Genomic DNA, 139,651 nt, shown 5'->3' with positions numbered 1-139,651 from the left:
TTTATTAATAGATTGGTTCTAGTTGTCTCGCACGCGCTAAACAACCAACCCTTCCTTAATTTATCGATAGCCAAGGTACGACCGTTAGCTATTTCTCTAACCCAAAAACAACCCTAGGTACGACCGTAAGATTCAATTTCTAGATTGCATTAGTAATTAGAAAGGCCCAATCCTGACTAACAAACACGCTACGAGGGTTCATTCAAGCCAGATCAAATATTCCCCTGACACAGATCCAATTGTGCCAGTTGCTACTGAGATAAAGATAACGAACAATTACGGATTCAATTACCCCTATATAGCAAAATAGCCTATATAAACAATTAATTATTGCGCACTAATCAATCATATATAAGGCTATAACAAGTAGAAACCGGAAATATATAAATATTAATAAATGGAGGGAATAGTTAAAATAAATTCGATTTCACAGTAATTGCTGAACCAAATCGTCAGTAGTTCCCTTGACTAGAATTAGGGGTTTAGTTCCCCATTACTGAACAGGCCGCGTGTACAGGGTTGGAAGAAGCCATCGATTCCTTAATCACAGCAAACGGAAGACTTGACCTTCGTTCACTTCGGTCAACCGAAGAGAGAAAAGGGCGACAATGGATTACGATTGCTTCAATTTCCTTCGGTCAAAGCCAGAATGAAAAGCAATGACCAAAGTCCACGATTGCGGCTCACTTTTACTTTCTCTCTTCTCTCACGCAAGAAACATACGAGAGATTGGAAGATTGCAATTGTTTTTCACTTCTCAATTTGGTCAAAGAACCATCAATAGTTCATAGAATCCCCAAAGTCAACAAAAGTGGCTGTCCCTTTCTCCCTACACAGCTGCGGCTGTTTTGTCTCAATCCAGAGCCAAAGAAAAAACCAAAACAAAGAGAAAAAAGAACCGTCTAACCTAAGCTGCGCGAGCGAGATAAATAATATCCCCGAATAGCCAAAAATTGTTACTTTCTTCCAAAAATTGCAGCCAGACTCCCTAGAAATATATTAAAATAAAATCTATTACAATTAGGTTTCTTCAGCTTCTCAAACGGGCCCCACGTCCGATGACTCTTCTAAAAGTTGAATTTAAGCACTTTTCAGCAACCATTCCTGCAATTAGCATCAAAACAAAATATCAGTAGAATCCACCCAAATAGTGAAAATATTTAATCAATTAGTTGTGCAATAATGCCCAAAATACCCACTAAAATACAACCTATCAATCTCCCCCACACCTGAACTATGCTTGCCCTCAAGCATAATTAACTCAGAAGTAAAATCAAGATGCTAAGCAAATCACAGCAGTTCACACCAAGAGCGGCATTCCAGGTTCCTCAATAACCTTATCGAAATCAGAATATACCAAATCAACACTACTCGCAGTTCAAAATGCACTCATTCACTCCAAAGTGTATATGAAATGTATATAAGACGGCTCTCAAAACAACACAGTAGAATGACACTACCATACGCTTGCTCATATATCATATCTCCACCACTTACTCATGAATTTAAATGCAGCAATCAAGGGACTTGCAAGGTTGTAATGGGGCTAGGGTGAAAAGGTAGGATCGAAAGGGGTCAAAAGGGTGCATAAGTGTAAAGAAAGTGCCCAGAAGTTCATTACATAGATTCTTGCACCTTTGAAATTTAAAGGCATCTCAACCATCACACAAGTGAAGTGAATTAGCACTTGCCACAACCTTCGCCTTTTCTCCTTTTTCATTCATCTACTTCTCCTCTTTTTCTTTTTCTTTTTCTCTTTTTTTTTTCTTCCCCCTTTTTTTTTGCTTTTTCTTTTCAATACTCCCCACCAGCACCCTAAAAGTCAACTTTACTTGCTGGTTTCCTGCACTCTTTTTTCTTTTCACATCCCTTTTTTTCTGTTTTCTTTTTTTTTTTTTTTTGGCAGATAGGTACGATGCCCCTCTAGAAATACTCCAAAATTCTGTATAATGAAATCAAAGCACTTCTTCACACAAGGTCCGAAAAGAAAGTCTAAAAAGAGGTTTCATGGCTAAGAGCTGGGGTCTCAAGCAAAGAACAGGGGTTAAGGCTCAACATGGCTCCCTAATGGTAGTAAATAATCCAAGGGCTGGTTTCGAGAAAGTCCAGAAATGGCCCATTCCTAGGTGCCCTATCATTTCAATGCATTAAACTCATTTAAATGTGGTCTTGACATGCATAACCGAGCAAGTTCTAGAATGACAAATCATGTGCACTAATCACTCAAAAACGAAAAATATTAGGCTCAAAATCGCATGAGGGGTCAAATGCATGTCAAGTTAAGCATATTCATCAATCAATTCGTCATCGAGGAAATTAGAACACCCCATGGCATGAACTTACTATGTACGCTTATATCCCAATTCGCATTCATCATCGTTCAAGGAAAAGACTACTACTAAGGCAAGGAAAAACTCAAGCAGACAACCAAACACCTCTAAAGCATAGTTAACCCTCCCCCACACCTAAACCTGACATTGCCCTCAATGTAAGCAAAGTAAGACCAAATCAGAGGAATTGGGGCGACGATACTTCCCTGGAAAAAATGGAGGAGGGCAGAAATGAATCACGGTTGTGGAGGAAACGGCGGGCGGAAGCCCACGTGATGGAGATACTGAGCTAAATTCTGGGCCACCCCGCCCATTTGACGCTCCATCCGATCCATACGAGTGTCCATGTGCTGCATCTGGAACCGGAGGGCCGCCAGCTGGCTATCGACGGAGGAAGATGGTGGAGGTGCCGAAGAGGATGGTCCGGGGGCACTCGTGGAAGGCCCACCCGCCTCATTGGCAGTAGATTTGGAAGCGCTGCGCTTCGGAGGAACGGAGATTGGTCCCGGGGGAGCAAACTGGAAAACGTCATTCACCTGTCGCACAAGACCCATTTTCTCCAAACAAACCAAATCAAGGGGCTCCATAATACAAGCACAATGCAAGTTATGATTATTTAAGTCCAAAACCCCAAGATTGACAGCCAACTGAGTGATAAAGGAGCCTAAGATTAATGGTTTATTTTTCTTACTTAGCACAGTTCGGAGGTGGAGGGCAAACCAGCTACCCAAATTGATCCTAGTCCGAGTGACCATGCACCAAACGAAAAAGAACTCGGGCTTAGTCAGAGTGCCCGAGCTATCCTTCCTACCTGAGAAACTATAGGCCATGAATCTATGTAAATAACGATAGGCGGCGCTCTTAAGATAAGAAGCCTTAGACTGACTAGGGTCATAGCATTGCCCGTCAACTGACAAACCACTCCAATAATCAAGGTAATGAGAGAAAAATGGCTCTATATATTCGCACGCACTGTGCATATACTCCTCACTCTGGGAGTAAGGAATATCAATAAACCCAAGAGCCAAATTAAACTCAGTGATAGAGAGGTTGAACTCTCTACCCATTAATCGAAACCTCACTACCTCAGGAGTGGTAACAGAGAATTCATCAGGAATATTAAATTCAAAGGTAGCATAGAATTCCCATTTGAGTTCAGTAAAAGCGGGTTGATTGATAGAAGCATAGCGGGTCCAGCCTACGTTAGTCAAGTGCTGTGCGACCTCAGCCCTAAGGTTTAGCATATCAAGTGTAGGGCCATGAATGTATTTACAAGGAATTATCTTCCTTGTACAAGCCGAGGCGTACCGCTCCTTGTCGGCAGCCCGGGTGAAGGTCAAATGACCGCCAAAATGGGCCGGAGAGGAGATATGAACCTCCCTATTCCGTCCAAGGCGGGTACGAGGCCCTCCAGGCCCAGTCGATGGGGCAGGTCCCTCTAAGGGGACCGTAGGCTGAGGAGATGAAGTGGAAGGCTTGTTCTTGCCTTTAGTTTTGGGTTTGGTCATTTGAGAGCAAAGGGCTGGGCAAAGGCTAGGTACAGGTGTTCAAAAATATGTCCAGAAACAGCCAACAAAGCAAGTGATTCCCAGTCACAGCTCCCAACCACAGACGAGTGCAAAAACAGACAATAAACTTACCCAAAAACTAATTGGTCCTCTGAACAACAAAATACTCCCCAAACACTACCAAATCAACCCGAAAACCAATTAATTCAACAAACGCAGCAAATTCCCCATCAAAAACAAGCAAGCAGGCAACCAGGGCAAAAATCACCGCAAATTCTAGCATAAAATTTGACAAATAATGAACAATCCATCACAGCACCCCAAAAGCAAGAAAGTAAAAATTAACAATCTGGCCTCAGCTAAGAAAGTAAAAATCTGTCCTCTGCTAAACACAAATTAAGAATCTGGCCTCAGCTAAGTCACAGGAAATTAAATAAGAAGTCACCAGAGTTTTTGACTAGCAGTGGGCTACGGCTGGCGCAGAGGGCGCGGAGGTGGAAGGATTCGGCCTGCTCAGCTGCGCAGAGAGTGTAGGGGCTTGGCCTGGTCCGTGTGAGGAGAACTACCTCTGGGTCGCTTGCGGCTGGGCTGTGTGGGGGCCGTGCGCAGGGAGGGCTGGTGGTGGACTGGAGCACCTGGGCTGCAGGTTGCGCATGAGTGGATGCGGCCAGAGGCGGCTACGCGAGGCTGCGGCAAGCTTGGCGGCAAGCTGCGCGCGCAGAAACCTCTCGCGGACTGCAGGCTGTGACTGAGCTACTGGCGGCTGCTGCTGGCAGCTGGTGCTCTGGCCGCCTGCTGCGCCCGGCGACTGCTGGTGGCCAGACGCGGCTGGGCCGCGGGCGCGATGGGCTGCGTGGGCGGCTGACTGCGCACCTTGCACAGCTACTTGATTCTTGTGCGCTGTTGGAGGTCGAGCGGTGGCGGCGATCAGCGAGGAGTTTGGCGTGCGGCGTGCTGTGGGCAGCTATGGCGCGGCGGAATAGAAGGCTGACGTGGCTGTCGCGGGATCTCCGGGCTGCGCTGGACTACGCTGGGGCGCGACGGCGCACGAGGTGGGTGGCGGCGGACCGTAGTGAGCTCCTGCGGCGGCCGACTATGGCGCGGCGGCGGCTAAAGCAAAAGAGGGGAAAGAAGAAAAGAAAGAAAAGAAGGAAGAAGAAGAAAGAAAAAGAAAAGAAAGAAGAAGAAAGAAGAAAGAAAGAAAAAGGAAGAAAAGAAGAAGTAGGGCTACGGAAGTTTTTTTTTTTTTTTTTTTTTTTGAACGTGACCACCTGGCGTGGGCACGTCTAACTGCCATGTAGTCCGCAGAACCTGATCGAAAATTTCCTTCGTCAGGCGTGACGACCTGGCGTGGGCACGTCTAACTACTATGGAGTTCGCAGAACCTGATCGAAAATTTCTTCCCCTAGAACGTGACCACCTGGCGTGGGCACGTCTAACTGCCATGTAGTCCGCAGAACCTGATCGAAAATTTCCTTCGTCAGGCGTGACGACCTGGCGTGGGCACGTCTAACTACTATGGAGTTCGCAGAACCTGAGCGAGCATCCCCTTTTCTTCAGGCGTGACCACCTGGCGTGGGCACGCCTAAACACTAATTCCCTGCCACCAAACATCCAACCATTAATTGACCTTAACACTTAACTAAAACTTCAAAAAAATGCATGAAAACTAAAACAAATAGTCTTGGGTTGCCTCCCAAACAGCGCCTTTCTTTAATGTCTTTGGCTAGACATAGCCAAGACCCTCAAGCAAAATCAAGTGGATCTTGGAGGTGTACAACTCCTCCCTCTTCAAAAGCGAATCCCTCATAATAAGGCTTTAGGCGATGGCCATTCACCACGAACTTTTTCTCCGTTTTTAAGCTTTGGATCTCCACTGCACCAAAATGGAACACATTAGAAACGACAAATGGACCGATCCAACGAGAACGCAACTTACCGGGAAAAAGTTTAAGCCTTGAGTGGTACAAGAGGACCTTTTGCCCCACTACAAAAGTTTTCCTAGAAACCTGCTGATCATGAAAGATTTTACTCTTCTCCTTATAGATCGTGGCATTTTCATACGCCTCATTTCGTATTTCTTCTAACTCTTGTAACTGCAATTTCCTTTGGGCCCCTGCTTCATCTAATCCCATATTACACTGCTTCACTGCCCAAAACGCCTTGTGTTCGAACTCCACGGGGAGATGGCAAGCCTTACCGAAAACAAGTCTATAAGGAGACATCCCAATTGGCGTCTTATACGCGGTTCTATAAGCCCATAGTGCGTCTTCTAGCTTTAAACTCCAATCCTTCCTGTCCGGACGCACCATCTTCTCCAAGATCGACTTGATTTCCCTGTTTGACACTTCGGCCTGACCGTTTGCCTGCGGGTGATATGGTGTGGATACCTTGTGCAGTACACCGTATTTTCGAAACAAGGCAGTGATAGTCTTGTTGCAGAAATGTGTCCCTCTATCACTAACCACAGCTCTTGGCATTCCAAAACGGGCAAAAATATTAGATTTTAAGAAATCTGCAACCACTCTAGAATCATTAGTACGGGTGGCTTTTGCTTCCACCCATTTAGACACATAATCCACAGCAAGTAAAATGTATAGGAAACCAAAAGATGAGGGAAAAGGACCCATAAAATCTATTCCCCAAACATCAAAAATTTCAACAAACAACATGGGGGTTTGAAGCATTTGATCCCTACGAAAAATATTCCCCATCCTTTGGCACCTATCACAGGATTTACAGAATAAATAAGCATCTTTGAACAGGGTAGGCCAATAAAAGCCACTCTCTAACACTTTGCGAGCTGTTCGCTTGGGCCCAAAATGCCCTCCACATGCAAATGAATGGCAAAAATTCAAAATGGAGTGGAATTCACCTGCACTTACACACCTCCTGAGCACTTGATCCGAACATTGCCTCCACAGGTACGGGTCGTCCCAAATGTAATATTTGGCATCACTCTTCAACTTGTCTCTCTTAGCCTTTGGCCACCCTCCAGGCAATTGATTAGTCACTAAGAAATTTACTAAATCGGCATACCAGGGTACAGACGCGTTCACGGCAAGTAGTTGTTCCTCTGGAAATGCCTCCCTCAATGGTGGCTCCTCCTTATGAGCAAGTAGGCGGCTCAAGTGATCAGCAACTAAATTTTCTGCCCCACTTTTATCCTTAATCTCCAAGTTGAACTCCTGAACGAGCAAGATCCATCTGATGAGCCTTGGTTTAGCATCCTTCTTCGTCATCAAGTATCTCAAGGCTGCATGATCAGAGAAAACTGTTATTTTTGCACCTAACAAATAAGGTCTAAATTTTTCTAATGCAAAAACCACAGCTAGCAATTCTTTCTCTGTTGTAGAGTAGTTGAGCTGAGCTCCATTTAACGCCTTCGACGCATAATAGATTGCATGTGCAGCTCTACCAATCCGTTGCCCCAGCACCGCTCCCACTGCATAGTCACTCGCGTCACACATTATCTCAAATGGGAGACTCCAGTCTGGAGGTTGGATAACAGGCGGTGATGTCAATGACTCCCGCAGCCTGTCAAATGCCACCTTGCACTCTTCGGTGAAGTCATATGCTACATCTTTTTGCAACAGTTTGAACAGGGGCGCTCCAATTTTGGAGAAATCTTTGATGAATCTCCTGTAGAACCCTGCATGACCCAAAAAGGAGCGCACCTCCCGCACACTTGCGGGGTAAGGTAAAGCAGAAATAATATCGACTTTTGCCTTATCTACCTCTATACCCCTGGCCGACACTACATGCCCTAAAACAATGCCCTGATCCACCATGAAATGACACTTTTCCCAATTTAAAACTAAATTCGCCTCAATGCACCTCTTCAAAATTAAAGCTAGATTATCCATGCATTCATCAAAACTATCTCCATACACACTAAAATCATCCATAAACACCTCAATAATCTTTTCTACATATTCCGAGAATATACTTACCATACACCTCTGGAAAGTTGCTGGGGCGTTGCAAAGGCCGAAAGGCATCCTCCGGTAGGCGAATGTACCAAAGGGGCAGGTGAAGGTAGTTTTCTCCTGATCCTCTGGTGCTATTGCAATCTGAAAATAACCAGAGAAACCATCAAGAAAACAATAATAGACCCGGCCAGCTAACCTTTCTATCATTTGATCAATAAAAGGCAGAGGGAAGTGGTCCTTCTTCGTCACCGCATTCAGACGCCGGTAATCAATGCATTGGCGCCATCCTGTGGGTTTCCTCACCGGGACCATCTCACCCCCTTGGTTCTCTTCAACTGTAACTCCCGCCTTTTTCGGGACTACTTGCACCGGGCTCACCCAGGGGCTATCTGAGATGGCGAAAATGATCCCCACTTCTAGGAGTTTAAGTATCTCCTTCTTGACCACTTCCATCATTAGTGGGTTCAATCTCCGTTGCCCTTGTCTGACTGGTTTTGCATCATCCTTAAGCCGGATCCGATGCATGCATAAGGAGGGGCTAATACCTTTGATGTCTGCTACACTCCACCCAATCGCCTCCTTATGATCCCGAAGGAGACGAATTAGTCTGTCTTCTTGCCCTGGTGACAGGTGTGCAGATATGATGACCGGCAGTGTCTCATTGTCCCCGAGAAAAGCATACTTCAAATGCTTTGGGAGAGGTTTGAGCTCCAACTCAGGTGCCTGCACAATAGAAGGCAACAATTTTGCTTGAGTTTCTGGTACAAAAACAGAAGTAAACTCATACCTTGGGGAAATTGGTGGGAGCGAATGCAGTGCTCCAACAGCGTGGTATAGCTCATCATTTATTTCTACATCAAGAGTTGCTCCCAACTCAAGATGTTTGGTCAATGCCACTGCCAGTGCATCAACCCCATCCAATTCAAATATTTCCTGTACAAGGGGCTCAACAACACTTAAAGCATAAACAGAGTTAGTCTCATTTGGGTACTTCATCGCCTCAAAAATATTAAAATTTACAATTTCCCCATCAAACTCCATCGACAAGGTACCCTCATTTACATCTATTTTCGTCCTAGCAGTGCTTAAAAATGGTCTACCCAATAAAATAGGAGATGGATTTAGTGCCCTTTCATCCCCCATGTCTAGGACATAGAAATCTGCAGGAAAAACTAACTCATTGACCTGTACCAAAACATCTTCAACTAACCCCTCTGGGTAAGCATTGGTACGGTCTGCAAGTTGGATTATAATGCCTGTGCCTTTTAACGGGCCAAGATTTAGAGAAGTATAAATTGTCTTAGGCATAACATTAATTGACGCCCCTAAATCCAACATTGCTTTCCTAATTGGAGTACCTCCTATCTTGCAGGGAATGGTGAACATACCTGGGTCTCCACATTTTGGTGGGAGCTTTCTCTGGAGTATAGCTGACACGTTTTCTCCCACCGCCACTCGTTCATCTCCCCTTAACTTCCTCTTGTGGGTGCACAAGTCCTTCAAAAATTTAGCATACTTTGGTATCTGCTTGATTGCATCCAACAGGGGAATGTTGATCTCCACTTTTCGAAACACATCCAAGAGCTCTTTTTCCTTCTCTATCTTTTTTGTCTTTTCCAACCTGCACGGAAAAGGGGGTAAGTTAGAGCTAATAGCGAGTGGAGAGGCGGAGGTTACCTTAGGATCCTCACGAATGCGTCCTTCCTTCTCAATTTCCCTTTCTATCTCCTCCTCGCTTTTGCTTTTCGAATTTTTCACTTTAGCCCCTTCCAACTCCTTACCACTCCTCAGTGTCATGGCGCTTACATTCTTGGGATTTTCCTGGGGCTGCGATGGCAGTTTCCCATAAACGTGGGATTCCAAGCGGTTGATGGCAGTTGCCAGTTGACTTATTCGAACATCTTGGTCCTTCTTGTCAGCTTTGGTGCCCTGCTGGAGCTGCTCGGTTTTCACGGCCAATGATCTGATCTCCTCTTGAAGCTGTGTAGTAGTCGTGACCAGGTTAGTAGTAGTCGTGGCCAGGTTCTTGACTAGATCCTCCAAGGAGCTCCCTGAATTGGAGGATGAGGGTTGAGATTTTGGTTGCCAAGGCTGGTGGAATCCTGGTGGACGATTTGGGAATGAACCTTGTTGCCTGTTTCCATAACTGAGATTGGGATGGTCTCTCCAACCGGGGTTGTATGTGTTGGAATACGGGTCATACTGCCTGCGGGGCGCGGGCACGCCTCCGGCCATATTTACCTGTTCCGTCCCATCCTCTTGCAGAATGGGGCACGAATCCGTGCAGTGGTCCATGCTAGTACAGATTCCACACACCTTTGCTCGGGGTGTGTCTCTCATGGCCAATTGCCTGACAGCAGACGTCAACTCTGACAGTTGCTGCTGGATGGATGACGTCTCTGCTTCATTGACTCTACGGGTAGGAGTGTTCTCACGGAAGCCGAACTGCTGAGAGTTTTCTGCCATGGCTTCAATAAGGTCCCATGCTTCCCTCGGTGTCTTGTTCGCCAGGGCTCCTCCACTCGCAGCGTCAATAATACCCCTGTCAGTTGACTGGAGCCCTTCATAGAAGTACTGGATCAACAGTTGTTCGCTAATCTGATGCTGTGGGCATCCTTTGCACAACTTGTTGAACCTTTCCCAATAATCGTACAATGATTCCCCGGAGTACTGCTTGATACTGCATATTTCCTTTCTCAGACTCGCAACCCGGGATGCGGGGAAAAATTTTTCCAGAAATTTCTTTTTCAACTGTGCCCACGTGGTGATACTACCTGCAGGTAGGTAGTATAGCCAATCCTTCGCTGCATCCTTGAGAGAGAAAGGGAAAGCCCTGAGTCGTATTTGCTCTTCGGTGACCGCAGGGGGTTTCATGCTAGAGCAAACCACTTCGAATTCCTTGATATGTTTGTGGGGTTCCTCACCAGAAAGGCCATGGAACGAAGGTAGGAGTTGAATCAACCCCGATTTCAACTCGAATGAGGTATTCTCAGCCAGAGTTGGGAACGTGATGCACAAGGGCTGATGAGTCAGTTCTGGGGTAGCCAACTCCCGTAATGTCTGGGTGTTGGCCATGCTCAATTCGTCTTCTATTGACTCGTTTTCAGAAAATGAGAACCCTTCTTTTTGTCTCCTGGTCTCTTGCCTTCGCCTACGTGCTGCCTTCTCAACCTCAGGATCGTATACCAAGTTACCTGTGCGAGAAGAACGGGGCATAAACTAGCAAAAGTACCAAGAAAAAGAAAAATATAATAAAACAAAATAAAAACTAAATTAAAAAAAGAAACAAATAATTCAGACGCCAGTCCCCGGCAGCGGCGCCAAAAATTGACAGGTGCCGAACCTGTGCAATAATAATAAATTAATCCTAACTACCACCTGAAACAGCTAGTAATCAATTCGAGTACTGGAGCAGGGACTCTAGGTGTGCAATGGGTTACTTGATTCACCCTGTTCCCGAAGAGTTTGCTTAATCCGATATACCTGAATAAATTATTTAACTGAACTCCCTAACTAGTAGACAGTGGTAAGCAGGGTCGTCTCCTCAGGGACTGGAGAGATATTTGTTCCTTTTCAAATCAAGATTAATGGGGGGGGTTTTGGTATCAAGAGCCAACTGAACAAATTAAATGCAGAAAATAATTAATTAAAAGAAATAACTAAGAGAAACTCTAGCCAAGGGTATACTTCAGAAATGGTTCATGCACTGATCATTGATGCAAAAATAATTCCAACCTTTATTAATAGATTGGTTCTAGTTGTCTCGCACGCGCTAAACAACCAACCCTTCCTTAATTTATCGATAGCCAAGGTACGACCGTTAGCTACTTCTCTAACCCAAAAACAACCCTAGGTACGACCGTAGGATTCAATTTCTAGATTGCATTAGTAATTAGAAAGGCCCAATCCTGACTAACAAACACGCTACGAGGGTTCATTCAAGCCAGATCAAATATTCCCCTGACACAGATCCAATTGTGCCAGTTGCTACTGAGATAAAGATAACGAACAATTACGGATTCAATTACCCCTATATAGCAAAATAGCCTATATAAACAATTAATTATTGCGCACTAATCAATCATATATAAGGCTATAACAAGTAGAAACCGGAAATATATAAATATTAATAAATGGAGGGAATAGTTAAAATAAATTCGATCTCACAGTAATTGCTGAACCAAATCGTCAGTAGTTCCCTTGACTAGAATTAGGGGTTTAGTTCCCCATTACTGAACAGGCCGCGTGTACAGGGTTGGAAGAAGCCATCGATTCCTTAATCACAGCAAACGGAAGACTTGACCTTCGTTCACTTCGGTCAACCGAAGAGAGAAAAGGGCGACAATGGATTACGATTGCTTCAATTTCCTTCGGTCAAAGCCAGAATGAAAAGCAATGACCAAAGTCCACGATTGCGGCTCACTTTTACTTTCTCTCTTCTCTCACGCAAGAAACATACGAGAGATTGGAAGATTGCAATTGTTTTTCACTTCTCAATTTGGTCAAAGAACCATCAATAGTTCATAGAATCCCCAAAGTCAACAAAAGTGGCTGTCCCTTTCTCCCTACACAGCTGCGGCTGTTTTGTCTCAATCCAGAGCCAAAGAAAAAACCAAAACAAAGAGAAAAAAGAACCGTCTAACCTAAGCTGCGCGAGCGAGATAAATAATATCCCCGAATAGCCAAAAATTGTTACTTTCTTCCAAAAATTGCAGCCAGACTCCCTAGAAATATATTAAAATAAAATCTATTACAATTAGGTTTCTTCAGCTTCTCAAACGGGCCCCACGTCCGATGACTCTTCTAAAAGTTGAATTTAAGCACTTTTCAGCAACCATTCCTGCAATTAGCATCAAAACAAAATATCAGTAGAATCCACCCAAATAGTGAAAATATTTAATCAATTAGTTGTGCAATAATGCCCAAAATACCCACTAAAATACAACCTATCAATCATACCCTTGTGACTTAGGGAGTTTCTCAATAAAATCCATAGAGATATGAAGCCATGCTCGTTTAGGTACTGGAATTGGTTGTAACAGCCCAGGGTAAGGAACATGTTTAGATTTGTTCCTTTGACAGACATCACAGTTTTGCACATAGGTTATCACTTCCTGCTTCATACCAAGCCAATAGAATAGGGACTTGAGTTTCTACCAACAGTTCTTCTGACCAGAGTGCCCCCTATAGCTGAGTCATGTAATGTCTGAATTATCTGGTTCCTGATGTTGTTGGCATTCCCTATATAGATCCTCCCTTGGTACTTCAGGATCCCATCCAACAAGGTTTAGTCAGCATGTGAATTGGAGTCTAGAACCAGTTGGCTCATGATATCTTGACAATGTGAATCACCTTCATAGCTATTCTGCAACTCCTCAATCCATCCAGGCTTGACAGATGAAATAGTTAGACAGGTTCCCATCTCTTCCAAGGGTATAGATTCATGCCTCTTGGATAACGCATCTGCCACTTGATTGTCAGTTCCCTTCTTATATTGTATCTCATAATCCAATCCCAATAGCTTAGTCATCCATTTGTATTGAATGGCAGTGTTCAGCTTCGGATCCAATAGGTATTTTAGTGACTGATGATCAGTCCTTATAATGAAATGACTTCCCACTAGGTAATGTCTCCATTTAGTGACAACCATAACTAAAGCTAAGAGCTCCTTCTCATAAACTGAGAGTCCCAGATTCTTGACTGATAAGGCCTTACTCAAAAAAGCAATGGGATGTCCCTCTTGCATTAATACTGCCTCAATTCCTCCCTCACTAGCATCTGTCTCCACTACAAAAGGTTTCTGAAAATCTGGTAACTGAAGTACTGGAGCTGAGTACATTAACTTCTTCAATTGATCAAAGGATTCTTGTGCCTGACTGTTCCACTTAAACTGTCTTTTCTTAACAGTTCTGTGAGTGGTTTACACACAAGGCCATAGTGTTTTATAAATCTCCTATAATACCTTGTGAGACCTAGGAAACCCCTCAATTCCTTGACTGATTGAGGAACAGACCATTGGAGGATGCTACTGATTTTTGAGTAATCCATGCTGACACCCTTATCAGTAATGGTATGCCCCAAGTAATCCACCTTCTTCTAAGCAAATGCACACTTAGACTTCTTCACATAGAGTTGGTGTTTCCTTAATACCTCTAGTACAGTCCTTAAATGTTGTATATGAGCATCTAGTGTAGGACTATATACTAGAATATCGTCAAAAAAAACCAATACAAATCTCCTCAAGTAGGGTTGGAATACCTGGTTTATCAGTGACTGAAATGTTGCTGGTGCATTGGTGAGTCCAAAAGGCATGACCAGGAACTCAAAATGTCCACAGTGAGTTTGAAAAGCTGTCTTGAAAGTATCCTGAAGCTTAACTCTGATCTGATGGTTTCCTGCTGTGAGATCCAGCTTAGTTTTATAGACAGAACCAGCTAGCTCATCCAATAACTCATCTACATTAGGAATTGGGAACCTGTCCTTAATAGTCATTTCATTTAACTTCTTGTAATCCACACAGAACCGCCAAGTTCCCTCCTTCTTCTTAACCAACAGCACACGGGAAGCAAAAGGGTTGTTACTGTACTTGACTACCCCTGTTTGAAGCATTTCTGTCACCTGCCTTTCTAGTTCCTCCTTATAACAGTGAGGGTACCTGTAAGGCTTCAATTTGAAGGGTTGTGCCTCTGGTTTGAGAGGAATTTCATGATATACACTTCTGCTAGGAGGTAAAGATTTTGGTTTCTGAAATACATCATCATATTCCTGCAGTAGTTTTCCTACTTCTTGTGGTATAGTTTCTGCCCCCTCTTCTGTATTACTTTTACATTTCAATGCCATGCACATTTGCCTCTTATACTCAATAAATGTCCTCAAATCCTTCCCTTTGATCAGATCCATATCACAGTCCTCTGCCTGTCCATGCAAGTGAACTTCATTTCCCTAATTATGCAGTGATATCCTGAGTTGTTGAAAGTCAAATGTGATAGGACTGAAGTGTGTCATCCAGTCTACTCCCAATATTATATCCCATCCCCCTAGCTCCATCACCTTTAAATTGAATCTGAAACTATGTTGATTAATCTTCCAGTGCACATTAGGACAGATAGCATTGCTGGATACACTAGTTCCATTTTCCATGATGACAGAGAATGGCTGGTCCACCCATCTGTAGTCAATATCCATTCCAATGACCATTTCACTGTTGATATAACTATCTGAGCTCCCAGTGTCTACTAGTATAAAAACTTTTTCACCATCTAGGATGCTTGTCAATGTAATTGTCTTCCTTTTCAGTGATTCAGACAAGGCATGCAGGGACAGTTCCATGGTTTGACCAGCATTTCCTGTCTGCTCATCCTGCTCTCCTAATGCATCTTCAAACACAGCATCTTCTTCATCATCTAGTATCATGCAGGTTACATGTCCCAACCTACATTGGTGACCTATGGTGTATTTCTCCCCACACTTGAAGCACAGTCATTTACTTCTTTTGTATTGCAGCTCTTGTGCTGAGATCTTCCTGAATTCTTTAGTGTCCTCCTGCAGTTTGGTGCTGAACCTAAGATTTTTTTGGGTATTATTGATAGGAACCTTATAGGTGTTGCTGCCTACAGCGGATGTATTCACCCTTGTCATTCCAAATCGATTTTCCACCACCTATTTGGAGCTCTCCTTGGAATTTTTACTCTGTATTTTGAGTGAGTGCTCTTGCCACTGAGACAACTCAAAAGCTTCAGTTAAAGTAGCAGGTTTCAGCAATCTAATCATAGGTTTGATTTCCTCTTTCAAGCCACTGATGAAGCTAGAAGTAAATTAGTTTTCATCCAGTTTTCGATTCTTAGTCAACATCAATGGTTTCAATTCCTCAAATCTTTCCTGATATTCTTCCACACTGCCCTCTTGATGCAGTTTATTAAATTCTTCCACAACATCCTTGCAAATACTGTCAATGAACCTTTTGCATAGCAGATCTCCAAATTCTGTCCAACCTGATCCAGGTTTCTCAATTTTTACCCCTTGGAACCACTTAGCAGCTTTGCCTTCTAAGTACATCTCTATAACTTCAACCTTCTGGTTTTCCAGAATTTGATAGTTCATAAAGTATTTATCATATTTGCGCAACCACTCCCTAGGATTTTCTCCAGTAAACAGCTGCAAATCTATCTTAGGTGGATTTGGAAGCTAATACTTATCCCAATCTCTTCTGAAATGCTGCTGTTGTTCTCCTTCATGTTGTAGTCTCTGATGAGCTGGAGATGTAGGTAGGATTGGCGACTAATCCACCACAACTATTCCTTCTTTGTCCGCGATCTTGTCCTGTGCAGAAGTCATTTTGGATAGAAGTGCGTTGAACTTCTGATCCAAGGATTTGTTGAAATTCTGCTCCATTCCTGTTAACAGATTCTCCATTCGCTTATTATTCTCTTCCAGTTCTTTCTTTAGGTTGTTCTTCAGTTGTTGTTGTTCGGATTGATGTGATAGCAAGGATTCCATCAGCTCTTGAAGCTTGCCTTCTTGCCTTTTCACTTGTTCTTCTAGAGTTTTGAATCTAGTGCCTTCTACCATGGATTCGTTCGCACTCCAAGGATCTAAAGCTCTGATTACCAATTGTTAAGAACTGAAGTGATCAATCATGCAATGGCAGTGATTAATCATTCAATTGGAAAGGATTAAGAAGTAAGGAGAAGTAAGAAAGAGAGAGAGAGAGAGAGGGAAATTGGAGAGAGGAAGAAACAGATTTCTGTTATTACTCTGATGAATTGCAAAGCAGTGGGCCTCGCATTTATTACAATTCGTGTGACTCAGCCACTAACCGACTAAACTGACTTTTAAATCCTAATTAATCAAAACGACATCGTTTGGCCTTTCCCAATTTACAAATCCCTGATTCTATTACCCGCCATCCTAACAGAATCTTATGAAGCATTTAGATTGAATTCTCTAGGCTGCTGTGATGTCAATATGCTGTATTTCCTTTCCCACTGAGAGAAAAATCTGCTCAGACAAAGTTGCATAATTTACCAGCTTATTATATTGTTGAATTCGGCTTTCCAAAAAAAAAAAGAAAAAAGAAAAAAACTCCATTTATATATCAGTTCATCTGCTTGGAGGTGATTATCAAAATAATTTCGAGAATTATTTATAGTGAAAAAAATCATATTAGAGAGTTCTGCGCTCAGGGAATTAAAAACAACCCAAGGACACTTCTTTAAATCACATATTATTATGTAGCTCATGAAAATTTTGTAAGGAATCACAAAGATAAAACCAGCGAAAAATTAAATTTTTAATTCCTCAGACCTTTAGTCTTGATAAATCACACACAACTAAAAGAATGTTCAAGTGTATTACCTTAATCAAAGAAGAAACACATGAATAATTGAAGCATTTGTTATAGAGGGAGGCGAGAGATCCACGTAACCACTCAAACTCTTGACTTCTAACGGTGATCCACATGAACCCTTTATTCAAAACCTCCAAGATCAAATTAGCTTTCACTTAGTGCTAGCTAATTTAGACAATCACACACAAAAGATGGAGGACAAAAATGATTTTTCCTTTTTCTTTCTAACCAAAATTATGACCTATTTGCTCTCAAATTTTTCCACCAAAGATTTCACTTAAAATTGTTTGTCAATTATGTTGCCAGCAAAAGTTTAAAAGGGTATAGATAGACAAAGAGGTTGAACCAATCCTAATGGAAACTAGAAACTAGTTTCCTAAAGAATTAGTTTCCTAGATAATGCTACAGTGCCGATTGTTACCATAATTTGGGAATATTTTACATTAAAATACTGGTACAATCAGTTAATAGCGGTCCCCACATCTAAGATTGGTATCTTTAGCGACAATTGCACTACTGTTCACTCAGGTTTCCAATATTCAAAATAACATTAGGTGGTAATATAGTAATTTTGGTAATAAAATTGATAAGTTATAAGTGTGATATGAAATTTACTCTTTAAATATCAAATGTTGCTACTTCCCCAATGAAACTTACTACTTTGTAAGTAGTAAGTTTAATTCAAATAATGGTAAGTTTTACAATTTAAATAGTAAATTGGTGAATTGTTCAAACTTACTATTTTATTTCACAAACTTACCATTTTACTTAAGAAAGTTACAACAATTATAATTAGTAAGTTTAATTGAAATAATGGTAAGTTTTTGTTAAAAAATGATAAGTTTTACATATAAAATGGTAAATTGGTGAATTGTCCAAACTTACTACTTTATTTTACAAACTTACCATTTTACTTAAGAAAGATACAACAATTATAATTAGTAAGTTTAATTGAAGTAATGGTAAGTTTTACAAATAAAATGGTAAATTGGTGAATTGTCCAAACTTACTATTTTATTTCACAAACATACCATTTTACTTAAGAAAGTTACAACAATTATAATTAGTAAGTTTAATTGAAATAATGGTAAGTTTTTGTTAAAAAATAGAAAGTTTTACAAATAAAATGGTAAATTGGTGAGTTGTCCAAACTTACTACTTTATTTCACAAACTTACCATTTTACTTAAGAAAGTTACAACAATTATAATTAGTAAGTTTAATTGAAATAATGGTAAGTTTTTGTTAAAAAATGTAAGTTTTATAAATAAATTGGTAAATTTGATGAATGATTAAAGTTACTAGTTTAGTGAACAAACTTACCATTTTAGTTAAAAAAAACTTACACAAAATTTATAATCATTATTTTAATGGAATCAGAAATGACGCTAAAGGACCAAAATTGTTGCTAAAGATGGGTAACTTAGACAACCACCAATAACGAACATTATTTTAGTATTTTGTGAGGTGACTTGTCATCACTGTAGCACAATTCTAGTTTCCTTACCCCAATACAACTCCTTGTATTAGACTATTCAAACTATTTAAGAATTATCAAAAAGTCTAAAGCCCAAGATTCTAGTTTTTTTTTTTCCTTTTTTTCTTTAACAAGATTCTAGTTTGGTTGTCCATAGAATTAATTTCTGAATCCTAAGTGACAACAGTTAAGTATGAACAGTTGAAGGAATAAAGGAGATCAAATTGAATTAACTATTTCAGTATTGTATTCATTTTTCAGATGTGTGCATGTATGTACAAATTTGTACAAAGTTTAATATGAACAAAATTGAGGTGCATGGTATTTGAGAAGACATGCTGATTGTGCCTAAACTATAAGGGCGTAAACAAGGCTAATCAAGTCAAATATTCTAGTGTTCAAACTTGTTTGATTATTTTAATGAGTTTGAAATTTTATTCAAACTTGACTTGATTAATTGTTGAACCGAATTTGAAAGAGTTTTTTTTATCGAATTTGAAAGTTATCAAACACAAAATGCTATTCAAATTTGATTGAATAGTTAGCAAACCACTCTCAAACAAGGTCTTACCAAATCGAACTTGATTCAAGTATCAAATAGTTTGGTTCATCTTTCAATCCTACTAAAGTAACTAAACTATTAAGGAAAAATCGCCAATTTAGTCCTCAAACTATTTTACTAAAGTCAATTTGGTCCCTCAATATTTTATCGCACGAATTAAGTCATTTAACTAAAATTCTTGTGCTAATTGAGGACTTATATGATGTCACCACCCAAAACACATGTATCTGTACAGAAACCAACGGCGAGGCAGGGGCATTTTTGGAAACACCAAAATATAATTTTCTACCGGAGCAAGACATCGATCATTTTGGGACCGGTTTCAGTAGTACTTCCAGGTTCTTTGCACATTCGCCTGGGTCAAGGCCAACGTCCAACCCTTCCTCCCCGCCACCAGAATCACCTGCATCACCGTCGGTAACGAGGTCCTCACCTTCAACGACACCTCCCTCTCCCCCAACCTCCTCCCCACTATGCAGAGCGTCTACTCCGTCCTCTGCTCCCTCAACCTCCAGGACAAGGTCTCCGTCACCACCGCCCACTCCCTTGCCATCCTCCAGACTTTCTACACCCCCTCCGCCGGCAGGTTCCGCCCGGACCTCGCCCCCTGTTTGACCGCCATCCTCAACTTCCACCTCAAGACTGGCTCCCCTTTCCTCATCAATGCCTACCCCTACTTCGCCTACAAGACCAACCCCAAGCAGGTCCCTCTGGAGTTCGTATTACATCAGTCCCCAAGCAAGATAGTTTGAGGACTTAATACGGGCAGCACAGCAGAGCAAGGAATGGATGAAGAAGAGGACTCATGTAATATGTCCAAGGATTCAAAAAAGCTTGAAAAGGCAAAAAATGAGGCTTGGATGCAAAATGGGGTTTTTTTTTAATCAAATTGTAAGGGAAAAGTTGTACATTCAAAATCGGTCGCACATTCAAGAATTCTTCCCTTTAAACCAGAAATTTAATATGATTCTGAAGGATGCTGAATCTACAAATGGAACAAACATCTGGGGTCATGGACACAAGTATTTGAGGTGTTCATCAGGTCACCAAATCTGAATTCCATTAATGAGCTACAGCAACTCTTCCAGCAACTTGATCAAGATCTCTTTGGCCATTTGATGTGATTCTCGTTCCACCCTTGGGATCATGGTCAATAAATTTCATGGCCTGCAATTGTTGAAGAATGTGACAAGCTACAGAACCACTGCTCTTCCCAAAATGGGGTGGACGACTGCCATTCCTCTTGCTACCACCATAAATCCTGCGAAAGGCACCAACACCAAGACCCCCCCGCAGGTAGATTTTCCTTGCCATAGAAGCAGCTCTAATGTAGTACCAATCAGGATCATAAGGTGCAAGCTCTTTAAGTGTACCAGTCTTCACAATATCAGTCCAAGGTGGAAGCTCAATCTTGCCGGATCGCTTGAGGTGAGCGGCGTAAGCCTTGACGAACTCATGAGGAGAAACATCTTTCACGGTCCTCGCCGACTCCATTTTCCTTCTCGGCGGCGACAGCGGCGGCTGCTTAGGCGAGTCTCTCCGAGCGCTACAACTGGGGTTGCGTCTTGGATGCAAAATGGGTTATATCTTGGAAAACCCCTAATTTCACAGGTTTCCCCAATTTGAATGCAAAATGGGATCTGTCTTGGTTGCCGTAGAAATTAGGATGTGTACTTCCAAAAAAGGCCCTGCCTCGCCGTTGGTTTCTATACAGATACATGTTTTTTGGGTGGCGACATCGTATAAGTTCTCAATTGGCACAAGAATTTTAGTTAAGGGACTTAATTCGTGCGATAAAATATTGAGGGACCAAATTGGCTTTAGTAAAATAGTTTGAGAACTAAATTGGCGATTTTCCCAACTATTAATTGAGAATGTTGAAGAGGAACCTCTGATTTTCAGCAAAATCCTGAACACAATTCCAAGCATCTCTGCTAATTCTTAATTCTCTAGTCTATAGCCTCAAGTTTTTAAGTATTATTTTGTTTGATTTATAGTTGGTCAAGAGATGCAACTCAATTTCTATTTGCTTGATTGCTGCAATATCAGAGTCACTCCCATGTGATGCTCTCTTCTGTTGTATTAACTTTAAGACCAAGAACCAACCGCTTGACTGTGACCTTGCCTTAGATCCAGAAAGGAAAGGCAGAACGGACTCCAAAACGGATAGACTAACAACTTGAACTTCTTTGATCAGGCTAACCATGGCAGAATCTTTGTTTATCACTGCCAAGTTGCAGTTCTTCTCAGCTTTTTCCAATTCTTTGTAGCACTAGCTGATGATTTTGTTCAAGTGCTTATCTGAAATCATATATGAGCTGACTTCACTGGCCAAGTCTCCACTTCTTTTACCCCGTAGAGATGACTCAAGTTCCTGCAGACTTTCCTTCATCAGTAAATATATACCTCTGACTACTCCACAAATGTCCAATAGCCTGAGAGATACATCCAAGATCTCTTCTTCCTATTTTCGAATCCTTTCATTGGACAGAGCTTGTTGACTTTGTTGAGAAGGCAAGTACACAATTAATGACATAGATTTTATTGCAAATAGAATGTAATTAGGAAAGATTTTGTAAATTGATAGCTTAGCATAATTTAGCACAATTATAGGAATTAGTAGAATTAGATATGGTAATTCTATAAAAAGTGGATTGTCCCCATTCAATGTATATGAAAGAAATATCCCTTTTTTCTATCATCTTTTCATGGTATCAGAGGACATTTGATCCCCTGCTATATTTCTCCTCTTCTTCGATCAAATTTTAATAACAATGGCTGAAAAAGCTTCTCAGCAATCACAAGTGCCAACAAATCAGATGCCGTCAATCCAACCCATCATTTTTTCTTCATCATTCCGATTATTCTAGAATGACTCTTGTTTCAAAGCCCTTTAATGGAGAGAATTATCCTACTTGGAAATGGGCTATGATAATTTCTTTAAACGCCAAATCTAAGTTGGAATTTGTGGATGAAACTCTCGAAATTCCATCAGAACAGCAAAGTCCCAATCGAAGATTATGCATCATGAAAAAAAATGTAATGACATGGTTCTTTCTTGGATTATTAATTCTTTGACACCTGATCTTGTCGATAGTGTCATCTTTTCTAATATGGCACGAAAAGTCTGGGAAGACATAAAGAGTCATTTTTCTGAAAGTAGCCACCATGAATCTTCGAAATAAATCTAGATATTGCATGTCTTACCCAAGATCAAATGTCATTTGCTGCTTATTGCACAAAAAATTTCAAGATAAATTGGCTTCATATAATGATGCAGTTTGCACTTGCAGAGTAGGTAATAAGCAACGCCTATTGATGCAATTTTTCTTGGGCCTTAATAAGTCCTACACTGCAATTCGTGGCCAATTCCTGTTGATGGAAACTTTGTCGGATGTCGGATAAGCATACTCCTGTTACAAAGGAAGAAAAACAGCATAACTTAGGTATTGCAAGGGAGATAGTCCTGAATTATGCCATGCATATTCAACAGCCCGATTCTACAATTTTTTGCCACTCAAAGCAAACAAGGTTTCTCTTCTCACTCTAATTTCTCTAATTGTAAACATTTACATTGTGATTATTGTGACAAGGATTACCACACTATAAAAACATGCTGGAAATTAAATGGATCTTCTCCTAGACATCCAAAAACATCTATCCAACCTAAAGCGAGGCATTGACATTCTTGAAAAATCAAAGGAAATTTTTCATTTACGATTCACAATGTTAAAGATGGTTTCTTGATGTTCAAAGTACAACGAATGGGTTGTCCAAATTGCAATCACAGCAAATTCTATCCATTGTGCATAATAAATCAGTAACCTCCATTGGAGAGCACTTTTCTACTTCTTATCCGAAGGTGAACATCACTAAAGTATCTCCAGGTTTATCTAGAAAACACTTGTTGTTGATAGTGGTGCCTTAGATCATCTTACTTGGTCACCAACTTCAAAAAAATTTATTTTGCCACCAATTCTTATACCAAATGGAGACAAGTTTCCGATTGTTTCAACTAGGACTTTACCCTTAGATTCATCCTTTTCTTTAAAAAATGTGCATAGTGTCCCTATTTGTAAAGTGGATCTGATCTTTGTGAGTCGACTTATGTGAGATTTCAATTGTTTCATAACCTTTTCTCCATATTGGTGTATCTAGCAGGACATGATGACAAAGAGGATGATTGGCTTAGTTAAACAACATCAAGGCCTTTATTACTTCATTGCAATGGCTTCTCACAAACCAATGGCTACAACAGCACTTAGTACTCATAGTCATTCTTCACAGGTTCCTTTCACTGATTTGTGGTATGTTGGTTGGGTCATCTATCCTTTTCCAGATTGGATTTTATGTCCAAAAGCTTGTTGAATTTTTCTTTTGAAAAGAATAATAGATGTGATGTTTGTGCTCTTGCACGACAAATTCGTCTTTCTTTCCCTAGCAGCTCTATTTCTACAATTTATCTTTTTGAATTAATTCACTGTGACATTTGGGGACCATATAAAGTTAATTCTCTTTCTTATGCTCAATAAATGATCTATATACTTGCAGAAAACAGGGTAATTAGATTTTTAAAATTTGGTGTAGAGTAAAAACCTCGTCATATAGATTTCTCCCACATTACATAACTTCCTCTCTCTTGCAACTCCAACTCCAATGTCCTTTATTTCATTCCTTCTGATGTCTTGCCTCAAAACTCATCAATCATGTAAAGGTTGGGGAATCCCAGGGCGTGACCATGTTATGTTTTATTCTCTTTTTGCGTCTAAAGAAACATTTCCCTTGTATGTTGTCTGCTGACATCAATGTCAGGTGTAACAAATGAAGAAGGATTATCAATCTATTTTTATAGAGTTAAATAGCTAAGACAAAAAATTTCAGAATTGCCTTCGAGAATTTATCTTTGTTCCTGTATGCATATCTTGTGCCAGGTTATGCAATAACCTGTGTTACCATTCCACGGACCAATTAGCCTAAACAAAGAACTGTGGAATCTGGAAAGGCGAAGATCTGCAGAAAAGTATTTTATGAAGCATTTAGATTGAATTATCTCAGCTTCTGTGATGTCAATTTTCTGTATTTCCCTTTCCACTGACAAACTAGTCTTCCTCAGGCAAAATCGCCAGTCTAAGAAAAGAAGGAACCACATCAATAAAGCTGTCAGTACTACTTATGCTGTCAAAATCTGCTTTAGTCGAAAAATTTCCTGTTGTATCATGCATGTGAGTGACTTGGTTCATCAGCCTTGGGGGTGATTATGAAAATAATATGAAAAACTCTTTATAGTGAAAAAGGTTATACAAGAGAGTTTTGAACTCAGGAAATTGAAAGAAAGAGTTAAGTAGTAAATCCAATGTGAGCTTGATGGGTCAATAGTACCAATTTCTTTCTGTCATGATGCTTTCACTGTAAACGTAGAAGAAAATGTTTCTTATTCTCTCTAGGAAAAACATTAAGGTGCACAGTTCTTAATTTGGAGTCTAATTTTTCTAAATTTAGGTAGACTATCATTCCCATTCTCATAGCGACAATCCTTTGCCAAGTAGCAGATGGTCTGCTGGACATTTGAAACTTTGTTTGAAGGTTTTAACTCTATTCCAATCCCAGACACCCTCACACAAAAGAATCACAGAATATAAAGCTTGTTTACTGCAAGATTCTATTTTGATCAACCGTGGAATTTATTTCAGGAAAGCTAAGGGCAAAAATCAATGGACAAGCAAAGGAACAAACAAGTTCAAATTAGAAAACCTGTTTCAGTACTGTATTCATTTCTGAGATGAGTTTATATATGTACAATTTTGTACAAAGGTAATGTAAACAAAATTGAGGTGCATGGTATTTGAGAATCCATGCTGATTGTGACCTAGATTAGTGGTTGAGAATGTTGAGAAGGGAAACTCTGGTTTTCAGTAAAAGCCTGAACACAATTTCAAGCACCTCTGCTAATTCTTCAATGCTGGAGTCTACTGCCACAAGTTTTTTAAGTACATCCTTGTTTGACTTATTGTTGTTCAGGAGATGCAACTCAATTTCTATTTGCTCGATCGCAGCAATTTCAGAGTCTCCTCTGTGTGATGGTCTCTTGTGTTGCATCAACTTTGACATCAAGGACCAATCTCTTGGTTGTGACCCCGCCTTAGATCCAGAAAGGAAAGACAGAACAGACCCCAACACTGGGAGACTAACAATTTGGACTTCTTTGATCAGGCTAACCATGGTAGAATCTTTGTTTACCACTGCCAAGTTGCAGTTCTTCTCTGCTTTCTTCAACTCTGTAACATTTGCTGATGATTTTATTCAAGTGCTTATTGGAAATCATATATGAGCTGACTTCACTGGCCCAGTCTCCACTCCTTTTCCACCGTAGAGATGACTCAAGTTCCTGCAGACTTTCCTTTATCAGTAAATATATGTCTCTAACTGCTCCACAGATGTCCAACAACCTGAGATATCCATCCAAGACCTCTTCTTCCCATTTTCCAATTCTTTCATTGGACAGAGCTCTTTGACTTAAAGGGAGCTGAAGCACATCATCCAGGCACTCGTACAAGTTCTTGAGGCCATCCAACTTTTGGCATGGCAATGAGTTTGAAGGTGAGGATGCAGCTACTGATGACTTCAATCTTCCCAGATCTTCCTGAGCAGTCACGATAAGAGGGTTAGATGAAGGCAGCAAACTGATGGAACGAGAATGACTGGAGAATTTTCTATTTGGAGCAGAGGTTGCCATTTTTTTTCCTTATCCAGAATGTAGCAAATAGATGTTGAAGGTTTAGTATTAGAAGCCTATTGAGATGTTGAAAGCAGAATACCTTATCCACTTATATATATTGCTGGTAAAGAAAACGAAAGGAATCTCATCCTCTCTATGTCTAGTTGTAATGGCCGATTAAGTTCTGTTTGTCCTCATTTTCTGTCTCATTGATGTCGGATCTCTGAAGATGCATCGAGTATTGAGATCCCAATTTGCAGTAGAATATTTGTGTGACAACCATTTGGATCATCAGCTCCGATACAAAGCTGATCGTGTTGGCTGTTTAATTTTGTACAGAATTGCATCACACGCTGCCTAATCAATGAAGACATCAGAAATGTTCGTGCTATGTTAATTGATAGGGGACGATAGGAATCGTTGCCTATGTTGAATTAGCCGTGCATGCGTGTTCTAGATGCTGATCAAGTCATGTTGCTTAGCCATTGTTCATGTGATCATGTTACTCCCCGTGTTTATTATTGCTATAATACTAAATCCAGCATGTGCAGTCCTGGTCTCTCTGTGCAGCTGCAGCAAGCAATTAAGAGTAATGTAGCTGGTTCCTCCCCCAGGAAACAACCATGTCCATCCTGTATTTATTCTAGAGATTGAGAAGTGCTAACCCCATCATCTATTTTATGCAACACAATAACTTAAAAATTTTCCGGTAGCACGAAAGGATGGTTGACCTTAAGAACTCATGGATGCATCTAGGGGTTGAAAACCTATTATGTAACTAGAACTACTTCCTGTTAAGATTCCTTTTGCTTTTCAGATCATATAGGCAGTAGCCTCAAGAAATATAATAAAGAGCTGGACCAATTGTTGTCTCAATTGTAGGAGACAGAGCTGTGTGTTGATCATTTTAATTTTGGGTAGCAGATATGTTGGGCTGGATAGTACTCTTTCTGTTGCTTTCCAATGGTAATCTTGTATTTGAATATATAGCTGATTCCAAAGAGATGAACATCCGCCCCGTCAAAGTAGTGTATACATTCTTCATACCTCGTTCAATGGCAAAACTGGCTAAGTTTCTACTTTCTATCAACTGGCAAAGCAACTCGCCATAAACAATTGAACAGTTTGCAATATAGATCCCATCTCAGAAGATTGAAGTCTGATGAGTGATGATGCCCCCACACCCTTAGAAGCAGAGTATGTATTGCGTTTATCCAACTACAAATTGCCTTTTGTAAGCAACATTTGACAAGTGAGGTTGAAGTTGAACTTGTGTGTGTTAATTCAAATAAGTACAAATAACTTGTACTAGGCAGCGAAAATTTAAATGACTTACCTCCAGCCATTGTTGTTGAACAGAGATTGATCTTTGCAACTCCTTGTCTTCTTACTTTGTTCTTGTCTATGTAGACAAAGAGACTATGTAGATGTGTAGAAGAAGAGAAAAGTAGAAGGAGAATTTAGAGTAGGGATCTTCTAGCCTATGCCTAACCAAAAAAGTGTATAATTGATGGAATACCACAGGCTATTTATGAGCTAAGTTAGGGACCCTTACTGGCAAATACAAAAATCTCTAGGATTTCCTTCCATCAAGGACCTCTTGCCAAAATCCATAACTGAAATTAATATTTTATGACTAATTGATTGATTTGATTGATTAACTGATTGAATAAGATATTAATTAATAATAGATATCAATCAATCACTAACAAATGGATTATACTAATTAATTATTGACAAGATGTCAATCAATTAATTAGGATACCAATCACCAATCATTGCCTAATGGGAGATACCAATTAATTGTCAATCAATTAATTAGAATATCAATCAATCATGTGGGTCATAATTTGCCTCTAAAGGAGGTAAGTCTTACATTCTTCCACTTGACCCACATGCCATAGTCAGATAACTTTGAGTGACTAGATGCTTAAGTGGCCATAAGTTTTTATTGTCACTCAATAGACTCGACAGTTATGAGCAGTTGCTTAATTAGAAAATGATAATATTCGAATCATGGCGGTTATGTTCTTATTGCGAACACTTCCTTCCATGTATTACAATATATTATACTTCCTAATTAAGTGCTTTAAAAGAACTTTATGAATAACTTCATATAAGTTACTCAAGGTCCAACTTTATGAATCAAAAGATCACTTCTTTATACATGTATCAATTTTAATGCGCGCAAACATTAATAACAAATGTCTAGACACAAATGGTCAAGAAAATAGAAATAATCTAGCACGAGCTACTGAGTCCCATATGAGTTGCATGATCCTGAAAGACTTTTGCCGGCAGTCCTTTAGTCATAGGATCAGCAATCATTAATTCAGTATTAATGTACTCAATGATTACTTCTTGTTTTTTAACATGATCTCTGACCATTACGAACTTGATGTCGATATGCTTACTTCGACTTCCACTCTTGTTGTTCTTAGCAAAGAACACAGCAGCAGAGTTGTCACAAAAGATCTTCAGTGGCCTACTTATTGAATCTACCACTTTTATGCCAGATATGAAGTTCTTCAACCATAAAGCCTGTGATGTAGTCTCATAGCAAGCAATGAATTCTGCTTCCATTGTGGATGATGCAACAATTGTTTGTTTTATACTTCTCCAAGACACTGCTTCTCCAGCAAGAAGGGAAATGTACCCCGAAGTAGATTTGCTTGAGTCCACACATCCAGCAAAATCCGAATCAGAATATCCAACTACCTCTAAATAATCAGACTGTTTGTGTGTAAATCTGTAGTCCTTGGTCCCTTGCAGATATCTCAAAACTCTTTTGGCAGCTTTCCAGTGATCCTTTCCAGGATTACTTTGATACCTACCTAGCATTCCAACTATGAAAGCAATATCAGGTCTGGTACAAACCTGAGCATACATAAGGCTTCCAACAAGTGAAGCATACGGAATGCTATCCATCTCTTTTCGTTCCAACTCATTCTTAGGACATTAATCCAAACTGAATTTTTCTCCTTTGACAATGGGAGCTGCAATGGAAGAGTAGTGCTTCATTCCAAATCCTTCCAAAACCTTTTCAATGTAGGCCTTTTGAGACAGACCAAGAACTTTTCTTGTTCTATCTCTATGAATCTCTATGCCAATGACATAAGAGGCTTCACCCATATCCTTCATTTCAAAGTTTTGTGTAAGAAACATTTTAGTTTCATGCAACAAACCCATATCATTACTTGCAAGAAGAATATCATCTACATATAGGACTAAAAAGATATATTTACTCCCATTTATCTTAAGGTATATGCATTGGTCAACAATATTCTCTACAAAACCAAATGAAGAGATAACGTTGTGAAACTTAATATACCATTTACGGGAAGCCTGTTTTAGTCCATATATAGATTTCTTTAACTTACAAACAAGTTGGTTGTTATCATTATTGACAAAACCCTTAGGTTGACACATGTATACCTCTTATTCAAGATTCCCATTAAGAAATGCCGTTTTCACATCCATTTGATGTAGCTCCAAATCAAAGTGGGTTACTATTGCCATGATAACACGCAATGAATCCTTCTTTGAAATAGGAGAGAAGGTTTCATGGTAGTCAATGCCTTCCTTCTGAGTAAAACCTTTGGCTACAAGTCTAGCTTTATATCGTTCGATATTACCCATTGAATCTCTTTTGGTTTTGAAAACCCATTTGCAACCCACAATAGAGACCTTTTTGGGTAATTCAACGAGATCCCAGACTTTATTTTTAGCCATTGATTCCATTTCTTCTTTCATGGCATTATACCAAGATGTGGAGTTTTCTCCATTCATGGCTTGTGAAAATGAATTAGGGTCATCCTTAAGTCCAACATCACAGTCAGACTCTTGGAGATATACTTCATAATCACTAGAAATTGCTGGCCTTCTAATTCTTGTAGATCTTCTAACTCCCACTGTTTCATGGGAAGTTTGATTAGTGGGATCAACTATTGTTGATTGTTCTTGTTGTGGTAGCTCAAGTGGAGGTTGCTCAATTGGTTGCTCTTCAATATTTTGAATAACAACTAGATCATGTAAAGTTGGCACAAGTGCATCCTTTACTTCTTCAAATTCCACTTTTTGAGAACCACTCCCACTGATTTCATGCTCCTCAAGAAATTTAGCATTTCTAGCTTCAACAATATTTGGAGTGTGTGAAGGACAGTAAAATCTAAACCCTTTGGAGTTAATAGCATAGCCTATGAAGAAGCCACTAATTGTACGTTCATCCAATTTCTTAGTGTGTGAAGGACAGTAAAATCTAAACCCTTTGGAGTTAATAGCATAGCCTATGAAGAAGCCACTAATTGTACGTTCATCCAATTTCTTAATGTGTGGGTTATATACCCTCACTTCAATTGGACAACCCCATACGCGTAAATGTTTTAAACTAGGTTTCCATCCATTCCAAATCTCAAAAGGCGTCTTGGGCACAGCCTTGGATGGTACCCTATTCAAAATATACACAGCTGTTTTTAAAGTTTCACTCCATAAGGATAAAGGTAAACTGGTACGGCTAATCATGCTTCTAACTATGTCCATGAGAGTTCTATTTCTCCTTTTGGCTACACCATTTTGTTGTGGTGTGCCAGGCATTGTATATTGAGCAACAATACCTTCTTCTTGGAGAAACTTAGCAAATGGACCATATGCCTGTCCTTTATCTGTGTGCCTTCCATAATATTCGCCACCCCTATCTGATCTCACAATTTTGATTTTCTTTTCCTTTTGTTTCTCTACCTCTAATTTGAAAATTTTAAAAGCATCAAGTGCTTCTGATTTATTAAACAAGAGATAGAGATACATAAATCTTGAATAATCATCTATAAATGAGATAAAATATCTCTGACCATTCAAGTAAGGGGTAGGAAAAGATCCACAGATATCTGTGTGTATAATCTCAAGTAATTGAGAACTTCTTTTGGCACCTTTTGAGGTCTTGTTAGTCTGCTTACCTTTTATGCAGCCTACACAAGTACCAAAGTCAGTGAAATCTAAAGTCTGTAAGACTCCATCATTCACCAACCTTTTGATTCTATCAATGGAGATATGTCCCAATCTCCTATGCCAAAGTTTTAGAGAGTTCTCATTGATAATACTGCGTTTAGTACCAATACCATGCACAGTTAAAAGGCTATATTCATATGTGGGGTCTAACTCAAGTTTAAATAACATTCCATCCAAATTGGCAGAACCAATAATTTTATTATTTTTTAAAAGATTCATAGTTAAAATATGAGAATTGGAATCATATCCAATAATAGATAGTCTAGAAAGAGAAATCAAATTTCTAGAAAAGGATGGAACATAAAAAGTATTTTCAAGATCTAATTGAAAACCGGTCTTTAAAATGAGTCTACAGGTCCCCACGCCTTCAACAGATGAATGCGTCCGATTTCCAGAATAGATGCTTTGTTCACTTCCCAATGGCTTCCTTAGGTTCAGAAAGCCCTGCATGGTTTTGGAAATGTGAATTGTAGAACCACAATCAATCCACCAAGCATTATCAGAAATTTCAGTAAAGTTAGATTCATAACACACAAAGGTGAGATTACCTTTCTTTTCGAGCCATTTCTTGTACTTGAGGCAATCTTTCTTCCAGTGTCCTTTCTTTTTGCAAAAACGGCATTTGTCTTCATTGCCATCTTTTTTCATAAGAACACTCTTGCCTTTTCCTTTCTTTGTGTTTCCTTTACCATGAGTCACTAGATGAACACTTTCTGGTGTCTCATATTTCAATCTCTCCTCCTCTTGAACACACATGGTCAATAGTTCATTAATTGACCATTCTTCTTTATGTGTGTTATAAGAGATCTTAAACGGAGTATATTCCGACGGAAGAGAGTTGAGAATGAAATGTACAAGAAATGATTCAGAAATCTCAACTTTAAGGGACTTTAATTAAGCCGCAATATCCCTCATTTCCATAATGTGCTCACGCACACTCCTACTTTTGTCAAGTGTCATGCTTGCAAGTTTCTTCATAAGGGTGCTAGCCAAAGCCTTGTCAGAGCTTACAAATTGTTCATCAATTGCTTTCATGTAAGCTTTGACCCGGTCACAATCAGGAATTGAACCCCTAATGCTTTGACTGATATGCGACTTAATGAGCATCAAACTTAGGCGATTAGATCGCTCCCACCGCTCATAAGCAGCCTTTTCATTTGGCAAACTAGAATCCGTGAAAATGGGTGGTTCATTCTCACGAACGGCCAAATCAAGATCCATGCACCCCAAAGTTAGAAGAATCTTGTCCTTCCATTCAGTGTAGTTTTCACCGGATAGCATTGGAATACGAGATGAATCATTAAAAAGAGTAGTGGTAGAAAAAACTGCAATATCCAAGAATAAACATACATTATTGCTATGAAATTTAAGACATAAAGATTGAATTAACCAATGTTAATTCAAATAATAAATTCAAAACCTTCCTGTGGGTAGAGGTTGCCAAACACGCATTGAATTTACTTTCTTTATAATAAGACTGGTAAATTAAAACTATTAACAAAAATAGAAATTTCCATACCTGTGGGTCTAGGAAAATCTCTTAGCACAATGTTAAATTTACCATCTTATTTCAACTAATCTTATTAAAACTATCACTTTCCTGTGGGCCAAGTGATAATTTTAATAAATTAATTGTTTACTTAATTAGATGTTATTCAAGTAATCACAAGACATTTATGTGATTAAAATTCTAAACATCAAGCATATAAGATGTTGTGGCTACTCTTAAATACAAGATGCAAAATCTTTATGATAACATCTATAAAGGTGACAAAATGAAAGGTTGATAAATGTCACAAATTATAGTTTAAATAATTAGGTGAAACAAGCAACTTGCTATGCCAATTATTAACCAATAATTTCAAGAGGCATGGAGTTATTTAAATAGAACTCATAAAGAGCCTCAAAAGCAAAGTTCAACCTTCATTTAGCATACATGATGCAAAGTCAAAAGGCATAAGTATACTAATCATAATTCATGCAAGATAAAATTAGTTATGTTGTTATATACAAGCATAACCAAATGAAAATTAATTGTCACATACTTGCATGATAAATAAATCATCACAAGGATGATACATAGACATGGAATTAGCCATTAATTCTCAATAATTGAGATAATGGATACATAGATCCCATGACAAATTGAATTTGATTCATTCAATATTAAATGAATCTATATAACTTTTCTCAGATTGCCAACAAACCATGAAGTTATATATTAAACAACATGGCTAGAGGGTGGTTCTGATACCACATGTTAATTCAAATAAGTACAAATAACTTGTACTACGCAGCGGAAATTTAAATGACTTACCTCCAACTATTGTTGTTGAACAGAGATTGATCTTTGCAACTCCTTGTCTTCTTACTTTGTTCTTGTCTGTGTAGACAAAGAGACTATGTAGATGTGTAGAAGAAGAGAAAAGTAGAAGGAGAATTTAGAGTAGGGATCTTCTAGCCTATGCCTAACCAAAAAAGTGTATAATTGATGGAATACCACAGGCTATTTATAGGCTAGGCTAGGGACCCTTACTGGCAAGCTAGGCTAGGGACCCTTACTGGCAAATACAAAAATCTCTAGGGTTTCCTTCCATCAAGGAACTCTTGCCAAAATCCATAATTGAAATTAATATTTTCTGACTAATTGATTGATTTGATTGATTAACTAATTGAATAAAATATCAATTAATAATAGATATCAATCAATCACTAACAAATGGAATATACTAATTAATTATTGACAAGATGTCAATCAATTAATTAGGATACCAATCACCAATCATTGCCTAATGGGAGATACCAATTAATTGTCAATCAATTAATTAGAATATCAATCAATCATGTGGGTCATAATTTGCCTCTAAAGGAGGTAAGTCTTACCGTGTGTTGACAACAGTATAACGGAAGGAAGAACGGCCATTAGGCAATATCAAGTACCCCAGCTCAACCACCCTGTATGACTAGGACTGCAGAAAAACCAATCAACTCATGAGCTCTTCCCAGCTCAACTTAACTATTGGTGAGAAAGCTCAAGCTGCTTAAACAGGCTAATGAATTGAGTCTTTGATGATCGGCTCATGAAATTAAGCCACATTTGCTCCTTTCCTAAACATCGAGCTTCACTATCCTGTTGAGCTAATTCAAGCCAAACTTGAGTTGCTCAAAAATGTGACAAGTCAAGCCAAACTTGACCTCTTCGAGTTTGGCAAATTCGAGTAGACCTGATCTCAGTTTGGGATTGGATTCCAGACAATTGCAGACCTAAGCATGTCACTTGGGTGATATTTATAAAGGACGCAATGTTTTATTGGAGTCAAAGTTGACAAAAACCAAGAAAGTGAGTATTAGAACAACGTATCCAAATTAAAAAGTGAAATATTGTGTGACCCCTTCCTCTTATATGTAGTGTATTACACCTCCAGCAGAAACTGCTGATTCAAACTAATGGAAATATACAAGCATCAATCCTTTGAAGAAAGTTTGCTTCACTTTTAGTATCTCTTGCTCAAATGATTAGATAGCTCATCCATGAAACTAATAGAAGATATATATAAGCATCTATAATTGGATAGTATCTAGGTTTTGCATTTTGTTTCATATGGTTATCCATGTGAAAAGCAGAATTACTGCTTTAAGTCATAGAATGATGAAAATCGACTAGACTTTTTACCAAGGAACTAAAACCATGATAGTGATTTCAAACTGCCACCTTTACTTCAAAGGTTATGTGAGACGTACTGACTATGGTTTGGTTGCTGAAAACGGCAAGTTCATTAAGAGTAAAACAGACCATGTAGTGATTTTCTTTTGCAAGCGTTTGGCTGGCATATAACATGCAGAAAAAGTTTAGGCCTTCTAAAACAACCACAGAGATAACGAATCATCGTTTTTGAGTCAGACCTTCTAATTAAGTCAAGGGATTTCAAATTGTTTGTTTACATTGACAAACTCAGCTATCTCAAGGATCAATGAGCCAAATCGGGGACCTTAGTTTACAACATTACATCAGTTATGGGACACATACTTAACATTGCATTTTTTGAAAATTAATGAGTATTCTGGTATGCTTCAGGAACATCTGTAGTTAAACGCACATTTGAAGATGAAACGTTACCTCTTTAATGAGTTGCTTCATTGATTGCTTTTGCTTCAGCTTCATATGACTCTGAACTTACTTTTCTCAACTCATTTCTGAAGAAAAGCATGTTGTGAAGCACTTAGACAACAAAATCTGCCATTTCCACTGACAGAAAAATAATAGCGTCTGTAATCAGATTGATATTACTTTATTTGGTTTACTTAGCAATGCATCAACGGTTAGACCGTTGAGGTTTGCAGAAAATAATAAACTCATGTTTTGTTACTTTTGTACAAGGTTTCCAACTTCTCATATAAAGAATCCCTGGAATCCATCATGACTGACAAAGGGTCAAGTAGATAAGTTGTTTAGGATCAAATGCAGTTGCAACGCTGGTAAGACTACCTTTGGCTCAAGAGAAATACCTATACTTGGATACTTTGAAATGAAAATTTTTATTCAGTTCCTAGTCATTTGTAATTTTTCTTTTAAAATACATGCACATGTCTAATCTAGCAATTCAATATCAGTGTTCACCCACAAAAGAAAAAACAGATAGAGAGAGAGAGAGAGAGAGAGAGGATGTAATGAATCTTTTTATTTAAAAAGAAAAAAAGAAAAAGTCTATCAACACTTGAATCTGTCTTCATTTTTCTGATTCGTGTCCATCTTCATAAGTTACAGCTTGAAACAGAAACAGAAATGCACCTCAAAGGGGAAAGCAGGTAAATCCAAGAATAAATGAGACAATCAGCAGACATCTGGCATCCATAAGGCAGCTTGAGAAAACTGCTCTTTTTTGTGATGGATGAGCATTTTCTTTTCACAACATGGAAGACGATGAATAAATTGCCTTGATTCTGACCACTGAAAAAAAAAAAGAATGAATGATAAGGAGGAGGAAAGAATGTATGGAAAGGAAAATGTAAAGAGCAATTGAAGGAAGAGTCAGGATTTGGCAGTAATATAGTAGCATTTTTAAGGAAGCAGTAGTGTTTTTTATTTCCTTGTTCCTTCCCCAGAAAAAACAAGAGTAATAGAATTATAAACAAACCGAATAAGTAGATTAAAACATTGGAAATATTAACGACTTACAGGTTGGGGGGAGGGGTTTGTTTCCCGAACGCGAAACGGGTCAAACTTTGTTGAACGGATAGATACCAATATCGGGAATATGTGCAATTTTGAGCCACTCTGCGCCACTTCTTTTGGTGCATCTCTCTGCTAAAAGAGGACAGTAGTGGATAACTAGTCGATTTAAATTGGTGAGGTGTCGTATTGCTTCTGCAGAGGGTAATTGTCTGAGGTTAGAGCAGTGAGCAATCCACAATCCTCGGAGATTCCGAAGGCTACCTATCCACTCTGGAAGAACTTCCAACCCCTCAAACTCCCGTATCTTTAAGGTTCTCAAGGTAGAGAGATGCTGAATTTGGTCTGGGAGAGACGAGATTTTTGGCCATCCACGCAATTCAAGACGCTCCAGAGAGACGAGATGTTGTTTTGCAGAATCAGCATCATTCTTGGCACCGCTGGCAACGTTGGTGATGGAGTCTGGCCACGGGAAATGATCAAGGTCATCAGAGAAACCACCGAGGTCCAACTTGTGGAGGTTGGCTAGATGGTGTAGACCCTTTGCCCAACAACCAGGGCCATGAGAACGGATCCACAACCACTCAAGCGATGTGAACTTCTCAAGATTATTACTCAATGAAGGATTCAAGTTATCACATCCTAAGATGGTTAGAGTACGTAGGGATTGGGGGTTTTTCATGTCCAGAGAAGCATCTAAAGCAGGGCAGTCTGCTACGGCTAAGGATTCAAGAGATGTAAGGCTATTCAAATTCCTTATACAAGACAAACTTCCGCAATCCCATAAGTGTAAGGATTTAAGAGATGTCAAGTTCTCCATATCCGGTAAAACTGCCAACTTGGGGAGCCTTTGGATTCTCAAGTCCCGGAGATTAGGGAATACCTTAATTGATGAAGAAGAATCCGAGGGAACCATTGCATCTGACCACTCCTCTAGACTTCCCATGCCCTCCAACTCAAAACGCCATAGTTTCGGAAACAGAGTGATTGGTTTCACCGCTCTGCTACTGCTACTGCTACTACAACTGCTGCTCCTTGCATTAATATCGAGATGTTCAAGACCATAGAATTCAGCCCCAATGCACTTCACATTGTGTAAGGAGAACATCGCTAAGGACTCGAGACAAGGCAAGTCCCCTAGTGGTGGTACTTGTTCACACTTACCCAATTTCTCCAACCTGAGGCGTACCAGATTCCGAAGTATCAAATGATCCTTTGCCACCATCCACGACGGAAACCTTGAACCTTTGAAACCGTTAATGGCTAAACTTTTCAAGTTTGGGTGAGGTTGAAGACCTTCCATGACAGTATTGATATTGTTGTCGTCACAATCTTCGCTCCTGTCATTCCATGAAAGTCTTAAACCTTGAATGCTTGATTTTTCGGACAACTTTGCTTTTGCTGCTGATTCAAAGCTGCTCACATTCTCAAGTCCAAATATTTCTAACTTGTCTCGGAGGTTGCGCAAGTGTTCCAACTCCTCAAGTTGACATCCCTTGTCTTGGCTTACCACGAAATGGGGCAATGTCCGAAGATTAGCCAGCTGCCCAATTCCCGGGAACAAACATCGGGTCTGCAAATGAAACTCGGAAAACTCGAGATGCCTCAAGTTAATTAAATTGCTAAACTTCTTAGGTATCTCTGTCAAGTAAACTACTTTCAAGGTCATCAAATTGTAGAGCTTTGTGATGGAATCTGGCAGAGTGATGATACGAGTTTTACTGATATCAAGATATCTTAAATGTTTCATATTACCAACTGCATTCGGGAGATGAGTAGCATCCCAGCAATCTACTATTAACACACAAAGATATCTAGATGTTTCCAAGATGTCTTCGAACAAAATACCATGACCCACAAGATAAAGCGTTTGCAAATTTGGAGGTATCCCTTTGATATTCTTTAACACCATCCCTCGACTCAGAATGATGGTCAAATGCAATACTTCATCATCATGACTGACTACCATGCCATCCTCTGTATTTAAGAGACAATTATTTGACACTTGCAATGAAAGATCATGCACAAGGTCGTGCATCCGGCAGCGTTTGATTCCGTTAATGGAATTCTCAGAAGTATCTTGCAACAAAGAACTCCGAAGCAATATGTTGAAATAGTCACTGCCTACATCCTCCATTTGCAAATGACCTCCCTTGGCATCATTAATCAATCCCTGGGCCATCCAAATCCGTATCAAGCTTTGTTTTTCCATGTCAGTGTCCTTTGGGAAAATGGAACAATTTGCAAAGCATTGTTTCACTGACAATGAAGGTAAGTTTTCTCAACTCAGCATCAGGACAGAAATGACTCCACCTTCATTATTGGCCGACTCATTCCATATTTCACTCTTCTCAAGCTTCAACCATTCCGAGGCATCCTTTTTGGAATACAACAAACCCCCAATCACTTTGATCGCTAATGGCACACCGCCACACTTTTTCAGTATCCTTCTGCCAATGTCCACCAGATCTTGAGTCTTTCTTGCACCACCATCTGCAAAAGCTAGTTTTTCAAACAACATCCAGCTATGATCATCTGAGAGGATGTCTAGATGATGCAAACCAGATGTTTGCATTGCTGAGGCTACCTCATCACTACGTGTGGTAACCAATATTTTGCTTCCTGAAGCACCCCCTATTGCCAACAAACGTCTCCTCATGCCATCCCATTTCTGTCGATTCTCGTTCCAAATATCATCAAGCACAAGCAAGTAACGTTTTCCTTTCAGATTATCTTGAAGCTCCTTCACCAATGTTTCCCTGTTTGTTGTGTCAGCACTTTTTCCCTTAAGGGATTGTAGCATCTCATTCAACAGCCTTTCCACTTTGAAATCATCAGACACACAAACCCATATTGTTTCATCAAAATGTTTCACTACACTGTCATTTTTTTAGCACCAGCTGTGCAAGGGTTGTTTTACCCTGGCCACCCATCCCAACTATTGAGATGACAGGTAAATCCTTCTTATAGTCTGAGCTAATTAACATGCTTACAACTTGAGATACCTCAACTTCCCTTCCCACCATTTCTGACTCTTCCACAAAAGGATCAGTCCACCGATCCTCTTTGTGATCAGCAGATGTCATGGGTAGTTGAACTGGATGAAGCCCTATTTGATTTGCACGTCTGTACGCTTCCTCTAGAGATGCGCTAGCATTCTTGATCTTGTTAGCCATCTCTAGACGAAAGGAAATAGGATTTGAGGAAGAAAAGAAGTTGCGTACCTTGTCGCGCTTCCGATTCTCAACCTTCTGCCGCAGAACTTCATATCCGAAGTCATCTAACACGATCTCCGCATCACGTGCTATGGACTGGAGCCTTTTCAGCCAAAGCTGCACGGCTTTGCTTGTTGATTGCTTGCCTTCAGCATCAAGAATCAAAGCTTCCATCATCTGTACTTCCTCAGCAAGCTTCTCAAGGTCTTTCTTGACACCCCATACCCGGCTGACCTCGTCGGCAGCTAGTGAAAGTATCTTATTCAAGATTACACTAACAAAACTGAGTACAGCTTCAGGCATCTTCTGTGAAACTCTTAACAGATGAAGGTAAAATGCTTTGGTTGAATAGTTGGACTATTTTTTGCAGCAAGAGATGCTCAACATTCAACAGCTAGAGTTACAAAGCAATGAATCCATTACCTATCTTTTATTTTTTTTTTCCAAAACGAAATTTCCTAGACTCCACTGAAAGAATTATTATAATCTAGCAGTATATTTTTTTGTTTTTTCCCTTCGCTTTTGGTAGGGACTTCACATGTTAAAGCAAAAATAGTGCTTATGATAACAATAATTAGCATAGTATAAAAGTCTCGGATGCAATGTGGTAACTTAAAGAAGGAATGGGTGAGACTTCCAGACTAAAGGCATGAAAAATTAAAGAAAAGGGATGAAAAGTTTCGCCCACCATTGAAATTTCAACCTCATAATGGTCAATAACTATTATTAAGTGTGTCCAAACCTGGGCTCCAGTTATCAGAGAAGATAATGCACTATATGCAAATGCCTAACCATACGTCCAAATTGTCGTCTCCACCAATACATCATCCATGAATATTGTATTGTAATAATGTAGAGGGCCTGGAAATCGAATTTTTCCCATCTACTGAATTGATGAAAATAATTCAGCTTGATGAGAGAATCAAGAAAAGAACAAGAATGTAAATTCCCGTGGACGCATCACAACAGCGTTGGTTGTATAATTTGACAATGCCAATATCTAAAGACCCTTTGACTAAAAATGGCAATTAACGAATGTTAAACAACACAGTCAACTGAATGTTGCAAATACAATATACACAATACACGATGAATAATTCAAATAATCAGATTACAAGAGTTTATATAACGACTGTGAACTTGTTGGCAGACACTATGAGCCGGAGATGTTATGATTTTTCTTGCATTACATGCAAATATTATCACATACAAGAAGCTAGTGTTGAACAGAGAACCAAGAGTTTGTCTCGATCCAATTGAAAGCTGTAGGGCTCAAGAACGCATCAGGAATGCCAAAGGAGCTGACCAACGAAAGTGCATGTGGTCTCAGTTCCCGGCAAAGCTTTGCAACTTCTTTTCTCACTGCTGCAGCATTGTCTGCTGACAGGTAGCCATATCGGAGAAATGCAGTCTTCGTCCAGGGTAACCAGGGCATACATGGATCTCAAAAAACCTGATATGCTCTGACAGGAAGATCCACAATCGATTAGCCATGCACTGTAAGAAGATATTTAGCCAACGGATGTTGTTCATCTTATTTGTCAACATTCAATTATCAACTAGATGCAGAAAATCGTATGGAAATTTCCATCCGCAACACAACATGAGCTCAAGATAAGTTCCACAAATATGGAATTAGGTCTATTCATGGACTACAAGTATCAAAACATTCTATTTCTTAAAACGTACACATAAATCGCAAGAGTCTAATGCTCCAAATAACATTCTACATTAGCAATCCTACCAGCATTGAGACCGGAGTTTGCAATTTTGTGATATAAAATCATAGAATTGTAATGATAGGATTGAAAATTTAACACTTGCGGTGCTAAATAAACTGAAAACCAGAAACTATCCTTAATTTTTAAGTTTATGGAAGAAGATATTACTGAATTTCCCACTAGAAGGTAGATGTTTTTTTGTAAGAGAGAGAGTTTCAACTTTGTCTTTTAAGCATCAATTAGCATGCTCTAAAAATACTTCTAAGTGCTTACAGAAGATTAACGGATCAAGAGAATTAACCCAGATGTCAAGAAAAAAGTGCATCCAGTGAGTTACAGCTAAAGTCCCACATAAAAAAATTACAACAATCAACTTCCGTTTTTTGGGAAAGATTTATTGATCTATGGACAAACAACATATTTGCTAACTATAGACAGGTTGACGCTTACAGTATGTTACAATGAGGCCAGGAGGCCAGGATATGGCATGCTGCCACAGTCAATTTGGCCTCAAGCAGAATTATGAGTTTTGCATTTTTTTTTTTGGGAAACAGGTTGATGTTCATACCGTGAAAGACAACACTATTTATATCATCCGTAGGATCAACATCCGTAAGGTCAATCCATGTCGCGTAAACCATAATCAGAGAAAACAAGCAAAGTTGAATAATGTTTTAATATTTAAAGACAGCCGTAGTTATTTTTTGCAAGGGAAGGATATAAAATTCACCCACATTTTGGACGTCTTTGAGTATAGGCCTAATCAAGGAATTTCGTTTCCGTCCACTACTGGCGTCCTTTGAAATCCATTATCATTTCTAACCTATCGCAAACTCTTTCTCCAAAGCAATTCATTCCTGGGTAAATTCTTAGTTTGTGATGGAAAAAAAAAAGAATTCTACAACAAGGGCGTTTCCTGGAGGAGTTTCTGTAAATGGGGGTCTTCGCATTTTCAGAATGCGAGCTCAGTGAGCTGGAAATGCGAGCTCCAATTGAGCTCGCATTTTCAGAATGCGAGCTCACTGAGCTCCCACTACCCAGCTCCCACTGTCCATAGACGACTAGAGTTCAACCGCTAGGAATCCAGAAGCATTAAAAGTATATTCAATTCCTACTTGCTGTTGTTAGTGAAGATGTCCCCCGGACTGCAGGCCAAATGGAATGCCAGGAAATGGAACCTAACTCAACACTAACAGGGATACAAAATGGAGTCGGGAAGATATTATAAGTCGCGCAGGAGAGTGCATGAGTGACAAGTGTTCGTTTTATTAAGGAGAGATGAATATCAAACACTACTGCATGCATGCCACTTGTGTCCCCTTTGCCCTTTTTGACAAATGAATACATCAGCTCCAATCGCATATTTGCAGCTCTGCAGAGTCATATAGTGTACCCCGGCCTGAACAGAAGTTCCATTCTTTTCTGTGATCGAGAGACTCTGTAGTTTTTTTGTTGCTTTTTCTCCTACCTCTCTTTCGTGTGTACTTAATAACATCAATTATAATAATGCGTCTCCAGATTCCCGACTCCATACACTGGTAGTGTGTACATAGAACCGGGGGTTGGAACGCCCGCTGATCTATCATTATACTAAAATGAGCTACATACACCACCCCATTCCATGCTATGAACAGCTTGGGGAAAAGTGAGATTTATTAGTTGAATTGTTAGGAGCCTGGCCTGATTTATTAGTACATGAATTAGCCAGCTAGGGAGCTATGTGTATACGGTTCGACAGGAAGAACAATTGAAGTGATGCACGGACAAGAGAGTAATCTCAGAGACAGTCTAGGCTGCTATATCTTACTTAAAAAACAGTAGTTGAAGACTAAAACTGTGGGACATATAGATACTATTACTGTATATGCGGATGCAAATGAACATTGACGGCACCCCATGGGAATGGGATACGACCAAACTTGCTTCATTGTCCTTTCAATTTCAGAATCAAAGATGCTTCCTTAATCCTTCTTCTTGTTTGTCGGTGTGCAATATAAAAGAAAAACCCAAAACCATATCTAGTTATATAGTATATAAAATGCAACAAAAATGTAGATAAAAAAAAAGAAAAAAAATTTGCATCTCTGTAATGCGAGCTCTGTTGAGCTCGCATTTCAGGAATGCGAGCTCTCAACAGAGCTCGCATTCGTGAAATGCGAACTCTCCTGAGCTCGCATTTCACGAATGCGAAGACCCCCGACAGAATTCCTCGCCACAATCACCCCTTTTGTTGAATTTTTTTAAAATTCATCACAAACTTAGAAATTTCTCATTCATTCCTTCACAATCACGACTGAGTCACCCACTCACTCCTCTCTCAATTGTGAAGAAGAGAAGTCGAGCGCCAACGGTCTCTACACTCGTATTTCTTTATCATGCACTCGATGAAATTTACTACTACTCTTTAGTCGTCTCAGCTTAGAGAATGGTAATTCCTCATTATTCTCATGGTGTCTTTTTTCTTCCCCGAATTTGGTGATTGGGGTGTCTCTAATCAACCAATTTCTGTCGACAATTGATGTTTGTTTGTTCACGACAGCATCGTATTTGAAGTGCTTCTTCTTGATTGTAATTTTTGAGCTACAAGTGAGATTTTTGGTGATTAGGCTTTCCTTGTCCTTTTTTTTTTTTTTCAAAATTTGTGCTTTCTCTTCGAGATTTTATGATTTGTTGTTTTGAATCATTTATGTGTGCTTGATTTACCTTTTACTTGTGTAATTTGTTTTCTCATTCTTTATCCTTTTCTTTTTCCTTTTTTTGACTGAAATTAGCTTTTAAGCCTTGAGTTTTAGCTAAACTTCTTCAGTGATTGTGCTACTGGGCAGCATCAATCGAAATTGATATGGTGTAATGTGATTCCCTTGTAATTAAACTTGGGAGGGCCGGGAAATTATTTTCCTGTGACAGGGGACGTGAACTCCTAACATTATAGTTGATTTATTCTGCTTAAAATATCAAATTTCAATTATTGAATATATGTCAAAAGCAGCTCCGTTTCAATTAGCTGTTTTTTGGAGTGTTTTTAAAAAATTTTACTGTAACAATGCACATGAAAATTTTTACTATAAAAGTTTTTTGAAATATTTGATATATTATGTGGATGAGATGTTTTATCAGTTATTGTGTATTATTATAACATTGTATTTAAAAACTTGTTTTTGAAAAAATGACCAATACAAACGGATCTTTGGAGATGAACTACTTGGGATGAATGAGTATGTTTTCTAAAAAATGAAGAACAAATTATTGATACTAGTAATCTTGAAGTCTATCTATTTCTTGCAAACTGATCCCAACTTATGCTCAAACTTTAGAATTTGAATCTCAGTTCTTGATAGGTTGATGTTGAATCTAGGTTAAACTATAATTCTTTCTTGCTAGGAATTTGAATGTGAGTAAGAACTTGATTTTTATGAGCTTCTAGCAATGTCACGTGTTTTTCAAAACATCATCTCTTGCTTCCCTCGCATGTAAGACAAGGGACTTGCTAAAACAGGAAAAGTTTGAGCTTTTTTTTACTATTTTTTTACAGTATTCTTATAGTATTTTTTACAATACATCAAATCACGATAATATTTTTTTTACGAAAACTTCTAAAAATAACAATCAAAGCGGGGATTCTTACCAGATGATTAAAACAGGTACAAAGCAGTCTTTTGCAGACTATATTTAATGAATTTTTCGCCATTTTCTTGTTGACTAAGACTACAGTACGTGACTACCGACTATAAGATAGACACGTGTCAAAGAAAGGCTACGGACTTGTTCCTTTCTTTTCCTCGCTCGATTCTCCTTTCAATACGTTGTTCCCTAACCATGCTTAGGGTGCGCGGGCAGCCCTCAGCACTTTTTGATGGAAATTTTTTTTTCTTTTGGTGGTGATACAGGAATTTTGCTGTTTCTTATTGGCTAAAATGAAGTGTGCAATAGTTATTTTTTCAATACAATTGTTTGGCTGTACATAATTTCAAAAACAGACACAAAATAAGAAAAAGAATTTGACTTGTTCTTTTCCTGATTCCTTTCCAACTTATGGCAGAATGTAGTTGGGCAGCATGTTTTGTATTTTGCAATGAAGATGATGGCTTCTGAAAACTCATTGAATTTTTCCAGGACGGGAGTGGTGAATTACAACATACAACATAGAAATTGTAGTTGAGATTTGAGATGGAGATTTGCAACCAGCAAAGTACTAAAATTGCAACGGAACTCTACCAATCACCCATACAAGAGGATCTTCGCATTCTTCTTTTATTAGTTTGAGTTGGTTAAAGCAATTATAAAATGCTGTGGTGACTTATCGTGACTTCACTTGTAAATATTTAATAATAAAATACTGAAAAACCTAATTGTAAGCAAATCCCACAGTCTAGACTAGTACTTTTAGCGACCATTTTGTTACCAATTATTTAGGTTTTCAAGTCCCGTGAACTTGAAAAGTAAGGTAAGCAAGTAAAGTAGTAAATATGACCATAAAATTGGTAAATTTAGCCATAAAAATAGTAAGCTTTGATTTCCAATGAAAATTACCTTCTATTGCAACAAGTTACCATTTTTGCAATGAAAGTTACCAATTATTTCATTAATTTTACCCAAAAAATGTCCAATATTCTTTTAAAAGAATATTATTGAAAATGATTTTTTAGAGAAAATCATTCAAAACGTCCCTTACATTTTGTAAAATGACTTTTTGTGTCCCTCACTTTTGAAATTATCTTTTTATGTCCCTTACAAATTCACATTGATCAAATTTGGTCCCTACCTTGGTTTTTGACTAATTTTTTACCAGAATTTATCACATGCCTTAAATGTGATCATTTTTTAGGAGCAAAATTATCAAATTAAAATTTATGTAATCCAATCTATAGTCTCTTACATTTCACAAAATGAATTATTTCATCTCTCATATCTCATAAAATAAATTTTTTAATCCCTTACATTTCACAAAATAAATTTTTTCATCCCTCATTGACCATGTGAACAAATAGTTTTTTTTTTAATTTATATATATATATATTTATTTATTTATTTGATTTCACCTGAACAGTACGAATAGCATGTAATATATCTCTATTTGATTTCACCTAAACAGACTAATTTTAATTGTATACATGCTATTCAATAGATATATACATAGATTTAAATCTAACAATTTTGTTTTAAATCCATATATATATATTTGATTTTACCATATGAATCTATTCAATATTTGTAGTCTTTCTCTTCTGGTAATAATTCATTTATTGAGTTGTGTAATAAGATCATCTAATTAATCGGTCCTAATTTGAATTTTATAGTCATGCTAACAAATTGGAATTTAAATCTGAAATTTTTACTCGCCACCTTTAAGATGAATAATTGAATTTCTTACCTTGTGATTGTTTTAAAATTTGAAAGTGTCAATCACTTACTTTTTTTGTCACACTTTTCTTTGTTTATTTTTCTGTCCAAATTTAATTCGATATAAATACTTGATAATATTTAGAATTAAATGTCTTCTTTATTTTCAATTTTCGAGTAAAAGAGAATGAACATGAGTGAAAAACTAACAAATTTTTTAAATCCATGTATATATCTATTTAATGTCATCTGAACAGTACGTTCAGGCAAAATCAAATAGAGATATATTACATGCTATTCGTATTATTCAAGTGCAATCAAATAGATATATACATGAGTCTAAAAAAAACTATTCGTACACATGATCAATGAGGGATGAAAAAATTTATTTTGTAAAATATGAAGGATAAAAAAATTTATTTTGTGAAATGTGAGGGACTATGGATCGGATTATATAAATTTTGATTGGATAATTTTGCCCTTCAAAAATAATCACGTGCAAGGCACGTGGTGGATTCCAACAAAAAACTAGTCGAAAACCTAGATAGGGACCAAATTTGACCAATGGGAATTTATAAGAGATGTAAAAGTATACTTTTAAAAGTGAGGGATAAAAAAAGCCATTTTATAAAATATAAGGGACGTTTTGAACGATTTTTCCTTTTTTTTATATAGTCCCAAGTACTACAATAGAGATTAATCCTTTGTACAACTAGAAATGCTATTCATGATGATAATCTTATTTTGTGGCTTTGAACAAAATCTTCCACACTCTTAAAAATTTCATGGACATAATATTAAGTAAACTGATTATCATCTATACTATATATAAAGGGAGAGAAGGAAGTTTAGTATAAACATTTGGTTGTTACTTTGTGTACTTTCATTTTTGTCCTTATAGAAACTTTAACTACCTAGATAAATATTGCCAAGATAACTACCTATGAGCATCAAGTTAATTATTTAAGCATATTTTTTCAACATAAACACTTCTAAGCAATAACTACAAACACAACAATCATTTTGTGAAAATAATTTAAAAATTAGAATTTGCTTTAACAATAAAAAATTTTATATAAAATTCATTCACAATAAATAGTATGTATTTTTTATTTCACATACATTAAGTGTGCATTTATCACTATTAGTAAGTATTTCTAGATAAATGATAAGTTTTGGGATTAAAATACATAAATTTTATTTTATTTCCAAACAAAATGATAAATTTTACGGATGATCCAAAGTTGTTATTTTACTATACAAAGTTATCAAAAGTTAGAATCAGTAAATTTAACTCAAATAATAGTAAGTTTTTGTCCCAAAATGGTATGTTTTACTAATAAAATAGTAAATTTGGTGATTGGAACAACCTTACTACTTTATTGGACAAACTTACCATTTTACTCAAGAAACTTACCATAGTTGGGATTAGTAAGTTTAATTCAAATTATAGTAAGTTTTTGTTAAAAAATGGCAACTTTTAATAATAAAATGATAAATTTGGTGAATTGTTCAAACATACTACTTTATTCCACAAACTTACCATTTTACTTGAGAAACTTTTCATAGGTTGAATTTGTAAGTTTAATTCAAATTATAGTAAGTTTTTGTCAAAAAATGGCAACTTTTATTAATAAAATGGTAAATTTGGCTAATTGTTCAAACTTACTACTTTATTGCACAAACTTACCATTTTACTCGAGGAACTTATCATAGTTTGAATCTGTAAGTTTAATTCAAATTATAGTAAGTTTTTGTCAAAAAATGGCAACTTTTATTAATAAAATGGTAAATTTGGCTAATTGTTCAAACTTAGTACTTTATTACAAAAATTTACCATTTTATTCTAAAAACTTACAATGTAAATTTAAGTCAAATAATTGTAAGTTTTATTAATAAAATAGTGAATTTGGTGAATTGTTCAAACTTACTACTTTATTTCACAAACTTACCATTTTACTTAAGAAAGTTACAATAATTATAATTAGTAAGTTTAATTCAAATATGGTAAGTTTTTGTTAAAAAATGGTAAATTTTACAAATAAAATGGTAAAATTGATGAATGATTAAAGTTACTAGTTTAGTGCACAAACTTACCATTTTAGCTATAAAACTTACACAGGATTTATAATCATTATTTTAATAGAATAAAAAAATGCTAATGGATCAAAATTGTCGCTAAAGATGAGTAAGTTAGACGACTACCTGTAACTAGCATTATTTTAGTATTTCGTGAGGTGATTTGTCGGCACTGCAGCACAGTCCCAGCAAAATATGCCCCGGACATAGTTGGAAAGTTTGACAAGTTTTCCCATTTTCAAGTTCTGTTTTAGCAAAAAATTTCCCCTTAAATGTCAGCTCCTCCACCTGGTACGAAAATAATGTCAACAATTCAGAATTAAGAACGACTTAAATAGATGCATCTTTATGATGCATTTTTCTGTATGTTATGAAAATTTTGACAAATATCAGCCGAGATATATGGATACAGGATTTAGGTTATAAATTTGTTTGGCAACGTCAGTTTGAGCTTGATGGATCAATAGCACCAATTTCTGTCAGTCAGGATAGTTTGACCTTAAACAATAGGGAGAGAGAGAGAGAGAGAATGGGAGAGACTGTTTCTTAATCTCGGTCAGAAAAGCATTGAGATGTAGGCTTTTTATCTCATTCAAATTTTCTAATTTTAGAGTTTATTTGATGCCTATTCTCATGGCCATGGTGCTTTCAAGCAGACTGACTATTTTGACATTTGGAACTATATTTGAAGATTTTAAACTGTTTCACTAATGATTTTAGTAATATTGAAAAGAATACTCATGCAACAATTTAAGTAATATTGAAAAGCTATGTGTGAGATTCTTTTTTTATTGGCCCTGGAATTAATTTCTGGAAAGCTAAGTGCAAAGATCAATGGACAGGCAAAGGAACAAATACGCTCAAATTAGATAAACAGTTTCAGTACTGTAATCATTTCTGAGATGTGTGTATATATGTACACTTTGTACAAAGGTTAACGTAAACAAAATTGAGGTGCATGGTTTTTGAAAAGCCATTCTGATTGTGACCTAAACTAGTGGTTGACAATGTTGAGAAGGGAAACTCTGGTTTTAAGCAAAAGCCTGAACACAATTTCAAGCACCTCTGCTAATTCTTCAATGCTCGAGTCCACTCCCTCAAGTTTTTCAAGTACATCCTTGTTTGACTTATTTTTGTTCAAGAGATGCAACTGGATTTCTATTTGCTCAATTGCAGCAATGCTGGAATCTCCTCCCTGTGATGCTCTCTTTTGCTGTAATAACTTTGAGACCAAGAACCAACCTCTTGGATGTGACCCTGCCTTTGATCCAGAAAGGAAAGATAGAACAGACTCCAACACCGGAAGACTAACAACTTGAACTTCTTTGATCAGGTTAAGCACGGCAGAATCTTTGTTTACCACTGCCAAGTTGCAGTTCTTCTCTGCTTTCTTCAATTCCTTGTAGCATTTGCTTATCATTTTATTCAAGTTCTTTTTGCAGATCATAAATGAGCAGACTTCATTGTCCAAATTTCCACTTCTTTTCCTCCGTAGAGATGATTCAAGTTCCTGCACACTTTCCTTTGTCTGTAAATAGATGTCTCTTAGTGCCCCACAAATGTCCAACAGCCTAAGAGATCCATCCAAGACCTCTTCTTCCCATGTTCCAAGTCTTTCATTTGAGAGAGCTTGTTGACTCAAAGGGAGCTGAAGCACATCGTCCAGACACTCGTACAAGTTCTTGAGGCCATCCAATTTTTGGCATGCCAATGAATGTGAAGTTGAGGATGCCCCTTCTGATGACTTCAATTTTTGCAGATGTTCCTCAGTAGTAACAATAAGTGGATGAGATGAAGAAGGCAAACTGATTGAACGAGAATGGCTAGAGAATTTTGGATTTGGAATAGAGGTTGCCATTTTTTCCCCTGAACTAGAATGCAACTATTTGATGGGAATGTTAAGCCTAAGAAGCCTGTGAAGATGTTGGAATCAGAGTGCCTCTCCATTTGCATATATAGGTCATAAAGAAAACAAAAGGAATCTCATCCTCTCTTTGTCTAGTTGTAATGGCTTTATTAACTTTTCCATTTGTCCTTTGTTCTGTCTAATTGATGTCGGATCTCAGAAGATGCATCCAGCACTGAGATCCAAATTGGCAATAGATTATCAATGCATCCACCGTTTGTATCACCAGCTCTAGTTCTATGCCGATCTTGCACTCGTGCTGGTTGTTTAATTTAAAAACTTAAAGCATCACATGCTAGCTAATCAATAAAGAAGTCAGAAATGTTTGTGCTATTTTAATTTCTGGGGGACAATAGGAATCATTGACTGCTCATGGATATTTCTAATTAGCCATGAATGCATGTTTTTTACACTTGCCAAATCATGTTACCCACCATCATGGCCTCATAATGAAGCTGGTTCTTTCCTCCTGTGCCAACTGTGTTGATTCTAGCATTAGATGATATTTATCTTATACATTAGAAGTACTCTTCTTCTTTTTTTTTCTTTTTTCTTTTTGGGTAACACAAGCAGATGATTGACCTTGCAAGCTGATTTATACATCTGGAGGATGAACAATTGAACTACTAATATGAACTGTGGTATTCGTGATTGTTAGCTTCAAGAAATGTGATAAAGACCTGGACCAATTCTTGTCTCCATGTTAGGAGGCAGACCTGTGTGTTAATCATTTTTATTTGGGTAGGAGACATGTTGAGTTGGATAATATTCTTTCTGTTCCTTGCCATTTTTAATCTTGAATTTGCATATATTAAAGGTGCCAAGGAGATGAGTTGATCCTCTAGCAACTGTGAAACTTATTTATGCATTCTGCAGACTTTCTTCGGCAGCAAAAATAGCTGATTCTATATCAACTATCAAAGCAACTTGCCATGCACAATTAAAATTTAAAAGAGTCTGCCATCTGGTTCTCATACAATGACTGCTAAGACTGAGGATCATCTCAGAAGATTAAGGTAGATGCTGCCACCTGCCATCTGAAACTGTGGACTTATTGCATTCATCCAAGTTCGTATTCCCTTCTGAAAGCAACGAATCAAACAACTCAAGAGCTGTTTAGCCCCCACCTCGATTGACCTCATGCTGCTCCAACAGCTTAGTGACTCGAGTTTGAGCCTTTGGTGTTTGGTTCTTGAGGTTATTGAGTTTAATCAGGCTTTGTATCTTTTTAATTTGTTTTGTTAGGATCCAAGGGCGGGTTAATTCCACTTTGTCCCCCCAAACTTTGGACGATTACCCACTTCAGTCCCTAAACTTCAAAATAGGATACTTAAGTCCTTAAATTTATAAATACCTCCCACTTAAGTCCCTAAATTTATAAAATAGGACACTTAAATCCCTAAACCCTTATAAAATGGGACACTTCGACCACCAACGGCATTCAGAATTTGTTAACAATTTTCCTTAAGTGGGAGGTATTTATAAGTTTAGGGACTTAAGTGTCCCATTTTAAAGTTTAGGGACTGAAGTGGGTAATCGTCCAAAGTTTGGGGGGACAAAGTGGTATTAACCCATCCAAGGGCAGAACAAACAACTATTGAGATATCAAGTATACAATAATTTAATGACAAACAAGCCACAAGCATGAAAGATAAATGACACATAATATTTAATATGGTTCGGCTCTACCATTGAGCCTACGTCCACGGAGAGAAACCTGTTTTTTATTATGAGAGAAAAACCCTATACAAGAATATAACTTGAACCCAAACCCAACCCTTGTATACCATTTCTCATCTCCCAAGAACTCTCTCTCACCCCCATGTATAAGACTACATATTGCCCTTTTGTGCTCCTTGTGTGTTCTTGTGTGTAGTATACCAACCACCTATTTATAAAAAACATTATTTAGCCAAAAACCCAAATAACAACAACAAATCAATTATAATTCCTAAACTTGTACAGAATAGGAAATAACTTCTAATTCTAAACAAAATAGGAAATTTCTTGACTACTATTTCAAATAACTAAAATCAATTAGAAAATTAGTTACTTCCACACAAAACAAGAAATCTACCTAAAAGAAATTAAACCAATTTTCTAACAAATTATTTGATAGGGGGAAACACTTCGAGAGAGTTAGCTAAAGAGTCCAATATGCAAGTCAAGAATCCAACTCTGACCTAAAAGCTTAAGTTATTAGGTATTGGACCCTTACTTACATATTAACCGTGTTTTCTCCATCTCTCGAACCAATGTAAGATATGACTTTTTACTCTTGTACCTAACAAATCTCCCCTTGCATGAGTAACCCCCACATTAAATCCAAATTTGTAGGCCCTTCTTCGAACCCACTTTAACACTTAATGCAAACTCATTTTTATCACCTAGGTCACCTCTTTTCCCAAATATAGACCCACTCTTCTTCAACATCCAAATTGCATTCTAGACCCCTGCTAACCCTCGGCTCCTTGATCTAACACCAATCGGACCCCTTGCCAAACCTATGGCGCACCTGGTCCAACACTAGCCAATTTCCTTAGCACTTCGGGCTACTACCAAGAAGAGAATTTTTACCGGTCCAACTCCGAGAAGAATCCACTTGCCCATGAGTAGGCTAGTCTTGTAACCTGAAACTCTGATACCAATTCAATAGAGGGAAACATTTCGAGAGAATCAATTAAAGAGCCCAATACGTAAGTCAAAAACCTAACTGTGACCCAAAAACTTAAAAGTCATTAGGTCTTGGACTCTTACATATTAATCGCTCTTTCTCCATCTCTCAGACCAATGTGGGACATGACTTTTTACTCATGAAACTTAAGTCAGAAATCCAACTCTGACCCAAAAACTTAAGTCATTAGATCTTGGACCCTTACATATTAATTGCTCTTTCTTCATCTCTCAGACCAATGTGAGATATGACTTTTTACTCATGAACCTAACATGTTTGAAGCTAGAAAATTACCATACTAGCTTGTCATGAAATTGAGCCACATTTACTCCTTTTAGTAACTCAAAGTTCAGATCCATTACCGTCTTGAGCTTTTTCAGATCAAAATTGAGTTAGCTTGAAAATTGTAACAAGAGGTACTCAATTAATCTCGAGTTCAAATTCAAGTTTAGAAAACTTAAATTGAGCTTAACTTGATGAGGGGAATATTCCACTCAACAAATTTGTATACCTAAGCATGGCACTTCAGTAACATTTGAAAGGATGCAAATATGAAGATTGAATCAAAATTGGCAAAAGCCAAGAATGTGAGTATCAGAAAAAAAAAATCCAAGTTTAAGCGTTACCAATTGTATGACTCTTGCTCTATATGTCTCCTGCACAAAATGCTGAATCTAAATAATTGGAATGAAAAATCGAAAAATCTATCTCTAAAAGATAACTTTTTCACTTTTTGCCTTTCTCTTGATTTTTGGTGTTTTCGGCAACCTCAAAATGCAACAATTCTCCTGCCACTTTTGTCAAATTAAATTAGTTTGCATTATACTTAGGACTTAGTACATGACCATTCGTGTTACTAGCTTGGTTGCAAGGGAATAAGAGAAATGGAAGAAACAAAGGCCTAAGTTCATTTGGTATGATCTTCATGAAAATTTCATTAGTTATTATTCTTGTTAATTTTCCCATTTATATTAGCAATTGATACTTTAATTTCACTTAGTTCTTAAAAAAATAAAAAAAAAAGATTGTTACGTGAATAAATAGTTATTTCTAACAGCTTGTTTCCACAAAATAAAGCAAACTTATCTTGCCTAAACTTGATTAGCTAGCTTTTCTTTCATTGAAGTTCAACTGGATTAATAACAATAATATCTTTCAGCAGTAGAATGTCACAAGTTCAATGAGTGGACGCTGTAGATAAAAATATTCCGTTGACATTTTCACTTTGTGAAGATGAAAAAGGTAATTAGTCCACTCAACTCTTTCGTGAACTGAAGTGGAAGCCAAAATGATCTGCATAGAGGATGAATCTGTGTTACTATATTCATGAATTGAAAAGCAAGCGCATATTTTATGTAATCTGATAACAATTAATCCACTAATGCCTTCATCATGTGGAGAGAAGGATAGAGTAAACCTTCTGGTTTCTTCCACTTTCCACAAATCTCTGAGTTTGTTTTTATAGTGGAAGGAACAAACTCTGAAATTGGAGCCGCCATACACCAGAGCACTAAGCTTAGTTAACTCACTTTATTAAGTCAAATTCACCGATTACAGCCCTTAATCTTGGGTATAAATTAACCTCAAGCATGCTCATCGATCACATCTTAGTCATAAACCACCAAGAATCTAAGGTTTTCAACTCGCATAATATTGTTTAAAAGCTGATCGAATTCTCTCAAAAGAACCATGAAGGTTTCATGCAAACTTTCGTGCTGTTTTTGGCTTTTAACATCGTTGATGTTGTTTTCAGTTGCAAGGTCTCAACTAAGCATTGATTTTTATTCATCAACATGCCCAAATCTTTTGAAAATCGTCCGTACAGAGGTCCAAAAAGCAATCATGAACGAAATCAGAATGGCTGCTTCTTTGCTTAGGCTGCATTTCCACGATTGTTTTGTAAATGTGAGTGCAATAATTTCAGTACGCACATTTACTCGTTTAGACGACTCCGTAGAAAGAATTCTAAACTTGTTTTTTTAATTGCATGGTTTTGTCTAGGGCTGCGATGCATCGTTGCTGTTGGATGGAAGTAATAGTGAGAAGCTTGCAGTGCCTAACTTGAACTCTGCAAGAGGATTTGAAGTAGTAGATACGATAAAGAATGCTGTGGAAAGTGCATGTGCTGGAGTTGTATCATGTGCTGATATACTAGCTATAGCTGCCAGAGATTCAGTTCTTTTGGTAACCTTAAAGCTCCTCTATAAAACAAACCATCAGCAGTGTTTTAGTTGGCCATATTGGTATCTAATGGTTCAAAAGCTTCGTTGATTGGAGTTGAATCTATACCTCTTGATAGAAGTTCCTAAGAAGTCTAATGTTTCCACATATTTATGCAGAGTGGAGGACCTGCATGGAGAGTTTTACTTGGTAGGAGGGATGGATTAGTTGCAAATCAGACAGCAGCCAATGCATCAGTACTTCCTGGTCCTTTTGATTCAGTAAATACAATCATTGCCAAGTTTGCTGCTGTAGGCCTTGACGTGACAGATGTTGTTGCCTTATCTGGTAAGTATACTTGAGTCTGAACTTGTTCAAAATTTCTTGTATTTATGGATTCTAATTTGTTTCTGGGATTCTTTAGAAGGATGGGCTGCGGTAAAGGAGGGATCTGGGAGGGGAATAGGGATGGCAAGAATCAAACTCTCATACAAGACTCAATAAAAATGCCCTTTGCCTTTAAATCTGCAACTCTGCATATCTGATATGAACTATGACATCAATATTTCTCCTAACCTAGGACATTTTCCGTTTTGGCATGGAAATGCAGGTGCACATACCATTGGCTTAGCAAAGTGCACCGTGTTCAGCTCAAGGTTGTTCAACTCCTCCGGCACTGGTGCTCCAGATAGTACAATGGACACCAGCATGGTGTCTGATCTGCAAAGCCTTTGTTCTCAAACTAGCGATGGAAACAACACAGCCCCACTAGATAGGAATTCCAGGGATTTGTTTGACAACCATTACTTTCAAAACTTGCTCAGTGGCAAGGGACTTCTTCAATCTGACCAAATCCTATATTCTAGTGATGCAGCAGCATCGACCACAAGAAGTATTGTTGAAAATTATAGCAAAAATTCTGTACTTTTCTTCAATGACTTCGTGAATTCCATGATCAAGATGGGCAACATAAGCCCATTGACTGGTTCAAGCGGACAGATCCGGAAGAACTGCAGAGTTGTTAACTCGTAGATTTGCTTGTTTGTAACCCAATAGTATCAAGAACTAGCAAAAATTTACTCAGATTTTAAGTAGTAAAGCAGCCTGTTAATCGAAACTCTTGCTTTGTAACATTTCAGTCACTCTTTAATACTGTAAACTAATGTTCTACGGTTGTGATTTATGATGTCTTTCGGGCATTTACTGCCCCTACTTATTGGGACAATCGGCTCTTGCCCTCTTTCCTCCCCAGTCTAGATCTTTGCATTGTGCCAACTTCGTCCATTGTCTTCATTCAATAATGATGGTATGGTAAAAGTGGTTCCTATGATTGCTAATGCTCTATGTATCACAATGCCTTGATCTACTAAATGTAGAATCAAGTATTGAAGTAATCCAAGGTAATCAGTATTATGATATCTGCCACCAAGAAGATCATATGTTCTTGTTGATAAACAATTATCACCAGTAATATAAACTTAAATATATAAAACCATTCAATTGCCAATAAGATTGAATGACAATGCTTACAAAATTGATTGGACAATTTAAAACATCCACAGATGGAAAAGATGCAGAAAGAAGCTGATTAGTACCAAGAATACTTGCTGAAGAGATGATTTATAACAGCGTGAAACAAATAAAGTCACTTTTAGCTTTCTCTTTTGGGGACTAAAACCACTATTACATAACTGTGGTATGCAAGACTTACCTTTCCAGCTGAAACATTGATCGAATCATGCAAGATAAACCAAAACACAATCAATACACTCCCTTACAACTTTAGAAGTCAGAACCTGGTACTGCATCAGGGCTTCCACCCTAATATAGATTACTAAGGCTATTTATCATGTTACTCTTTCTCCTTGAAAATTCTTGTGGAATATTATTCAGAACTATAAAGCGCATATAGCAGTCCTCAGGACACTCTTGGGGTACCACCCAACAAGCATGATAATTCATGGGATAGAGCACAGCACATCCAACTCAAATTGAAAATTTTCCAAGAAATGTCAGCAAAAGAAAACAAAGTTCTTTATTTTCGATTGAGGTTATACAGGATACAACATGAGAATGAAACCATACCATGCACATAAAAATTATGTACTCCAGTTGAGTTCGCATTCTGCCCTGAATCATTTGATTGGCCTCTACAGGTTCCCAGTTTGAGGTTGATGACTAATTCTCAAGAAAGACCAATAACCCTTCCTGTGGTGGTGTCAAGATCAATATCATAGAAGCAAGGCCTTGTGGGAAGGCCAGGCATTGTACTCATTGTCCCAACTAAAGGATAAATGAATCCAGCTCCAATGCTTGCCCTTACATCTCTGATTGGTAAGACAAATCCACTTGGAGCTCCCTTTGCTGCAGCATTGTGTGAAAATGAATATTGTGTTTTTGCCATGCAGATTGGTAAACTGCCAAATCCTTGCTTGGTGTACATCCCAATTTGTTTCTCAGCCTAACAACCCAAAAAAAATGTTTATAATGGAAGAAACCCAAAATTATCATATTACTCAAGAACTTGAAAAACTAAAAATGTATGCGTGGTTTGTTTGTGTGTATATACAGTTAACAATTATAGTGTAAGAGAACTTGTGGTAGTTAGTCTGAAAAGATAATATGTTGCTCTACTTATATATATATATATATATATATATATATATATATATATAATACAGTTAATGATTATAGTGTAAGAGAACAGTAGGTAGTTAGTCTGAAAGGAGAATAAGCTGCTCTACTTTTATCATTCTCAATTCAGTTAAGCAGCCTTGTAATTTAAGAACAATAAAAAGGTCTAGACTCTAGCAAACAGAGAGTAGGATAACGAATTCAGAAAACAAGAAGAAGGTCTAGGCTCAAGGAAACAGAGCATAATATAAAGAGTTTCAAAAAGCAACAACAAGGTCTAGGCTCAAAGAGGAAGTATTCCAAAGAAGCCACAATGTTCATGAAAATGAAAGAGGAATTGAGAACAATAGAGGAAGTTGGCAAAATTAGTAAGAACTTCTCTCCCACTATTTCAATGTGGTATTAACGCTACAGCTGATAGGCCATTAGCTCCAACACTTCTTTCACAGATTGGAACTTTAAAGCATATAGCGAAGTCAACCTCCAATTTCTTAAAAATCAAAGTTTTTATGGCAAAAATATGTTATTAATAACATGAAATTTCTGCTTCATTTGCATCAAGAGCCTGGTTCCACCAAGGCATGTTGGGAATAGGTGATGAAGATGTCAAAGAAAATTATTTCAACATTAATTTGTTAGAGATTGCAAAATAAAAAATAAAAAGAAAGTGGAAGAACTCCAAATAATGAATGTTAAAGCAGAGTATACCTCTTCTGAGTATTCTACACCGCTAGCACCATAAGACTTTGCTATGGCTTCTATTTTTTCTTTGATGCTCATATCCAGAGGGTACAAGAATTTCAATGGTTGTGCAATATTCTCGCAAGCTCTTTGAACTGCAACCCCCAGGTCTACCTGAGAAATCAGAAGAAGGAAAAAAAAAACAGAAGATCATATATCTTTAATACTGATAATCAATTTTTTTAACAATCTCAAAGCTTCAGATACAGATAGATGACATCATACACCAAGAAAAGGAAAGGCTAATAATGCACTACCACATGCCTACCCCATTAAAAACTTTCTTTGCCCTGCCTTTTGAAGCAAAATGAAGATATTTTACCCAAAGGATAAAATAGCAACACACTTTGATCATTTATATGCGCCATCTTTGCCAAAATTTTAATTCGCTCCTACCAGATGCTATGCTTGAAAAAACAGATGTAGCAGCAGAAAGATTCAGATCATTCACCTAGGATGAGGATTATCAGGAATGAAGGTTATGGTTTTATGTGAAGGATAGGGAAACTGGAAATAAAACACCAATACTATTTTGTCTCTAAAGCTAACTCAAATCATGTTACATGAGGATGCTTTTTCTCAACTTTATTGGACATTCAATTCCTTGGCCATGATCATTGATTTTGGGATTCATCTGAAGGAACCAACTGGGCAAATGGAGCTGATACTCCAAGAAAAGCTTACAGCATGCCCAGCAAGAAGACAGATGTTTGCAGATAGCAAGCAAGCTTAATGGACATTCCATAGGACCCAGAGGGGAAAAAATTAAAGGGTTGTAAATCCTCTAAAAGATAGCCTACCCTTATCTTCCAATCAAAAAAAATGAACACTGGAGCAGCGGATAGCATAAGACTCCAGGTCATAAAGTAATTATCCTAAACCACAGTTTTGTGGGTTGACCTGGAGATAGGATCAAGATGAACTCATCCCAAATAAAGCAACATTTCAAATAGAATTTAAAACTGATAAGTGTAACCTTTCACGACACATTCAGACAGAAAATAGCACGATTGCTATGAACCACAGTAGCATTTGGTGACACATAGTTTACCTTATCTCCAACCAATTAAGGGATAAAACTACCAGAAATATTGCACAGCTTTTGCTTCATTCCTAAGTATTGTGGACAGATACAAACTATAGAGTATAATTTTGCAGAATTATACTTGCTTCCAGAGTAACATGGTATATTAGGCCTCTTTCAAATTCCCAAGGGGCCAGTTAAAGGGTCTCAGAGAGGTAAATAAGTGCATTGAGAACTTGCCCTTGTATTTCTTGAAAAAGTGTAGACAACAAAAACAAGCCTTTAGAAGAAAGTAATCCTTGTTTTAGCTATCCATAGTGGTGATACTGAATTATGACACCCCAGAATCACTTTGCCTTGGTTACTTCACCTCCTCTAGTAACTCTTGTGATGCATAAATGACTATATTCTTCTATGTGATTTTTTTGTTAAATAAGTGAAATTAAGTTTGTCAGGAAGAATGGTTACATGATTGGTTTCCAACATGGGAAACATCGCATATCCTCTTCCAGAACACTGTCTTTTTCTTGACACCAGGGAAACAACCTATTTAAGGGTTAGGCAAGTGCTTGTTCCAATGACTGGATACACAGGCTCCAAATATGATGCCAACCAGCATTTAAGCAGTATAGACATGCAGCTAGAATAGAACACTGCAATCACTGATAAACTTATTACAATGACCCAGTTGCTAGTTCTGCTAATCAAATACTAAAAGCCACCAGAACTAGAGACTTATTGATAAAAGCAAGAAACAGTCAAATTATTTGATCAGCTACTAATGAAAGCTTTGTCCAATTATGATCATCATTGGACCATTAACAGTATTTATCTTTCAGTTCTGGTGGTTCAAGGCTCCACAGTAAAAGTATATAGTGTGCTATCAGATCCTTGTATATATACATGGAAGCGAAGTAGAATAGCCTGTTAGATTATTTTCCTTCAAAACAGTCTCCATTTTCCTTCTTTCCTCTACTTATATTTCTTAAACCACATTCCATGAACCCATGTGTATACACAATCTTACAGGCAGTTCCTGCAAAACAATACAAAAAAAAAAGGGAATATCGATTGAGAACCATCAGCATTTATACACAAAGAAATATTGCCCGATAAGACTACCTCCTTACTTCATATCTTGCAATATACAAGTGTCCAGACATAACAGAAGGTAGCTTAGAAAGAGATAAGGTGAAGAAACAATCACTCATCAAATTTCAGGTCCCTCGGTGTTGAACAGTAAAGTTACCAAATTAATAGCGAAATATACGTGTCATGTCAACGTGGGTAAGAAAAAGTAAATAATAGAAGCATACTGAGATAGAAAAGTGACTGATAACAAGGTAAATCTCTGGAACAATCAGTGAACTGTTTGTGATCAAAATTTACTAGGGATTCTACAAGCATTAATTAGAATTCAACAGTTCGTAGGTGAAGTTCAGTTATGAATTTTATGAAGTTTACTGTCTTCTGGTTTTGTTTTAATTTCTCCTCTATCTTAAAAGGGTATTTGCGAGGATTAGACTGTTAGCTCTTGGTATTTTCCCCCATCAGAAAATTTACTGAATGAAGCAGATGACAGCATAAACAAACAATATGCACGTGTCACAAATAACGTTAATTGACTAACCGCTCCTTTCCCACCATGAGCATGATGAGTACAGATTACAGCATCAAATGCCCCTGCTGAAAGTGCTGCAGCCTTTACAGCATTTAGTTCAACTTCAGAATCAGTTGCGAACTTGTTCACGGCAACTACAACATTTACACCATAGGCCTTTGTATTTGAAATATGCCTGGCAAGATTCACACAGCCAGCTTCAACAAGTGCCACGTTCTCTGTCAGATAAGCATGATCAAGAGGTTTCCCAGCTACAACTTCTGGCCCTCCACCATGCATCTTGAGGGCCCTAATTGTTGCCACAATGACAGCACATTGAGGTGTTAATCCACTGTATCTACATTTTATGTTCATGAACTTTTCAGTTCCAATATCAGCCCCAAAACCAGCTTCTGTGACTACAAATCCTCCACGTCCCACCAGCTTCAATGCAATCTTATCAGCAACAATGGACGAGTTTCCATGAGCAATATTTGCAAAAGGGCCAGCATGAACAAGGACAGGGGTGCCCTCAAGAGTCTGCATTAGTGTAGGATTGATGGCATCTTTCATTAACACAGTCAAAGCACCCCCAACACCCAGATCATCAGCTGTAATGGGATCACCAGCCTTGCTATTTCCGACAACCATTTTCCCAAGCCTCTCTCTCATGTCAGCTAATGAAGTCGTTAGAGCTAGGACTGCCATTATTTCACTAGCAACTGAAATATCAAATCCAGTTTCTCTCACCATCCCTTTCTCTTCAGGGCCCTGACCAACAGTTATCTTCCTTAAAAAACGGTCATTAATATCCATTACTCTTCTCCATGTGATAGAACTAGGATCAAAATCAAGCCTAGCAAATTTCTTAATCTCTTGTGGAGTAAGTTCCTCTGGTCTTGCCTTGGAAATACCAAGTTTCGTCAAACGCCTAAACATAATGTTACTGAAGCTCCTCTTTCCTTCCTTGTCAGGAGGACATAACCGGTTGAAAAGACCCTTATCGGTTTGAGTAGATTCATGAAAGATTCTTGTATCAATTGCAGCAGCAAGAAGGTTGTTTGCAGCTGTTATTGCATGGATGTCCCCAGTTAAGTGAAGATTGAACTCATCCATGGGAATCACTTGGCTGTAGCCGCCACCAGCAGCACCACCTTTAATTCCAAATGTTGGCCCTTGAGATGGTTGACGAAGGCATGTGACAACCTAAGAGCACCAGATAAGATGCAACAAAGTAAACATACAGAGGTATAAAATAATTGCAAACTTTCCACACTATACTGTTTTGCCCATATTATCCAAACTCATTCATGTTACAACAATGGGGTGTCCATGGAAAAATGATGCCCAAAGACATACAAGCACAATAGATAAATATAGGTTCCTCCTTATTTGAGACTCAATTCATCAGCCAAAATCAAATGTAGTACCTAATTTGACAATTAAAGTTCATTTTTACCTTTTTATCAAGAAATGCTCCCAATGCCTGGCAGAGGCCAACAGTAGTGGTGGATTTGCCTTCTCCAAGAGGAGTTGGAGTAATTCCTCCAACAACCACATAGTAACCATCTTCACTTCCTTGTAACTCATCAAGCACTGATAATAAAACCTACAATGACATTTTCTACCATCACGCAGCCCTCAATTATACCATAAGCAACACAAAGAATTATTCAACCAATCGAAGGACACCTTGTGATCAACCATGAACGAAGAAACTCAATCTTTTTGCAGGAAATATAGTACTTGCAAGATTTTAACAGGAACATAAAACGTATACTTACAAATACATTACCTTGATTATGATATGATAGTCTAAATCACTCTTAATTCAGAACCTAGAGACAACAACTGATTAAAGTACGAAAAACCAAAAACCAATCAAGCATGAAAAATAAAACAACAAAAAACACCCCTTGTGCAAGAAAGATAAATACTTGTAATATTAGATAAGGCACATAAAACTGAACGTTTAAACTGCAAGAATTACAAGGACATGAATACATGGACACACACAAAAGCACAAACTTTAACAAGTTATGCTCACCTAGATTACCTTTACTGCAGAACCCAGAAAACAAAACACATTAAAGTTCCAAGAACCAATCAAGAAAAAGTCCATAAGCAAGACAAACGCGAATCAAAGAAAAAAGCACATTTACATCCAGTAACCGGTCATTACCTTGGCCTTGTATTTGCCATAAGGATCATAATGCTGGGGACTAAGATTGAGTTCGTTGGCAATCTCAGATATGTGCAGAGGTTCAACAGAGTTAGCTATATCAATATCTGCTGGCACTGGTGACACCACTTGCAGTTTCCTCACCGTCTTCCCCATAATTCTCTCCTTTTCCTCTCTTTCTCTTGTTGATGCTCTCGTGGGATCTTTCTAAAACTTCGATTCAGATCAAGGCAAGAATCTTTCCATTCAGAATTTGACCAGAAAAAGATATTTGAAAAAAATAATAATACGAGGGTTGGGCCTTATCTGCTGAGTTGTAGTCTGGAGCAGTGTGCCTCGTCGCACTGCGGTGTGCGAGTGTCCGGATTGACGTGGCTGTCGGTCATTGGGCAAAATGCTGAGTCGAAGATTTTGTTGTATGGTTGTGGCCAAAAGTGCAGAGGCCAAAAGGAAACTGGAGATGCGGGGTATCGATCCCCGTACCTCTCGCATGCTAAGCGAGCGCTCTACCATCTGAGCTACATCCCCATGTGCTCTGTCGTATTGCGGTGTAAGTATGTCTAGATTCAGGTGGCTGTCGGTCTTTGGGCAAAATTCTGAGTCGAAGATTTTGTTGTATGGTCGTGGCCAAAAGTGCAGACTGCAGAGGCTAAAAGAAACTGGAGATGCGGGGTATCGATCCCCGTACCTCTCGCATGCTAAGCGAGCGCTCTACCATCTGAGCTACATCCCCGTTTCGTTAATTTTAGACGAACTAATATATAAGTAAAATATATTTGTCAAATTAAACACTGCAACAACCACTCTCGAAAAATCCTCAAATGAGCCCTCAAATTCCATTACTTTTTTTTCCCCTCTTTTAGTCGCTCAGTTGTGGAAAAATAGATCCCTAATGCCATAAAAATGTAACAATGTGGTCTGAAATTGCATTTTGGACAACTCTTTTGTACTGAAAGTTGTACCAGATAGATAATGGTCATAAATTAAAAGGCAAAAGTAAGTCCACAGGCAAGATTTAGGGTATAAAAGGGGATGAACAATCTAAATAACTGCCTTCTTTTATATTTTCAAGGTATCTTATGTAGTTTGGACTGTCGAAGTTGCATAGAATTTCACTACTCTTTCAAAATATCCTCCTCACATTTCTTACTCCTCTAACACCACTTTTTCCTTCAAGTTTTCTTATCTTTTTATCTGTAATTTCTCTTTTCTTGTTGTCACTTGTTTCCTCCACTAGTATTGGTAATTGATTATGATTAATTATTTATTTTAGCACTTGCTCATTTTTTAATATATGAGAATGTTACTTGTGGACTTCCTTTACTATTTAGTTTTTAATTGGATATTGGAACTATATATCCTTTCACCCAAAAAGAAAAAAAAAAACTATGCATCCTTTCATGCTTGGGAAAATAGATTTGATATTTCAAACTAATATGAATAAATCATTCTATAACTATTACAAAGATTTGGACCCTGTTTCATAACCCAGTTTGGCTTTTATTTTAATGTATTCATATCTTAACATATTCAAATTGCTTGATAACGAAAAATTGAACATTTGAATTGATTAAATTGCACTGAATTATCTAGGCAAAACTTGCTCCCAAAATTAAGTAATAAATTATGCACTTATCACTGAATGTAATATGCACTCAAATGTATTAAATTTAATACTTAATAATTCAATAATTTAATATATTCAGACTCCAGATTTCAAATTTCAGACTTCAGTTTTATCAGACTTAGTGAAAAGGAAGAAGCAGATGCCTAATATGTTTATATTGCTACATAGGTAAATCATTCTCTAAGCATGATAGTTAATTGAATACTTCTTTTCCAAAAATATCTTTAAGATGATTATTTGTTTTAACATAAATAAAATTACTTGTTTTCTAAAAACTTCTTGATAAGATGATATCATAAACAAACCGCACTAAAGCATTCTTTGCATTTCTCGTTACATCCAGGGAAATAAGAAAGAAATTTTATATTTTTAATGCAACTGAATTATTTATTATCTAGAAAATTCTTATTCTAAATTATTCTTTATGTTTAGACATGTCCAAAAAGAAAGGGGTTCATATACAATAATCAAGAAGGTATTTTCATCCATCCACAATAAATCATGAAGGTGTTTTCTTTTTTTTCTTTTCTTCTTCTTATGATAGAAAACATATTGTGTATCCATTCCTTCCAAAAAAGCCTCATTCAAAACCCAGAAATTATCGACCAAAAAAAATCATTATCCGAAATAAATTACAGAACCACCATTATCACAATGAGCTTCTCATAACTTCTTTTGTTTCTACTTCCTTTGCCAAACATAGATTAGTTTATTTTTTTTCTTTTCAAATTATTAATGATTTTTCAAAATAAACCAAAAAAAAAGAGAGAAAGCAATAGATGCAATAGTAGAAGCTTTACTCCTCAATAGCTCCACATATGCATGTTTTACAGAACTAGCAAGCATAAACGCGCTTTGCGTGACGGAAATGTAAAATACCCTGCCTAATTTTGAAGTAATAAAAATAACAATTTATGTAGAAAAGTATATTTTTTTAGTATAAGTATTCTACAAGTCTAAAGTTGTGTTGATACTTCTTAGCCGCCGTTTCTCACCAAGCTTCTGGTCAATGGCAACCACCAACTTTCAGTTTTCGCAAAACTATTTCTGATGCAAAAATGAAGCCAACGTAGATATAATATAGAGCAAGGAAAGAAAGAGCACCTCACAAGTTGATCTTGCCAATGATTATAATTAGCAGAAGGCAACAAAGGCAGAAAAGCAAGAAAGAAACATTCTCCGTAAAGCTTGAAGAGCTAATTTTTCTGCCTTGATGGTTCATTGAAATGCTTATGATTACAACCATCATACTAGATTAAAAAAAAATGCACCACCCAAAATGCTATTTGACAGGGTGTCGAAGCCTGTACAATAATAAAAAGAAACCTAATTGCCAGTTAAAGTGACCAAAACCCAATTCCAAGTACTGGAGCAAGAACTCTAGGTGTGCAATGGGTTACTTGATTCACCCTATTCCCGAAGAGTTTGCTTGATCCGATATACCCGAATGATATGGTTATTTTTCACAATTAATTATGAATTTGTAGACAAGGCAAGTAGGGTCGTATCCACAGGGACTGGGTATATTTGTCTCTTAAGAAATCCAAAGTAACAAAGGGGGAAGTTTTGTAGAAACGATGACAATCGAAGAAATTCAAATAAGAAAATAAAAATAATTAACTAACTAGAAATTAAATGGCAATTCACCAAACTTAACGTGCCAATAATTAAAGATCCAAAACAATTAAAACAGGAAGACAATTAAAAATAAAATAACATGGGCAACTAAAAATCAAACGGCAATTCACTAAAATCAAGATAATATTAATTAACGATCTAGCCAAGAAATAACTTCAGCAATGGTTCACCTAATTGATCATCGAAGCAAAGGCAATTCCAATTATTTATCAATAAATATGTTATAACTACCAAACTAGCGATGTCAATCAACCCCTCCTTACTGTGTCGGTGATTAAGGTACTCCCGTTAATCACTGCTCTAATTAGGAAATAATCCTAGATACGCCCGTAAGATTTAATTTCCCAATTGTCTTACGTATTAGAGGAGCCATATTCTAAGCAAATAACGCACTACCAGGGTTATTTCAGATTAGCCCGCATATCCCCCTGACACGAATCTAATCGTGCCAGTTGTCACTATTTCAGGACAATTAAACAATTACGGATTTTATGCCCTAATTGACAATAGGTTACCAAATCAATTAATTATCCGGATCCAAGACAATCAATTAATTAAATAACCATAAGCATAGCAATCCAGGAATATGCGAATACCAATGAATAAAAGGAAAAAATTAAATTAAATCGTTCTCACAATTTTAGGCGACCCAAAGCATCCGTTGTCCCTTGACTAGAGTGAGGAAATTAGTTCATAATTGATGAACAAAATCCATGCAAAATGGAAGGAATAACTGCGGCCATTGTACTTCAAAACTAGGAAGAACTCAATTCGTCTAATTGGTGAAAAGCTCCTGGCATGCGTAGTGGCAACCACAAAAGACGAAAGGAAAAGTCAAAGCTACTCTCTATTGTTTCTCCTCACATCCGTGGAGAATAACTACCACCAGTGAAGAAGAAAAAAGTGAAAAAGTAAGGCTAAGCTAAAGACGAAAAACTAAGGAAGCAAGATAGCCCCCTTGTCCTCTGCAATCTCTTTGGTTTTTATCCCTTGCTTCCCTTTTGATGTGCGGCGGCTCACTGCCGAAAAGAAGACTTCGGCCCAATTTGCCCAGCAAGGGCTCACGTTTTGTTGTTCCAAAAATACCCCTAGGACAAGCTCTATCATTTGGACTCTTTTCATGCCAAATTAGCACTTGTTATTATATTTTCGTTCTACTCCCTGAAATAAATGCCAAGTACTAAAAGTGAGTAGAATCCAGCAATTAATCCACATTGAGTCAGGTAATAGGAGAAATTAATAATAAAATAAATAATAAAATCGCACCCTATCACTATTCAGGCCAATATCCTCAGTAGCCAAATAGCAAGCAAATTATAGCCAAGACTTGGGCTAAATGTGTAATGGAACAGTTCCAGATAGGATATAATGATAATTCAAGATGGCTTAAAAAGTTATATCATCCATGTCTTTTTTTGTAATCGAAGTAACCAAAGTTAGCATCAATTTTATTGCTAAACATCAAAGCTTAATAAGTACATTCCGTTGGAACATCTATTATCAAAGCTGAACATCAAACGGAGGTAGCCGAAGTACATTCATTATCAAATCTTGATAAGTGGAGCCAGTTGCTTAATATCATTTTTATGGCTAAACATCCATTATCAAAGCTTGAATCGCTAAATAACAGCAGCAACTTACTAAACATTAAATATGCAGTGCTTTGGAAGCATTTTTCTAACCAGAACTTTTGTTCTGTTAAGAACATAGATACAGCAAATGGAGTGTATTGTGTTGGAATAGAATCAGCATAAACCAGATGTGTGATCAAATGGAAAATGCAAAGTGCCATGGATACAACATGATCTGGTATAATGTAACCAGGATAGAAAATCTCTAAACCTTGATACTTGTTCAGATAGAAAATTATCAAATGTCTAGAGAGGTATCTTAGGCAGCAAAACTATCTTTTCTTGATGCTATCCTACTGCAATTTCTGCACAAATTGCATATCCATGTAATTTTCTAACTATAAGTCTTATTCCATTGCACAAGCCTTTGGTGGGATTCAAGTTTCTAAGGAGAATTACAGGACAGTTTTCTTTTAATACCAGCTCATGAGGAGGCAATCCTCTAGGGTTCAATGAGTTGAGAAGTCTTATAATCACCTTGATCAAATTCATTAAGAGTTTTATCTGTGCTAGTATAAACATGCACTACTCCAGGAAACCGTTGAATCATTATCTCATTAATGTCATCGACAGATGTATTCTTTGCTGTGATGATGCATTTGTCGATCATCTGATATGGATCTAATAAATACATCTGAAGGTCTGGGAAAATAAAATCTATCAACCTAATAAAGATAAATTGTATAAGTAGTGAAACATGTACATATTTTGATAGTTTTGGTAATATATAATGTAGACAAATAAGCGACTTATTAAGAGAAGATTCCCTGCTATCAAAGGGAATTGATATTTCTTGAGAAAGAGTTATTTTTCCATCTTCATCCTCCGGTTCACGTCCTTCACCTACTCTTAAAAGAAATTCACAAAAATAAGGATCTTGAATTACTCTCATATTTTCAGTTAATCTGACGTTGTATAGAGTTTCCACAAAGAAGAATTAACAAAACTAGACTCAACTTGCTGAACTCTTGAAGCACTCTGTATCACAAGAAGGGTTTGACGAAAATCACGTCTAAACACAACCACTTTTCCACCAAAAGATTCATCACAATCCATCATATCCCTAAGTAACATGTCAAATGCCACTATGGTTTCTCTTTTAGCCATGGATGCTTTATCCCCAAAGGATTAACTTTGCTAACATAATAAACCTAACCACTGAACTCATGACATGTTTTATTGCTGGATAGATCAAGAGGAATCTTAAATCTAGAATGGACTGTTTGAAGAATAGATGCAGCGACACTGGACGATGCAACAGCAAGTGCAATATGACCTTGTGATCTAAGTGTTGCAAGGATAGAACGATAAAGAAAAGTTTTTCCAGTTCCACCTAGACCATCAACAAAGAAACTCTTAGAAGCATTTGAAAATACTTGAACTAAAATGATGTCATATGCATGTTTCTAGCTTATATTCAATTTTCTAGAAAAAAGTAAATCCTCTTCTGAAAAATGGGCATTTTTTCACACTCTACCTCTTTTGTAGCATGCTCATCACTGTTCAAGCAAAAATCATCAGGCACTAAATGATAATCATTTATGTTTCTACCCATTTGTTCTAAATATGTATTGATATCTGACAAAACAGATATTCTTACATGTGGGAAGAATAGCCGATGAGATTCTCAGGGTTAACAATATTACTTGAAAGCTCATCTTCAAATTTTTCCCATAAAGCCTTTGCATTATTGGGAGAACAGAATGCCAACAAAACTAAAAAAAAACTTCTTAGTGAAGATGGCATCTGGAAACTCACTGCCTCTTGAAGAGTGTCTTCTAAATACGTATCCGATTGTAGAAGTCTCCTGTGGAAAGCAGCTTCCCTATATGATAGTAAATGCTTTCCAATAACAATTAAAAGATCCTCAAATGACGTTGGTGCACAAATATGAGACAACAATAATCTCAAATTATACCTTTCTCCCTCAGTTGGACTAACCGTAACTAGTCGACCAATAACATTTTTTGCTTTCTAGAAGTCCACTTTTTCTTCTTAACCTTCCATACAAAATGTTATGGTTATTCACGATATAAACAATTAAGCTGCTAGGCCTTTTTGTTTCTCTTATTCATTTTAAAAAAGGTTGTTAACATGGTTTTGGAGAAATCGACATGGTCCAGTAGTTCTGCCAAATCTGTATTTTTATGAAAAAAAAATCATCTACTATCCAAGTAGATGTAGTTGTAATGTATAAACAGAAGATGTCATTTCATTCAAAGCAAATTTGTAAATACGTCAAAACGCCTCTACTGCTGCAATCCATCGACCAGACTAAAATTCCCTTATCTCATTAACAATTTCTAGACTATCTCTCGATAGGCCAATACTACATGGAAGCTAACACGATCATAACCCTTATCAATGTACTTGTACAAATACTTAACTAATTTAATCGTGGAACAAATTTCAACATTTAAATGATAGTCAATTCATAGAAGAAGATATGGATTGTAAGAAACAACCCATCAATTGTCAAGAGAGTGGTTGCATACCATCACAGAAATTCCATTCAGCCTTCTTCTTTAGCAAGGATAGCCATCTTTCGTGTTGACAGTATGTTTGCTAAAATCTTTTGAAAAATGGTTTTTACACAAGCCATTCCTCATGCAAATATTACTTTCATTTAATCTACCACACGGGCCATGCATCATGTGTTTAATAGCAAGATTATACAAATGTCGCTGAGTATGTGGATCTGGAATTTCAGTTGAAACTATTCTATTATAGGACTCAGCATTTAATGGCTTAAATTGTGGCTTTAGTATAACCAAAATATGTGTATGACGAAGACCCCTCTTTTGAAATTCAATGACATAAACAAGAGTTGATACTTCACCAAGAAAAAATTTTCTTCACAATCTCTGATTTAAAAATGTGAAATTTGGCTCTAAAAACTCTTGCCACTAAATCAAGTCTATCTTGAGCTTCCTCTCCATATTTTAGGTTTTGTTGAATCTCTGGTCAAGTAGTGTTACAAGTCATGGTAAGAAAAATATCTGGTTTGCCATACCTCTGCACTAAAGCCATTGCATCGACATATCGGCGCTGCATATCCCTAGGTCGACCAATAAAAGAAGTTGGAAGATAAATTTTACGCCCAACTTGTCCTCCTTTTGTACTACCACCAGATATACGATCGATTACACTTTGTAGCATTTCTATTCTAATATTAGCCTGCTTTATCCTATGAAAGTCCAGTCTATAGGTTTCAATGTTAACATATATATCAACTACAAATTGTTGAAGAAGTTTGCCTGTGTGTAAAAGCATTGATCTAGTACCTTCGCACATTTGGAGCAAATAACAATGGGTTTGTTTGGATAGAATGTTATTTGAAATATTATTTGGAATAATTACGGTAGCACTTTTTGCGATGTGATGTATGTAAGATAAAAAGATAGATAGGAATATAAAAAAATTGGTTGAAAAATATGTTTATAATACAAGTGATGTATTATTTGGGATAATTTGCTATCTAAACAAACTATACTACTCTCTTGCTGAAACCATATTTCGTTGCTATCTACTCTCTTCAGCAACTATAGACAAAAAAATACTAACAGTTCTAATTTGTTATTAGACATAATTAAGTATGCATTAAATATCTTACAACTAAAGGAAAGAAATACTAACTAAACGTGCCTTGTTCTTCTCTATTAATTAGTTCTCTAGGAGTTTCTATGGAACCAAAATCTAAAAAGTAATTATCGTAACTGGTGTCTTCCTTTTCTTTCTGATCCTAGGTTTCTTCGGATACAGTAATGCCACTCAGATTCACCATTAGGGGAAAGTAGAGGGTATTGTAATGAATCATAACATGCAAAATAGTGCAAGATCCTATGTGAAGTATATGAGTGTGTATAAATTTGAATATGAGTATTCTTATCAACATCATCATTATCAGATTCAGACCAAATTGCAAAAAGTTATGATGAAGTAGGCAGGTTATATACTCACTAATCCAAGTCAGGATTGCAGTTAAGAACAATCTTACAACAATCAAGATGAGGAACATGCTGAAGGCTCTTAAAGAATCTAGCATAAGGGTTATTTTGAAAAATCCGCATCAATAGTTTAAGAGTACTTTCCTGTAGATTAGAGGAATTGTAAAACCTATTTGACAATTTCTCATCATCATCATAAAAATATAACTGAATATCGATAGGCTTCTCAGCAGAAAGAACAAGGCTACTAAGCAAATGGTAGACTTGACCTTGTACAAGGAAGGTATAAACTCCTTTGCTGTTCTTTGTTGAATCATGGTCATATTTTGCATCAAAGGAGATGAAAGGTAGACTATTATTATAAGTGCGTGCACACTTTTTGAATTCCAAGCATTCTTGCTCTCTACTCGAAAATAAGCGACCAAGACTATAGGGCATCACTGGAATTACAATAGAAACTATATCACTGCCACAACAAAAATTTGGTGGCTCCAAGTGAAACCGCTTTGCACCACAATGCTTACAATCCAAAGCATTGGGTAAGCCTACAGATATTTTCGGTATACATTCTAATCGTGCATAAAGTCCTACCTTGGTTTTCTTTTTTCTACCTATAATGATTGTGGAATGCGTATTAATGAAAGTTAATGAAGTATGCTATTCCAAGTTTCCTCCCAAAAAAGATAAATGATATTCCATTAGCTACCTTTTTTAGAGCATCTGTATCTATTGGAGTAGATATATCATTTTGAACACTTAATGACTTAGTTGTAACAAAAATAACAGAAAAGGAGTCATCCTCTACATATCTTCCATTTAAAGCTGATAGAATTAAAGAGGGAGCTAAAGTTAAAAAAGAAAAGAAAAGAAAAATGGAATGCTAGAGAACCATGCATAAACTAATTGAGAAAACAAAGAAGCAGGGTAGATATGCAAGGGAACGCATAGATTAAGTTCTAAGCAAGAACAATGGAAAGCAACATTCCTATTTTTATAAAACAGAGTATACCTCTGGTAAGGGAAGCAACAGAAAAAGAAGTCGAAGAATACACTTGAAGAGAAAGTTTATGCCTTTTAGGAGCAGAGGAAAATGCACCAGAAACAACATCAAGCACATTGGTTGAAGAGTTGTTATCTGTGCTATTGTGTTTCCTGAAGACGTTCAAAGCAGATAGCAAACCAAATGAATTTTCTGGTACATAACTATGACTTGAAGCATTGCCACTGCCTACATTCTTAACTGAACATTGTTCAACTGGATTCCCTAGAGCAGCAGAGTTAGCAATAGAGGATAAACCCCTTTTTTCAGCACTATATGCCTCTCTTCTACTACAATTCATTGCATCCTTCTTTTTTTTAGGCATTGCAGCATGATGTTGTCTTCAAGTCAAATTTTTATCCATTGGGTAGACCACATAGATTAATTCAGTACAAGAAAATTGCAAATCTGTATAACTTAAACCAACAGTATTTGTTTAGACCGATAAATCCATATCTAATGTGTAAAAGCAAATAACATAACAAATATATATATAGCTTATTAAATCTGAAAAAATTTATAACGCAACAAAAGACAACCAACAAATATAACCATAACTCATAAACCGAGGATAAAACAGATTATATAACTACATCTACCATAAGAAAGCAAAACTTAGTACTTAAATAATAGAAAAACATGTCAAAAAGAAGATAGTAGCCAAACAACAAGGAAAAGAAAAGAAGAAAAGAAATATAGTCAAAACAATTGGAACACAAGTCATTGATACATAATCCTAAAAAAGAGAATGAAAAGCGCAAACCTATGAAAAAAAGCCAAGAAATTAACAGATGCAGATAAACAGCCAAGCACAATATCAATGTAGCCCTCGTGCACAAGTAATAAGATAGAAATATGATTGAAGCAACCAAAAATGTCTCTAAAAGAAAATTGCATCCACTTTATAACTCCAAAAAACAATATACGACCCATCTGCAACTACATATTTTGAAACAATTCAAACATATGGCGTGCAGAATACAAAAGTTATATTTTTTCCATCTAAAACTATAATCTGAATGTAAAAAATGCAAGTAGAAGAAGATGAGAACCAATACCTGAGAAAAACTTTAAAAAGGCATTAACCCGTTGTAGATGAGAACAAAGCGCTTTATATTCAAAAAAGCTTGAAGTAATCTCATATATAGGACAATGACGTGGAAGTATGAAAAAAGGATAATTAAATCTGTGTAGAGGTTGTTGCATGCAAGACAAAACATGGTGAAAGTGGAGCATTGGCCATTGGCTGTGATTTTTGTTTCTGGCTCTGCTGAGAATGAAGTGGAAGCCAGGTCTATATTGATAGTACAGTTTCAGTACTATGCATGGAGAGTGGACCAAAGCATACAAGTGGGATACGCGTCAAAGAATGAATTAAGAGCTAATAATTAAACGACAAACTGGTACTTGAATAAAAATGAAAACTTTTTTTTGACTAACAGCAATTCTTTTTAAAATTAAGGTGTATTAACAAAAAACAGTCAAGACAAAAAAATATAGTATACTTAATAACTCTCTTCAATTTCAAACAAAATATATATTAACTAAGTATTGGCATTTTTAGGCAATTTAACATTAGTTTTATTATGGTTCTTCTAAATAATTAAACTAATATAATGAAAGAGAATAAATTTATTACCAGATAGTAAAGACAAAATTCCAATTCCATGAAAACAAAAAGAGTTTTGATTCTATACAAATGGCACAATTTTTTCTAAATAATTTTAACCAATATAATGGAAAAAAATTTCATTATTAGACAAGAAACACAAAATTCCAATTTGAGGTAAACAAAAACAAATTTGATTGTATACAAATGGTAGGAAAAAAACTGTCAATGACAAAGCTCTTGTATTACAAACCAATTGTTTATATCTTGAGTTTTAAAAGCCTTTAATTCATAACTAAGTGTTTATAATTTAAATTCTTTACAAATGGCCAAAAAAAGGAACAATAACCACTTGATAGTTATAATCAGTGATATTTAAAACGTATTAATATACAATGAAAAGACATATACAATATTATAATTCATTAATACACACAAGAAAAGAAAAAAAATTAATAGATACAATAGCACATGATATAAATCAAAGTCTACCTAATCTATCCTTTTTTTAAAATGAAGAAAAAATATGTATCAACAAAAGACAAACAAATACAAAATATAATTTTTTATTTTAATTAATATGCCTAGACGGAATGAAATTATTACAAAACAAAGCCGTGCATTTGTTATCTATTTCTTCTTTTAACCAATTTATCTTTCATTTATATATAATTATTTGAAACTTGACATAAACAAGTGATTGCAAGCCAAGAGTTTAAGAAAAATTAGTTAACTTTGTTATCAATGTGGGATAAAGGGACTATTAATTTGTTGCTACCAATTTTTTTATATTAGAAATTTAGAACCAATGATTGTCAAAATGCTTCGTTACTTGATGGAACCGACAAAAATAGTTTTTTTTAGGTGCCTTCATTGTTTTACAAATTTCACAGAAAGAAAGTCAAGACCTGATTGATTCTTGGGCACTGAATGCATCACTTCACAGTAAAATGACATTACTTATTTCGTATCTAAGAAGACAAATTTTCTTTTAGACATGTACGAGGACTTGATCAACATTCATCATTCCGTAATTATCCTACTTCATCCGATTCAATTGACACTTATGATATACTTGACACTTTTATGATATACACAAAAAGGTGTAGTTGTACAAATGTCATACAAAGAAAGTCAAAATCTAAATTATGGCACTGATTATGAATTAATTACTCTTAAAAATATATTTAAACTCTTAAACTAATCTAGGATGAAAGCAAAAAAATGATAAAGTAATATGCGACAAAGAGTTGGATAAAGAATTGAACTTATTTCAAAAATAGTGAATCAAATAAAGAATCAATCTTACGAAAGCTGTATGGTCCCACCTTACATTACTTTCAACTTTGTTTTCTCTATATGATTCCTTGATTCTTTACTTTGAAGCCTGTTTCTCCCATCAAGAATACTTCAGAAATTATATGATGAATGTTTTACTTGTATGTTTTGTCCACCAATCATTAGTGATTGAATGGGTTTCAACTTCATGCGCTCAGAAAGAACATCTTCCAAAGCACCTGATCTGCCATTTTCACATTGTACCCCTACCATTATTCAACCAATGTTGAAACACAAACATTTAGCTAATCAAGTAGAACAAAATATGTTCAAAGAAAACCACTAATTGCAGAGAATAGAAAAAAAGTGTACATAACATCATGATCCATAAATACATATAAAAAAGTAAGCCATATACAAACTAAAATAGCAATTGAGTAAATATTAATCTACAACCTAGCTACTACATATTTTCTATGTTTGAGTCCTTTAACAATGATAACTACATAATACACATTAACTAAAAATGTCTAATGAAACCATTCGCTAGAACATTGAGCTGCACTCATAATCAAATGACATGAATGCCTAACACAGAACAACAAATTCCTTTCTCTTTGCCACCTAGCCACATGAGCACTCAATTCAACATTCTGCAGCAAAAAATCATAAGTATAGTCATAAACTACATAAGTATGAATAAACAATAAATTCCTAGTCTGCACATACTATTTATTCATAGTCAAAATCCAAACCCTTGGTTGTCTTACAATAATCAATTTAACAGTGAGTTGCATCCCTAATCAAAGCAGATGAATGCCTGAAACATGATCACTTAGTCTAACATTCTGGAGCAATGAAAATAGAGACATAAGCATAAGCTACATAAGTATGAACAATCAAACAAAGACCACATTACGAAAACAATCCTGAAATACCTCATGTTTTAAAAATTCATAAACATGAAAAGTAGCCAAACTAATCAATCTTTTAGCTCCATTCTCAAAAAACCAGAACATTCACAGAGACTAAATCAGGAAAAATCTCTTTTAGAGGAAAAAATAATTATCAATCTGCCTAAAAAAGACCAATCCCACAATGCAAATCATGCACAAAACCATAGCAAATCAGGAAAAAGACCTTTGAAACCCCACATGACAAGCTCATCCAACCTCCAAAAATTAAAAAGAATAACATAATTGTCATAAATAGGAAAATAGTAGCAGTAATCACGAAAAATATAGAAACCAACCAACTATAGTAGCCCAAGATATTAACTCAGAAAAAAAATACATGAACCACTATAGAAACCAACGACTAAATCAGTCCAAATCCAGTGGAGAAAGAAAAGAAAAGAGGATTAAAGAATTGAACCACTAAGTCACCTATTCTTCAAGCTTTAAAACCACAAATCAAAACCTAAGTTCAATTCAATGCAGTCAGAGTTCAAAATATTAGCCCAGCAATTTTCTAGCCATATTGCAGTCGAGCAAGCAAAAAAAAAATACAAATGCGAGGAACAAAAAAGAGAAAAATAGAAAACAAAAGAAAAAACAAAAAAACAAAAAGAGAAATATGACATAAGAGCAAATGCAACGGTGAGGAAGAAAAGAGATTACTAGAGTGCAAATGCAATGGTGAGAAAGATGACAGCGAGGAAGAAAGAAGATGATGGCGTGGAAGAAATGAGGAAGCAAAGGAAAAACTAAAAACAGGGATGATTAGAATAACAGAGAGAGAGAGAGGAATGAAAAAAAGGAATGGAAACACCCACAAAATATGTTAGCATAGAATGGAAAGAAAGTATTGAGTCGTTTAACAATCATAACTACTGCACAATACAAAGAAATGAGGAAGCAAAAGAAAAACTAAAACCAAGGACGATTAGAATAACAAAGAGAGAGGAATGGAAAGAAAGGAATGGAAACACCCATAAAACATGTTAGCATAGAATGGAAACAAAGCGTCAAGTCATTTAACAATCATAACTACTATACAATACACATTAACGAATAACGTCTAATGAAATTGTTCTCTACAAAAAAGGCTAAACAAAATAAAAAGACTGCAATAATCAATTTAACATTGGGCTGCATTCCCAATCAGATAGCATGAATGCCTAACATAGTACAACATATTCCTTCTTCTTAGCTATTCAACCAGATAATCACTCAATTCACCATTCGGCAACAAAAAATCAGAAGCATAGTTATAAACTGCATAAGTATGAACAATCAATGTATTCCTAGTTATTCACAGTCAAAATCCAAACCCATTAATCAATTCAATAGTGAGTCACATTCCTAATCAAACCAGATGAATAGCTAACACAAGATCACTTAGTCCGATATTCTGGAGCAATGAAAATAGAAACATAAGCATAAACTACAAGAGTATGAACAATCAAACAAAAAATACATTACAAAAACAATCCTGAAGCACCTCATATTTTCAAACTTCATAAACATGAAAAGCAACTAAACCAATTTATCTCTTAACTCCATTGCCAAAGGCCAAAACATTCACAGAGCCTAAACCAGGAAATATCTCTTCAATAGACACAAAATACTAATTACAGAATACTAATAGCATAACCAATCTATTCCTAGTATGTATACACTACTTATTCACAAATTTTTTCAAAAATTACGCCATTTTTGGAAACAAACACTACTTATATACAACCTTACTGAGTTGCTAACCTCCACCATCCACCTGAAAAAAAAAGAACCCTATCACTCTGTCTAAAAAAGATCAGTCTCACAATATAAAGTGTGCACAATACCATAACAAGCACTAATTCACATCATTTTTCATAATCCAAATTCCATTCAACATAATACTATCTATTCTTAGTATGTATATAGGGGTGCCAATTGGGTCAAGTTCGGATTGGCTGATCGGATTGAGACCCGGGTATAACAGAAAATCCACGGACCCGAACCTGATCCACCAACCCGAAACGGGTCAGGATACCTGACACGAACCCAAAAAATTCGAGTTGGCGGGTTAGCGGGTCGACCCGAAATGACCCGAAACTTAATTTTAATTTATTAATTTATTACTGTAATTTCTAATAAAATCAATTTCTCACAAAATTAATTACATAATCAAGTAATAAAAATTTAAATAAATAATTCCAAACCAAATCTAAATTAAATTAAACACCGTAAAAGTGTTTTATCCCAAATCAAATATAAAATAAATTAAAACAGTATAACAGTAAAAAATAATATAATATATTATTTGTTCAAATATAATAATTTCAACTTCACACAAGTTAAATAAATTCATTTAGGATTAAGTAATTAATGCCTTTGAAAAAAAACAATAACTTAATTTAGTTAGATAAAATAATTTTTATGTTTATTAAGTTATTTTTAATTCGTAAACGGGTCATATCGGGTCATATCAGGTCACCCACGGGTTGACCCGAAATCGACCTATTTTTTTTTCGGGTTCGTCGGGTTCGACCCGATTTTGACCTGGACCCCCGAAACCTCAACCCAAACCCATTAATTTCGTGTTAGATCGTGTCGTGTTTTCGAGTTGTATCAGAAATTGCCACCCCTATATGTATACACTACTTATGCACAAATTTTTCAAAAACTACGCTACTTTTGGAAACAAACACTACTTATATACAACCTTACTTAGTTGTTGACCTCCACCATCCACCTTAAAAAAATAAAGAACCCCATCACTCTGCCTAAAAAAAAGATCAGTCTCACAATATAAAGTGTGTGCAAGACCATAACAAGCACTAATTCACATGATTTTTCATGTTCCAAATTCCATTCACATATCAAAATATTTCAGTTTTATACAAAACCAACAGACAACAAACACAAAATTTCATTCACATATCAAAATGTTCATAGCTCATTCCCCTGCAATTCAGGAGAAGATATGTCCAACATGGAAGAATAATTACCCCTAGAAAATTAATAGAGAATAAGTTTCACCTTTTAACTTTAGTTGCTAGATTTTCACTATACCTAATCGAGCAATAGAATTGTTACTAAATACACTGAAATGGTTAACAAAACAACAACTTGATATCTAAACTCACTTTTTAGGTTTTAATCTATCCTAAATCAAACTAATGAAAATTGCTCTTTGTTTTACCAAATTACACCTAATGCAGATTTAAATTATATAAAAAAAACTGCTATAAGTTCAACAACTCATACTTGTAGGTCAACTATCCAACCATCGTAGAATGAAATGTCTGGTAAATAAAAAATTGTACATTCCTAAGGAAATTCAAAATCAGCAATTATGAATGATCAAAATATATTAGTTACACAACTTGACTGAAAAGACATGGCAAAATTAGATTAATTGCTCAAATTTTAGTCGATTAATCATTGAAGTTATTGTTTAAAAAAAGAACACTACCTACTATATAAGTCATAGAGATTGTATCAGCAAAACTTGTAATTAACCATTAAAACCAAAAAGACATTTCAAGCAAAACCACTATCCTCCAAATTTAAAAAAAAATAAGAGAGACACAAGAAAAAAAAACCAACAATGAAGTAGAATGATGTAGTTAGTATATCTTCTAAAATCAACTCCTATTGAGAAAATCATGTAATACATGAAATCACTATAAAGAAACTACTCAAATCTCATGGCAAAATCATCAATATCCACAGGCTTAGTATCCAAACATTTCTTGATTAACTTAGCTAACCAGTAAACCACAGATCTACTATCAAATGCCGCACAATTAGGAACAAACTCTATTTTTTTATTTATCACCCTAACCGTGTACTTAACCAATAGGAGAACAATCATGCCATAAAACAATACAATAGTAGCACATAAAAACTAACAATTCATAAAAGAAACCAATTGTGTAAAAACAAAAAAAAACATCATAAATGAGAAAAGAAGAGGAAACCAAGAAAAAACCACCAAATGTAACAAGCCAAGTTGTAAAAAATCAGTAAATTAGTCCAAGTTCCCAACACTATTCTAACCATATTGCTAGCCAACAAATGCAAAAAAGGAAAAAGATGTACCTCAAGGACCCCTCGAAAAGTGCATGAACAACATCCAAAGGTCGAATTTGAATAGCATCAAGAAATAGTTGAATTAAAGAAGCTATTTGTAAAGTATCATCTAAAGGTACAATCCACAGTATACAATCAAAATAAACAAGTACTTACCTCCAAGCAAAAATCCCAACACAGCTGATATAACTGTGTAAAATATGCAGATATCCAAGAGGTACATCTGCAAACAACATGCAGCTATGGTTAGTTAAAAAGATAAAAAAAATAAAAAATAAAAAACGATAGTACTGGTGGGAGAAGGGAAACTTATCATGTTGGGTGTAGAAAGAGCTAATAGAGAAGAGGGAGACGACACGATGGCGGAGGAGGAACAAACGGATGAAAAAACGAAAAAAGGGAAAAACAAAAAAAAAATAGAAGAAATTGTAAAAAACAGAAACATGGAGGAATGAGAGATGCTGATGATGGCAAGGATCTTGCGGGGGGGTTGAAGTGAACCCACGGGCTGGGAGGGGATCTAGCCACGATGAACTTGAAATAGATGGAAGGAAGAAGGAAAGGGAATCTCAGAGCTGCTGGGTGTATAAGAGGAGAAGAAAAAACTGATAAAGGAGAGGGAGACGTGCGGTAGTGGAGAAGGGGCAAACAGAGAGAGTCTGGAAGATTTATCTAACCCTAGAGGAATAGAGAGAGAATACAGAGAAAAAAAAACAGAGAAAATGGAATAGATGGAGAAATCTAATGACCCACGCAATCTGCTAAACAAACAAAAAGGGAGGGTCACGTGCAGAATGACCAAATCATGTGGAGAACAACCAAATCTTTAGCTCTTTTATTACTTATATAGAAAACTCAATTATCAAAAAAAAAAAATTGTTTTGAACCAAAAGTACAAGCCCAAAAGATTTTAACTATACAAATAAAGAAAATATCGATCCCATGATTTCTTTAATTTTTTATCTTAACTTTTTTTAAATATTGATAGTAGAAGCCCAAAGATGAGCTCCACAGTAGCTTTCTTTTTAAAATTTCATTTTTTGAAAAGAGATAATTTCAAAAATCACCCCTGAGGTTTCTGACTATTTCACTAGCCTTCATCCAGATTTCAAAAATTACACTAACCTTTTTTAAAGTTAATTATCTTGTAACACTTAGACCCAATCAATAATTAAAAAGTGATATTAAGAGAGAGAAAATAATATAATTTCATCATTTTCCCTCATCTACTATATTATTTAATTAATTTAATACCAACTTACAAATTAAAAAAAAAGTACTAAAATTTGCTGCTACTTATCATTAGAGATCAAATCATATATAGCATCAAAAAATAGTACATTATTTTATATTTTTTATTTAATACAAAATTCCAATTACTCTTTTCAATTTTATACCCATTGTCAAACATAATTAACAACAAATAATTAAAAATTTTGCAACCAAAATGTTACAAAGAACAAACTTTAACATTATAAATATTCTTGTCAACATATTATGTTTAGTTGTAGAGATTTTTATGCTATTAAAGTTCACTCTTTGTAATATTTTGGTTACAATTTTTTTTATTATTTGTTGCTGATCATGTTTAATAATGCATTTATAACTAAAAAGAGTAATTTGAATCATATATTAAGTGAAATATACAAAATGATATACTAATTTTTATGCCATATGTGATTTAATCCATGATGATAAATAGCAAATTTTGGTGTTTTTTTTAATATTTGGGTGAGTATTAGTTTAATAAAAAAAAATCTAGTGGATGAGAGGCAATAATGGAATTATATTATCTTCTCTTTTCCAATAACACTTTTTAATTATTGGTTGGACATATATGTTATAATATAATAAAACTTAAAGGAGGTTACTGTAATTTTTAAAAGGGTTAATTTCACATACCTCCCCTGAGGTTTTTGAAAATTACAGAAAGCTCCCCTCAAATTCTAAAAATTACACCTACCTCTCCTATTTTCACTATTTAAGTAACATTATAGACCCAAAAGGCTATTTTTTCTCAAAATTTCTATATTACCCTTGAGTTATAATTTACAACAAAAATGTAAAAGGAAAAAATGGTTCACAATCTTTATTTCATTTATCTTTACTTGTTATCACTATTATCTACCCATCAACATCCACATCACCATTAAATAAATAATTATCTTTGTTCTAATGTTACTCTTTTACCTAAAAATTTCTTATACAGATTATTGTATTAACTATAAACGCTACATTAGATACCTAAAAGTTTACCTACAATCTTATAACAATATCAGATTTTACTTAATAAACAATAATATTAATCAATATCCATAAATTTCAATTCTATGGCTATCATCTTTTTAATACAAAATAATCTAAACCATCACTACTAATATCAATATCTAATATACTCCATTGGTATAGAGTTCAAAATCAATCAAATTTTCTCCATAGGAATAACATCAATAATTGTAAATCAAAAATAAAAATACAATGCTATTATAACTATATACCAAGAACATTTTTTTCATGGTAACCATAACAGTATAGCCTATATTTAGCTCCTATTAAAATTCCTATACTTAATTATTATTTTTATCACCATCACCATCTTCATTTCCATCTAGTTTGATAATGAAATTAGCACTCAATTTGTCAATTGATAATTTCAATTTGCTAATGCCTATCAAAAATTGAAAACAAAAATAGGCACAAGGAAACTATTTTATAATAATGAAAAATCGAGAATTGGGAATAGATACCAAGATATGTAAGTATTGGTGGTTTGGTGTGTATAGTGATTTTATTAGTGGCGACAATACACATTTGGTTGATAATAATACATAAATGAGTTTGAAAGAAAGATAAATGTAAGAGGAAGAGGATAGATAGATAAATAAGAAAGGCTGTAGTTTGAATTATTGGTTAATAATAGATGAGAAAATTTTTAATATTTGATAGAGTTTTTTAATGAGTTGACAATTAATGAAGGGTATTGTTGACAATATTTGATGCAGTTTTTTTTAATGAAGGGCATTGTTGTCTTTGACTAGTGAAAATACTCCAAATAAAATCATGGGACTATTAATTCTATTGATTGACAATTTTAATTTGACACTTGGGGCCCTTACCTTGTCCAATTGGCAATACCATGTTGGTCAAAAGTCAATTACTAATACTTGCAAAATAGATGTTTCAGATTAGGATAAAATTTCTTATGTAATGCTATGCTAGCAAGAAACCAATTACTAATAAATAGTGGGAAAAAATATTGCTATGTCATTCACACTCTTATCTCGTATTATTAAGTCATATAGAATGGAAACAGTAAATCTAAAAAACCACAAGTAATAGTAAATTTATAATTATTAAAGTCATGACATTCATAAAGTAGTTGTATGCTCTCCGACTTGCCAATTTCTTGTCAAATAAAAAATGGTTAGATGAGTTTTTTCAGTTTCTAAGCACATACAAAGGAGAATACAATATATTAACTAAATCTACTATTCTCTTCAAACTAGGTATTTTTGAAATTTAGCTCTAGATTTGTTTTTCAAAAACATCTTTGGACAAGGTGTTTTTGAGTATTTTTAGAACTTTTTGAACAATTTATGAAAATCGCTACCCTCATTTTTTTCTCACCACCTCTCCCTAACTTTGCCACTCTCACAAGAAGCTTTCTTTCAATTTTTTCTTGCCATCTTCCATCTTCCTTGCCATCTCTCTCCTATGTTCAAAGCCCTTTAGTAAACATGCAACCCTCTTATTTGGTCACTATGGACAAAAGGCAAGTGAAAAGTGGTGGATAAGGGGGGAAGGAAAGGGTGATTCAAGGGAAAAGAGGCTAAAGGGATGGCAAGACATTGTTCAAGAGCGAAAGAATAATGTTTGTATCAACATATTATTTTGTGTCTGTTTTTTAGTTATTCTTTTTATGGTGTTTTAGAATAGAACTAATCTTTTATGCACTGACAGTGTATACACTTTCACCATTGGATGCCTGACACATAATCTAAATTTGAATTTGAAACTCAAATTTTGTACATGTGTCTTGCATCCAACCGTAATAGTATATATACTATCAGTGTATATAAGATTTACTATTTAGAATATAGTTTTGGGTGTTTTTTAAGGACTTTTAGTGTTGCTATTTTAGATATACGTTTTTCATAAAACATGTGTTCATGAAAATTTGGAATCCAAACAGAACGTTAAAAGAGTTGGATTAGAAGAATTGATGAGTTTAATATAAAAGTTAAAAGGCAAAAGTACCCTCCTAACCAAGCAAACGAAAATGGATAGAAAGATCAATATAGTACATATGACTAAATATAGTAAATAAGCCGAAAAGTGCTATTTTTTAGATAAAGTAGTGGTGGATAACTAGTTAGGAAACAAATCTATATATACATAAAAAAATAAAAAGTTCTTTCTTTGAGAATATTGAATTGAGTAGAAAAAGTTAATAAAATCTTACATTCAAAAGGATTTGGGTTATGAACATAGAAAGAAAAATTACAAGACAAAAATAAGGCAAAAATTATTGAGTATTTTAATTTTCTTCTGCATTGTTGCTTAGCTAAATTATGTGCTCCTCTATTAGCCTTTTTATGTGTTGACAAAGCGAAACAAGTCAATACAACAAATGAGACAGGATCAATGACATTGAAAAAGAAATGAATCTCAAATCCTTGTAGCAAATTTTACAAATTAGAGGATTGAATTGAGAAAAGAATTTTTGTAGGGCTTGAAACACTGGCCTAACTGGGAGGGCCCAAGTGGACTTAATTTGAAAAGATAAGACAAATAAAAAAGATTGTAAGAAGCCCTAAATTGCAATTACCCTCTCGTACAAAAAATCCATCACGTAACCGTTACAAGATAACGTATTTGCTTCTATACCAAAAATAGAGGGAAAAAAAAGGAGAAAACTGAAACAGCAGATTTACCCACTCAGACTGTCACACCTCACTTCCTTGTCTTTCTCTCTCACTTACTCACGCACTCCGCAATTCTCAGTTCTTAACTGCCGGGCCTCCAGTCTCCATTGCCAGGTAATTTTCCCCCCTCTTTTTGTCTCATAGTTTTCCGTGGAAAATTCAAAATCTTAGCCCTACTTGAATTAAACCCTAATTTGTGAAGATTTGTTTCTTGTACTGAGGATTTTATTTGGATTTTCTTGGTGTATTTTGGAGGAAAGATTTGGTATTTAATTGCAGTTATTTATTTTTCTTGTTCTTGAAGTAAAATTTGAGCTAGGAAAGAATATTTGCTATATTTTGGTTTTGGTCATTATATTTCGCAGGTGGAGTTTTTTTTCGGTTTTAGATAGGGGAAAATGTTGAATTGAGGTTTCTTGAACTGTTTTTGTAGTTAAAAGTTTTGACTGAAAAGCAGGTGGAGAAGAGGCTGGAGTGTGCTACACTAGTAACAGTGTTTAGTTACCAAGAAGAGGGTAAGCTTTACATTTGCAATAAAATTTTGAACTTTTACGCCACATTTTTATTTTCATGAACCAAAGTTGTGTACTTGTTTAATTTGTGAGTGTGGGGTTATTGGATTTGACCTTTCAAACCTTCTCAGGACATGGTATTTGATGTGGTATTTAATTTGTTATAACGTTTGCACATATATGGTCTTCATGAGTGTATGTTTCAGTGGCTTTATTTTGTAAACAAAAGATAGTGTGAAATCCTGATGCCAAGAAATGGTTGAGTCTTAGGCACGCTATTATTGGGATATTAAGGATTAGTAATATTTAGTGAATCAGAAGGCAGTTGTGGTGCATAATCTAAAAGCACAAATTTGATATGAGGATAATTAATTCAATAAGGAACCTTACTGTCTTGGATTAATAATTAAAATGTATCAGAAATCCTGGAATTTTAAACAGCATGTTTATATGCAAAGAAATAACTTCACCAGATGATATAGAATATTTTTGTAAAACTTGATTCGATGTGTGGTTGAAGATAGCAGGGAATGAATGCAAACTGTAACAAAACATATCAAGAGATGCTGGTCTAAGAGATATTAAAAAACTATAACACAAGAAAGTCAAGAGGCTACCGTAAACAGGCACTGTCTACTCTAAGAACAAAAGAAAGTTCTGTTCTTTAGCATGTGAACCATGTGGTGTCATTGTGCTTCTTTCACTTCTTCTCATCCATGTTTCTACAGATGCAAAATCCATGTTAAAATCCTTATATTCTGATAGACTGATGTTTGAGATACAAATCTGAAGAATAATATAAACCTTGAGGCAATAACATACCTTTGGCATTTTAAACCTATAACCGAAAACCTTCTTTCTTTCCCCTCTTGGATAAGGCTTGTACATTTATTTTATGGATGAGTTTCTTAGAGGTTGTATAATTAGCCAAATTTGATCAGAAATAGGACTAAAGGTGTTTCTGCTCTGTTTTATCTGTACTAAGCTTATTTTGGTGCAGTTTATAAAGTATAGGGTAATGAATATGGGTAGTTAGAGTACAAACACTGGGTCTTCGTGAAAAATATTATATGCCTGTTGTTGTTAGCTTTTAGTTCTGCTCCATATCATAGCATTAACTTTCTTAGCAGGCAGGTTTAAGTTGTTATCTACTTTGTTCAGCAGTCCTGTTAGCTAATTTATCCATTGCTGTGCCATGTGTTGACTCACTTCTTTTGTTGCATGCAGGCAATGAGCACATAGTATTCCTAAATAATCAACAGTTTGACACTATGCCCTCAATGAAGAAGGTTTGTTTGAAGATTAACTCTTGCTAATGATAACATTCATTGATCCTATCTGTATGAGTTGTTTCTAATTACATTTGACAGTAATTGGTGCATGATTTACATATGATCGTGTGATTTCCTGGAGGAATTTTTTTTTTTTTTTTTGCTTCTACTTCTCTTGACTTTACCTCTCACCTTTTTTTGGACTCCTGGGGGTTTTAGGTGAGTGGATTGATGGTAGTTGGAGAATGACTGCTGTATCAAGTTGTCCTTACAGTTTCAGCTGGTGTGAAGATATAGGACTGAGGGCAATTTAACACCTTGTTTAATTTGAATACATATGAAATATCAGAAGGAGGGAAAGTGCCTAGATTGATCAGCCTTCGAAGATGGATATGATAAGTCATGCCTTGAAGGAAAACACAGCTTAGGTAGAGTTAAATGTAGATAAAAGGTTTCTATATCAGATTCATATAGTTTGAGCTCTAAAATGTGTATGGTAGCATAGCGCTTGTAGTTGTTTCAATATGATTAACTTGGATAAGTTGGAAAATTGCCCTGACCTAGCCTCTTGCTCACCAGCAATGGGTAAAGAAAGAGGTGTTAAAAAAGAGGCAAAACAATGCCTTCTAGTATTGACTCTACTGCATCTATATACGTGATTTAACGTGAGGTAAACAGATGATCTATTTCAATTTTTGGTTAAGAACATTAAGTGTGTAAAACCATGTTGTATTTTGTATGGAGTAGGCAGTCTATACTGACTCGTATACAAGAGTTGGGGAATTCTATTTTTGATAGCCTTCTGAATTTCTGTTCATATTGTTTCTAAATCTTTTTCTGGAAAAAAGAAAAGTGAGAAGACGAACTAAGACTTAGACCAAGGGCCACATATTCTCTTTTGAGTGAGGTACCTTGTGTGGAGTAGGCAGTTGATATTGACTTGTATACAATTGGTGGTGGGTTCTTTCGGTGATAAACTTCTGAATTTCTGTCTATATCGTTTCTAAAATTTCTCTGGAAAAGAGAAAATCAAGAAGAGGAAGTAAGACTTAGACTGAGGTCCATAGATTCTCTTTTGGGTGAAGGGACTTATCTTTAAGCATCTTGGATAAAGTAATAATCAGACTGGGATGTGAAAGGGTGCTGTCATAATATAATTGTACTAGACTGCGTTGCTTATGGATGTCTTTCAATAACATCAATCTTAATGCACATCTGCAGCTTTTCATGAAATGATTAAATAGTTACTCGAGCTACTTTCATTAAGATATTGAGATTGTGAACCTTTAAAGGTGGTAAGCTGATTATAATATGCTGAAGGATCACTGTTATAAAGAAATACATTTCTCTGGTCCAATGCCTCTTGAAGGCATAGTCTACTCCTTAGAGCAGCTTTCAAATTGTTCATACCAGCCATTAATTGAGATCATCTCTTACTTATGTGTGGGTGTATGATAAATTCAGAATATTCACCTAAAGTAAATGAAAAGAGGCGAACTTGATGGTATGACTCCAATTTAGATGCTGTCTGCTTAGTTAGTCTCCTTAAGTTTTGTTTTGCGCTTAAGACTATAGTTGTGAATCTGTGCATTTCATTTTAAACAATCACTGGTTTAAAGTCAGTGGACAAATTCAACCAAAAAGAAAAATTGATGAAGACAAACATGCAAATGAAGTAATCTTATTGTTACATTTATTAAAGATGATCTAATTGACAATCTCTCATTTAGTTTAACATGGTTATGATCGGAGCAACTAATCTCATAATGTAGTTGAGGAGATAGAATTTCCAGAGCGAGTGCTTGAGTAGGTCAAAGTACAAAAGATTGACGAAGGCATGGGTATTAGAGTTTCAGTTCAATCCTGGGGGAATGGTTGGGAGGGAAGATGAGGGTGAAGGGGATGGAGTACCTGATGGTGTTAAGGAGGGTGGACAAAAGTAGTGTTATAAGGTATGTGCTTTTTCTTTTGCATGCTCTAAGTTTCCTCAACTGGAATTACCATCTTTGATTCCTTGCTCTTGCTTATATAATGTCTCTATAAAGGTTTCTTTCCTGTATTCAGTTATTGAGGATGGGTGTGAGGTGTAGCTTGTGATGATATTGTCAACTATGGCTGCAAAGCAATCGAACCAAAATTTGTTGTCAGGCTTGATTTGGGCGTTTTACCTCAGATGGTTTTCGAGTTTCATTTCCACATGAATTTAAAATGCAATATCAAGTTCCATTCAATATCATATCAGTTGGGTTGAATCGCTGGAAATTTTGATTTATCTAATCCTTTGCTTTTTTAAATCATGGTCTAAGCATTTTTTTTTTGTTTTTTGGAAACTCAAACTCTGATATTTCTTATATTGCAAATATTGCATTTAATGATAATATACTATTTAAGTGAAAAGTTAAAAGATTATTTGACCCTTTATCACATTTTTCAGCTGAACTGCTCTGGTAAATTAAAATATTGTTCTTGCTTGAGTTGTGTAGATTTTGAAATTGAATTGAGCCCTAACCTTGATATGTTATTGATCTTTCATTTACTGCATTTCGTTCTAATTCTTGAGCCTATTATATTATGGGCCTTTATTCCTTTGTTATTTGGGAAATTGCAGTTCAGATGAGCGTTTACTTGTTCAGAGTTGTTAATTGTTGACTGTGAGCACTACTTTCCCAAAAAAAGATATGGTAGACAATAGAAATTAACCATGTTCAATTCCCTTTCAAAACTGGCTAGTTTTCCTTCTCACTCTGTTCTCTTTCCTGTGGGTTTCCTCCTGATAACAGTGTATGGTGGACATTTTTACTTTGTACTTTAATTTTCATTCAGATTTTTGCTTATCTTCTTTTAGGTGTTTATGGATGTAGTCTGATCTCATTCCTTTTGCTTTCTAAAAGAACAATGAAGAAGGCGTTATAGAGGGCATATTCAATAAACTGCTGAAGGGGATTGGAGATCCAATGGATTTTGAACTTCCAGAATGGTTGAATAGATGGAAACCTACAGCTTACAAGTTTATTAAGCGCAGTATCCTTTCAAATTTTTATTTGATTTTCTGTTACCATGTTTTCTGAACATTTTAATATCTGTTGGTTTAGAAATACTTGATTTTACTGTCTACTGTCCAGTTCTCTACATCTTAAATCCCTGTTGGTATTAACATATCAAAGATATATATCTCGCGAAGAGGAATAAGAGGCGTCTGGAGGATGATGGCATATTTTGTTCCTGCAGCTCATCAACTGGATCTTCTGGTGTTTGTGATAGGGATTGCCTTTGTAGGTAAGATTGCTAATATCATCTATGGTTTGCAATTAAAACTTAATTGCAGCTATGTAATGTATGTAGCAGAGAGTGAGTTACATGAACGTGTTGCTTATAAAATTTTTCTACAGCAAGCAGTATAATTGGAGTATGAATGGGTAAGTCTTGTAGGACATGGCGCATTTGCTTTTTGGCAGTATTAAATTAACAAGTGTAACCTAGTATTATCTGCTCTGGTTTGAAAATAGTGAGCTTTTTGGCAGTAGTTGCAAAACAGGCTATTTGAGGGTAGGCCAAATTATTGACTTCTCTAATGCTGCTAACCTGGTTTAGGCCTGATAATCGAGAACTTGAGTTGGTTTGGGCGAAAAGAGGGGTCCAAAAACTGTCTGAGTTGATACATGGAAAAGGGCCTCACTGAAATATGTTTTACACCTAGTTTTGTGGAAAACTTGCCTACCGTATTAACGTCTAAATCCTGTAGTTTTCCTTTTAAAGTTGTGTTCTTTTTGAATTATTTTTCAGATTTTACTGTGTGGAACTATTTATTATTTATAGCTTCTGCAACAGTGTTTTTTCTGAATAACCACTTCTATCTTGTTTGTTTTGCAATGTATGGTAAAATTTAATACTTATAGAAGCTAAAGGGTTCTTTGTGAAACGAGAATGGTATTGTTTTTTTCAAGCAGCCGTTCTGAAAGGCCATCTGTTGAGGTATGGTTGTGGCTGAAATTGGGATGTTTTAGTATTATTTGGGATTATGTTTCCCTTCCCTTTAGGAGCTGTGTTTTGCAATATATATTTCCCTTCCCTATCTTGTTTGTTTTGCAATGTATGGTAAAATTTCATAATTATAGAAGCTAAAGGGTTTTTTTGTGAAATGAGAATGGTATTGTTTTTTCCAAGCAGCAATTCTGAAAGACCATCTGTTGAGGTATGGTTGTGGCTGAAATTGGGATGTTTTAGTATTATTTCGGGTTATGTTTCCCTTTCCTTTAGGAGCTGGATAGACATGTTCGTTTGTGCATGTTTGATTTGTTCTTATTGTGATCCTTTTCATCTACTTTGGCCTATACTCATTGCTTGTAGGAGTAGCACACACCATTTGAGTTGTTCTACATCTCTGTTAGAGCATTTTCACCATGTCTGCCTAGAATCAGTGTGGAAATATCTATGCCATTCAGTGTACATTTCAAGTTCTTTGCTAATTGAAGGCTAAGCTACCGTTTCTTTGTGGAGTTCTGGATTTACAGATGATAAACTATTGTGACTTTTGGATAGCTTCCTTTGCTTAAGGGAAGAAAATGTGGTGTCTAAATTTTGTTAATTTTGAACTGAGAATGCAATACCTATGTTCCTTGAAAATGTTTTCACAGAGGATTTTTCCAATGACTTGTTATTGTATCCTGACTTTTTAAATTGATTTGTTTACTGTTGATTGCACTGTTTGAGGAAACAAATGCATGTCCATCATGAGCTTCTATTCTGCATGCTGGAATCGTGCACCATTTATTAACAATTTCATCTTTTCCAGCATGCTGCAGTCCAGCTGCTCCTCAGGCTGCAAATGTGGGAATTCATGCTTGAATAAGCCATTCCATCAACGCCCTGCAAAGAAGATGAAAATAGTGCAGGTACAAGCTAGGCCTTGGAGTAGTTAGCCTGCCATTGAATTTGGTCTGGGAATCTGATTAAAGACAGATGTTCATGAGGGGTCTGTTAAATGCAGCTCTTGATGTCAGAGTTCTTTTGACTATACATATATGGATATACTGTTCTAGGTTTGGATGATAATGATGATTGATTCAATTTTCATTTTTTTCAATTTCTCCTTTCAAGTTGAATTTTGGCTAATCTTTTTTCGACGTTATTTACTTAAGCTATCCTGCAACCTCAAAAAAGAAGAATCCATCCTTGAAATCTTTTCGCTTTGATTTTTAGTTTTAGTCGCAGAGTCTATAAGATGTTAAATTTAAATTCTGCTTTGATGTGCAGACTGAAAAATGTGGATCGGGAATTGTTGCAGATGAAGATATAAAGCAAGGAGAGTTTGTAATCGAATATGTTGGAGAAGGTGTTCTTTTTCTTTATTCAATAAAATATTTGCTTTTCAGAATTCTGTTCCTTTGAGCTGTCCTTGCAAACATGGAATTGATGAAGAGTCTGCAATTCTTGCAGTTATTGATGATAAAACGTGTGAAGACAGGCTTTGGAAGATGAAACACAGTGGGGAAACAAATTTTTACTTGTGTGAAATCAATAGAGATATGGTGATTGATGCTACTTACAAAGGAAACAAATCCAGATACATCAATCATAGCTGTTGTCCTAATACGGAAATGCAGAAATGGTCCGTAGCTGATGATCTCTGTTGCCATTTCATTCTTTTATTTGTAAAATCTGTGTATTTGTCTGAATTTTAGCCTCTTTCTTGGGGTTCTATGTCATGTAACCTTACATGATAGGAGGATTGACGGCGAAACAAGAATTGGCATATTTGCAACACGTGATATCAGAAAGGGCGAGCATTTGACCTATGACTATCAGTATGAGCAAGCACTTGTTCCTTTTTTCCATCTCTTTCTTCTAGCATATTGAATCTGCAATCTTTTTCTTCCAAATTTTGTACTTATCTTCTTCTTTTTCAGTCTAACAAATGTAGCAGGTTTGTTCAATTTGGTGCAGATCAGAACTGCTACTGTGGTGCTGCAGGCTGTAGACAAAAGCTTGGGGTTAAACCTAACAAGCCAAAAACACCATCTTCAGATGCAGCACTTGAGATAGTAGCCGGTCAGCTTGCTGTGACCTCTCCCAAAGTGAAAGCTTTTCTATCTACAAATGATGTAAGTATGCGATGCTGTTTCTATATGGTTAATATAGGGTTCACACAGATGTCTTGCAATTATTTTTTTCACATTTCATAATTCTGGCTTGTTCTGGCTGAAGTTTTATCTAGTAAATTCATGGCTCCAAGTTCTTTTGGGGCTGTTGAGTCTGAAACAATGATAGCACACAAGTAGTTGTTCAACCTTCAAGGAATTGAATTTTAGCTACCATTTTTGGAACTTTTTGGCTTTTCTTTCTCTTACTTTACCTTGATTACATAATTAGGATCTTAATTGTAGGGCATCAGATAATCTTTGGTTAGATTGTTCTTAGAGGTTAATTTTGCTGTTGGGATAAAAATGGATAAAATTGGAAGGCTTCTATGTAATATCATGCATGTATGCAACATGGTCTCAGTACCTCTGTGCAATATTGAGGTGCCGCTAACGTTTTGGAGTTCCATCTGTTCTTCATTATCTTAGGTTTTTTATGAGCCTCTTTTCTGCCCTTTTCCATTTTCTGGGAATGTACTTTACTTTCATAGTTTCCTTACTCTCATATATTGGTTGGTTCATGTATATAATCTTGTTGATAGTTTTTTAATTTGCCCTTCTTTGTATCGCAGGTATATGCAAATGGAGTTTCTTCTGCTGGTAACTACTAATTTTAATAGAGTTTGCCCATTTTTTCATTTATTGGGATAATTTGTTTAGCTCTGCACAAGATTCTGTTTGCCACAAAAAAAGAAAAAAAAAAAAGAAGCTCTAAACAACAGACATGATGATTCTTCCTGACTTTTATCTTTTAGGAGTAAAGTGTGATTCTGTTGTGAGAAAGTTTGCTCGGAGTTGCATCGGAGAAGTAGTAAGAATAAGCCACTCTCTCGATAAGAGGTATTCCTATTATCATTTCCTCTCAACTTGGCTTATTCCTAATTAAAATGATGCTGTTAATTTTTTTTTAATAAGTTTTCATGTTATTCATCGCAAGGAAAGACGCGTACTTGTTTGGGATTGTTTGTAGTTCTTTGAAGCTGCTGTTTAACTATGTCTAATGTTTAAGCTGAACAATCGTTGCTTTATGCTTGCTAGAGGCAGTCCTGATTTTATCTGATACAGTTCATGTTTTTTGTTGCATATAGATCTAGAGGTTAAAGCTTAGTATTATGCTAATACTAAGCATTTCTATGTTGCACTATTATTCTTAAGAAACACCTGCTGTACCTTCTTAAACATTTCTATGTTGCACTATTATGTGTTCAATGTGGGACAGCTGTTTTCTTTTAAGACGTTTCCATCTTGGGTCAGACTAGCAGAGCAGTAGTGTTAATAGCGGTATTTATAGTTGGTATAAACTTTCATGTTTAGTTTATAGACTACTGTTGGTTTGGCCATTTGACCATGTTTTGTTTGTTGTATATCCATTGATGTTTGTTGGATGGAACACGAGGAAAAGCACTTTTTTGATCAATGGTGATGTTATTCTTCTGAACAAAAAGCTTAAAATAGGGTATCTATTTGTTAAACAAGAAGTAGTCCGTGTAATAAATAAACAATGCCTTTCCATCAGGGTGCGGAGTAACATTTAATAAATCTGTAATTCGCCTTTCAGTGGCTACAGTTTCATTAACTTCTTTTGACTTCCCCACTATCACTTGCTTAACCTGTTCTTCCATTGCCACCCCTTCTCTTCCTGTATTCCCTGCCTCCCATTTTCTTACTCTACCCTACATCCTCAACAAAGTTAGATACTTTATTTGGAAAAGATACTACAGTGAGAATAAAACATACAAGTTGGTTCATGATTTTTTTTTTTGTTCTTTTGCCTCGCTGTCCCCCAAGTTGTCCCAGAAAATGAGAAAATATATTCATGTTTTTACTTTAACAAACAACATAATGAAAAATTGTTCTGTTTACAACCAACACACGGTACTAAAAGCATAAGCTATATTACATTTTGCCCTTGGAAAAAAAAAGAGAAAGGAAAGAAAAATGATATCTCTCCTGGGAATTTTCATGGATTAATAGGCTGGAAACAAGTAGGAGAGAGACAGCTTTTTTGCTTTTGAACCTTTGGCAGTCAAACTTTGACGGATCTTGATGTTACGGGATTTAAGGGCTTTAGAAGTGAAAGCCTTCTAACTTGACTTGGACGATCTGCTAATTTCTTCGAAGATGTTAACGATCAGAAATTTCTTGTTTTGTGGGTTTTCTTATAGCCCTTAACCTGATGCATCAACAGTTTCCATATTGCAGGAAATATCTTAGTATCTACTGGAAATGGAAACCATATTTCATAAGTTGACATTGTTAGAATCCTTTCAGCTTTGTTTGTTTTTTCTTGAATACTGTCAAGGTATTTAAGTTATGATTGTATTCCAGTTCCTTATGAAGTGAATCTTGAATTTTGCCTTCTTTTGTATGTAGTAAACTAATCTTCTACTTTTTGAAGTCAATTGCTGGTGATTCTGGAATTAGTTTCCTCATTTGCTGTATCCTTTCTTTGCTGAATTTGATTCCTGTGTTCTTTGGTCTTTCTTACCCTGCCCCTTTGTATTGCAGATCTTTTGGAATTGTAAAGCAGTTTGATAAAAGCACCAGGAAACACTTGGTAAGATACTGTTTGGTCTGCTCGTTACATGGTTAATGTTCAACTGAATTTGAAAGGCAGATACACTTGTTTATCATTCTGTTCTGCTTCTCTTTTCAGATAATGTTTGAAGACGGCACTCTTGATTTCATTGACATGTCAAAAGTAGAGTGGGAGCTTTTGTAACATTACAGGATAATTGATAGGTAAAACTAATTTGATTATGGTGGTTCCTATATTAAATGGTTTCACTCAGAGTTCCTTTTGGTAGTAGACTGTGCAGGCCCCCAGGCGGGGGGGGGGGGGGTTGGAGGGGAGGTTGAGTGAAAGAGGCATGGATATCCATGATGTCACCCACTTGACCTGATACTTTTTTGATGAGATGAATGGGATGCTCCTTTGTATTTGAATATCACTGGCCATTACATTTTCGTGCAATTTGCCTGAAGTTCTCTTCTTTTCTAGCGTCGAATCGTCTAATACCAGCGTTTTCTTATATTTAAGTGCTGAATCAAATTTGCCTCAAGATTCAGCAATTCTGTCATCATTTTACATATAGTTGGTATGGAAAATCTTCCAAGGTTTTGTGCACCTATGGATTTGAAGTTTCGATTTTATGGCTCGTTTTCTACTGTTGCAGCAAAACCATCTAATCTTTTATATTTGGAATTATGGGGACCATAGAAGCTCTGAGGCATTAAGACTTGCACCACTTGGTCATGATTGTAATAGTTGAAGTTTTTTTTTTTTTTTTTTTTTTTTTTTTTTTTTTTAACTTTCAGCAGTTTTATTTTGCAGCCATCATTTGCTATGGCCTGACAGCCTGTCTCATAATTTATGAATCTTGCATTTACTTACCCATTTGAGTCACCTTTTTACATGCAAATACCCTGATTGATTTCACCCTAATATGCAGCTGTTCCAGTAAATTATCTAGTTCAACAGCTAACTTCAAACTGGTTATTTCAGTACATCCCGCAGAACAGTTTGAATTATCCTCTGTTCCTAAATTTTTCTCCTCCATATTTTCCTATGTTACTCGGGACTCTTCACTTTGCCTGGCCATACCTCTGTCAGACTATTCATTTTGCACTAACGTACCTGTTCCATGGGATTCCCATTCCAGAGTTATAGACCTAGATAAGGGCTGAAGTTTATGCTGTCAAAGAAGTTGGCTTACCACGCATTCACTTGAGAAGTGCATTATGAAATTTATGTGGTTAATGAGAACTAGCAGGATATCCAAGATGTTATGTTTATGTCATGTTAGTCAGGTTCCAGTGCATTTCCTGTACTTTTACCTGGAAAAAAGTTTAATCTTTTATCTTAATTTCTTTAAAATCTTGGTCTGTCGTCTTGAGAGGTTCGGCTGCAAATCATATCATATTTGTGTATTCTGCACTAAATTGTTTGTATGAATATCTGTTTCTTGAATGTGATTTTTACTTCTTGACATCCATCATGTTGCAGGTAGTAGTAATCAGAAATCAAGCATACATGATATAGAGGAAAATGCACGCTAACTGTTCAGGGATATGTTCTCATAGATAAGCAACAATTTTGGACTTTTGCTTCACAGGGATGTTGTTGTACCATGTGTATCTTGGCTCTGTTCAAATTCTTGTAGTCAATAAAATAATTTTACTTGTTTGATTTTTGGCTTGATATCCCTAGCATGGATGATAGCTGTCGCTGATTCTTTCTGCCTCGAGAGTTGCAAGTGTAATATAGCTTTAGAATGTGTCTAAACTGATTTTGTAGCAAATTCCTTTTGCCATTTTTCAATAGTGACAATTTGTATTTGCATTGGTGATATTTTACATGTTTTCATTAGTTGGTCTGCTTACTGTCACCTTCTTATTGCGGTAATTTTATTTTGCCAAATTGTGGAATGGGAAAATCGCCATTTTAGTCTTTCAACTTTTTCACTTTAATCGATTTCATTCTTCAACTTTTATTTAGCTGTTTTTAGTCCCTCAGCATAAATTTAGTTGTCAATTACATCCTTTTACGGTGGCGCCACCAATTAAATACTTTTCAATGCAAAAACACAGGGTGATATAGGAACTGCAAATTAAGGGTAAAAAATGGGGAAAATCTAGGAGACTATAGTTGCAATATTCAATGATTTCATCTTCTTCAACGAAGCATAACATGCTGCTGCATTTATGATTCTTCTTCTTCTTTGCTTGACCTGAAGCTCTGACTAAGATTTGGCATCCTACACATGATACTCTGTTCCAATTCTCAATTAGTAATCGCTATGGGCATCTCACTAAGTAATCTCCAATTGTCAACCAAAATCAATTAGCAACACCTTTTCATGTAGGCAAGGCATTTTAGCGAGCATGAGATGGACAGAAAAAAAAGGATAGACTTTTCTCTCAAATTGTAATGGAATAAAACTCAAATTCAACAGAAGTCAAGCCCAAATTTTTTCCAATCGAAATGGTTGCACATCAATCACGACTAGCATAGCCATAAAGAAAAAAAAATTATAATCACCCTGTTTCTAAGAAAAGCCAATTAAATGTTTGGCAGCATAGCAATCCATATCTCAAATGTTAATGTCAAGCGAATTCGTGTAAAAAAAAAAAGTTATATAAACATCACACGGATTAGGCTATCATACACTCCCATTGATACGAGCATATCCCTTGGTATATATACTTTAACAAATTACTAGAATTTTATCCGTGTCTTAGCATGGTCTTTTTTTATTTATTGTGAATTTATACAAATATGAATAATTTAAATATAAAAATTAACAACAATCCCACATCTTCATTCATATTAACTTTAAAAAATTAATGAATTCTAAATGCTCAATTATTTACTAATTTTTAAAAATTTGTTTATATACTTTCACTATAATATGATAGTATACATCAAATAATGTATTTCATATAAAAAACTTGGTAGATATTCTTTTTTTTTTTATAAATGTTCTTTTAGATAATTTAAATTTTTATAATGACCATAAACCTAGAAGTATATATTCACATTTAATTAAGTAGAAAAGATCCAACAATTCGCTACTTTTTATCAATAAATCAATAATATTGGTAAATCTATCGGTGTAATAGTTAATTCTTTTTTTTGAATTAAGTTAATTCATAATTAAGGGAAGAGATGATGAACAATTTGAATAATAATCAATGATATGGCGGTAAAAGGAAGTAATTTATGGAATATGTAGGATTTTAATAATTATGACTTGAAAAAGGTTTTACTATAGTTCTATGTAATAATTTGATAGAAAACATATATCATTAACATAAAATTAGTTATTTTTATGTAATATATAAGATTTTAATAATTGTGACTTGAAAAAGGTTTTACTATAGTTCTATATAATAATTTGATAGACAGCATAGTTTTTTTTTTTTTTTTTGTTTTTTTTGGGGAGTGGGTAATACCCAATGTGTTAACATTTTTTTTTTTTTGGAAGTATGTTTTTATTTATTCATGGAAAATATAACCAAATATTCCTCTTACATAATCCTTATTTTTCTAATTGAAGGTATCCCTATTCTGTCCAAACGGATTGCCCCATGAGCCAACCTTGGGAATGTACTGAAGGTATCATAAACCCCAATTTGTTTATCTGGATGAGATATACCCACATTAGATAAAGCATCAGCAACTGTGTTAGCATCCCGATAGCAGTGCGTGAATCTAGGTGGATCATCTAATAACTGCCAAATCTGGTTGACGTATCTTCGAATTTTCCACGGACACTAAGTACGACGTTGAATGATCCCAATTAAAACCAATGAATCTGATTGTACACATATGTTTCCAAAACCGTTATGTATACAGATTTGAAGACCAATAAGAAGGGCACAAGCCTCTGCACAGAGACATGTAGTTTCTCCCAGATATGCCGAAAAACCAATCATTGGTAATCCAGTGGAATCCCGGAGTATGCCCCCACCTCCACCTATTCCTGGATTACCCTTAGCACATCCATCCGTGTTAAGAGTATACCTCCCTGTCTCTTTGGTTTCCCAGCGGATACCTTGATATACAACTGTACCCCTAGGTGCCTTTGACCAATCATACAATTGACTAAAGGATTGTAGTCTTATCAGTTGTTTAAAATGTATTCCTACCATGGATTGGATTTCTGAGAAGATGGCTTGGCGAATGGCCGATGATTGCATCTGGACACCCTCAAACATTGCTTTGTTCCTTGCTTTCCAAATCTGCCAGCAAATTACACTAGGAAGAATACGGCAAATAATCCTTCGTAACTCAGAATCCTGTGAATACAACCACCAATCTACTATGCGTGCTCGTAGAAAAGATCCTGAGAATTTTATTCCACATAACCCTCCAAAATAATTCCAAAGGAATGACGCAATGTGTCCATTGGAGAATAAATGCTCAATAGATTCCTCAGAAGCTTCAGTACAGCAAAAGCACTTTGACGGCAAATGGAAACCAAATTTACGAAGCTTATCCGGTGTCGGTATTCTCCTCAGAAGTAGTCTCAACATGAAAAATGAAACTTTCAAAGGTATCCGAGGGTGCCAAATGGAAGCAAATACCATAGACGTGGGTCGGGTCTGCCTAATGTCCCCAAAAGCCGAATGTAGAGAGAAATTTCCAGTTGTTGTGGGCATCCAAATGACTTCAGCTATACTTCCTTCTTCTGGGACCATTTGTTCTGAAATGGAATAAGCTATTTCCTTTGGCAATGTGTGGTATAGAAGATTCAAATCCCAATGGCCGTAGTTTACGAAGTTTCGGAACGTCAAATTTGGGATAACCGGAACCTTTAGAAACAATGCACCACTCCCCAACCAGTTATCGTACCAAAAATGACACGCCCCATATTTGGCCACCCATAATATTGAGAGTTCCACTTGCCAGCTCACATTGATCATCCTTCGCCAAATTGCCGAATCCGTTGGCCTGAGTTCTACCTGACAAGGATGCAGACATTTACAATACTTTGCTTTCATGAAGGTCGACCACAGTGATGATTCTGTTCGGAATTTCCACCATAACTTGGAGGAAAAGGCTGTGTAGACGTCACATAATCTCCGAAAATTCCCCCTTCCTCAACATAAAATTAGTTATTTTTTAAAGTTATTTTAGATATCGTTAAAATAAGATTAATTATTTTTTAAAGTTATTTTAAAATTAGGGATAATTTTTAAACATATAATATAATATTCAATATGGGTAAAACCCAAATGACCCATAACCCGTTAATTCTCTTCAATTAAGCATGCCACATAAGAGTGAGAAATAATTCTAATTAAAATAACTACTTTCATATATATATATATATATATATATATATATATATATATATATATATATATATATATATATATTCTCATCGCCTCACTTCAAGCTCTCTTCGTTCGCAAGTATTTTAGCCAATTGTCCAGCCATGATAATATAAAGTTGCAACGTAGCCCTTCTTCTCACCATCTCTCCAAGGCATGCTTTATATGTAGGACTGATACCGAGCAACACTCTTGAATGTTGAAATTGGTCGTTTTGGCGGTTCAAATTCTTATTGGCAGTATGTTTTAGGGTTAAATGCAAAAAACCCTCCACGAACTATATACCTAGTTGCAGTTCATTTCCTAAATTATAATAAAAGGCATTTTGCCCCCTTAAATGATATACTTGGACAACACTCCCCTACTATCTTAAATTTTTTCTTTTTTCTCTATTCTTTTTATTTTCATTTTTTCATTTTTCCTTTTCTCCCTTTCCTATTATTCTTTTTCCTCCTTCTCTCATGGAACTATCCAATGTTTCCCTCCAGTGCTAAAAGACTTACATCAAAATATTTAATATTTTTAAGCTGCTTTTTAAATTTGTTTATTTGTTAAATTCATTCTTAATAATTCATCATAAACTCTTTTTATTACAAAATATATGTAGCTTAAATTGTAAAGTGTATTAATCTAGGAATTCAACATTTTAAATACTTATAAACAAATTAGAGTTCACAATTACTCAACTAAATATAACAAAAGTAACTTATTATATATCATATAAGAAAGAAAAGTTAACAATTGTTATTTGTATTGAAATAAAAAAAATAAGAATAAACAACAATAGCAGTTCATTTTTTATTTTTTATTGATATATTAATAATTGATTAATCAATATCTCTATTTTGTTCTTATATATTTGAATAGTTCAATTTCTTAAATGTCATTGACTTCAACATTTGGAAAACAATCTTTTATTAACATATATTATTAATAAAATTAGTTATTTTTTAAAGTTATTTTAGATATCGTTAAGATAAGATTAGTTATTTTTTAAAGTTATTTTAAAAGTAGGGATAATTTTTAAATATATAATATGAGTAAAACTCAAATGACCCATAACCCGTTAATTCTCTTCAATTAGGCATGCCACATCAGAGTGAGAAACAACCCTAATTAAAATAACTACTTATACTTATATATATATATATATATGGATTCTCATCGCCTCACTTCAAGCTCTTTTTCTGCAAGTATTTTAGCCAATTGTCCAGCCATGATAATATAAAGTTGCAACGTAGCCTTTCTTCTCACCATCTCTCCAAGGCATGCTTTATATGTAGGACTGATACCAAGCAATACTCTTGAATGTTGAAATTGGTCGTTTTGGCGGTTCAAATTCTTATTGGCAATTTGTTTTAGGGTTAAATACAAAAAATCCCCATGAACTATGTACCTAGTTGCAGTTTATCCCCTAAATTATAATAAAAGGCATTTTGCCCCTTAAATGATATGCTTGGACAACACTCTCCTACTATCTTAAATTTTTTCTTTTTTCTCTATTCTTTTTTTTTTTCATTTTTTCCTTTTCATGCTTTTCTTTTATTTTTTTCCTCCTTCTCTCATGGAACTAGCCAATGTTTCCCTCCAGTGCTAAAAGACTTACATCAAAATTTTGAATATTTTTAAACTGCTTTTTAAATTTGTTTATTTGTTAAATTCATTCTTAATAATTCATCATAAACTCTTTTGATTAAAAAATATATGTAGCTTAAATTGTAAAGTGTATTAATCTAGGAATTCAACATTTTAAGTACTTATAAACAAATTAGAGTTCACAATTACTCAACTAAATATAACAAAAGTAACTTATTATATGTCATATAAGAAAGAAAAGTTAACAATTGTTATTTGTATTGAAATAAAAAGATAAGAATAAACAACAATAGTAGTTCATTTTTTATTTTTTATTTTTTATTGATATATTAATAATTGATTAATCAATATCTCTATTTTGTTCTTATATATTTGAATAGTTCAATTTCTTAAATGTCATTGACTTCAACATTTGGAAAACAATCTTTTATTAACATATATTATTAATGAAATTAGTTATTTTTTAAAGTTATTTTAGATATCGTTAAGATAAGATTAGTTATTTTTTAAAGTTATTTTAAAAGTAGGGATAATTTTTAAATATATAATATGAGTAAAACTCAAATGACCCATAACCCGTTAATTCTCTTCAATTAGGCATGCCACATCAGAGTGAGAAACAACCCTAATTAAAATAACTACTTATACTTATATATATATATATATATGGATTCTCATCGCCTCACTTCAAGCTCTTTTTCTGCAAGTATTTTAGCCAATTGTCCAGCCATGATAATATAAAGTTGCAACGTAGCCTTTCTTCTCACCATCTCTCCAAGGCATGCTTTATATGTAGGACTGATACCAAGCAATACTCTTGAATGTTGAAATTGGTCGTTTTGGCGGTTCAAATTCTTATTGGCAATTTGTTTTAGGGTTAAATACAAAAAACCCCCATGAACTATGTACCTAGTTGCAGTTTATCCCCTAAATTATAATAAAAGGCATTTTGCCCCTTAAATGATATGCTTGGACAACACTCTCCTACTATCTTAAATTTTTTCTTTTTTCTCTATTCTTTTTTTTTTTCATTTTTTCCTTTTCATGCTTTTCTTTTATTTTTTTCCTCCTTCTCTCATGGAACTAGCCAATGTTTCCCTCCAGTGCTAAAAGACTTACATCAAAATTTTGAATATTTTTAAACTGCTTTTTAAATTTGTTTATTTGTTAAATTCATTCTTAATAATTCATCATAAACTCTTTTGATTAAAAAATATATGTAGCTTAAATTGTAAAGTGTATTAATCTAGGAATTCAACATTTTAAGTACCTATAAACAAATTAGAGTTCACAATTACTCAACTAAATATAACAAAAGTAACTTATTATATATCATATAAGAAAGAAAAGTTAACAATTGTTATTTGTATTGAAATAAAAAAAAATAAGAATAAACAACAATAGCAGTTCATTTTTTATTTTTTTATTGATATATTAATAATTGATTAATCAATATCTCTATTTTGTTCTTATATATTTGAATAGTTCAATTTCTTAAATGTCATTGACTTCAACATTTGGAAAACAATCTTTTATACCATAAAATTCTTTTATAAAATATTGAAATGAGAAATTAAGAAATTAACAAGTTTTGACTAATCTAGTATATTGATTTAAACAATGCTCAAAGAAAATAAAGAGGAAGAATCTAAAAAGAAAATGATAGGGAATAAAGAAAAATAACAATGCTTAAGATAAACGGGGTGAATTTTTCCAACTATATATATCATACTGACTTTATGGTAAAGAGTAATAATGGCTTTTAATTAATGACCATTAATGGTGTCGGTTCATAATGTATTATTCTTGGACTTCTTCATTTTTTTTTAAAATACAAATCATAGTTTGCTTGGTCGGTGGTAGAAGTCGAGCTGGTTAGGAGAAAGGTGCATTTTCAAACTCTTCTTTGGTTTTTATTGGTTAATTATTTTTTCTCTTGAATCAATTTGAATGTAGATTTTGTAAACTAGATTTTCCATTATCTACTGTCAACTGATACTTAGTTTTTAAATCCCCAGAGATGTTTTTGACACAAACAAAATTTTTTTTTTCTACTTAAGGTTTCAATTTTCCATAGATAATGTTTCCATTTCAAACTTTCGTCGAAAGATTAATTTTTGATTATTGATCAATTTAAGCTGCCTTTTCCTTTTAAATATGAACCCGATATGTATATCTTTTTTCTCTTATGCATAGGAATGGTTATTATGTTGTTGAAGAAGTTCTACCATAAAATTGTGTTGGCTCAATAGAGAAAATTCATGTACAGACTGTTTTCTTTTAATTTCTTTTTTGTTGCTCAGGCTTGCACACATATCATACACATAATCAATTATTGAATTACTTATCCTTGCATTTTCCATAGGTTTAATTTTTACCTAGTAAAAAATATGAATCCATTTTCTTTTACCTTGTTTTAAAACTGCAAGGGCATAGTCTTTTGTAGATTAATGAGATTAATGGAACATAAGACCCAAAGTGTTAGAATACATTTTTTGGATGAGTAGCGTCAATTCTTTTCTTCTTTTGATTATTCAATGTAGTATTGGGTTATTGTCAATTATATTTGTGTGTGTGTGTGTGTGTGTGTGTGTGTGTGTATTTTTTTGGTTTTTCTTTGGTTTTCTTTTGAAAACCAAGGATGAAATCATGGCAATCGCAATTATGTTTGAGGACTACATCCTTATCTCTGACCTTTTAATTAATTTATTGCGAGATGGTGATAGAGATTATGCCCATTCTTATTAATTGGATGCTGGAAAGTAATTCAAAGCCGTATTTATTTCATTTGATTTATTTCTTTCTAAAAATGCTTATCTATTTTTCTTTTCTTTTTCAATGTAATCGGTGCCGCATATATCCTAAATTGTTTTACCAATGATAGGATTGGCTTATACACTTTTAGGTTTCAAAACGCAATAAGTGGAACACCTTTGCTTTCAAAAAGCGTCAAGGACTTTGCTTTTTGTTTATTTTATTTTATTTTTCTATTACAATAATTTTTAAAAAATAAATTAGCCTTAAGTTTATTTTTTAACTGCACATGATGATTTTCCTATTATAGGTTCAATAACACTCCTTCAAATTTTCATAATTAACTCATTTTGGAAAAGCTTTTGAAGTGAAGTAGTGAAATTAGATGGAAATGTGAACGTATTAATCAAACTCTTAATTTTCATTTTATCCACAGATGGGCGTATAGTCATAGTAGTCGGCCAGCCTAACACCTCTCTGTTCTTAATAAACTGTTTCGGATGAAGTCATACCTAAGTCCACAGATGGAATTATGGATTTGCGATTGCTTTGGTTGTATATTATGCCCCTTTCCCTCATAATTCATGGTTTGATTTGACACAAATAAAATGTCAAAAAACTGTCATAATTTTGGATAGAGTATTATTTGAAATATTATTTGAAATAATTATTGTAACACTTTTTGTGATATGATGTATGTGAAATAAGAAATAGTTGGGAATATAAAAATGTGAATTGGAAAATGTGTTCATGATATAAGCGAAATATTATTTGAGATAATTTGACAATCCAAACACATCACTAACCTCGTATCATATACGTTTGTTATATATATTTGATAGGAGGAAACTGAAATAAAAGCTCTACTCGCTGGAATGGATGCCTCAAATTCAGTGTTGCATAACCTTCTAGATTGTCCTGTGTGCATGAACACAATGTTCCCTCCAATCCGCCAAGTAAGTTTCTTGAAATTGCTTACAAAAAAAAAAGTGTATTCCAAATTTCTACTATTAAACTTCATTTATTTTACGTACATATTGATGAATGGGAATAGGTTAAACTTTGATACACACAGACTTAGGAGCTATTGATAATTATAGTTCAGCAATTAAGAGCCTTAAGAGGCCAACCTTTCTCTTAAATATGTATTTGTGTCTTCAACATTGATTAAATCCTCGTATAAGGGTTAGGGTACCAAGCTAGGATTGTTGCCTAGCGTGTCATTCTGTTCAAATGTAAGTTCAATTTTAATAGATTTTCAATTTTATTTGAGTACATACTGTACAAAAGGACACATTGAAATCTATTTTTCATCAATATCTTCATGAATCTTGGAATGTACTCAATTTACGCCTGCTCATATAAAGGCTACTTAATCTTTATCCGTTTAAGAGAAAAGAAATTGTAAGCCAATATCGTTAGAGGAAAGTCCAAACACACATTAAATTTTCTATGGCCTTTTCACTATCAATTATATGTTGATTATCTGCAGGCCTATAGGGTTAAGTTTAATAATCAAATATCATGGCCAAGTTTGTAACTAAATGTCTTGTTATTTGCATTTGTTAGTGTTCTAATGGCCATGCTTTATGCTCGAATTGCAAGTCTAGAGTTAATCGTTGCCCAATATGCCGCGATGAGCTAGGAAACATAAGATGTTTGGGTTTGGAGAAGTTGGGAGAATCACTAGAATGGCCATGCAAGTACTTAAATGTTGGCTGTCGAGATTTGCTCCCTTACGGCAATGTCATCAATCATGAACTCACTTGCAAGTTTAGACCTTACAATTGCCCCGCTGTTGGAGTTGCATGTCCTATAACTGGTGATGTTTCATTCTTAGTCAATCATCTCAAGAATGATCATCATGATAATGTATTCAATAGTTGCACCTTCAACAACCTTTATACCGAATCAGATCCAGAAGAAGTTCTCAACAATTCATGGAAGATTGCTGTAAGAACTCTCACCTTCACAACTTATTAAATTTACTAAGTTTTGATCCATGGGTTGACTTGGCTCTTATGACCACTCAAGTACCCCAAATCAACCAAAACCACAGGTTGATATATAGCAGCAATATCATGCATGGCTAATGTCACCTAATACTAATATCATAATTGTAATGCGAGTACTTGTGTGGCATCAAGATCACTGAGGCCTATGGATCAGCAATCAAATGATATATTTACCATCTAATTAACTTGGTGATTGATGCAGGTGTATGACTGTTTTGGCTACCAATTCTGCTTGTGTTTCGAGGTATTTATGTGGGGTAGCTCTCAGGTTTATATAGCATACATGCGCTTCATGGGTGAACCAGAGGATGCAAAAAGGTTTGGTTATCGCTTGGAAGTTTGTAGCTCGGGAAAATCCCTGTCGTGGAGAAGCATTCCGAGGAGTATCCGTGAACCCAGCATAAGAGTTCGAGAGAGTTTGGATGGACTGATTATCCGTCGAGACTTGGCACTCTTTTTTTCTGATGGGGATAAGAAGCAGTTGAAACTAGCCATATCTGGCTATATTTGTTCTATTACAACCTAATCAGAAGATATGCTGATTATTTTCAGTGTGGATTTTGTTCCTGTTGGGAAACAATATGGATGTCTAGTTTAATATTCAATCTGTGGAACTTCAATAAGTTTGCTAGTGTCTGGGAAAGTGTTTTAGTTTATGTCAATCTTATAGCTAAAATTGGAGCTTTGTGTGGTTTAATCTATATAAACTCTAGGTTTTGCATGCTTCTAGTTACCTACTCTTTTGAGCTTAAACTGACAGGTTGATTTCTTCATGAATGATGCCATGAGCATATTTATTCCCTTGTACCGGCAAATGGTAATATCTAACCGAGCACATATCATGCACGTAATTGTTTCCGTTCCAGTTTTCCATTAAAGGTCCTACAATTATTTTATCTTGTAAGTAGGAGGCAATAAATTGGTAAGAATGATACACAAGGGACCAAATTGACCAAAATCCCAAGAGAATGGATCTTTTTTTTTTTTTTTAGAATGGATCTTTTTTGACTCTCTTCAAGTGTACATTGTATATTACCTTGCAATAGAAGCAAACTCACTAGGGTTCCAGTTGTATCACAACCCTTCTATTGGTGTAATTTTGGAATTCTATCTTGGGTTAAAATTTAGTTGAGTGATTGCAACAGAATGAACAGGAAAAAGGGAAAAGAAAAAGAAATGAAAAGGAAAATAAAATAAAAAGTTTTTCTACAAATTTTACAGTAAGTTATAAAGTTTTATATAAATATCCAAAAAATACATCATCCAAATAGACTCTAGGATACACTGAAGGGTCAATAATTAGGGATTTAAGAAAATTGAAAAGATAAGAGACAAAAAGATCATTTTCCCTTTAGTTAAAATAATAGAATCTTTTTTTACTTGCTTTTGTTGTACAGTGTATATTACCTTACAATTGAAGCAAACTCAATAGGGTTTCAATTCTATCAAAACCCTTCTATTGGTCTACATTTGAAATTCTATCTTGGGTTAAAAATTGCTTGAAAGATTGCAACAGCTTTTGGAAATACATGGCTTTCTAAGCCCTTATAAATATTGACTTTTGATATGGACGAAAGCAGACATCAATTTATATCAATCCGGAATTTAATGTTTCGATTTGGGGATTGTTATGAGTTTTCGGACATTTTCTGATTCTATGAATTTCTAAACTTATGTTGAAGTACATCTGTTAGACTTCCAACTATAGGCATTAGTTTTAAGAATCAGCAATGCTCCAACAAAAATGTTTGTTCTCAATCATTAATTTGCTTCTTTGACCACCTCCTTTAAGTTATTAGTCTTGGATGTATTTTATACATTTCATCCCCGAATTAGGATAAAGACCATATGATAAAATTTTACCTTCACGAATTCATCTTTGTTCAATCTAGTAAATTATCAATTTAGATTATCTTCACTGGATCATGATTAATTTCCATCTCTGCCTTCAGCCTCTCTGTACCCTCCACATCCTTTTCATTTTGTAGTTATTTTATTTGAAAACCAAACACAAATTAAATATTTGATGCTTTTAGCAAATTTTTTATCAGGCCTTTAAGTATGCTATCTCATTTTGGTTTCTTAATCAATTAATATGCAACTTCTTTTGTTGTTACTTCTCAATCTCAACTACCATAGTTGTTGATCTCAAAAGAAATTTTTATACGATTCCTTCAAACGTGATCTTAGTTTTTTTTTTTTTTTTTTTTACTAATTTGAAGACATTGAGGTCCAATTTTCTTTCTTTTTTTTTTTTTTTTATACATGTTAGTTTGGTGGTCGTAAAAGTTCATGTGAAATCTAAAAAATGCTGTAGAAAGTTACTCTTTCGTGTTTTTTATCCTGCTCAATTTTTCAAAACTGACAGATTCTATTTTCTTTTTGGCCATATAATTTTTCTTTAAGAGAAAATACAGTGAACAAGTGAAAGGCTACATAAATTTCATGTGCATTGGATGATTTTATTTTATTTTTTTAGGTTGGCAAGCTAGGTATTATTGAGTAATTTTCATAATGAATTTTTTCCCTGCTGTATGTTAACCCAAATTTCTCATTGTAGCTTGTACAAAAATTGTTCAAAATTTCTTGGCAAAGGCTTAGTTTTCTAGGTGCATAACGTGTGCAAACATTGATTCTGTACAACGTGTGGTGGGGAAAAATTCCAAGATTTAGGGTTAACTACGAACGTGCCTTGGGATGGGACCTTTCTTTGGAACTTCTCTGAGTGCAAACTCTTCTAATCCGGCCAAAAAAAAAAGACTTAATGTATTTCATCTGGAGCAATATTGGAATTTTTGTATACTTTGAATCCCCAAATCGTACACAACAATCTACATGTGATTACGAGGAAAATTTATACGAAAAGGAGAAAACTAAGAAACATCATGCTTAGAATTAGAAGTAGTCCCCCTAACAAATGTTGTCCATTTACCACAATTAGCCTTGTCCTTTTACTTTGAGAAAAAAAAAGTCTGACTAGTAGTCTAAGTGCAAGAGAAAATGCTTTTTGTCTTTTTTTCCATTTCTAGGATGCAGCATAATTACTCGTCCAAAAGCGAGTTAAGAGAATTTGATCAGTGTTAAAGCTTAAATTAGAAAAGAAAAAATTGAATCAATTTGGATTGTATTGGATTGATTTCAAGTTTCTAAATCAAGCTGGATTTTGATAAACTTATACAAAAATCTGGTTTACTGTGAATAAAGGGATTGGACAAATCTTAGTAGGAGCAAATTGAGAAGGCTATAGAGAAGTTCCAACATTTGAAGATATATTAATTGTTGATTATGTTTTATTCATTATTTTTAGAGTTAGAGCCGACTGGCCGGTTTGATCGATTCAACTGCGAACCGGCCATGACTTTGGTTCTGTCATGCACTAAAGCTGGGAGGTAGCATAAAATCGTCAAGAATGGTCAAACCTTATGAACTGAAAAAAATTAGATGAACCATAAACCAACGATATTTGAGTTTTCTATATAATCCTTAATAAAAATAAATTAAACCATACTATACTGAATGAAGCCCTAATGCTCCCCAACTCCAGTGAAACTGAGGTTGTCCTCTCTTTCTTACTCCCTTCTCTTCCTTTGGCTTCAAGACCTTGATAGAGTCTTTCCTATCCTTCCAGCCCTAAATCTAGGGCTCTAGAGCCCTACAAGTCCTCAAATTGCGCTCTAATCTTGAATTGATAGAGTCTTTCCTATCCTTACAACAGAAATTTACTCTTTTGTGTGCATTTAAGTTTTTATATTTTGTTCAATTTTTCAAAATTAACAAATTCTATCATCTTTTGGCCATATAATTTTTCTTTAATAGAAAATATAGTGAACAAGTGAAAGGAAAGGAAAGCAAAAAAGAGACAAAAGAAAAATGAAGAAAGTTAATGCTAGTAATTATTTCTTACCTGGCTTTCCATTTCCTTTTTGTTTTTTTTTTTTCGGCTGGCAAGCTAGCTAATACTGCGTAATTTTCATCATGGATATTTTTCCTGCTGAATGTTAACCCAAATTTCTCATTGTTGCATATATAAAAATTGTTCCATGTTTCTTGGCAAAGGCTTCGATTGCTAGGTGCATAATGTGTGCAACGATTGATTCTGTACAAAATCTATAGAACTAAAGTGTGATACACACACACACACACACATATAGGGGATTCCGCTGAGTGCAAACTCTTCTGATCCGTCCCAAAAAAAAAAAAAAAAGACTTAGTGCCTGTTTGATAACATAAAAAAGTGCTGAAACTGAATTCATTCAGACATTCAGATATTGTGGGTGTTTGATAAATAAAAATTCACCTGCTGAACTTATTAAGTGGTGCTGAATTTGTATGTATTTTTTTCAGCACAAGAATCGTAGCTGAATGCTTAATTTGATAAGAGTCAAGAGATTTACTTCAACTACTTTATCTTATCTACCAAATATATCCCTGTTTGTTAATTACATTCAAAATCCTTATTTAATTAAACAATCTAATATTCCCTATTCAAAATCCTTATTTAATTAAACAAAACAACCTGATATTCTCTATTCAAAAAATTTTTTTAACAATAATATTTTTTTGCAGTAATTTTCATCCACAAACATTTATATTTTGATATTTTTTTGTGCAGATAAATATTATTTATGTGATGCAACTTATCCACACACACGTGGCTTTATGACACCATATCGAAATATTAGATATTAGTTGTCTGATTTTCGAAACGCTTCTCGTCCAAGATCAAAAGAAGAACGCTTTAAACCAAGCACATGCAAGATTGAGAAATGTAATTGAACGTGCTTTTGGAGTATTAAAAGCTCGTTTTTCCATTCTCAAAACGATGAAACCATACCCTTTTCCCACACAAAGAAACATTGTCATTGTATGCATTGCTCTTCACAATCATTGTCATTTTCATACATAACAATTTTAAGTTAATTAAATCATAGGTTCTATTTCCTTTTTGGATTAAAAGATAGAAGGGCAAAATTGTACAATTTAGCTTATTAAGCATTAAGTTATGAATATTTATCAAACAGTATAAATAGATTCAGCATTAAGATTCAGACATTCATATATCTCTTTTCAGTGCTTAAAATTCAGCAAATTAATTATTTCAGTATTCAGAATTCAGAGTTCAGAGTTCAGAATTCAGATTCAGTGTTATCAAACGGAACCTTAGTGTACTTCATCTGGAGCTTTTATACTTATCACAAATTCCCTTCTCTGACTTTCGGTAATTTATGAGTGGTGGTGGATTATGATTAATGGACATTAATATTGTTCGTTCATGTATACAGTAACATAGTTGCAATTAAAAAATAATAATAATAATATAGTTTCAATTCTTTTAAATACAAATTTCTTTTGCTTGATCGGTGCTCGATCACCGTCGAGTTGGTTATGAAAGGGTAAGGAGAGATTGTCATGAATTGTGTAACATTGATTGAACAAATTTAACTAGATATCGTTCATGAACGGTTGGGGTGATAGCGGTTGTGTAACATTGATTGGTCTTTTTTTATTTGTTTATTTTTCTTTCTCTCAAGAATTACCTCCTGAATGCTGATTTTGTAAAATAAGTGGTTGTGTTGTCTATTGGTAATTGATATTTGTTATGTTAGATCCCCAGAGTTGCCTTGGACATAAAAGAATTTTTATTTTTACTTAAAGTTTCACGTTACCATAAATACTTTTTCCAAAGGATAATCAAAATTCTTAGGGACTGAAGTTATCATAGAATGATTGTTTTCCATTATTCATTGGTTTAAGCTATTTCATATTACCGAACCTGTTATACTTCTTTCGGGTGGAGATTCTTGTTTGAATTTTGTCACTAAAAGAACGAGAAAAAAATAACTTGGGCGTGCCACCACCGCTCCTATCTCATCCCACCATTGCCGTTGCCACCACCTTCCCCTCTCTCTCCCTCCACCTGTGCCACCCCTCTTTACCACCACCACCTCTATCACCTACCACAGCTAACTTCCATTTCCCTCTTCTTCCCTCCATTTCTATTCCCTCTCTTACTCCTCCCGCGCCCCATCCCCGCCACCCTTGCCCCTTCCCCTTTCCCCACTCCCTCCTCCTCCTCTCTCTCCCCTAACAACCAATCTAGTCACAAGAGACTAGATCTGATCATCGGGAGAGAGAGGCGAGGGAAAGGTGAGCGGGAGTTGGGCCGGAGGGGGAGAGGAAGAAAGAGATGAGGGGGGGAGTGGCGGGTGATAGTGGGGAAGAGATCATTGTTTTTGCCATTTTCACCACCTTTTATTTATTTTCTACAAAAACTACTAATGGAAACAGAATTGATGCAAAAATCAAGTGAGGATATAATTTTGGTGAATTTTGATGAATGGAGAAGGTGGCAGCCGGCTGCGATTGACGATGGCACTGCTATTGGAATCTACCATTGCCGTCACTACATGAGCTTCAACCGAACGGAAAAGAAAAAGGAAAAAGAAAAGGAAAAGCAAAATGGAAAGTTTTTCAAATATTCTCCAATACAGAAAAATTTTAAAATTTTATAGTAAGTTATAATAAAATTTTAGATAAACTTCCAACAAACACACCATCCAAACAGACCCTATATTGAAAATAAACTATCTTAAATTCTATAGTTTATCACACTTTAAGTTATTCAAACAATCACAATTCAAACTCCAATACCAATCAAAATGTGTTCATCCGACTCAAACTGAAATGCTTTTGGTCAATAATTCACAATTTTTGCTAGAACAACTTTTTTTATTTTTCAAAGAATATCAGCAGCTTTAGGCTGCACAGGTTTTTAAACAATTCCTCATCATGTTTTTAACGCACCAAGCATAATTTCCAATAATGTTTCAGCAAAACGTTTTGTTTTCAGAAAGGGACTTGATGTATTCAACAAGTTATTTTCAAGTAAGTTATTATGTATAGTAAGTCTCTTACATAAAGATTTTTAGGAAGAAAGCTTAATATTCAGTCCTTTACAGACATCACATCAAGCTCACAACTTCAAAAAAAAAAAAATAATTTTTTGACCAAGGTCAATAGGAAATAGAATTTGAACATGAAACTAAAATAAAATGAAAAGTCAAAAATGTAGATTAGATTAAAAGTTTTATTTTTCTTATACTATAATGTGAAGAGTAAAAAAATTCACCTAATTTAATAAGGGGAAAAAAGAATTCAACTTAATACTTCAAAGGATTATATATAACTCTCTGCCTACATTTTTCTTTGTTAATTTACAACCAACTGTTTTAACATTTGAGTTCTCTTTTACTTAAAAAATTGGAAATACCTAGCTATGTGCTGTTTTCTTAGATGATTCAATTTCTTTCTTCCGTTTCTTAATTAATTCAATGCATTTTAATTATAAATTTTTCACAATTTAGAGCGCATGGGCAAAGCGTGTGAGGCACTTTACTTCTATAAACAGTGCTTGTAGATGCATTACTTATACGAGTATTTTTACATTCTATCTCTTTAGATTACATTAGTAGGAATTTAGACTAGTAAATTTTTCAAGATGAATACAACGGTCAATATAAAAAGAAAAATTTATAATCCTCCTGATTTTGAGATTGTTTTAAACAATGAACTGAAATTTATTTTAGATCGACTTCCAAAATGGTGCATTTCTTTAAAAATGTTTGGTGTGAAATACATTTCTTAGGTGACTTATAGTACATGGTGTGTTGGATTCGAATCCAGTGATTTTTTGTGTAGCTTTCTAGCGAAAGTTCACCGATCTTTAACCTGCTAGGTATGAACTCGATAGTAAAATCTCTCGAACAGCAAATATTTTTTTTTCTGTAAATTTTAGATTTTATTCATAAAAGAACCGAATACAAGACATAGGAGCACAATGTTCTAAGCACAAGGAAAAGTTTCTCCTGTCACGCCAAGGTGTCTCCTCTCACGGCCCTCCTCCCTCTCCTAATAGCTGGTACTCCCAATTGATCAAGTCAAATTGCCCCCCAGCCAACACCGGAGCCGCCTGTAGGTTGTTATAAATTCTAAGTGGATCCTAGGTATGCGTGACCCCCACATTAGCCAATACGTCTGCTACTTTGTTCGTCTCCCAAACACAGTGCGAAAACCTGCCCACCTTCATAATCATTTGCCATATTTGCTCTACCTCCACCCGGACATGCCACGGGCAATGGAATCGTTGTTGTAGAATGTCCACTAAAATTGCAGAGTCCGATTGAACAAAAGGTGTGGCCACTCCCCGTCCTTCACACAGCCGGAGGCCTATTAATAACGCCAGAATCTATATTTTATCTAATCTAACACTTGTAAACAAGGTTTACATTTGAAGCCTTGATGATAGTAGCCAAAAGCAAGCACCTGGGCCTGGAGATGTTGTCTTGCCTAAACCAAAGATGATTGAAACCACCAGGTGGGACCAAGCTACTTTCCTGCATAGTAAAGATGCTAACAAAAACAAGTCCAGGGTAATTTCTCAAAATATTAATGAAAAAAAGGGGAAAGTATGGCTCTGATAATGAGCCTTTCTCTGCAAGTACGGCAGGCCAACTTTTTTTTTTTTTTTTTTTTAATGAAACCTATCTGTAATTTATTTTTTTAAAACATAATCTGATACGGCCTAGTGCAATGCATTTACAGATTAAGAATAATTGCCAGGAATCAGTTAGATTGGTACTGAAATCAATATCCGAAACCTCATAGACCGTCCGACTTTCTATTGACCTTACATCAAAGATTGTTTGCTTTGCAATAGATGCAACAACTAAATGATAAGAATGAATTTTTTTTTTTTTTTTTAACAAAAAGTTACCTTCAGAGCGATTCATTGCAAAACCAAACACTAAAAATTTGAAAATAAATAAATAAATAAAAGGGTGCGGAGCATTTTAGCCTCAACCGCCCAAAGCATTTTGACTTTGGATACTTGTCAAGGCATATAGTATTTAAATATTGGTTAATCACAAAAATTTCCCATAAAGTTATACCAGTTTTACATTGTACCTCCTAATATTGTTTTCTCTCGCTTTATCTCCTAAATCGTTATTCAACTCTGAGCATGTGTAACAGAAATGTCAAAAAGACATTTATGCCCTTAGGGGTTAACTCCAATAAATGCCCTTAAGGTATAGTGCATATTGCAATTTGCCATCTAATATAATCTTTCTCTTAATTTGTCTGTTTGTTCCTAAAACCACTCTACACAAATAATATTTAAATACATCAGTATCTCTAACATACGAGAAAAATAGGTTAACCTACGAGGTTGGCTAATTCTGAATCATTCTATGAACTGCCTGCCTTGTGATATTTTTCTTGAATTTGGGCTTGTTGGCAAGAAGTTTTGTCCATTTATAAGGGGAAACTCTGTCAAAATTTTCTAAAAATAAATAAAATATTTAAATTTCTCAAAAAAAAATAATGAAAATTATTATATATTTATGATATAGGTCTTGTTATAATTTATCTCCATCATTACAGGATTTTAGATTGAGGAAAATATCCTGCTCATTTTACATGATAAAGGGGAAAAAACAAAATTTATTGGTGAAAAAATAAACTAAAAAAATATTACCAAAGGTCTATAGGTTAGGTTTGTTTGGATTGAAGACTATTTGAATATGTTTTCTAAAATAATACTATAATATTTTTTGTGATTTGACATTTGTGAAATAAAAAAGTGATTGAAAAAAAATGATTGAGAAACATGCTTATGATGTAACAAAAAAATTATTTAGAAAAATTCAGCCATGCAAACAATTTCTAATAGCATCTAATCATGCTATATTTAAAAATGACCTTTAAAACTTTCAATCTCAAATCAACCGTGTTTCTCTATTTTTTCTTTATATGGGAGTGTGTGTATGTCTATGTGAGTGTGTGTGTGTGTATATATATATATATAGACGGGATGAGGGGTTAACCCCTTAAAACGAAGATAATTGTTATGGAATCTTCTCACAAATTCCGTAAAATCACAAATCGGCTCAATCAGAACAAGGAAAGCAGAAAAAATTATTCTCACTGTAGCACCGAAGTCATTGTAGCAGTCCAACAAGTTACTGTGCAAACATAATAGTAAAAAGACAAACTGTGCACTGTAGTAAAAATCACTGTAGTGGGTACTGTTGCAACACGGAAAATTTGTTATAAACACCCCTCAATCCCAACACAATTCATACACCATTCTTCAAGACTACTTCTCTCTCTAGATTGAAGAATTCTCTCCTACTTTTCTCTACAAACTAGTTTGTAGTTTTAGTTTTAGAATTCAAACAAGGAAACAAGTCTTGAACAAGTTTCAAACTTTGTAAGTTCTCTTACAAACTTCATATTTTATTTTATTCTATCAAATGGTCAGCTAAACAGCCTCATATTCATATTCATTTACTTGTTTTATTTATTTTGTTTATACTAACCATCTATGGTTAGTTCTACTGCCTAAACTAACAATCTAACTAGTGACAGTCCGATTACAACCCACTTCCTAACTCTTATGCTTTTTACTTTCTCAATTTTATTTATTTTCGTAGTTTAAGGGGCTAACCCTTTTGTTTTTGGCTAAAAAATTTATTGATGTCATTTATAGATACTTCAATAGCTAAAATAAGTAACCACGGCTAATTAGGTTTTTTTTTTTGTATAAATTATGATTTTATTGAACTAAAATAAGGGAACATTATACAATTCTCAAGTCATGCTTCTCCTACGAAAATTAGGGCAACCTAATCGCTCCATTTGGATCTCACCCCGGACCATAGCAGGCAATGCACGATGACTCCCAAAAATCATCTCTTGCTCCATGTCTGCTCCTAGGTTAGCTAAATAATCTGCGGCTTGCTTGCCTCTCTATAGCAATGCGTGATTTCCTGGAAATACTGCTTATATCTGAGTAACTCATCCACCTCCCGTTGCAATTCCCATGAGCATCCATGTTTCCCTTGTAGAATCCGCACTAAGACGAGTGAGTCAGCCTCGATATGCAGGTCATGCAATCTATGAGCTACACATAATTGTACCCCAAACGCCATAGCCTTGAGCTCCGCATGTAAACTCTTCAAGGAGCCAAAGAAGCAGGAATATCCAAAGATGAGTTGTCCTTCCAAATCCCGTACCACATCCCTATCCCCACTAATCCTTGGGTTCCCCCTAGCACATCCATTTGAATTCAACTTACACCCTACCATAGGAGCCACCCATCGCACTAAAAGTATCAAAATCCTCCGTCTCATACCCACCAAAGGCAAGAAGAGTGGAACACCTCCCAAGAGCCAGAAGAACATGGTATCTCCAGAAAATGGCAATGAAATAAGTCTCGCAGTTGGTGAAAAACCTGATGCACTACCTCAGTACCCACCATTCTTCTCCCTTCAAAGACTCCCCTATTCCTTGCTTTCCACAACTCCCAGCAGGCGAGCATAAGGAGCAGCCGATAAACGAATTTGAGGTACACATTTTGCCCCTGGCGCAACCACCATCGTAGCACCCTGTGCCGCAAAGTGGACACCCGCCCACTTCCCCTGGATCCTCGAAACTACTCCAAACTGCCTTTGCTACGTCCCCTATGCAAAAGGTGTGGTTAAGCCCCTCCTTGCCTGGCTCAGCGTAACAGTGACACCTAGATGGGCCCTGAGCCCCAAATTTATATAGTACATCCGTTAGGGGAAGCCATAACAGTAATAGCCGTAACATGAAAAAAGAGATTTTGAGTGGACATCCCTTGAGCCAAACTTGGGAAGCCACCCAAGAGCAATTAGACGCTTGCGCAACAAGGGAGTATGCCGAGATTACCGAAAACACCCTATCTTGTGTTAAAGCCCAAACCATCCTATCAGACCCTCGAGGGGAAGGGGAGAACCTCCATGACTTGCCTCACCAACCCAAGCTCTAAAACCTGATTGAGTAGCTCCAAATTCCATCGTGCCTGAGTGACAAAATCTGAAACTATGTTTTCATGAAAAATCTCCACCTGATGACATAAGGCTCCTATATCCAACCAATTGTCATACCAGAAATCCATCGATCCCGTACCCAGAATCCATCTTATGTGTTCCTCCGCCAAATGCTGGACCGAACATAATCTCCGCTACATTGAAGACCGTGAGGGGACTCCTTCTGCCAGGCACGAATGTACCCCTTTATGTATTTTGCTGTTAGAAATGCTGCCTACAGAGATTGTTTCTGCCTAAAGTTCCACTAGAGCTTAATGGAGAAAGTGTCGTACACCTTCGCAATGCTACGAATGCCGATCCAACCCTCCTCTTGCGGGCGGCACAGGTTACCCCAACTAATCCAATGGAACTTAGGGCCAAGATCCGTCGAACCCCACAAAAAATCCGCCATCATCTTTTCCAACAAGGCAAAAATTCCCCTTGGCAGCGAAGACAGCAAGCTCCTTAATAGTACTATTTTGCCTCCAGTCGAGAGAACCCAATGCCTCCATGATAAGATTCTAGTGGTTATAGCATTGCAGATCTCTACAAAATAACTCGTTCTATGCCGTCCAATATATAGAGGGCAGCCAAGGTATTTGCACGGGAATGTTTTGTATGAGAAACCAGTCACGACTCCAATCATTGCACGACGTTACGGGGGCAAAGCTGGGTGCACTAAAAAGCAACTTTTCAGACAATTAACCTTCTGTCCCGACGCATCACAGTATTCATTGACTACCCCTTTGACTAACTTGACAGAAGTCTTGAGGCCGCTCGTGAAAATCACTACGTCGTTTGCATATGCCAAATGAGTCACTAGAGGGCAGCCACTCGAGACTTTGAATGGTCGGAAGCTATGATGCTTTGCCAATGCATTCAAAGACCGAGAAAGAACCTTTGCTTCAATTACAAACAAGGTCGGTGAGATTGGATCTCCATGACGTAACCCTCGCGTGGATTTAAAGAATCTGTGCGATAAGCCATTCACAAGGACGGAAAATCAGACATTAGAAATCAATCGCCAAATCATATCAATCCAAACCTCGCTAAACCTAAATCGCCACAGTACTTGTATCAAGAAAATCCAGGATACCCTGTTGTATGCTTTCATTGTGTCTAATTTGAGCATCACATTCCCACCCCGATTGGGCTTTTTAATGTCACACAATAGCTTTTGAGCTAAAAGAAAGTTATCCGCCATCTGCCGTCCAGACACAAAATCACTATGCTGCAGGGAGACAATATGAGGCAAAACCCTAGACAAGCGGGAGGATAAAATTTTGGAGATGATCTTGTTGACAAAGTTGCACAAACTTATTGGTCGGTACGGGGTAAAATCCTGTGGACATTGTACCTTCGGGAGTAACATGATGGCAGTAGCAGTGACACTTCTTGGCAATATCGCTCTACAAAAGAAGCTCATGATCGCCCTGTGAACATCCTCATCCACCACCTCCCATGCAGCCATAAAATACTTCCCCGTGAAGCAATTCGACCCCGCCGCACTATCTCCATCCATCGAAAAAATGATTTCGTTTACTTCGCTTATTGACGGGACCCCAGTCTACACCATATTATCCTGATCAGTGATTATCCTCGGGATGATCTCTAGCATATCACTCGACGGCCTTCCCCTCTCCTCTGTGAACAAATCCTGAAAAAAAGAAACGGTCTCAGCACAAATACTTGCTTCGTCATCTACCCATTCCCCATTGGTCTTCCGGATTCTATGAATAACCGACTTCCTCCTCCTCTCAGTCACGATAGTGTGGAAAAATGCAGTATTTTTGTCTCCGTCTGAGGGCCATTTAACTAGAGTTTTCTGCCTCCAAAACTCTTTTTCAACCACCACGGCCCGTCTCAATTTTGCACGTTCCTCTTGTAAACTCAATAGCAACCCGTCTGATTGATGGTTATCATGAGCTATCTCAGCTTCCAGCACCTTTTGTTCTGCCGTACGGCTGGCAAAGAAGATGTCACAAACGAGCTCCTAGACCACTGTCGAAGTGCGTGCTTCACTCTTCGCAACTTATCTGATAGAACTCTGAGAGGTGTCCCAGTGGAGGGAGCAGCCCAACTCCCCTTGATCACATCCAGGAAAACTGGGTTTTTTGTCCAGAAATTCAAGAATCGGAAAGGCTTCTGCTTGCTATCCAATCTAGTCGCCTACGATAATAGGAGCGAGGCATGATCAGACGGATCTCTCCCCAAGTGTTGTACCAGAATAGTATTCTTCATCAACATAGCAGCCGAATTGATCAAGAATCGGTCTAATCGCTTCCACACTCTAGCCATACCCTGCTTATTGTTACACTAGGTAAATTTGGACCCTGAGAAGCCAGCATCCCCAACTTTTGTCAATAACATAAACTGTGCCAACTCAATTCCTTCGGAGTGGCTAAAAGGTAAACTGCCTATATTTTCCTCTGCATTCAAGTTAACATTGAAATCTCCTACCATAAACCACGGTTTGCCTTTCGGCTTCTCACGTAACAAATTCACCCATAAACCTCCCCTCTTTTGGACAGTGCACTTCGCATGAACAAATGAAAAATATATCTCCTCAGCCAAGAGTTGGGAACCAATGCCTAGAGTGATATGCTGATTTGACTCCCCTAATGTGTGACAAATAAAGGATGATTTGTAAAACACCCAAATGCTACCCGACCAATTTGCAACAACATAATCCATTCCGATTTTCACCCTAATCATGTCCATGTTTATAGGGGCTGTCTTAGGCTCACAAACCACTACCAAAGAAATAGAGTGTAATTTAACAAGTTTGCGTAGTCTTTTAAGATTAAGGGCCCATGAGACACCCCGAATGTTCCAAAATAGAAATCTAATCATCAAACAAAAAGGAGAAAGCATTCGTTGATGAAGTTACCCTAGAGCGTAATGTACAATCAGATGAGACATAGACCCGAGTACCTCTCTTCCTCGCCTGGGGTACCGCAGTAGACCCATCCTGATGCACCGAGGACAGCATACCATGTTCCAGATTCAAAGCCGTAAAAGAGGAGCGATCATCCCCCAACCGCGGCCTCTGAGATTCACATCTCGACGACAGATTGCCCACCCTCCCCTGCACCTCCCGTAGCTCGTCCTCCCCTGCTACTGCCTCTGCGTTCGGACTTCCCGAAGGAGCGCACGCTGCACACTTTGCCGCTGATCCTCCTCGGGTTGCCGGTATCTCAATAACTAAGCATCCCTCCCCTGGCGAGGCATTTACTTCGGACGAAATGCATGCATTCGTAACCAACGCATTAGTCTTAGCATGATCGTGCGCCTAGGGTTCCTCTTGCCCACCCAAAACCCACAAGCCGCCTTGGGGGCGTTCATGAAGTTCAGCCGCAGGATGGCGCTGCCGAGATGCCATGCCCCTATGCAACGCTGCTACCTCATTCTCTTGGCGTTGTGCCGTAACTCCTGGCGACTGGTGAGTAGCCAACTCATCCATCAAGTGCGTTGAGAGCTACTTGTCCCTTGGCTCCATGACAGAACCTTCTGCATGGCGGCAACAAGCCCCTCTCTGGGCACCGTCTTCATGCTCTCATGGGCTTTCGACACTTTCTGTTTAGGCCTATACGCTTGCTTGGGAGGCTACTCAGCCTCCTCCGGGGCGCCCTCCTGTTTCCCTGATCTTAACTCCGGGTTCAAGACGTGACAACCCTCCTCTGTGTGACCTTGCCGATAACAATGGGAGCAGTAATTAGGTAAGTTCTCTGGCACAATCTCTTGCCAAAAACCTTCATGCGCTTCATTGCCTAGCTAAATCCTCAAATGTCTCGGTTTCAGTAGGTCCACCTCAACACAGACCTTTGCAACACTCGGTCTAGACACTGCCATAGTCACTACATCCACCAGCAAAGGGACGCCCACCACCTCCGCTACCTGAAACAAAGCTTCTTTGTGGAACAAATGCAGGGGAAGCTTAGGCAGTTGAAACCACACTGGCACCACCGAAGGCTCTCGATCAACATGGAATGCCAGAGACCATTTAAAGACCCTCATCGGGTATCCCAGGACATACCAAATCCCTCTGGCTCATACCCTGTGGAAGTCAGCGTCGTTCTGGAATTGCAGTAGAACATGCCTGGAATCAAACAGTCCGACCGTAGTAGCATCGCGCAAGTCAAGCTTGAGAAGAAATCTTCGTATGTCCTCTAGCTTAGGACGACCTCTGGAGAACTTGGCCACCAGCGCCAAGCGATAAGGTGCAACGAGTTTGTCCAGAGCTTCTTGCGAGAAGATGACAGCTGGCTCTCCCTTGTGAGTAGAAGACGTTGCCTGGATAGAAAGTGATGGGAGGGAAGATTGGTTGGAGAACAATTCAGCAAAAGACTTTCTAAGAAAGGTCGGAGAAGAAGGTGACGAAGAGGAATGCCCCCCAACAGGGGGCTGGAGAACTGCCATGGCCACAAGCCCCTAGCCGCCGCCGCAATCTAGCAGCCGTTGCAAACCTTAGAAGCCGTCGCTGATTTTTTGTTTTAGATGGTCTTGGTATCCCACTTAAAACAGCTTCAATATTAATTACTCCGAAAGTTATTAGAGTGTATCTTGGGGTTGAAGGCTTTCAAAGATGAGAAAAATGCGAAACGATTGATAGATAGAAATGATAATACTTGGACATTCTTTCAAACATGTGGTAGGCATGATTTTGGCTCACATGTTTCTTGAAATTTGGCCGAATTTAAATCCCAAAAATTTTTGCCAGCAATCATAGGTAGAAAAGAAAAAATGGAAAATAAGAATTCACATAATCAAGAAAACACTAGATCCCTTGCATTGATGGTGTAAACCTGTGATGGAAAATTAAGAAGTACTTGCAATTGGTAGTTCCAGTTCCTAAGTGGACAAAATTGAAGAACAGACAAAACATGAAGAAAAAAATATGAATACAATTAATGTAGAAGAGGTACAAATAAAAGTGATCTAAGTGAAAATAGCATTTTTTCTGGTTGGCTCTGGCCTTTATCTAATACTGTTCTAGTCTTAGATGAGTAAATGCATTCCGCATATAATCAAAGTATCAAACACTTTTTTTAAAGAGGGGGGCTAGCCCCTTGTTCCGCCTGGTATATATATAGACACACACACACCCATATAAAGAAAATATCTAGCTATTTTGAGTTATTAATTTAAAGCACAATAAAATTCACAACTGTATTATGTTTCATTTAACTATGCTTATCTATTTTTTTTATTTTTGTATTTCAATATTATTTGTGCCACGTATATCCTAAATTGTCTTACTGGAATGGATAAATAAGCCGTGGAGATGACTTACACACTTTTAGGTTTCAAAAATAAATAGGTGGACCAGCTTGGCTTTTACAAAGCATTAAGACAATTCTTTTGTTATTTTTCTCTCAAAGGCACAACTAAATCAAAGAACAGCTGATGATTGTCTCAAATGTGGACAAGATGAAACTCATAAGAATTGGTCGAAATATAGTATCTTGAGTTGTTTTCCATTGTCATAATTTCAGATCTATATGCATCTTTCACGATTAATGTATTTCTTGTCATGCAATAACTCGCATGTGGTTTGTGAAGTTGATCTCAAAAATTTAATGCATCAATAAACTTCCATAATGGTGACCCAAGAACAAATCCCAAATAATCATGCTTGTATTTCGATAGAAGATTATTTGAAATAATTATTATAGTACTTTTTAGGATGTAATGTACGTGAGATAAAAATACGTCTGGAAAGATAAAAAATTGATTGAAGATTATGCTTGTGATGCAATCTAAATGCACTAAACAATTGTTACTAATAGAATAACTAGTAGAGTTTTAATTTTTTAAGGAAATTATTGATTTTTTTAGGAATAACTAGTAGTGTTACTAAACAATTGTTAGAACATATTTATCATACATGGACACATTTAGACTTGAAATTGTCCATGATGATAAAACAATAAGATTCATCTTCTACTATCATGGTATTTTTTTTTTATGTTCTTAACTTGTAGCCTGTAGTTTTTTCTTTTATAAATAATAATTAAAATTCATATGTCAAGTAACATGCTCTACTGAATTTTTTCTTTATTTCTGTTTAAAATAATACATTTTAGTATATATTTACATTACATTGATACTCTCTTGAAATTTATTTTACCTTTTAATTTTCATATAATTTTTGATGATTTATTTGAAGATATAAATCCGTGCATAGTACAGGTCAAGGATTTTTGAGTCAATGCATATGAGGATTTTCCTATTTTAGATTCAATAACGCTCCTTTATGAGTATTTTTAGACATGAGGAAGTTGCAACTAGTGGCAGACGATAGTAGCATCGTCGCCAGAATCCACCATTGCTGATGTTGTGTGACCTTAGTAGGAGGGACAGAGAAGAAAAGAGGAACAAAATGAAAAAAAAAACAGAAAAAGAAAAGGAAAAGAAGATGGGAAAATTTTTCAAATATTTTCCAATACACAAAGGTTTTTGTAAAATTTCTACAGTAAATTACAATAAAATTTTAGACAAACTTCCAAAATATACACCATCCAAATGACCCTATATTGAGATATAAAACATGTTAAGTCCTTTAGTTTATCAAACTTTAAGTAAATCAAACAATCGCAATTCAAACTCCAATACCAATCAAATATGTTTTAAATTGAAATTGTTTAGTCGAATAATTCACAATCTTTTGCTAGAACAACTTTTCTTTTCTTTTTTTCTCCAAAGAAGATCAACAGCTTTTGGTTGCACATGTTTTTAAACAATTTCGTAACCATGTGTTTAACTCACCAAGCATAGTTTCTAATAACATATAAGCAAAATATTTTTTATCTTTAGAAATAGGAATTTTATGTATTCAACAAGTTATTTTCAAGTAGAATATGACATATAGTAAGTCTCTTACCAAAAAATTTCTAAGAAAAAAGCTTAATATTCACTCCTTTATGGACATCACGTCAACCTCAATACTTCAAATAAAAAATTATTATTTGAGCACGGTCAATATGAAATAAAATTTGAACATGAAGCTAAAATAAAATGAAAAGTAAAGAATGCAAATTGGATTCAAAGTTTTACTTTTCTTATACTAACATCTGAACATTGAAAAAATTCACTTAATTTAATAAGGAAAAAAATGAATTCAACTTAATATTTCAAAGGATTATATATAACTCTATGCCTACATTTTTTTTTGGTAAATTTGCAACCAACTATTTTAACATTTTGAGTTTTTTTGTACTTCAAAAATTGGAAATACCTAGATATGTCTGTTGTCTTGGATGATTCTTCTTTCTTCTTTTTTTTTAAAAAAAATTAATTCAATGCATTTTAATTATTAGGCTTTAAGAGTTTAGAGAGCACGTGCAAAATACGTGAGGCATTTTGCTTCCATAAACAGTGCTTGCAGATGCATTACTTATATGAGTATTTTTACATACTACCTCTTTAGATTCTATAAGTAAGAAAATGGTTTCATCTATTTATTATGTTAGGACTAGTCATCCTTTTAAAATAAGTACCACTTGCTCTATAAAAGAAAAATGTATAATCTTGATTTTGAGATTATTCTGAACAATATAATGGAAGTTATTTTAGACCGACTTCCAAAATGGTGCTCTTCATCCATAGTGTTCGGTGTGAAATCCTTTTCCCAGGTGACTTGTAGTACATTGTGCGTTCGAATCTAGTCACAACCTTTTAGCGAGACTTCATTGATCATTGCCTTATTAAATATAAACTATATACTCTCTTCATCCCATTTAAAGTGTCTGTCCTAAAATTAGTTGATTTACAAAAATAACAACTTTGACCCATTTCCATTGATGCCCTTAAATCTAACAACCAGATTCTTATCTTTTAATGGGTCCAAAAGTTCACCTATGAATACAGAGGTTCCATTTGATGGTATGTGAGTGCCACATCAGAAGCAGTAGGATTCATGCATTACATTTTCTCCGCAAGAGATTGAAAACATTTCATAGGAATGGCTAAAATATCAGCAGCCATTCAAGTTAGAATCTTGTATTTTGTTGTGCCTTTCCACCACTTCAAAGCATCCAAATTCATAATATTCACATTTGAATCCTCTATGGCAGTGAGTAGACCATCTTCAGAGTAGGTATTCAGCTTATTGTTGGGGTTTTGAACACTTTCTATAGCAGCAATATGGCTACAAAATTCACTCATACCTGAAAGATATGTTACAAAAGAAGATGAACTACCACTGCTCTTGTTTGCTGGATCATTGCTGATCTATAGTTGAGAAGATGAAAATGAGCCACTTGAACTTGAAAGATGCATCTCCATGTATTCATCATATAGATCATACAATGCTTGCCGAATCTTGCTTATATTAACTTGCACTTCATGCGGAGGATAGATCAATGGAAAGCAATAATTTATTATTCTCATTTTGCACCTCAGGTCCAAGATTGCTGCTATAGCCATCAATAAATTACACTCATCCCAATACTTGTCAAATTTCTACTTCATCCTCTCAACTATTGACCAAACAAAATCATCTTCATCATTTGCCTTACTGTCTAGTAGTACTTTTATCCAACAGGCTTCATTTAGATACAAATTAGTTGTTGCATAATCACTACTAAATATGATATGAGTGGCTTTCCAGAAAACTTGTAAAATGTCACAAATTTTTTTCAATTTTTTCCACTCTTCTATGGCTGGGTAGAAATCAAAGTTCGGCTCTCTATCTCTAAATCTTGGAAAAACTTCTTGAAACTTTAGAGCACAAGCTAACATCTCATAGGTCAAATTCCACCTTGTCTTGCAATCATAAATGAGCACTTTCCTAGGTAATTGAAGCTGCTATACAATTTTAACAAAGAGCAAGGGTCTCCCATTTGTTTTGTTTATAAACTCCACACTTTCCCTTACCCTCACAACTATATCTATGATTTCATTGAGGCCATCCTGAACCATTAAATTGAGTATGTGAGCACAACATCTCACATACTCAATATTATTTAATTTAAAGCACAATTATTCACAACTGTTTTTTGTTTCATTCATCTTATTTCTTTTAATTGTGCATTGTCTATTTTTTTTCATTTTCTCACTGTTATTTGTGCCACGTATATCCTAAATTGTCTTACACTTTACGAGCTTTGCTTTTACAGAGCATCAAGGACAACTCTTTTGTTATTTTTCTCTCAAAGGCACAATCAAATCAAAGAATAGGTGATGATGTCTCAAATGTGTACAAGATGAGACTCATGAGAAGTGGTCAAAATATAGTATTTTGAGCTGTTTCTCACTGTCATAATTTTTAGATCTATATATCATCTTTCACTGTTAATACATTTTCTGTCACGCTCCTAACTCGCACGGAACAAGACATGTCACATTTGCCCTATCCTTAAGTTGACGCCAAAAATAGAATGCATCAATAAACTTCCATAATCGTGATCCAATAACAAATCTCAAATAATGATAATAACAATTTCTTATGTGCAGCTTTACATAGTTGATCTTAATGAAATGTAAATAATTTTGAGGAACACCAACTAATCCAACTAGTCCCATGCTTCAAATTCCAAGGTAGCAATCTTCTAAATATCACCCAAGTTAATTGGCTTCACACTTAAATATTGGCCATGCAAGTACCTAAATATTGGCTGTTGAGACTTGTTTTCTTACAACGATGCCATCAATCATGAAATTACTTGCAAATTTATACCTTACAATTGCCCTCGTAGTCGATCAATATTTGGATCTTCAACAACCTTTATACCGAGTCAGATCCAGAAGAAATTTTCAACAATTCATGGAAGATTTCTGCAAGCGACCTCACCTTCACAACTTATTATATTTAATATGTTTTGATCCATGGGTTGACTTGGGTCTTGTAACTACTCAAGTACCCCTAATCAACGAAAAAACACAGGTTGATAACAGCAATATCTTGCATGGCTAATGTCACCTAATATCATAATTGTAATGCGATTACTTGTGTGGCATCAAGATCACTGAGGCCTATGGATCAGCAATCAAATGATATATTTACCATGTAAATAACTTGGTGATTGATGCAGGTGTATGACTGTTTTGGCTACCAATTCTGCTTGTGTTTCGAGGTATTTATGTGGGGTAGCTCTCAAGTTTATATAGCATACATGCGCTTCATGGGTGAACCAGAGAATGCAAAAAGGTTTGGTTATCGCTTGGAAGTTTGTAGCTCGAGAAAATCCCCGTCGTGGAGAAGCATTCTGAGGAGTATCCATGAACCCAGCACAAGAGTTTGAGAGAGTTTGGATGGACTGATTATCCGTCGTGACTTGTCTCTTTTTTTTTCTGATGGGGATAAGAAGCAGTTGAAACTAGCCATATCTGGCTATTTTTGTTCTATTACAACCTAATCAGAAGATATGCTGATTATTTTCAGTATGGATTTTGTTCCTGTTGAGAAACAATATGGATGCCTAGTTTAATATTCAATCTGTGGAGCTTCGATAAATTTGCAAGTGTCTGCAGACCTGTTTTAGTTTAGGTTAATCTTGTAACTAAAATTGCAGTTTTGCGTGGTTTAATCTATATAAACTCTAGGTTTTGCATGCTTCTAGTTACCTACTCTTTTCAGATTAAACTTACAGGTTGATTTCTTCATCGATGATGCCAAGGGCATATTTATTCCCTCGTACCGACAAGTGATTGTTTCCGGCAAAGAGTAATATCTAACAAAGCACATATCATGCACGTAATTGTTTTCGTTCCAGTTTTCCATTAAAGTTCCTACAATGATTTAATCTTGTAAATAGGAGGCAATAAATTGGTAAGAATGATACTTAAGGCACCAAATTGACCAAAATCCTAAGAGAATGGATCTTTTTTTTTTTTAGAGTGGATCTTTTTTGGCTCTCTTCAAGTGTACATTGTATATTACCTTGCAATAGAAGCAAACTCACTAGGGTTCAGATTTATCAAAACGCTTCTATTGGTGTACATTTTGGAATTTGATCTTGGGTTAAAATTTACTTGAGTGATTGCAACAGAATAAAGAGGAAAAAAAAGGGAAAAGAAAAGAAATGAAAAGGAAAAAAAAAATAAAAAGTTTTTTTACAAATTTTACAGTAAGTTATAGTAAAGTTTTGTATGAACACTCGAAAACACATCATCCAAATGAGCTCTAGGATACACTGAAGGGTCAATAAATAGGGATTTGAGAAAATTGAAAAGATAAGAGACAAAAAAAGATCATTTTTTCTTTAGTTAAAATAACAGAATCTTTTTTTACTCACCTCTGTTGTACATTGTATATTACCTTATAATTGAAACAAACTCAATAGGGTTTCAGTTCTATCAAAACCCTTCTATTGGTCTACATTTGAAATTCTATCTTGGGTTAAAAATTGCTTGAAAGATTGCAACAGCTTTTGGAAATACATGGCTTTCTAAGCCCTTATAAATATTGACTTTTGATATGGATGAAAGCAGACATTAATTTATATCAATCCGGAATTTAATGTTTCGATTTGGGGGTTGTTATGAGACATGCAATTGAGTACTCATTTTCAAATTAGTTTTTGGGCATTGTTTGATTCTATGAATTTCTAAACTTATGTTGAAGTACATCTGTTAGACTTCCAAGTATAGGCATTAGTTTTAAGAATCAGCAATGTTCCAACAAAAATGTTTGTTCTCAATCGTTAATTTGCTTCTTTGACCACCTCCTAGGTTATTAGTCTTGGATGTATTGTATACATTTCATCACCGAATTAGGATAAAGACCATATGATAAAATTTTACCCTCACGAATTCGTCTTTGTTCAATCTAGTAAATTATCAATTCGGAATATCTTCACGGGCATCATGATTAATCTCCTTCTCTGCCTTCAGCCTCTCTGTACCCTCCACATCCTTTTCATTTTGTAGTTATTTTATTTGAAAACCAAACACAAATTAAATATTTGATGCTTTTAACAAATTTTTTATCAGGCACTTAAGTATGCTATCTCATTTTGGTTTCTTGATCAATTAATATGCAACTTCTTTTGTTATTACTTCTCAATCTCAACTACCATAGTTGTTGATCTGAAAAGAAATTTGTATATAATTCTTTCAACTGTGATCTTAGTTTTTTTTTAAACTAATTTGAAGACATTGCGGTCCATTTTTCTTTTTTTTTTTAATACGTGTTAGTTTGCTAGTCATAAAATTTCATGTGAAATCTAAAAAATGCTGCAGAAATTTACTCTTTTGTGTGCTTTTAAGTTTTTTTTTTATCCTGCTCAATTTTTCAAAACTGACAGGTTCTATCTTCTTTTTGGCCATATAATTTTTCTTTAAGAGAAAATACAGTGAACAAGTGAAAGGCTACGTAAATTTCGTGTGCATTGGATGATTTGGTGTTTTTTTTTATGCTGGCAAGCTAGGTATTATTGAGTAATTTTCATAATGGAATTTTTCCCTGCTGTATGTTAACCCAAATTTCTCATTGTTGCATGTACAAAAATTGTTCAAAATTTCTTGGCAAAGGCTTCGTTTTCTAGGTGCATAACTTGTGCAAACATTGATTCTGTATAGCGTGTAGTGGGGAAAAATTCCAAGATTTAGGGTTAACTATGAACATGCCTTGGGATGGGACCTTTCTTTGGAACTTCTCTGAGTGCAAACTCTTCTAATCCGACCAAAAAAAAAAAAACTTAATGTACTTCATCTGGAGCAATATTGGAATTTTTGTATACTTTGAATCCCCAAATCGTACGCAACAATCTACATGTGATTACGAGGAAATTTATACGAAAAGGAGAAAACTAAGAAAAAGCATGCTTAGAATTAGAAGTAGTCCCCAAATAAATGTTGTCCATTTACCAGAATTAGCCTTGTCCTTTTCTTTGAGAAAAAAAAGTCAGATTAGTAGTCTAAGTGCAAGAGAAAATGCTTTTTGTCTTTTTTCCATTTCTAGGATGCAGCATAATTACTCGTTCAAAAGAGAGTTCAGAGAATTTGATCAGTGTTAAAGCTTAAATTAGAAAAGAAAAAATTGAAACAATTTGGATTGTATTGGATTGATTTCAAGTTTCTAAATCAAGCTGGATTTTGATAAACTTATACAAAAGTCTGGTTTACTGTGAATAAAGGGATTGGATAAATCTTAGTAGGAGCAAATTGAGAAGGCTATAGAGAAGTTCCAACATTTGAAGATGTATTAATTGTTGATTATGTTTTATTCATTATTTTTAGAGTTGGAGCCGACTGGCCGGTTTGATCGATTCAACTGCGAACCGGCCATGACTTCGATTCAGTTGAGCACTAAAGCTGGGAAGTAACATAAAATCGTCAAGAATGGTCAAACCTTATGAACCGAAAAAAATTGGATGAGCCATAAACCAACGATATTTGAGTTTTCTATATAATCCTTAATAAAAACAAATTAAACCATACTATACTGAATGAAGCCCTAATGCTCCCCAACTCCAGTGAAACTGCCGTTGTCCTCTCTTTCTTATTCCCTTCTCTTCCTTTCACTTCAAGGCCTTGATAGAGTCTTTTCTATCCTTCCAGCCCTAAATCTATGACTCAGAGCCCTACACGTTCTCAAATTGCCCTCTAATCTTGAATTGGCATGCGAGTAAAGTGGTGAAAACTCTTTTATCTTTTACCAAATTCAGGATTTTTTTTCCTTTTATGCAAATCCAGGACCTTGGTTATCTCTCTTCCTTTTACAAATTTTTATCTACATGTTTTTTCTTAATGCTAATTAATTTCAATGTATTTTTCTTTCTTCAAGCACTTATCTTTCAATTTTTTTTTTGGATTTTGCATCGTTATTATCTGTTTGTGTTTTTAGTGTTTACTACTTCACTGTTGAAATTCTTGTAACTTTACTACTATGTATTTATACATTGAATTGGGATCATATTTTGATGCCAGATTTATGTAAAGTTCAACCATGATTTTTCCCTCAATGAGCTTTTCACTTTTTTGGTCTTACACCTTGACTAGAGCTATTGATCGAATAGGGTAGCTCATGAGTCGAGCTTGACCCAGTTCGTTAAGAGCTCGACTTGGCTCATTTATCTTAATAATTAATGTCACAATTTTCCTTCTCCGGCTTTGTGGTAATTAATGATTGATTGTGGGCTGTGATTAATGGACATTAATGTTGCTGGTTCATGCATAAATTAATATAGTTCCAATTCTTTTCTTTAAACACAAATTGCTTTTGCTTGATCACTGTCAAGTTGGTTGGGAAAAGATGAGTAAATGTTGTCGTGAATCATGTAACAACGGTTGAACAAAATTTAATTTATTGTTAACTTATTCTCAAGACTAGGCATCGTTCAGAAGGTGATAATGGTTCCTACCCCTTGTTTCAAGTTGGTTAGAGAAAGGTTCAGTTTTAAACTCATCTCTGGTCTTTTTTATTTATTTTTTTCTTTCTCTCCTGCATTACATGAATGTTGATTTTGTAAAATAAGTGGCTGCGTTATCTATCTGTAATTGACTTTTGTTTTGCTCGATCCTCAGAGTCACTTTGGACATAAAAGAATTCTTAGAGATTGACGTTATCATAGAATGATTGTGTTTCCATTATTCATTGGTTTAAGCTATTTCATATTAACAATTGTTTTTCATTATTCATTGGTTTAAGCTATTTCATATTACCAAACCTGCTATATGTCTTTTTGGTGGAGATCGTTGTTTGGATTTTGATAAGTGAATATTTTATATATGTTTCATATGATTATATGCACACTTTTGTCGTGTTTTTAAGGGTTTATAATCATATTTAACTCCTTTTTAGTGCATCCCACCTTGTCTTTGCAACGACGTGCGATGATTGGATTGGTAACCGGCTTCTCGTACAAATTATTTCCAATCAAATATCTTGGCTGCCCCCTTTATATTGGAAGAAGGCAGATGCATTATTTTGCCGAACTCTGCGACGTCATAACATCCAGAATCCTATCATGGAAGAATCGGGTCCTCTTATTTGGTGGCAAGATTGTGCTGTTAAAGAGTATTTTGTTTTCAATGCCAATTCACCTGTTAGCAGCAACATCTCCTCCGAAGGGAGTCATTGCTTCCGTAAAAATGGTGATGGTAAATTTTTTGTGGAGCTCGACGGATATGAGCTATAAATTTCATTGGTTAAGTTGGGGGGAGTTGTGCCGCCACAGCAGGAGGGTGGGATTGGAGTTCGTAGCTTGACGAAGGTATATGAAGCTTTTTCCATTAAGCTTTGGTGGAATTTTCAGCAAAGGAGATCCCTATGGGCTAAATTTTTAACAACCAAATATAGTAGAGGGGTGCACCCTTGTTTGGTAGAAGAGGGTTATTCGCTGTCTTACACTTGGAAGAGGTTATGTTCGATTTAATAGTTGGCAGAAAAGCATATTTGCTGGGTCATCGGTGAGGGATCAATGGATTTCTGGCATGACAATTGGATGGGAACTGGGGCTATATGTCATTAGATGGAAATTTTTCATGAGCATGTATGTTGTGTCAAATTTTGTCTCGCAAACACAATGGAATATGCGACTTCTTAATCAAGTTCTAGAACCTGAGTTGGTTAGGCAAGTTGTGAAGGTTCCCCCTTCATCCGCTCATAGCTCTGATAGGATGGTGTATGGGCTTTAACGCAGAATGGTTCATTCTTAGTTTCTTCGGGTTACACGCTTGTTGCGCAGGCTTCTAATTATTCTTGGGTGGTTTTGCACGTGTGGCTGAAGGGGTTTCCTATCAACATCTCTTTCTTTATGTTACGGTTGCTACGATTGCATCTTCCCCTAATGGATCTACAGCGTAGTTTGAGGTACAAGGTCCGTCTAAGTGTCATTGTTTTTCTGAGCCAGCAAATGAGAAGGTTAATCACATATTTTTAACAGGAAATTTAGCTAAGGCGGTCTGGAATAGTTTTGAGGGTGTCTTAGGAGATTTGGATATGGTGTCCACGTTGAGACACGTGGTGTTACAGTGGTGGCTACGTAAGGGGCACAACGTGTATCTCAGATTCGTTTATCATACATTACCTATGCTCGTCTGTTGGGAGTTATGGAAAGCGAGAAACAGGGGTCTGTTTGATGGAAGGAAGGTGGGGGGGGACGGAGGTGGCAGATCAGGTATTTCAATAGTTATGTGATTTACTACATTGTAATTTTCTGGAGATAGCTTGTTCTTTTGTCTCTTGGGATGTTCTTCACTCTTCGTTAGTAGCTCTGAAAAGAAGGATTTTTATTTTACCGATTACATGGTCGGCTCCTAGGGCAGGGTATAAGTTGAATTCGGATGGCTGTGCAAGGGGGAACCCGGGAGTTAGTGGGGGTGGGGGAGTTGTACGAGATGGGGAAGGGAGATTTATCGTCGATTATTCCTTTTTTTTTGGGTCATTGACCAGTTTACACGCGGAGCTCATGGCCATACTCTTTAGGGTGCGGCTCTGTGTTGCTCGAGACTTACAAGAGTTGCATGTTGAATTTGACTCACTTGTCTTGGTGCAAATACTCTAAGGGACACATGGTTGCCCTTGGAGACTGCAACGGGAGGTGGATGAATTGCTCAGTTTCAAGCATCATTTCCATGAGATAACCCATTGCTATAGAGAGGCGAACAAACCCGCTGATTATCTAGCTAACCTTGGCGCAAATTCGGAGTAAGAGGATGTTTTTGACGACTTTCGTTCTTTACTGGCTACTGTCCGCGGGTAGATTATCATGGACACTTTAGGCTTCCCTAATTTTTGTAGAAAATTACTATAGCTTAGCTTAAAATTTGTATTAAATAACTGTCATGTGGATATTTTTGTGAGATTGGGTTTGCTGACAGGGAGTTTCATCCATTTATAAGGGGAAACTCTGCTAAAATTTTTAATAAAAAATAAAAATACATTTGATTAAAAAAAAAACTCCTTTTTGGTGCAAAATTGCTTCAAGCGTTAATTAGTGAGCTAAATGTGTAAAATTAGTGGATTAATGCATAAATATGTGATATTTGATAGGTTATTGGTGCATGAAACACTCGCTTAAGTTGAAAATGAGGCAATGTATATCTTGCAGGATAATGCATAAGTGAGATCAAAAGAGGAAGTTGCGCGATAAAAGAAGGAAATTGAAGCTGGAAATAGAGGAGTTGGATCTGACCTCGGATTTGAGCAGAAAAGAATGGATCCGACCTCGGATATACTTCTGTAATCAGAGGTTGTATCCAAGGCCATGATCAAAGCTCGGATCCAGTTGACAGAGGTGATAAGAGTATATCTTACGTGTTTTTAGTGTGTTTTATTAGTTAGTTTTGGTGTGTTTTATTTAGTTTTATAACTAAATAACTAGGATTTTAGTGAAAAAACGCATTTTGTGGTTTAAGTGATAAATATTACATTTCTATGGATTTTCATGGTGAAAACCTCATATTTTTGTAGGTTTAATGATTCAATCATCAAATGGCATGAATTGAGAAGAGAATTAGATAATTATTGATGATTTGAAGTGGTTTAAAGAAGATATGAAGTGGAAAACATTCAAATGAAGAAATGCAAGTGAAGACAGTTTTGACACATTGTGATATTTTAGAAATATATTGAGCTACAAGCATCATATTGAGGTAATTCTTATACCATTTTGAAGCTAAGAAATAGATCTATATTTGGTATGAAAACATCGAAATCCAGTTCAGCCGTTTTCCTTGTCAAAAAGTCGAAATATAGAAGTGCAAGTGCATGGTCGAAAGCTGAGACAGAGCTTTGACTAGTTGATGGTATTGTGGTCATATCTTGGTCCACAGAACTCCAAATTATATGATTCTTAAAGCATTGAAAAGATAACTCAAAATTCTACAATTTTCATGTTTTGCACAAGAGTTAGTTCAGCCTCTATCAATGAGAAAATAACAGTTGAAATGATGCCAAATTCACAGAAATGAATACGCAACTATTGAAAACGCGAGTTGAAATCGCGTATTCCCTAGTCGCTTATTGTAGCCTGATGTTTGCAATTTGCTCAGCCATTTTCTCTACCTTCACACTACTCTTCAGTTCAACTCTGAACAAGAATTTTGGCTGCACATATTCAAGGAATCTTTTGGAAGAAAAAAGGAGCTTTATATCTTGTCAAAAAATCACCTTTTGACTCTCTTAACACTTGAGATGTGAGAATCATTAGAAGAGGAGAATAGGACATTTTTAGAGGGGTGATCATCAGATTTTAGGATAGGAGCTTAGTGGTTAGTCTTGTTTTGTTCTCTCTAACTAGAACTTTTGTGAGAATAATTGGAAACTTCATTGTAAAACTCATTTGTTGAAGGAATAGAAGAAATTTGGGAGAGTTTTCACTAATCTTGGTTAAGCTTTTTTTATCTATCTTTTACTTGTGATTCAATATGTGTTCTTGCAATGAAACCATGTTATTTCTTGTCATATCTTATATGAGTAGCTAAATTTTTAGATCTAGGAAGTAGATGAAACTTGTGGCTACTTGATATGAAGTGAATATGATTTACACTTGTTACATCTTGTATTAACTTGTCTATTTATGCATGCTTATCACTTATTGTTGCTTGATCACCAACAACAAGCTTATAGTTGTTATTATTCAATGAAAGTTGACAATAATGATGGAACAACATAAATAGAGCTTGAATAGTAGACTCATGAAAATAGAGGTACACTTAAGTGGATTAAACTTAATTTTCATGAAGAAACAAGAATAGATCTAGTTATTCACCATGAGAATCGGGAAAACTGGCCTATTTTAGGCCATTTTATCATGAGAATGAGATTTGGTAGTATTGGAAATGAATCTCTAGTTGAACAAGAGTTGTAACAAGAGATAAATCTATATATTAGTATTTTTATGCCATAAGTGGAATCTATATCTCTAGACTCAAGTATTTGATGAATTTTCTTCATTGTTACCTTGCGAATATCTAGTTAAGATTAGTTAGGTAGTAGTAATTAAACTTTTCTTGCTTAAATAGATCATTAGTCTAAATAATAGATTAAGTAAAGGTTTGGTACCTGTAAAGTTGCTCTCTGTGGGATTGACCAGATATTTACCCTAAACTACTAATTTGACCTATATACTTGCAATCAAAATAGGTATATTTCGGAATTAAACTTGTACTTATATAAAAATCCAGTCAAGTTTTTGGCGCCGTTGCTGGGGAATGATAATATTAGGGTCTAACAAGCTTTATTAATTTAAACATTCTTTATAAAGTTAAGTTAGAATTTCTGGTAATTTTGTGAAATATTTTTACATAATCTCTTTATTTTTTATTGTAGTGTATGCATCGAATTTTACAGGTAATAGCACCTTTTAATCCAAAAATTGAAAGAATACTATGTAGACAAAGAAGGCGTACACCACAACAAGAAAAAGAAGAAGTTCGACAACAAATAAAGGGAATCACGATAGAGCTACCTTTTGAAGAAGAAATGGCGAAAAATGAAGCAAATAGGCGAGCTCTTAAGGATTTTGCTCTATTGGGAACCCAAGGATCTCAAACGAGTATAGCACAGCCGGCGGTAAACGCTAATAATTTTGAGATTAAACCATCATTAATCCAAATGGTGCAACAATCTTAATTTGGAGGTAATGCCATAAAAGATCCAAATGCACACTTAGCCATATTTTTAGAGATATGTGATACAATCAAAATGAATGG

General features: G+C 35.7%; 10 protein-coding genes, 1 long non-coding RNA gene and 3 other non-coding genes across 19 annotated transcripts; 4 read left to right on the top strand and 10 right to left on the bottom strand.

Annotated features, from left to right (window-relative positions):
* Positions 1–10,365: 10,365 nt before the first annotated feature.
* On the top strand, positions 10,366–10,473 carry LOC140006764 (small nucleolar RNA R71). Its single transcript, XR_011814598.1, has one exon. It is a non-coding gene; the product is annotated as a small nucleolar RNA R71 (small nucleolar RNA).
* Positions 10,474–20,010: 9,537 nt separating this feature from the next.
* LOC140006825 (small ribosomal subunit protein eS19x-like) lies at positions 20,011–20,771 on the bottom strand. The gene has a single exon (XM_072049500.1). It carries the CDS (start codon positions 20,646–20,648, stop codon positions 20,217–20,219), a length of 432 nt encoding a protein of 143 aa, XP_071905601.1. The 5' UTR covers positions 20,649–20,771; the 3' UTR covers positions 20,011–20,216.
* A 4,254-nt stretch (positions 20,772–25,025) lies between these two features.
* Positions 25,026–25,887, bottom strand: LOC140038469 (uncharacterized). The gene is made up of 2 exons (XM_072083832.1): positions 25,392–25,887; positions 25,026–25,330 (listed from the first exon to the last, which is right to left on the bottom strand). The coding sequence occupies exons 1-2, from the start codon at positions 25,885–25,887 to the stop codon at positions 25,026–25,028; spliced, it is 801 nt and encodes a 266-aa protein (XP_071939933.1).
* A 5,880-nt stretch (positions 25,888–31,767) lies between these two features.
* Positions 31,768–33,796, bottom strand: LOC113736618 (uncharacterized). Its single transcript, XM_072083828.1, has 3 exons — positions 33,757–33,796; positions 33,191–33,256; positions 31,768–32,198 (listed from the first exon to the last, which is right to left on the bottom strand). The coding sequence occupies exons 1-3, from the start codon at positions 33,794–33,796 to the stop codon at positions 31,768–31,770; spliced, it is 537 nt and encodes a 178-aa protein (XP_071939929.1).
* Positions 33,797–35,537: 1,741 nt separating this feature from the next.
* On the bottom strand, positions 35,538–38,346 carry LOC113703403 (disease resistance protein RGA2-like). Its single transcript, XM_027224793.2, has 2 exons — positions 36,050–38,346; positions 35,538–35,821 (listed from the first exon to the last, which is right to left on the bottom strand). Exon 1 carries the CDS (start codon positions 38,253–38,255, stop codon positions 36,090–36,092), a length of 2,166 nt encoding a protein of 721 aa, XP_027080594.1. The 5' UTR covers positions 38,256–38,346; the 3' UTR covers positions 35,538–35,821; positions 36,050–36,089.
* On the bottom strand, positions 38,325–39,561 carry LOC113736609 (putative disease resistance protein RGA3). The gene is made up of 2 exons (XM_027263669.1): positions 38,964–39,561; positions 38,325–38,866 (listed from the first exon to the last, which is right to left on the bottom strand). Exons 1-2 carry the CDS (start codon positions 39,559–39,561, stop codon positions 38,325–38,327), a joined length of 1,140 nt encoding a protein of 379 aa, XP_027119470.1.
* A 9,831-nt stretch (positions 39,562–49,392) lies between these two features.
* On the bottom strand, positions 49,393–50,256 carry LOC113738559 (uncharacterized). Its single transcript, XM_027266125.2, has one exon. It carries the CDS (start codon positions 50,254–50,256, stop codon positions 49,393–49,395), a length of 864 nt encoding a protein of 287 aa, XP_027121926.1.
* Positions 50,257–54,580: 4,324 nt separating this feature from the next.
* On the top strand, positions 54,581–56,363 carry LOC113736603 (peroxidase N-like). Its single transcript, XM_027263662.2, has 4 exons — positions 54,581–54,883; positions 54,980–55,162; positions 55,318–55,486; positions 55,749–56,363. The coding sequence occupies exons 1-4, from the start codon at positions 54,668–54,670 to the stop codon at positions 56,168–56,170; spliced, it is 990 nt and encodes a 329-aa protein (XP_027119463.1). The 5' UTR covers positions 54,581–54,667; the 3' UTR covers positions 56,171–56,363.
* Positions 56,364–57,148: 785 nt separating this feature from the next.
* LOC113703325 (formate--tetrahydrofolate ligase-like) lies at positions 57,149–63,792 on the bottom strand. The gene is made up of 5 exons (XM_027224685.2): positions 63,320–63,792; positions 62,597–62,746; positions 61,168–62,343; positions 58,481–58,627; positions 57,149–57,599 (listed from the first exon to the last, which is right to left on the bottom strand). The coding sequence occupies exons 1-5, from the start codon at positions 63,473–63,475 to the stop codon at positions 57,324–57,326; spliced, it is 1,905 nt and encodes a 634-aa protein (XP_027080486.2). The 5' UTR covers positions 63,476–63,792; the 3' UTR covers positions 57,149–57,323.
* On the bottom strand, positions 63,775–63,847 carry TRNAA-AGC (transfer RNA alanine (anticodon AGC)). The gene has a single exon. It is a non-coding gene; the product is annotated as a tRNA-Ala (tRNA).
* Positions 63,848–63,979: 132 nt separating this feature from the next.
* Positions 63,980–64,052, bottom strand: TRNAA-AGC (transfer RNA alanine (anticodon AGC)). The gene has a single exon. It is a non-coding gene; the product is annotated as a tRNA-Ala (tRNA).
* A 3,253-nt stretch (positions 64,053–67,305) lies between these two features.
* On the bottom strand, positions 67,306–81,914 carry LOC140006768 (uncharacterized). The gene is made up of 3 exons (XR_011814608.1): positions 81,266–81,914; positions 76,139–76,741; positions 67,306–67,745 (listed from the first exon to the last, which is right to left on the bottom strand). It is a non-coding gene; the product is annotated as an uncharacterized lncRNA (long non-coding RNA).
* Positions 81,915–85,976: 4,062 nt separating this feature from the next.
* LOC113703247 (histone-lysine N-methyltransferase ASHH3-like) lies at positions 85,977–98,305 on the top strand. Of its 6 annotated transcripts, none has more exons than XM_072049217.1 (16): positions 85,977–86,148; positions 86,492–86,549; positions 87,774–87,835; positions 89,590–89,769; positions 90,709–90,838; positions 90,982–91,093; positions 92,610–92,709; positions 93,071–93,149; positions 93,254–93,425; positions 93,541–93,621; positions 93,741–93,918; positions 94,527–94,554; positions 94,710–94,794; positions 96,463–96,511; positions 96,611–96,696; positions 97,961–98,305. In XM_072049217.1, the coding sequence occupies exons 5-15, from the start codon at positions 90,772–90,774 to the stop codon at positions 96,674–96,676; spliced, it is 1,017 nt and encodes a 338-aa protein (XP_071905318.1). In that variant the 5' UTR covers positions 85,977–86,148; positions 86,492–86,549; positions 87,774–87,835; positions 89,590–89,769; positions 90,709–90,771; the 3' UTR covers positions 96,677–96,696; positions 97,961–98,305. The 6 variants fall into 6 exon arrangements, with proteins under 6 accessions (XP_071905318.1, XP_071905251.1, XP_071905344.1 ...); XM_072049150.1 differs by having other exon boundaries at positions 86,468–86,549; XM_072049243.1 differs by lacking the exon at positions 89,590–89,769 and having other exon boundaries at positions 90,663–90,838.
* An 8,713-nt stretch (positions 98,306–107,018) lies between these two features.
* Positions 107,019–108,684, top strand: LOC140038457 (E3 ubiquitin-protein ligase SINAT2-like). Its single transcript, XM_072083817.1, has 3 exons — positions 107,019–107,099; positions 107,713–108,096; positions 108,361–108,684. The coding sequence occupies exons 1-3, from the start codon at positions 107,019–107,021 to the stop codon at positions 108,682–108,684; spliced, it is 789 nt and encodes a 262-aa protein (XP_071939918.1).
* Positions 108,685–139,651: the final 30,967 nt, after the last annotated feature.

The sequence above is a fragment of the Coffea arabica genome, chromosome 1c (genome assembly GCF_036785885.1).
Source record: "Coffea arabica cultivar ET-39 chromosome 1c, Coffea Arabica ET-39 HiFi, whole genome shotgun sequence".
Lineage (NCBI taxonomy): Eukaryota > Viridiplantae > Streptophyta > Magnoliopsida > Gentianales > Rubiaceae > Coffea > Coffea arabica.
The sequence above is the reverse complement of the archived record's forward strand: the minus strand, read 5'-3'. Positions and strand labels throughout refer to the sequence as shown.

What these genes read in the sequence shown, in the direction of transcription:
- LOC140006825 (XM_072049500.1), bottom strand. Translation starts at nt 20,648, where the DNA reads ATGGAGTCGGCGAGGACCGTGAAAGATGTTTCTCCTCATGAGTTCGTC.
- LOC140038469 (XM_072083832.1), bottom strand. Translation starts at nt 25,887, where the DNA reads ATGGCAACCTCTGCTCCAAATAGAAAATTCTCCAGTCATTCTCGTTCC. An exon ending in AGAACTGCAACTTGGCAGTG is followed by an intron (nt 25,331 to 25,391) that starts GTAAACAAAGAT and finishes TTAGTCTCCCAG; the next exon opens with TGTTGGGGTCTGTTCTGTCT.
- LOC113736618 (XM_072083828.1), bottom strand. Translation starts at nt 33,796, where the DNA reads ATGGCCGTTCTTCCTTCCGTTATACTGTTGTCAACACACG. An exon ending in TATACTGTTGTCAACACACG is followed by an intron (nt 33,257 to 33,756) that starts GTAAGACTTACC and finishes TTGTCTACACAG; the next exon opens with ACAAGAACAAAGTAAGAAGA. An exon ending in TTCAACAACAATAGTTGGAG is followed by an intron (nt 32,199 to 33,190) that starts GTAAGTCATTTA and finishes TGGATATTGCAG; the next exon opens with TTTTTTCTACCACTACTCTT.
- LOC113703403 (XM_027224793.2), bottom strand. Translation starts at nt 38,255, where the DNA reads ATGGAAAAACAAAGCTTGATACGGATTTGGATGGCCCAGGGATTGATT.
- LOC113736609 (XM_027263669.1), bottom strand. Translation starts at nt 39,561, where the DNA reads ATGCCTGAAGCTGTACTCAGTTTTGTTAGTGTAATCTTGAATAAGATA. An exon ending in AGTTGGGATGGGTGGCCAGG is followed by an intron (nt 38,867 to 38,963) that starts GTAAAACAACCC and finishes ATGATTTCAAAG; the next exon opens with TGGAAAGGCTGTTGAATGAG.
- LOC113738559 (XM_027266125.2), bottom strand. Translation starts at nt 50,256, where the DNA reads ATGGCAACCTCTATTCCAAATCCAAAATTCTCTAGCCATTCTCGTTCA.
- LOC113736603 (XM_027263662.2), top strand. Translation starts at nt 54,668, where the DNA reads ATGAAGGTTTCATGCAAACTTTCGTGCTGTTTTTGGCTTTTAACATCG. An exon ending in TCCACGATTGTTTTGTAAAT is followed by an intron (nt 54,884 to 54,979) that starts GTGAGTGCAATA and finishes GGTTTTGTCTAG; the next exon opens with GGCTGCGATGCATCGTTGCT. An exon ending in CCAGAGATTCAGTTCTTTTG is followed by an intron (nt 55,163 to 55,317) that starts GTAACCTTAAAG and finishes ATATTTATGCAG; the next exon opens with AGTGGAGGACCTGCATGGAG.
- LOC113703325 (XM_027224685.2), bottom strand. Translation starts at nt 63,475, where the DNA reads ATGGGGAAGACGGTGAGGAAACTGCAAGTGGTGTCACCAGTGCCAGCA. An exon ending in GAGCATTTCTTGATAAAAAG is followed by an intron (nt 62,344 to 62,596) that starts GTAAAAATGAAC and finishes TGGTGCTCTTAG; the next exon opens with GTTGTCACATGCCTTCGTCA. An exon ending in CTCATGGTGGGAAAGGAGCG is followed by an intron (nt 58,628 to 61,167) that starts GTTAGTCAATTA and finishes CTGATTTCTCAG; the next exon opens with GTAGACCTGGGGGTTGCAGT.
- LOC113703247 (XM_072049319.1), top strand. An exon ending in AGAAGATGAAAATAGTGCAG is followed by an intron (nt 92,710 to 93,070) that starts GTACAAGCTAGG and finishes TTTGATGTGCAG; the next exon opens with ACTGAAAAATGTGGATCGGG. An exon ending in AATCGAATATGTTGGAGAAG is followed by an intron (nt 93,150 to 93,253) that starts GTGTTCTTTTTC and finishes CAATTCTTGCAG; the next exon opens with TTATTGATGATAAAACGTGT.
- LOC140038457 (XM_072083817.1), top strand. Translation starts at nt 107,019, where the DNA reads ATGGATGCCTCAAATTCAGTGTTGCATAACCTTCTAGATTGTCCTGTG. An exon ending in TGTTCCCTCCAATCCGCCAA is followed by an intron (nt 107,100 to 107,712) that starts GTAAGTTTCTTG and finishes TGCATTTGTTAG; the next exon opens with TGTTCTAATGGCCATGCTTT. An exon ending in ACAATTCATGGAAGATTGCT is followed by an intron (nt 108,097 to 108,360) that starts GTAAGAACTCTC and finishes TGATTGATGCAG; the next exon opens with GTGTATGACTGTTTTGGCTA.